Here is a 118,625-nt window from a genome sequence, read left to right on the forward strand (position 1 = left end):
CGCTTTTAAATAATTTTGCGATCAAGTTCTTTTCATTTTTTAATTTCGCCCTATAATTTATTTTTATTTACAATCTAGTCCACTTTGAAACGTAGTGTTTTTGATGGCGGGAATATTTCCCATTTTGGTCCCTCCATTTTTACGCGTGTCACATTTGGGCTTCGATTCATTTTTTCTTTTTAAATTTGGATCTTTAATTTTTTTTTATTTCAACTTAGTCCCTTTCGCGTTTTATTTTTAATTTGATTTCATTTTAATACATTTTTCATTTATTATTAATTCTTTTTATATTTATATCTATATATATATATACATACATTTTCATAATATTCATATATGTACACGTATATATTTTTTTATAACTTATTTAATATATACTTACATACTTATATTTTGTTTTTTATAATTTATATATCTATATCTATATATATATATATCTAATTACATTTTCACGAATATACATACATACTTATATGTTTTATATAAATTTTATATACATATTCGTGTATATATATATATATATATGCTTACATAAACTTTTATATTTAATAACTTTAAATCATATATATATTTTTCATACTTTTATAATTTTATGTATATACATACATATATATTTTCCTTATATATACATACATATTTTCATATTTTATGATTTTTTATCTATTTTCCTTTATTGTTATTGTTATTTTTATTTTTATTTATTTATTTATTTATTTATATGTCCATTTTTATTTATTTATTTATTTATTTGTTATTGTATATACATGATGGATTTGTTCTTTTTTTATTTATTATTCGTTTTTTACTCATATTATTTTGTGCACATTATCATATTTGTTATTCCATTATGCATATTAACACCATACTTCAAAAGAAATTTTTTTAAATGAGGCAATATTTAGCGTTTGGACATTCGAGAAAACATGCCCTAAGGTGCTGGGTGTCGATTTTTCTCGTTCAACCAAATGGCTTTATATCCTTTTCAGATATTTTAAAATAAGGCAATATTTTGCGTTTAGAAATTCGAGAAAACAAACCCTAAGGTGCTGGGTGTCGATTTTTCTCGTTCAACCAAATAGCTAAATATCCTTTCAAAAATTTCAAAATAAGGCAATGTTTTGCGTTTGAAAATTCGAGGAACGTGCCCTAAGGTGCTGGGTTTCGATTTCTCGTTTAACCAAATTGCCAAATATCCTCTTGATTTTAATCTATGCTATTTGAGTTTTTTTAAGGATCGTATTTTAAATTTCTTTAAAGTTTTTAGTTTTTCGACACTAAGACATTAAATAATCAACTAGGTACCAATTTTGGGCGTATCGAGGGTGCTAATCCTTCCTCGTGCGTAACCGACTCCCGAACCCATTTTTCTGAATTTCGTGGACCAAAACCGTTGTTTTAATAAAATCAAATCGTTTATTAAAAACAACAACTTTTCAAGGTGATCCAATCACACCTCATAAAAAAAAGGATTGGTGGCGACTCCCGTTTCTTTTTTTCAAAACCCAAGTCGACCCCGTTTTTCATCATCAAAAAAATGGTGTCAACAGGGTTGAAGGCACCAAACTGGTAGAACTACTCCTACATCCTTTGGCCAAACTAAAAAGCATGGTCATGTTTGTGGAAATTACTGGTTTAGAATACAAATGTGTGTATAAAAATGAGATACAATAAATAATGAAATGTATGGTTTAAAACTAATTAATCATAATAATATGATATTTAAACACATAAATACATTAGATAAACAATCCTAAATGCACTACGATTATTTATCATGGTTTTGTCAACAATTGTGAGTTAGCGTCGGGCTGAATTGTAACACCAACTCAATTAATATATAGAAGTAATGGAGATAATAACTTGTGCATATTAAAATGAAAATTTATAAATTAGAATAAAATGAAGCTTTGGTTGAATGGTAAAATTAAGATTTTGCTAACTCAATTAGTGTGGGTTCAAATCCTACTGTATGCATATTTTAATTTGTTTTTGTTAAAATAAAAAGATTAAAATAACTATTGTTAAATAGTATAACTTATTTTAATTACGAAAGTACATTTTTGTAATTTTCTAACCGAGTTGGTGGCCCAAATGGGGGTGACACCAACTTAATGAAACAATTAATAATTGTAAGGATAGATATACAACTATTGGAGATAATAACTTATGTATATTAAAATAAAAATGAATAAAATATATTAAAATAAAGACTTGGTTAAGTGGTAAATTTAATATTTTACTAATTTAATTGGGGTGGGTTCAAATCCCACTATATTCTTATTTTAATTTGTTTTTGTTAAAATGAAAAGACTAAAATGACCTCAAATAGTATAAATTATTTTAATTATGAAGGGCATTTTTGTAATTTCCTAACTGATTTGGTGACTCGATCGAGGGTGACACCAACATAGTAAAACACTTAATAAATAGTAAGTATATACAATTAGTAGAGATAATAATGTGTGCATATTAAAATAAAAATGTATAAAATATATTAAAATGAAATTTTGGTTGAGTGATAAATTTAAAGTTTTTTAGATCCAATTGGTGTGGGTTCAAATATCATCATATGCATATTTTAATTTATTTTTTGTTAAAATAAAAAGACTAAAATACCCTCAAACAGTATAACTTATTTTAATTACGAAATAACATTTTTATAATTTCCTAATCGAGTTGGTGACCTCGTTGAGGATGACACCAAGTTAGTAAAATACTTAATAAATAGTATATTTATACAACTAATTGAGATAATAACTTGTGCATATTAAAAAACATGATTATCAAATATATTAAAACGAAGCTTTGGTTGAATGGTAAATTTAAAGTTTTATTAATTTAATTGGCATGTATTCAAATCTTATCATATGTATTTTAGTTGGTTTTTGTTAAAATAAAAATTTAAAATACCCTCAAATGGTACAACTTATTTTAATTACAGAAAAATATTCTCATAATTTCCTAACTGAGTTGGTGACCCAGTTGAAGGTGACACAAACTCAGTAAAATTCAAAAAGAATTAATTTTTTAAGCAGTAAAACCAACATGAAAGACTAGGGGCAAAGTTAAAAAGTTTTCTTAGAAGGACCAAAAGTAAATTATAAATGTTTGAAGGCCTAAAATGTAAGTTTATTACTTTTTTTTTAAAGTATAATCTCTAAAAAGATTTTTAAGAGATTTATCAGTTTTTTAGGACCAAAGCTAATACTTATCTTTCTTTCAACTCTGTAAAAGATACTTGATTATAAAGAGAAAGTAAAGTTATTAAGAAAACTTGAAAAGCAAAAAGGACTAAAGTTTAATAAGCAAATTAAAAAGAAAACCTTAATACATGTGCCCCCAAAGCATAACCAAATGTTGGTTGGTGTCCCCTAAACATTATTTTCAACTTTCTCTCTAAAAAATGTAATAGAAAAAAATATGGAAATACTTAAACTAACAAAAACAAATTGATAAATTCGGCATACAATATTTAGTATGATGAAAGATAGTCACTTTTTTGAAAATTTAATCAGTTGGAAAATGATGTCAATATTTGGTATATCAAATTTTATTTACTTTCCTTAGAATCTAACTTTCTTTTAAGAATTATTTTCTCATGAACACGACAATGGTGATTCCCACGATAAACGGTGAGAAAGTTACTTTCCATTTCCCATGTAGATTAGAAAGTTAAAAAAATTTTAAGACTATTTTGTATTAGTTTAGGGTATTAGTCTACTAAAAAACATAAAATAAAATAAAAAGTTATTACCTCCTTCCTCCTACTTAATTTTCTCCATTACTTAACGAATTCTTTGCAAGTAAGCTTTTTTTCCAGCTACAAATTTGATTTAGCACTTGTATTTGTATGAAATGCTTATTATCTTTTTATAGAATATGGATAGAATTGTTCCATTTAAATTGTATAGGAATTGTGAGTTGGACCATCTATGATTTTACATTCCTATGATTTAATTATTTGTATTTTTGGTTAGAGCAATATCCGAAATCAATTATTTCTTTATATTCCTAAGGTAAGCCTTCAGCTAAAACAAAATGTGATTTCAAGTTTATTTTTTAATTTCCAAAACAAGTTTTATATATGCATTATTATATTTAGAAGATATAAGCAATTTTCTAAAATAATTTTGCTTTTAATTAAAATTAAAATTTTAAAAATTATCCATTAATTTTTATTATTAAATATGTAATCCAAATATTTGTTAAGAATAAAGTTTAGTATAAATATTACCTTTTATTTAATAAGGATAAATTCATAAATTATCATTATACTCTCAAGAAAGTACCTAGGTGAACAAAATGTGATAATATAACTTTTCTAAGATTTTAGTCAATATCTTCTCATGTATATCAAACATTGTAAAGTAACATTCTAAAAAAATTATATTTTATTAAAATTATAACAAATTATCATGATATATATGTAATTTATAGCCATTATATTTAGGGATTTTGTATTTTCTTAGATTTTTCAATTAAAGAACTGTACATATTTTTAATACAAATGTTAAAATTGGTGATTTGATGGATTCTCATCACCAAGATCTGAACAAGATTAACTCGTTTTCGTACAACAAAGATGTTGCATGGAAGTGAGAAAGGCAGGGGGGTTTGGTAGGTTGCTAAGTTAGCGAGAGATTTTAGTAAAGGGAGGGGGGATTGTAGGCTTTTGGACTTTTGCTACAAATGGAAATTTGCCTGCTATTTTCACTGTGTTATGGAATCTTCACTGTGCTGTCACAGTCAGCCTGCTTTTTTGTTTCTTATATTATATATTCTTTTTCTTACGGTGATTTATAATTATATAGTTTTTTTGAAATATTGTTACCAATTATTTGTTTTCTATTTTTAAAAATAATGATTTTTAAGGGGTGCTTCGTTCGTTTAATGTAACATTACAGCTTGTAAAGTTATATTTCGAAATAAGTTGATGATGTTTAAATTTTAACATTCTAATCATCTCATAATCTTGCATTACGGCCATCCTGTAATATAAGATGTAATCTCATTACAGCTCATTATCTTAGATTACAGGTGTATTCTTGAATTCTAGATCAAATTACCCTTTTTTTTAATAATCCCCATTTTACTATGGTTTTATACAATTTGAACCGCTAACTCTCATAATAATTAAGAGAATGAGGTTTTAGATTTGGGTTGTTTAGGTTTAAGTTTTATTTTATGTAAATCTTGTATAAGTTGAAAAAGATTTTTTTTAGTAGTAGGAGCAAATTATTATACACATTATTAGTAAGTAATTTTTTCGATTCGATCTTACAATGTGGGTACGAGGGCGAACATTTTTAACCAATGGCTCAAATATTAAGATTGATCTTGAATTTAGGATGTAATTGAATTAAATGTAATATTAAATATTTAAATTTTACTTTAATTTGTAGTAATCAAATTGGCAATATTTTATAATTATAATTGAGAAAATTGAATAAAACTACTCATAATTCCATGACACTTAAATCAAAAGAAAAAATATATTTAAATGTGCTCGAATTTACGCCATCCTAATTATTGTAAATTGTTATTATAATAATGATATCAATTCAATTAAGATTTAATAAACAATTAAATTCCTTTAAATTCAATGATTAATTTATTAAAATATTAATAATATAAAAAAGACATGGAAACTTTAAAAAATGTATATATAAAACCAATAATTATTGGTGCAAATTTTCCCCACGCTTCATTACATGAAATTTTTAAAAATGTTGTGGGGGCACTTTGGTGTGTTGAAGATGAATTACAAGATTTTAAACCAATAATTAGTGTCAATCTAGTTTTCAAGAGCCATTAATGAAAGTGATATAATGATACACAGGGGTTGGTCTATGGATTGAAGCTAAGGACATTTCATATTAGAGGGGGGAGATGTTCCATTCAACTTGCACAGTTGCAAAAGGCATTGATGAGTGTCAAAAAAGAGTGTACAAACAACATGGATTGTGGCTTTTCATTTGTCCCTCCAACCTGTCTTGTCTTGTCTTGCTAACATTATTTTTTTTAGGTTTCTAAACCCTCACCCTTGGCTTAGGGTGTTTTTTCCTCCCTCTTTTATGTATGGTCATAATGATTTCTGCCAAAGAAATGAAAATAAAAACAGTAATGTTAGACATAGATGTCTATATTGATATATATTATATATATATATATATATATAAAACTTTTTAATCAAGATTTGTTAGGATGAATAGTGATATTTTTTTATAGTATGTGAAAAAGAATACTTCTTTGAAGTTTATGATTTTTTTTCCTAATTGAACTAGTAGTGCAGTAAAACTAAGACTTTAGTTAGTAGAGTGGAAAAAAAATTAGAAAGATGAAAAACCGAAAGGGGTAGAAAATTAGAAGGATGAGAAATATAATTTTTCCTTCCACAAGTGTGATTGACAGTGGAGATGTAATATTTTTTTTCATTTATTGCTTGGTAGAGTTAAAAAATAGGAAAAAAATATTTAAAAAATGCATACTTTTGAACTAACATGCACATCGTTCCTATTTTCTCTCCTCTCATCTTTTCAATTTGTAAATCTTAAAGTTTCATCTTTAGATAACTTTTTCTCTTCCCTTGATAAAAAAAAGGATAAAATAAAATAAAAATTTTTATTATCATGGAAAGTAGTCTTTAATATTTTTTTTCTTAAAAGAGTTTATAAATACAACTAAATACAAAGCACAACTAATTTAAAAATCGAAATATATTCGGATAAAGTCAACATATGATAGAAGTTAAACTTAGAATATTAAAAAAAAAAAGAAACTTCACATAGTATTTATACATAGTGGAACTTGAATCGAGATATTCAAAATTCTATAACATTAACCTTTTAGTGTTGTTTAAACTGAATCAGATCGATCAATTGAATTGAGAATTGACCAATATACCAATTTGGGATATAATGGTTGAACCAATTACTGATCAAACCACTCCAATTCGGCAAAAAAGAAGAAAAAGGCAAACAAAAAAATTGATGGTTGAACAGGTTTTATAAATTTTTATAATATATATTAAATTTTTATGAATTTTTAATTAACTTAATCACGAGTCCAATTATTAAAACATTAACATTTGCCAACAATACCCTGTATTGCCAATAATCTTCATTGCTATTGTCTATGATAGCGAGAAAATACATGTCAAATTTTACAATCTAATTTTATCTAATTACATCCTTAATTAGACTAGCATCTAATGTTACATGTGTTGTAAGCAATTTTACGTATTTAATATTTAAATAATTTTTAAAATATTATATTTTTAGTTGCAGTAATTAGTGTAAAATAATATTTTATTTTAATCCTTAAATATAATTAAAATATATTAACTTAACAATTCAAATATTTTAATAGAAATTTTCAAATAATAATTAAAGTTTTAACATATTCAACATACAATATAATTTTTTTTGGACAAACATACAATATAGTTTTACTTTATGTAATTAAAACAACTAACATTATTCAAAATAATAACTAATTAACATAATTAAATTTAATATTAATTAATGGATAGTTAATATGCTTAGAATTCTAATAACTCTTTTTAACTAATAATTGTAATTTAAATTTTAATTATTTTTAAATGTGTAATTATCACAACTTCTATTAAATTCTAATTATTTTTAAACAAATAATTTTAAATTAAATATTATAATTATTTTTATATGTAAAATTAATAATATGATGAAAAATAAAGGGTATTCTCGTTAGTTCAAAAGCTTTTCCAAACTCATGCTTATATATATTATAGATTAAGAAATAATGAAGGTTAAAATTTTCTATTAGTCCTTGTACCTTGTGAGAGTTACGAATTTAGTCTATATACTTTAATTTGATCAAATTAAGTCTTTATATGTTTCGAATCAGCCAATTTTAGTCATTGTACATTTTGAATCTGAAAATTTTAGTTCTGACCCAAATGATAGTAATTAAATCAGTATGATTAAATTATGCCATTAGTCTTATACTATACATAAAGTTATAGATTTAGTCCATGTTCTCCAGTATATTCATTCTCAGTCTTTATACTTTTTAAAATTTGAAATTCTAGTCTTGACACAAACTATAGTCAGTAAATCCATTAATTGGCTTTTTTGTGTGTGAATAATATATAGAAATAGCAAGCTGACATGACACTGTACATATGATAATATATTTGTCGCATACGAATTTGGAAATAACATAACTTAATGAATTTAACAGCTACCTTTTGGTAAAAAAAAAACTTCAAAATTCAAAAAGTACAAAGACTACAAATGACCAAATTAAAATACTAAGACTGGATCTATAATTTACACATGATAGAGGGAGTAACAATAGAATTTAACCAATAATTAATGAGTGAATTTTGTCAATTAACCAATTCCAATCTTGTGATCAGAGTAACAATTTTGACAGACAAGTTTGGTCAACCTAAAGGATTTGCCTAGGTATCTACTGCTTCATCTGTTTGGGGCTCCACATATGTAACAACAATGTCTTTTCTGCATGTTAGATAGATGACCGCAATAATGTAAATCGCCATTAAAGGAAGCACAATGATTCCAATGAATACATTCTCTAATTTTGGTACCATTATGAACCAACCAGTCTACAAACGATGCTATTAAATAATACACGTTGATGCCAATGATTCCAATGCCTAAAATCCATGAAATCACAATTACCTGCGATGCGATAAAGATATAATTATCAGCTAAGAACATAAATAGGAAAAAAATAAAAGAAAGTAATTGAGAGAAATAACCGTAAAAGTACCATAGAGACTTCAATATTAAGAGTTAGATTGTATTTTGCCTCATCAAAGAGTTGGTCCCTTTTGTTAAAAATTTAATCCATTTTTACTATTAAAAATTGGCATGGTTAACGAAATAACCTGACAATGACACGTGGTTGGTCATGTGTAACTCATACTGACGTATAGGGACCAGTTTTTAACCATAGAAATGGATGAAAATTTTAACAAAATGAAATTTTGCTCTATGATCTAATATATAGAGACTAATTCACTAATTTTTTAGTAGATAAGGAAAAATACAATCTGGCTCTTATCTGGCTCTTAATATAGAGACCTCTATTGTACTTTTACCGAAAAATAACTCACAATTACAGAGCTCTTCTAGGTTCCCATCTTGGTTGAGCTGCTACTAAATTTAAGGAGTGGGATTAGAGCAAATGGTAGCTCAAATGAAAGAATCATCTGCAAAATCCATTATTAAATTTACAAGAAGTTTTAGCTTAAAATATATATATATTGATAAAATAATTCGTTGATGAACTCAAAAATTAAAAGTGCTCATGCGTTGGGCCTATGCAATGCATTTAGACTATTTTTTTGAGTTCGGTCCGAAATTTAAACTTGGGCCCGATCAGCCAGTCTATATTTGATTTTTTAGATTAATTTTTATTTAAAATTAAAATATTTGAAAAATATAATACACCAAATGCGCTAAAAAATGCTATAATAAAATTTTTTCTAACACATTAAAAAGTATTTATATTAAAAAATATCATCATAAATATAATGAATGTTTTATTATTTTAAAAAACACAAATAAATATAATAAATTTTATATTTTGGGTTGAATTATTTAGGTAAGTAAGTTTCTTTTAGGTCATGGGCAATAGGTTTAATTGTTATCAGATTAGTTATTTAATATAATTATATATAATTATTATTTATCTTATATAATTAATATAATATTATTTTATAACATAATATTCGAACCGGGCCAAGCTTGGGCCAAAAAACCTTGTCCAAGGCCTGACCTATATAGAAAATGGGCCTTAAATTTTAACCAAGTCCATTTTTTAGGCCTCGTATTTCGTCCAAACTGTCCTATTTTTTAGGCAGGCCTTCGGACCTAAGTAGGTGACCTAGCCCATGAGCAGGTTTACCATGAATTTAACAAGTTAGGATTCGAATCCGTTATTTATAATCCCTTTGTTATTCTGGGGTTAGCGGTATGCTTTGTAAAAAAATCAATCTTAGATATATTCTAACCGATGCAATGATGATTAGTCGACCGGCCCCTTGAGATCCACCAATGATGGACACAATGAGACTAGGTGTAATCGCAATGCACCTAGTCATTATATTCCTTACCCATTTCTTCATATGAAGATTCAAGAAACCCTGAAAAGAAACAAACATCATATGATAAAGTAAATTATTTGTCATTAGATTAATGATTAATTAACACAACATTTAAAAAAAGGGTTTAATTTGCAAAACCTGCACGATAAATTGTCCTGCATAAGTCCCTGTAATGGTAGAGCTTTGCCCTGATGCTAAAAGGGCAACAGCATAAAGGGCTTTGCTAGATTTCCCCAACACATTCTACAATATTGGCCAAAAAACAGTTTCTTACGTTCAATTTTGGTTTGCTAATGAAAAGTTTTAGTATGTTTAATTAGTAATTTCGAACCTGGAGAAGGAAAGAAGCTGAGTTGAGATTAAGATCGTTGCAACGTTTCTGGTTAGCACTGGAAATATTATCAGCTGTGCAGACCGCATAGACACTGAGACAACCACCACGTTGATTAAAAACGCCACAAACAAGGCAATGCCACTCTCTATTAGAAAATATCTATAGGCATCCTGACCAAATCAATGAAAGCAACCTTAACTTAGCATGCATTAACAAACCAGAACTATAGCATTACACTTTCAATGATGATATTGTTTACTTTGGCTTACATTAACACCTCGAGCAGAGCTTGGTACTTTTCTGCTGAGCACAAGAGCTGAGTGAAGGAAGATATTGTGCCTGTAATTCACACTATTTTTTTTGTAGTTAGAATTAATTAAGAGCTTTATTGAAATGTGATTCGATGAGATTTGATCCCGCTCTTATAAAGTCAGGTTTCCAAGATTTTATGAAAGTTTATTAGTGGCTCATGTGAAGTGCACATGAAAATCTTCTAAGGAACCTTTCTATGGGAAAGATTTTCAAAAGAAATTATATAACAATATATGTAGGGGTGAGCAAAACTCGATTCAATTCGGAAACAAAATTGAATTTCGAATTAATCGAATTGAGTTATTCGAGTCAACTCAAATAACTAATTCGAGTTTCAAGTTCAAGTCGGGTTGAATTTTACAATTCGAATAATTCAAATAACAAATTGGTATATATACTCTTTTGGTCCCTATCAATTTTGAAAATGAACAAATTGATATCTCTCTCAACAAAATTTATAAAAAAATTCAAAATATTTATAAAAATTTTAAAAGTAAAGTAGAAAGTGATTGATGTTATAATGTTCATCTTATGGCATAACAAGGGCACCCAAGAGGGCAATGGCGTCGCCGGTGGCTCCTTGGCCATTAAGTATAGGAAAAAACATGCCTTTAACCACACCTGATGCTGGTGGCTTTACGTAACTCATTTCCCTAAAGAAACATCCCACCATTACAAACACCAGCACCGCTATCAACATTTCCAGCTTCCTCACCTTTTCATTATATACGTCATATTCAACAAAACAAGATCATTAGCAAATATTAACCTTCTCTAATTTAACATTTACATATACAGACACAAATTAATTACCCCATATCTCTACAGGCCAAAGAGGAGAAGAGTGCTTAAACCCGTCAATGAAACTCTAACCCATACTGGGATGTTAAACAGTATATTCAATCCAAAGGTTGTACCAATCACTGCCACATATATATAAATGCATCATATATCTTGTTTTTAGTACTTGGTTTTTGAACTATTTACTCGTGATGTAAATGATGACTTAAATAACAAGAAACCTTCAGGTATATCAGCAGCTATGACAGCAATCTCTGCTAGTATCCATAAGCAATATTTCACCATTCTTGGGTACTCAGCCTTACACTTTTCTGATAAGTGTTTGCCTGAAAAGTTAAATAAAGCTAAATTATAACATCAGAAATGGAGATTTTGTTAATTATTAGTATAAAATATGTATATAATCAACTACCAGTGCTGACTCCAAGATTTGCAGCAAGAGATTGGATTATGAGAGTAAAGACTAATCCGATTAAAACCACCCACAGCAGCTGATGATTGCAAAGGTTTCATGCTGTTGCATTTAAGAATATTATAAATATAAAGGCTTTATCTTGAACTTAAGTATTACCTCATATCCATGGCTGGCTCCTGCTTGTAAATCAGTTTCCACTGTGACATGACGTCAATCAAATTATGATCAAATAAGAAAACATTAAAATCAAAGGAGAAAGAGTGGTAATGGCTTATAGTTTCTAGGATCAAGATATGCTAATGAAACAAGGAAACCAAGACCTATAAATGACAAAAAATTTCTCCATCCAGATTTCTAAAAAAAAATCCCATAGAAACATCAATCACAAACCAAATAAACAGCCTCTTATATATATAAAGAAATGGAACCTGATCATGATTGGGGTCACTGTTGTTATTAGAGGAGGATTCTAGGGGGGTGTCGGGCTCCACATTGAGAGAAGCTATGGGGTTGCTTCCTCCACCAATTGATCAAGGAATTACTGCAACATCGCCTCCTTGCTGTTCCTGCAAACTTTCCATATCTCTCTTTTCGTTTTAAGTTCACTGATTACTATATAGTTGCAGTGAGACACATGTTGAAGAAACTGAAACACTGCATTTATAGTGCAATATGTACCAACTTATCCAATATTTTGAGGGTTTGTTTTTTAAAATTATGATTAAATTGATATAATATGTAAAAGTTGAGGGTCAAACTTGTTATTATATCGATTTTTAACTGTCACATCAACTTGCTATTTGTGATTTTAACAAGAGTGATCAAAATAATCAAATTATATAATGTGAGTGTTTAAATTATATAAATTAATCAAAGTAAAAGTTTTTATGCATTGCACAGGTCAATTAGTTGTTTAACAAAGTTGTATAATTTTTAATTTTATTTTATTTTGGACCTCTTGCAAAGAAAGATACTATTGGATAACACCGTGAATATTTATTCATATTGGATAAGGTTATTTATTTACTTTTTTAATTTTATTTGAATATTTATCTAATTAAGATTTTGAAAATAATGTGTTTTTTTTGGGACACCAATACAGTTGAGCTCAGCTCCACATACATTTTGAAATTTCATTTTGGATTTTATTTTAGGTATATTGTTTATGTTTTTATTAATTTGGTCCGTATCCTTTGAGTTAAATTTGGTTATTAATATTAAAAAAAGTAGTTAAACTATTCTTTTGCTAAAATATTGACTAAAATATTAATTTTCTAATGATATGGTGTGGCAATCTGCGTGTGGGGGCGAAGCCAGAATAATATTTTAGGGGGGCCCGAATGAAATTTTAATTTTTATAGTCTATATCTTTATAATTTTTAAAAGATTAAATCAAATTTTTATAATTTTAGGGGGGACAAAGTGTAATTTTACCTTTACTTAATTAAAATTTTGAAAAAAATTAGAGGGCCTAAATGGTAATTTTTCATTTTAGGGGGCCGAGGCCCATGCCAACCCCCCTAAAATCGCCTCTGTCTGCATGATTGTCCACGTATATTTTATTTAGACATGGAACTATTTGTCAAAAAATTTAAAATTTATGAAAATATTAAAAAAAGACTCAAAATTTAAAAATAAATATAAAAAATTACATGAAGTACATGTGAGCTGCCATATTTAAAAATTTAACATCTTAGTCAATATTTCATTTAAAAAAGCAATTAAGCTCTTTTTAAAAGGTTGTTAGTCAAATTTAATTAAAAATCAAAATAATGACCAAATTAGCAAACGATGTAAACTTTATGTAACAACCATATACCCGGTCCAATCGTACATACCCGATATAAGACTATTACATTTGGTGTCAAAACTGTTATGGCTAGATACTGTTTAATTAAAACACATGTACATAGTATTTTAACTTACCAACCATATTTGCAAACATACTTATAGTTTGACTAATTCATTTCATATATACCAAAATACTTCAAGTAATTCAAAATAGATAGAATTTCAAGAGTTTACATTTTAGTCCCTAATACATGGGAACCATTTGAACTGCCTATGTGCATGTCATTTTAATTTAAAATATGTTACTTACTTTTGAAGCTCTTGAGGATGTGATGAGATGAGAGATCCTCCAACCCGAAAAATTATCTAAAAAAACTATCCCATCTTTACTTTTAAATATCACCTTTCACTTACAAAGAAAAATTATCAATCTTTTTAACTTTAAAAAAAAAATCTAACTTTATCCAAATGTTATTTTTATGAAACAAAAATACTTCAAAACATTTTTAATTAAAATTTCATAAAAAAGTTTAAGGATTTGAGGTTTTTATATAAATAACACAAAAATAATAAAAATTATGAAAATAGCATGACTTACAAATTAATTATCAAAATGACATGTTTTGTATAATATTTTGCATTGTTGTATATGGAGTATACGAAACCAATAAAAAATATCTTAATTATTATATAATTATTAAATATATAATAAATTTAAATACACGAGTCTGTCTTTCATGTATTTTTCGAAACAAAATCTATGAGCAACACGACGAACCGGGTCAAGTATATTTTATTTATTTTATTATAAATTTTAATAATTATGTAATGGTTGAGGTAATTTTTTATTGGTATTGGATACTAATAATTTATATCTCATGCTATTTTCGTAAATTTTTTATTGTTTTTGAGTTATTTATATTAAAAAAAAGTCGGATATGAAAAAACCCATAAATAAATTGAAGTTTGACTATAAATTTGGATACTGGAGCAATGATTGACAGAAACATGTGAGGGAACAGGATGCATTTTCATCTTTTCACCATTGATAAGTTGTATGTTATGAGAAAGGGAGACCAAGATAATGAAGACTATATGTTATGGGGCTTTATATATATACTTCGATATTTTTGGTTGCATTCGACCAGCCAAACCCATCACATGTTTGGTTTGTGATTGGGATTTTTTTTTTTTTACAGAAACCTGGATGGAGAAAATTTTTGTCATTTATAGGCCCTGGTTTCCTTGTTTCATTAGCTTATCTTGATCCTGGAAACTGTAAGTCATTGCCACTCTTTCTCCTTTGATTTTATAGGCGGTGGTTTCCTAGTTTCATTAGGTTATCTCAACTCATCTTCTTTCCTTCTCCAAGTCCAAAATTACTAATTAAACATGCTAAAACTTTTTATTAGCAAACCAAAATTGAGGGTAAGAACCTGTGTTTTGGCCAATATTGCAGAATGTGTTGGGGAAATCTAGCAAAGCCCTTTATGCTGTTGCACTTTTAGCATCAGGGCAAAGCTCTACCATTACAGGGACTTATGCAGGACAATTTATCATGCAGGTTTTGCAAATTAAACCCTTTTTGAAATGTTGTGTTAATTAATCATTAATCTAATGACAATTAATTAGCTTTATCATATGATGTTTGTTTCTTTTCAGGGTTTCTTGAATCTTAAAATGAAGAAATGGGTGAGGAATATAATGACTAGGTGTATTATCATACGCATAGTCTCATTGTGTCCATCATTGGTGGATCTCTTGCCAATAAAGATACTGATTGGATAAACATTTTTAATTTTTGTAAAATGATCATTAAAGATGATATGCCATAAGATGAATGCTGCTGGAATAATATGCTGAAATGAGTTTGTGGTCATAGAAGAAAAGGCAATTAGAAGATAGTCATTCATAAATTAAGAACAAGCTAGGAGGATGATATTTTAGTCTTCTAGATAGGACTTTTGAAAAACAAAAGGAGTTCCCTTATTGATGCGGCACAATCTTGGACATGATTGAAAAAGCTACATGTCAATACAAGTAGAAGGTGGGTCAACCATGGTTTCCTCTGCTCTTTTCTTTTATTCCACTCAAAGCTAGCTTCCTTTGTTGTTGGGCTTTCTCATATCTTAGAACTAGCTTAAATTGACGAGGAGAGGCAATTAAAAAGATAGTCACTCGTTAACCGAGAACAAGATAAGAGACTGATGTTTTAGTCTTTTAGATAGGACTTTCAAAAAATAAAGGAGTTCCCTTACTGATGTTGCAAAATCATGGTTTTCTTTGCTCTTTATTTTTTTCCCTGAAAACTAGCTTCCTTTGTTGTTGGGACTTCTCAAAAGTGAGAACTGACATAATAAAGATGAAGAGAAGTTGAGAAAGAGAGATGAAGTAGTTAACCTCTAACTTGTTTGCAGGAATATATTAATATTTGGATTTGGAATTTTTTGTAGTAACAATAACATTCAGCTTGGGAGAAGTTGTGTAGAACTCGGGAGAAGCTTGTATAGGGTTGGAAGTGTTTCTCTGCTAACTACTAAATATTCAGCTTGTAATTTTTCTGTGATATGCAGGTGACAGCCTTGCTATCTTGAAGGCTGATCTGAAAAGCCAAAGAAAGCAAGTAAGAAATTTAAAGAAAAAGTCACTTTGGTCCAGAAGTTTGGAAGAGGTAGATGCAGTTTACTTCTTCCATATATCCTCTTATAACAAATACTTCTTCCTATTAGAAAAGCAGAACACTGAAAACAGAGAATGGAAAGAATTTCTGTAAAAGAAAACAGAAAGAAATTCACTTATTGAAGAATTCTGAGCCACTATCCTATTTTAATGCTTAGAATATGACAAATTACTAGAAATCAGGTAGCAAGAAATCAGGAAATGATCCCTAAACAAACTCCTACAAATCTGGAATTGATGAGCTGTCAACAAAAACACTATTGCCTAATTAGTTAGTTTACTGAAATGTACAGTCGACCAAAATGTGATGTTGCTACTTGTTCAGACTATAATTTTTGGTTGCAGGTCATGGAGAAACTTGTTGATATTGTCCATTACTTAATCTTGGAGATCCATTGTGCCTTTGGTAGTAATGGTATGTACTCATTCAATTAATATTCCTATTTTTTAAGTTTTGAATATTCAAGTCATGCAAGAGCATGATTGATACCACTTAGTTCGGCGATCTCAAAGTGATAAGGTGCAGTGCAAATCAAGCAGAGCACCTTAGTTGCTTATCTTTTGTGCCTAGGCACATCTTTCATTCAAGGCAATAGGTGACCAAAAAGCATGCCCAACTTCTGTGTCCTTTGGTTTCTTTATCTTTTAATTTCTTTCATTAGCTTCTCTTTCAATAGTTACAAACAAAAGAAAAAAAATTCTGGCCATTTACAAGAATAAAAGGTTGAGTAATATACCTGATGCAGAAGAAGGAATTGAAAGAAACTTTTACTTTTAAGCTTATCAGACATGATACGTATGATTTCTTACTTCAATGATTTTTTCCCCTTCATTGGAATTTTATAGAGTATCAAAAATCACCTGAAGGATCTGAGAGCGGTCACCAAAGATTGGGGCCTGCTGGCCTTGCTTTGCACTATGCAAATATAATTATGCAAGTTGATACTCTTGTTTGCCTTCTCTGTTTTTTTTTTCTCTTGCATGTTTATGTGTTTGGCTTTGATTCTTCCATGTTCCTTTTATTTTTATATTCTAAATTTTGCCGAAGATAAGTAATTGAAACTATACCCTATGTGTATGCTACATCTGACATGTCATGCATTCTAATATTGCCTTTAATTATACAGACCACAGGTAAAAAGAAAACAAGCACTAAGCGTTAGAGAGATACAAACATGCATGTGCATGTTTACATACACATGCATGTGTGAGCATGCTTGCCTGCTATTGTACGAGGATAAATAAGTATGCATGGGAAATGTGTCTTATCCTAATTGACTTATAGAATGGTTGTCCTTTTTCTAATAGTTTTAGTAAATACAACAAAACATCAAATTCAATAAAAATAAATGAGCAGCTTGTTCTTCTGCTTGCTTTTATCTTTAGTCACTTGAATGTTTCATTCAAAGTCTGGCTAGTGCCCTGCTTGACTTGGGTATCAATGGGATTACATTAATAGTTTTATTAAATATATGTAAAAACAGCTTTTCCGGAAAATATTTTCAGGAAATCTGCCAATCAACAGAAAATATTTTATTCAGATTCGTCCAAACACTAAAAAAGTAAATCGTTTTCCATAAATCATTTTTCTGGCAAACAAACGGAGCCTTATACAACTTTGTTAAACAACTAATTGACCTGTGCAATGCATAAAAACTTTTACTTTGATTAATTTATATAATTTAAAGGGTAAATTACTATAGTCACTCAGTTGTAAAAAAAAATCATTTTAGGCACCTAAAATAAAAAAAAAGTTTATAATTTAAATACTCACGTTATATAGTTCGATTATTTTGATCACTCTTGTTAAAATCACAAATAGCAAGTTGATGTGAGAGTTAAAAAAAATCGATATAATAACAAGTTTGACCCTCAACTTTTACATATTATATCAATTTAATCATAATTTTAAAAAACTAACCCTCAAACTTTACAAATATTCTCAATTTGATGATACTAATTCTAAAAATTTCAACGAATTAAATATATAAAAATACATAAATATTTTTCAAAAAATATACTAATAAATTTAAAATATACATGAATAAAAATAATATTGTTGACAAAAAATATTAATATATAAAAATAAATAAATATTTTCACAAAATATAATAATAAATTTAAATTTTTATATTAATATTAAATAAAATGAAAATCCCCCGCCTCATTCCTCTCCCTCTCCCCCTTAGTTTTCTCCACAAATTAAGATTTCTACTTAGTTTCAACTATGATAGTATCATCATCTAATTGACCTGTGCAATGCATACAAACTTTTACTTTGATTAATTTATATAATTTAAACACTCACGTTATATAATTTGATTATTTTGATCACTCTTGTTAAAATCACAAATAGCAAGTTGATGTGACAGTTAAAAAAATTAGTATAATAACAAGTTTGACCCTCAACTTTTCCATATTATATCAATTTAATCATAATTTAAAAAAAAACTAACCCTCAATATTTTATACATAATCTTAATTTGATGATACTAATTCTAGAAAAATTCAAAGAAACACATAAAAATACATAAATATTTTTGAAAAAATATATTAATAAATTTAAAATATATATGAATAAAAATAATATTGTTGACAAGAAATATTAATATATAAATTTTAAAAATATATAAAAATAAATGAATATTTTCAAATTTTTATATTAATATTAACATTAAATAAAATAAAAATCTCCCGCCTCATTCCTCTCCCTCTCCCCCTCAGTTTTCTCAACAAATTAAGATTTCTACCCAGTTTCAACTGTGATAGTATCATCATCTAACACGAAAGACAGCAAGCAAATTTTTAAATTCCCATAAAAGACTTGATTCATCTTAACAATAAAAAGTTTTGGTCACATTCAACAAATACTTAGCTACATTTTTTTTCTTAATTCATAATACCTTACATAAAATTTTGGTTTCTATGAAGTTGTCCTAAAATGATCTTCCAAACAACTTCCTCCGAGGTTGTAGTCTTTTAGGTATAAGATTTTGTTTTTCAGAGGTCAATCTGTTACAGGGGATAACAATGGTTTATTGGTTTATTCAATAGGTTTACCTTTCAGATTTATTGAAACAATTAGCAACCAACTTTTACTCTTTGGTAGTCAAACAATATTGGATAAGTTGTTACATATTGCACTATAAATGCAGTGTTTCAGTTTCTTCAACGTGTCTCACTGCAACTATACAGTAATCAGTGAACTTAAAAAGAAAAGAGAGATATGGAAAGTTTGCCGGAACAGCAAGGAGGCGATGTTGCAGTAATTCCTCGATCAATTGGTGGAGGAATCAATTGGTAGAAACCATAACGATTTTTTAATAATTTTATTAAAAAATCGTTATGATTTTTTAAGCTATGGGGTTGCTTCCTCCACCAATTGGTTGAGGAATTACTGCAACATCGCCTCCTTGATGTTCCTGCAAACTTTCCATATATCTTTTTTCTTTTTAAGTTCACTAATTACTGTATAGTTATAGTGAGACACATGTTGAAGAAACTGAAACACTACATTTATAGTGCAATATGTACCAACTTATCCAATATTTGACTACCAAAGAGTAAAAGTTGGTTGCTGATTGTTTCAATAAATCTGCGACTTATGTGGGCTGTCATGTTTAAAAATTTAACATCTTTATCAATATTTTCATTAAAAAAAGCAATTAAGCTCTTTTAAAAAGGTTGTTGGTCAAATTTAATTAAAAAACAAAATAAGGACCAAATTAGCAAACGATGTAAACTTTAAAAGCTAAATTTATCATTTGTCACATTATATTTTTATTATATTCTATGATATTTCGGTTTCACAACAAATAGATGAAAAAGAGTAAATCAAGGAAACTTTTTGTAGCCAAACCGTGTAGGGAAAAAGCTTTGGTTGTTTTGCATGGATGCATGCATACATGCGTGCCCTTAAATCCCTCCAAAATTGTCTTATAATTTCAAGAAAATGCCCAATGCATGAATTTAATATAAGAAAAAAAATTATAACTTGTTATTATATCAATTTTTAAAATTATTATTAAATTGATATAAAAGTTGAGGGTCAAACTTGTTATTATATTTATTTTTTAACTGTCACATCAACTTACTATTTGTGGTTTTAACAAGAGTGATCAAAATAATCAAACTATAGAACGTGAATGTTTAAAATTATGATTAAATTGATATAATATGTAAAAGTTAAGGGTCAACGCGATAATTGAGAATGGAGGAAAGAGAACCAAAACCAATGTTGCAGAAGTAAAAACCCCCACTGAAATGGGTTTTGAAACAAATTATAAACATGGGGTTAATCATTTAGAATTCGAAGGAGATACCAAAAGGGATGAGGAGCTACTGTGAGTTCTACGTTGAAAAAGGTCATGAAATCCAGGAGTGCGCTGAATTCAAAGCTTTGGTGCAGAGCCTAATGGATATTAAAGAGTTGGAATTCCTTGAAGAAGTCAAAGGCCCGGAAGGAATGTTAGGGAATTTGAATGTTAATGCCGTATTCGAAGAGGGAGCTGGGGAAAAGAATTTATCAGGCAGTTGCCTTTACACACTTGGAGTGTTTTGAACAATGGGACTGTGGAAAAGATCCCTGGATTTTTTAGACCTGATTAGGAGTAATGTCCAAAACACGCTTATTGCTCCAAGCCTAGGAGTAATAAGAATCCTTTGGTGAGATAGGCTTATGTCCAACATCTTTATTTCAACAAAATGCATATTTGTTTCTCACTTCGAGCAAATATTCCTTTATTATTTACATTTCATTTATAATCATACTATACAGATAAATATTCTTAGTTTCTTTTGATCTTCCTTTGTCCCTATAACAAGTCTCCAGATATCAATGATATGAGCGACACTGCTATTGGCTCAGAACCTCCTTTTGAGCAAGATATGTGCCTAGAGGAACCTCAGGACTTTGAAGATGACCGAGACTGTAGCTTATCTCCTGATTTGTTAAGGATGGTAGAGAAAGATGAGAAACAGATCCTACCTTACAAAGAATCAATGGAATCCATGACTTTTCTTTATGTGGGGCATGGATGTCATTGGGCCGATCTCGCTAAAAGCTTCTGGCAGGCATCGATTCATCTTTATAGTCGTCAATTACTTCACTAAGTGGGTGCAAGATGCTTCATATGCCAATGTCACAAAGTCGATAGTTAGTGAATTCTTGAAAAAAGAAATCATATGTCGGTATAGAATGCCAAAAAGGATCATATTTGACAATGCACTAACAACAGCGCGATATAAGAAGTTTGCAGTCTTTTCAAGATTAACACCATATCACCCCAAAATGAACGGTACAGTGGAGGCAAAGAAAACCTCTACCGGGGCAACGCCTTTCTCTTTGGCTTATCGCAGTTTTGCCCATTGAAGTCGATATTCTTTCTCTTCAAGTTTTTTTGGATCCAATCTCAATTGAAGAAAAAAGTTTAAAGTTATCAGTCATGGTCAAATGTACCAAAAACAATTGATGCAAGCTCACCAAAAAGGTTCGCCCCAGAGAATTCCATTAGGGGGACCTGGTATCGAAGAAGATCCTTCCCATACAAAAAGACTTCAAAAGAAAGTGGATGCTAAATCGGGAAAGACCTTATGTGGAAGGCCTTTATCTAAAAAAGTATTAATATTGACTAGGAGTGATAACAAGGGATTGTCTAATCCTATGAGTTCAAATTCAATCAAAATATATTTCAAAAAAAAGAAGAAAAAGAAAAAGGAGAGGCCAAAGTAAAAACCCGCAAAGGGTGCTTTGAGACCAAAGGGGTTTTAAACTAAAAACCCAGGAATGGGCAATTCAAATTTTTTATTAAAGGTGGGGCATGTGGTAGTCCTGTCCTCTCCGAATTAACAAGAAGGAGGGATGTTACATCTTGGGGCATCAACAAAGTCTTCTAGGACTTCTAAACACGTATCGAGTTCAAAGGGTCATCGAGAAGTTTTATGCAGAGAAGCTCATGCTACGATATCTGGGCACCTATTTTCATCATATTCATTTCGTATCTTAGCAAAATTTGCTATCTTGATTAATTTATTCATTTCGAGCTTTGCTCTCAATAAAATTTCATCTTGTCCATTATGATAATCTTTTTTAAGCTTTTTTCATTGAAATAACGATTAATGGACTAATAATATTCAAGCAAAAGGAGTTCTGCATATTACTCTAAAAGCTTCTAAATAGTACGAGGACTTGAAACAGGACTATTATTTAGAACTAACCAAATTTAAGAATTGGAAACATTTGGGAAAGAATAGTCTAAATTGTGACTATTTCTTCAAGTATTCTGTCAAAGATACCAGTTTAGCAAAAAGGCAACGTAATACGTCAATGATAGAACCTTGATGAACAATGAATAATGACAACCTAAGTATTAAAAAGGGATCATTCTCAAAAAATGATAATTTGCATTCATGCAAATATCATTCATACACATCTAGTTAGGAGTATTTGATTCATTCTGACCAAGACATTCTAATCACTAAGTATAAATAGGTCCATGAAATGGATTCTACAAGTCATGTTACCTAGAGAATGGTGTAACAGGTCAATGAAGCCACTAATCCTATACTCCTGAAGTTGTAGTGGGATAGATTGAAGATCATAGCAAACTTTATCTCCTTGAAGTTGCAGTGGAGCAGGTTGAAGTTACAAGTCTTATTTCCCTAAAGCTGCAGTGGAGCAAACTGAAGATAACGAATCTTATTTCCCTGAAGTTGTAGTGGAACAGATTAAAGCTATAAATTGCAGATTTTATCTCTCTAAAGTTGCAATAGGGTAGTCATATCAAACTTTATCTCCCTGAAGTTGTAGCGAAGCAGGTTGAAGTTATAAGTCTTAACTCCCTGAAGTTGTAGTAGAGCAGACTGAAGATAGCGAATCTTATTTCCCTAAAGTTGCAGTGGAACAGATTAAAGCTATAAATTAAATATCTTATCTTTCTAAAGTTGCAGTAGAGCAGATCATAGCAAACCTTATCTCCCTTAAGTTGTAGTGGAATAGTGGAACATATTAAAAATAGCAAATCTTATCTCTCTGAAGTTGTAGTAGAGCAGATTAAAGCTACAAATCATAAATCCTATACCTCTGAAGTTGCAGTAGGTTGGATCAAAGTTATCATGGTGAATTTTATCTCCCTGACGTTGTAGTGGAGCAGACCAAAACCACAAATCTCATCTCCCTGATGTTGTAGTGGAGCAGGTTGAAGATACTAATCTTATCTCCCTGAAGTTGCAGTGGACCAGATTAAAGCAACAAGTCCTATACCTCTGACGTTGCAGTGGGTTAGATTAAATCTACCATAGCAAGTCTTATCTCTTTGAAGTTGCAGTGGAATAGACTAAAGTTACAAGCTACAAATCTTATCTCCCTGAAGTTACAGCGGAGCAGATTGAAAATGACGAATATTATTTCCCTAAATTTGCATTGGAATAGATTTAAATTTCAAATTCTAATACCCCTGAAGTTGCAGTGGGTTGGAATGAGGTTACTTGAAGAAGAGAAGCACAAAAAAAATTCAAGATTTGGCAAGACAGGGCAAAATTGACCCTTTTTGAAGTCTTTGCTCCATTCCCATTACACGACAACGAGCAAAGAGGGGCAACTGTAAGAGGCCAATTTTGGCCTCGGCCCAAACCAAAATAAAACAAAAAAACCAAATCAAAATAAATAAAGGCCTAAACAAATATAAAAACCATAAAACCAATACCCAAACCTAATAACCAAAAAACCCTAATAGCCTACTAGCCCACTATCTTAACATTTTAGCAAAAAATAAACCCTAGCCCCTAACTTTCCTTAGTTGCCGCTCCTACCTGCCACCTAGGCCTGCCCTTGGCCACCGCACGCCTCCTCTACGCGTGTCTGACACCTGCAAAACCAAGGCAACACACAACAGAAGCCAACAAGTAGTAAAAACAATAGAGAAAAAGACAAAAAATAGAAACAGACACATTGTAGTTTGGTTATTTTTTTCCCGGAAGATTGAATACAAAAAAAAATCAAAGATTTGAACTTATAATTTTTTAAGAAGGTGATATTCATTTGATATTTCTATTTATTTTTACTTTTAAGTTTTATTATATTTATTCTTTTATTTTTACCTACGAAAATATAAAAAAGAAGAAGGAAAACCTCATTGGAATCATCCTATGGTCTCGTCGTCGGAGATCTCTTCTCCGTCATCGAAATCGGACCTAAAAGGGAGGGGGAGGGGCCTTTTCTTTCTATCTTTTGGGGGTTGGGAAGGCTTGGCCTTCAAATAGTTGAAAACGGGGCTAAAAAGCCCATTTTGTTCGTCGTTGGCCACTGGCCACGGTAGCGGTGCGGTGGATGGGTGGCGGTGCCCATGGTTGATCAAGGAGAGGATTGAGAGAGAAGGGGAAAGCTTTGAATTTTTTTTATAGAATGGCTGAATGAGTTCAATAATATATATTTTTGATTTAAATAAAGGCATGAAACGGTGTCGTTTTGAACCAGGGTCACCAGCGCCAAAACGACGTCGTTTAGCCTTGACCCGCGTGGGACCCGACCCGCTCTAGGGGGACCTACGTGTTTTTGTTCAATGGGATATTTACGCCCCTGGCCCTTTTGCATTCTTGTTCTTTTTAATTTAGTCCTTTTTCTTATTTATTTATTTTATATATTTGACCCCAGAAATTACGGCGCATTTCAATCGAGTTCCTGATCCACTGATGCTTTGAAAATGGACATGTGTCCAGGATTTTTTTTGCCCATTTGCTCCTCTGCCTTTTCTTTTTTTTATTTTAGTCCTCATTTGTTTATTTTGTCATAAATTTCACTTTTAAATTTCATTTTTATTATGATTTAGTCCCTAATTTGTTTAATTTCAACCTTTTTGCAAAATTGTTATTTATTTATTTATTTATTTTAAATCTTTTCATATATTACTTATTTTAAATTGTTTTATTATTACTTATTTTAAGTTTTTTTTTCATGTATTATTATTTTAAACTTATACATTATTCATTTTAAATTGTTTTATATAGTATTCATTTCAAACTGTTTTATTGTATACTATTTTAAACTAGTATATATATTAGTTATTTTAAATTGCTTTATATATTATTTATTTTAAACTGTTTTATATTTTATTTATCTTAAATTTTTTCATATGGTTTATTTTGAACCAATTTGTATATTATTTATTTTAAATTTTTTCATATATTATTTTTTAAAATTTTTATATTATTTACTTTAAATTGTTTCATTTATCATTTATTTTAAACCTTTTTATATTATTTACTTTAAATTTTTTTTACATATTATTTTGTTTTGTTTTCTTTGATTGTTAATATTGATATTGAAGTGACATGTGCTGTGTGATTATTGTCATTATGTGTATTATAATTCGTTTATTCGTATTTTCATGTTATTGTGATTCATTAGTATAACATTTTATTCGTAAATTATTATCCCATGTTGTATATTATCATTCCATCACATTTCATTAAAATCACTTCAAGGGTCGCGTTTAATTTTTTTTCCTTTATTTGTAATAGGTCATTTTATTATATTTCAACTAAATAGCACTTATCGTTTAGGTTTTGTAATCGCTTTTATTCAAAAAAAAGTAACTTTTAAAAATAAGGCAATGTTTCATGTTTTTTGGAAATTCGAGAAGTCGTACCCTAACTTATGGGGTTTCGATTTTCTCGTTAAATCTAAACAATCGAACATCCTTCTAAATTTAAAATACCTAAGTTTTAAATAAAAATCAAAGGCAAGCTTATTCTCGAGGGCTCAAATGCCGCATCCTAACTTACGGGATGTGGCATATTGTTATCGCGGGACAAGTGGGCCTTTGTTGCTTAATTCAAGCGTTTTTAAAATTAACATTAATAAAAAAGGGATTGTATTTCAAAATCTTTTTAAAATTTTAACTTTCGACGTTAAGATATTAAGTAATCAATTAGGTACCAATTTTGGGTGTATCGAGGGTGTTAATCCTTCCTCGTGCGTAACCGACTCTCGACCCCGTTTTCTGGATTTTGTAGACCAAAAATTATCGTTTTAGTAAATTTAAACTTTTATTAAAATGATTAAATTATGAGGTGATCTGATCACACCTAAATAAAAAGGATTGGTGGCGAATCCATTTTCGTTTTAAATAAACAGTCGACCCCTTTTCAAAAAAATAGTTTCGACAAATAAATTTAGCTTTTAAAGTTTACATCGTTTGCTAATTTGGTCCTTATTTTGTTTTTAATTAAATTTGACCAACAACCTTTTAAAAAGAGCTTAATTGCTTTTTTTAATGAAAATATTGACAAAAATGTTAAATTTTTAAACATGACAGCCCACATGAGTAGCAGATTTATTAAAACAATCAGCAACCAACTTTTACTCTTTGGTAGTCAAATATTGGATAAGTTAAGTACATATTGCACTATAAATGCAGTGTTTCAGTTTCTTCAACATGTGTCTCACTGTAACTATACAGTAATCAGTGAACTTAAAAAGAAAAGAATGATATGGAAAGTTTGCAGGAACATCAAGGAGGCGATGTTGCAGTAATACCTCAATCAATTGGCGGAGGAAGCAACCACATAGCTGCTCTCAATGTGGAGCCTAACACCACCCCCCAGAATCCTCCTCTAATAACAACAGTGACCCCAATCATGTTCAGGTTCCATTTCTTTATATATATATATATAGAGAGAGAGAGAGAGGTTGTTTATTTGGTTTGTAATTGATATTTCTATGGGATTTTTTTTAGAAACCTGGATAGAGAAATTTTTTGTCATTTATAGGCCCTGCTTTCCTTGTTTCATTAGCTTATCTTAAACCTGGAAACTGTAAGCCATTGTCACTCTTTCTCCTTTGATTTTAATGTTTTCTTATTTGATCATAATTTGATTGACGTCATGTCATAGTGGAAACTGATTTACAAGCAGGATCTAGCGATTGATATGAGGTAATACTTAAGTTCAAGATAAAGCCTTTATATTTATAATATTCTTAAATGCAACAGCATGAAACCTTCGCAACTTTTAGCTGTTGTGGGTGGTTTTGATCGGATTAGTCTTTACTCTTATAATCCAATCCCTTGCTGCAAATCTTGGAGTCAGCACTGGTAATCGATTATATACATATTTTATACTAATAATTAACAAAATCTCTATTTCTGATGTTATAATTTAGCTTTATTTAACTTTTCAGACAAACACTTATCAGAAAAGTGTAAGGCTGAGTACCCAAGAATGGTGAAATATTGCTTATGGATACTAGCAGGGATTGTTGTCATAGTTGCTGATATACCTGAAGGTTTCTTGTTATTTAAGTCATCATTTACATCATGAGTAAATAGTTCAAAAACCAAGTACTGAAAACAAGATATATGGTGCATTTATATATATGTGGCAGTGGTTGGTACAGCCTTTGGATTGAATATACTGTTTAACATCCCAGTATAGGTTAGAGTTTCATTGACGGGTTTAAGCACTCTTCTCCTCCTTGGCCTGCAGAGATATGGGGTAATTAATTTGTGTTTGTATATGTAAATGTTAAATTAAAGAAGGTTAATATTTGCTAATGGTCTTGTTTTGTTGAATATGACGTATATAATGAAAAGGTGAGGAAGCTGGAAATACTGATAGCGATGTTGGTGTTTGTAATGGCAGAATGTTTCTTCAGGGAAATGAGTTACGTAAAGCCACAAGCATTAGGTGTGGTTAAAGGCATGTTTGTTCCTAAACTTAATGGCCAAGGAGCCATCTGCGATGCCATTATCCTCTTGGGTGCGCTTGTTATGCCGTAAGATGGACATTATAACATCAATCACTTTTTACTTTACTTTCAAAATTTTTATAAATATTTTGATTTTTTTTATAATTTTTGTTGAGAGAGATATCAATTTGTTCATTTTCAAAATTGGTACGGGCCAAAAGAGTATTTATACCAATTTGTTATTCGAATTATTCGAATTATCAAATTCAACCCGACTTGAACTTGAAACCCGAATTAGTTATTTGAGTTGACTAGAATAATTCGATTCGATTAATTTAAAATTCAATTTTGTTTCCAAATTGAATCGAGTTTTACTCACCCCTATATATATTGTTATATAATTTCTTTTAAAAATCTTGCCCATAGAAAGGTTCCTTAGAAGATTTTCATGTGCACTTCACATGAGCCACTAATAAACTCTCATAAAATCTTAGAAACCTGATTTTATAATAGCAAGATCAAATCTCATCGAATCACATTTTAATAAAACTCTTAATCAATTCTAACTACAAAAAATGTGAATTACAGGCACAATATCTTCCTTCACTCAACTCTTGTGCTCAACAGAAAAGTACCAAACTCTGTTCGAGGTGTTAATGTAAGCCACAGTAAACAATATCATCATTGAAAGTGTAATGCTATAGTTCTAGTTTGTTAATGCATGCTAAGTTATGGTTGCTTTCATTGATTTGGTTAGGATGCCTGTAGATATTTTCTAATAGAGAGTGGCATCACCTTGTTTGTTGCGTTTTTAATCAATGTAGTGGTTGTCTCGGTGTCCGCCGCAGTTTGCACAGCTAACAATATTTCCAGTGCTAACCAGAAACGTTGCAACGATCTTAATCTCAACTCAACTTCTTTCCTTCTCTGGGTCTGAAACTACTTATTAAACATACTAAAACTTTTCACTAGCAAAGCAAAATTGAAGGTAAGAAATTGTGTTTTGGCCAATATTGCAGAATATGTTGGGGAAATCTAGCAAAGCCCTTTATGTCGTTGCCCTTTTAGCATCAGGGCAAAGCTCTACCATTACAGGGACTTCTGCAAGACAATTCATCATGCAAGTTTTGCAAATTAAACCCTTTTTTAAACGTTGTGCTAATTAATCATTAAGCTAATGACAAATAATTTACTTTATCATATGATGTTTGTTTCTTTTCAGGGTTTCTTGAATCTTCATATGAAGAAATGGGTGAGGAATATAATGACTAGGTGCATTGCCATTACACCTAGTCTCATTGTGTCCATCATTGGTGGATCTCAAGGGGTCGGTCGACTAATCATCATTGCATCAGTTAGAATATATGTAAGATCGATTTTTTTTTTGCAAAGCATATCGCTAACCCCAGAATAGAAAAGGTATTATAAATAACGGATTCGAATCCAAACTTGTTAAATTCATGGTAAACCTGTTTTTGAGCTAGGTCACCTGCTTAGGTCCGAAGGCCTGCCTGAAAAATAGGAGGGTTTGGACAAAATACGAGGCCTGAAAAATGGACTTGGTTAAAATTTAAGGCCCACAAAATCCATTACTAAATTTACAAGTAGTTTTAGCTTAAAATATATATATTGATAAAATAATTCGTTGATGAACTCAAAAATTAAAAGTGCTCATGGGTCGGACCTATGCAAGGCATTTAGACTATTTTTTGAGTTCGGTCTGAAAAATGGATTTTTTTTTTGCCTAAATCCAACCTGATTTAAGAAAAGTAAACTCGGATCCGATCAGCCAGTCCATATTTGATTTCTTAGATTAATTGTTATTTAAAATTAAAATATTTGAAAAATATAATACACCAAATGCACTAAAAATGCTAAAATAAAAATTTTCTAACACATTAAAAAGTATTTATATTAAAAAACATTATCATAAATATAATGAATGTTTTATTATATTAAAAAACACAAATAAATATAATAAATTTTATATTTTGGGTTGAATTATTTAGGTAAGTTTCTTTTAGGTCATGGGCAATAGGTTTAATTGTTATAAGATTAATTATTTAATATAAATATATATAATTATTATTTATCATATATAATTAATATAATATTATTTTATAACATAATATTCGGACTGGGCCAAGCTCGGGCCAAAAAATCTTTTTTAAGGCCCGACCTATATAGAAAATGGGCCTTAAATTTTAACCAAGTCCATTTTTCCGGCCTCGTATTTTGTCCAAACCCTCATATTTTTAAGGCAGACCTTTGGACCTAAGTCGGTGACCCAGCCCATGAGCAGGTTTACCATGAATTTAACAAGTTTGGATTCGAATCCGTTATTTATAATCCCTTTGTTATTTTGGGTTTAGCGATATGCTTTGTAAAAAAATAGATCTTAGATATATTCTAACTGATGCAATGATGATTAGTCGATCGGCCCCTTAAGATCCACCAATGATGGACACAATGAGACTAGGTGTAATGGCAATGCACCTAGTCATTATATTCCTCACCCATTTCTTCATATGAAGATTCAAGAAACCTTAAAAAGAAACAAATATCATATGATACAGTACATTATTTGTCATTAGATTAATGATTAATTAGCACAACATTTAAAAAAGGGTTTAATTTGCAAAACTTGCATGATAAATTGTCCTGCATAAGTCCCTATAATGGCAGAGCTTTGCCCTGATGCTAAAAGGGCAACGACATAAAGGGCTTTGCAAGATTTCCCCAACACATTCTGCAATATTGGCCAAAACGCAGTTTCTTACCTTCAATTTTGGTTCGCTAATGAAAAGTTTTAGTATGTTTAACTAGTAATTTCAGACTAGGAGAATGAAAGAATCTGAGTTGAGATTAAGAACACTGCAACGTTTCTGATTAGCACTGAAAATATTATCAGCTGTGCAGACCGTAGTGAACACCGAGACAATCGCCACGTTGATTAAAAACACCACAAACAAGGTGATGCCACTCTCTATTAGAAAATATCTATAGGCATCCTGACCAAATCAATGAAAGCAACCATAACTAAGCATACATTAACAAACTTGAACTATAACATTACACTTTCAATGATGATATTGTTTACTTTGGCTTACATTAACACCTCAAACAGAGTTTGGTACTTTTCTGCTGAGCACCAGAGCTGAGTGAAGGAAGATATTGTGCCTGTAATTCACACCATTTTTTTGTAGTTAGAATTAATTAAGAGCTTTATTGAAATGTGATTCGATGAGATTTGATCCCGCTCTTATAAAGTCAGGTTTCGAAGATTTTATGAAAGTTTATTAGTGGCTCATGTGAAGTGCACATGAAAATCTTCTAAGGAACCTTTCTATGGGAAAGATTTTCAAAAGAAATTATATAACAATATATGTAGGGGTGAGCAAAACTCGATTCAATGTGGAAACAAAATTGAATTTCGAATTAATCGAATTGAGTTATTCGAGTCAACTCAAATAACTAATTCGAGTTTCAAGTTCAAGTCGGGTTGAATTTTACAATTCAAATAATTCAAATAACAAATTGGTATATATACTCTTTTGGTCCCTATCAATTTTGAAAATGAACAAATTGATATCTCTCTCAAAAAAATTATAAAAAAATTCAAAATATTTACAAAAATTTTAAAATATCACTCTAAAAAAATTATAAAAAAATTCAAAATATTTATAAAAATTTTAAAAGTAAAGTAGAAAGTGATTGGTGTTATAATGTTCATCTTACGGCATAACAAGGGCACCCAAGAGGGCAATGGCGTCGCCGGTGGCTCCTTGGCCATTAAGTTTAGGAACAATCATGCCATTAACCACACCTGATTCTGGTGGCTTTACATAACTCATTTCCCTAAAGAAACATCCCGCCATTACAAACACCAACACCGCTATCAGCATTTCCAGCTTCCTCACCTTTTCATTATATACGTCATATTCAACAAAACAAGACCATTAGCAAATATTAACCTTCTCTAATTTAACATTTACATATAAAGACACAAATTAATTATCCCATATCTCTGCAGGCCAAGGAGGAGAAGAGTGCTTAAACCCGTCAATAAAACTCCAACCCATACTGAGATGTTAAATAGTATATTCAATCCAAAGGCTGTACCAATCACTGCCACATATATATAAATGAATCATATATCTTGTTTTCAGTACTTGGTTTTTGAACTATTTACTCATGATGTAAATGATGACTTAAATAACAAGAAACCTTCAGGTATAATTGCAGCTATGACAGCAATCTCTGCTAGTATCCATAAGCAATATTTCACCATTCTTGGGTACTCAGCCTTACACAACTCTGATAAGTGTTTTCCTAAAAAGTTAAATAAAGCTAAATTATAACATCAGAAATGGAAATTTTGTTAATTTTTAGTTTAAAATATGTATATAATCAATTACCAGTACTGACTCCAAGATTTGCAGCAAGACCAATCTGATCAAAACCACCCACAGCAGCTGAAGATTGCAAAGGTTTCATGTTGTTGCATTTTAGAATATTATAAATATAAAGGCTTTATCTTGAACTTAAGTATTACCTCATATCCATGGCTGGCTCCTGCTTGTAAATCAGTTTCCACTGTGACATGACGTCAATCAGATTATGATCAAATCAGAAAACAATAAAATCAAAGGAGAAAGAGTGGCAATGGCTTACAGTTTCCCGGATGAAAATAAGCTAACGAAACAAGGAAACCAGGGCCTATAAATGACAAAAAATTTCTCCATCCAAGTTTCTGAAAAAAAAATCCCATAGAAACATTAATCACAAACCAAATAAACAGCCTCATTCTCTTTCTCTCTCTCTCTCTCTCTCTATATATATATAAAGAAATGGAACCTGATCATGATTGGGGTCACTGTTGTTATTAGAAGAGGATTCTAGAGGGTGCTGGCCACATTGAGGGCAGCTATGGGGTTGCTTCCTCCACCAATTGATTGAGGAATTACTGCAACATTGCCTCCTTGCTGTTCCTGCAAACTTTCCATATCTCTATTTTCTTTTTAAGTTCATAATTACTGTATAGTTACAGTGAGACACATGTTTTAAAATTTGTGTTTTAATTAAATTTGACTAACAACCTTTTTAATAAAAATATTGACAAAGATGTTAAATTTTTAAACTTGGCAGCCCACATGTACTTAATGTAATTTTTTATATTTGTTTTTAAATTTTGATTTTTTTAAATATTTTCATAAATTTTAAATTATTTGACAAATAGTTTCATGTCTGAATAAAATATACGTGGACAATCACGCAGATAAAGGCGATTCTAAAGGGTCTGGCATGGGCCTCGGCCCCCCTAAAATAAAAAATTATCATTTAGGCCCTATAAGTTTTTTAAAAATTTTAAATTAGTAAAGGTAAAATTACACTTTGAGCTCCCTAAAATTATAAAAATTTGATTTAATTCTTTAAAAATTATAAAGATATGGACTATAAAAATTAAAATTTCATTTGGGCCCCCCTAAAAAATTGTTCTGGCTTCGCCCCTGCACACAGATTGCCACACCATATCATTAAAAAATTAATATTTTAGTCAATATTTTCGTAAAAGAATAATATATTCCCCTTGTTATTCTGGGGTTGCGATATGCTTTGTAAAAAAATGATCTTGGATATATTCTAACCAATGCAATAATGATTAGTAGACCGGCCCTTGAGATCCACCAATGATGGACACAATGAGACTATGCGTAATGGCAATACATCTAGTCATTATATTCCTCACCCATTTCTTCATTTTAAGATTCAAGAAACCCTGAAAAGAAACAAACATCATATGATAAAGCTAATTAATTGTCATTAGATTAATGATTAATTAACCCAACATTTCAAAAAGGTTTAATTTGCAAAACCTGCATGATAAACTGTCCTATAAGTCCCTTGAATGGTAGAGCTTTGCCCTAATGCTAAAAGTGCAACAGCATAAAGGGCTTTGCTAGATTTCCCTAACACATTCTGCAATATTGGCCAAAACACATGTTCTTACCCTCAATTATGGTTTGCTAATAAAAAGTTTTAGCATGTTTGGGACTTGGAGAAGGAAAGAAGATGAGTTGAAATAACCTAATGAAACAAGGAAACCACGGCCTATAAAATCAAAGGAGAAAGAGTGGTAATGGCTTACAGTTTCCAGGATCAAGATAAGCTAATGAAACAAGGAAACCAGGGCCTATAAATGACAAAACTTTTCTCCAATCCCATAGAAACATCAATCACAAACCAAACATGTGATGGTTTGGCTGGTCCAATTCAACCAAAAATATCAAAGTATATATATTAAGCCACATAACATCTAGTCTTCATTATCTTAGTCTCCCTTTCTCATAACATACAACTTATCAATGGTGAAAAGATGAAAATGCATCCTGTTCCCTCACATGTTTCTGTCAATCATTGGTCCAATATCCAAATTTATAGTCAAACTTCAATTTATTTATGGGTTTTTTCAAATCCGACTTTTTTTTAAATATAAATAACTCAAAAACAATAAAAAAAATACGAAAATAGCATGAGATATAAATTATTAGTGTCCGATACCAATAAAAAATTACCTCAACCGTTACATAGTTATTAAAATTTATAATAGAATAAATAAAATATACTTGACTCGGTTCGTGTTTGCTCATAGATTTTGTTTCGAAAAATACATGAAAGACAGACTCGTGTATTTAATTTATTATATATATAATAATTAAGATATTTTTTATTGGTTTCGTATACTCCATATACAACAATGCAAAATATTATACAAAACATGTCATTCTGATAATTAATTTGTAAGTCATGCTATTTTCATAATTTTTATCATTTTTGTGTTATTTATATAAAAACCTCAAATCCTTAAACTTTTTATGAAATTTTAATTAAAAATGTTTTTAAGTATTTTTGTTTCATAAAAATAACATTTGGATAAAGTTAGATTTTCTTTTTTAAAGTTAAAAAGATTGATAATTTTTCTTTGTAAGTAAAAGGTGATATTTAAAAGTAAAAGATATGATAGGTTTTTTTAGATAATTTTTCGGGTTAGAAGATCTCTCATCTCATCACATTCTCAAGAACTTCAAAAGTAGGTACCATATTTTGAATTAAAATGACATGTACATAGGCAGTTCAAATGTGTTCCCATGTACCATTTGTCACCCATGTTATAAATATCTTTTTACTTAAGTTTTAAGTAAATAAATCATTTTAATACAAGTGTATATATATTCACATATTACACATGTACCACTTATCACCCTACATTTGTCATGTCTTAATTTATTTATTTCATAATATAATAATAATTAATATAATTTATAATTTAATATAAAACCTTAATAATAATTAATACTGAGATTTCATTATGGTTATAAAAAATCATTTTTTAAAATTCATTTGGTTTGATTAAATAAATGATTAAAAATTTATAAAAAAACTAATTGTTTTTAAAAAAAATAGAAATTTTCATATTTTGTTAGAATTATTTAAAGAAATTAAGATATCCATCATGAGCATTACAACAGTGATTAATTATTTTGTCACGAGTATTCTCTAAAATGATAGACGATTGATCACGGAATGTAATCAACTCCCTACCACATTCATGTTTTTTATTGAATGATAAATTTATCCCAAAACATTACAATTCTACATTGTATATAATAAAGTTTGGTATTTATATTCATTTAAATTATCAAGTGAAACAAGATTTTTCTCATCTCTTTTTAGGTATATTTTTGAACAATTTTCGGTTTTAAATTGAGAAAGAAAAGTGGGATGCAATTAATAATTTGGATAAAGCGAGATTTGGTAGTGTGAGATCGGATAGTTGGGATTGGATTGGTGTGAATTCCTAAGGTTTACAAACATTTGGGGGATTACTATAATTTTTTCGAAGTTTGGAGCATGACTGCAATTTTTCAAAGTTGGACAAATTAAAAGGAAAGCTAAAAGGGTGTGACCTGATTCAAATATAGGTTCCCTGGAAGACTAATACCTTAATCACTGGGTTATCGCCATTTTTTTGCTAAATTTTGTTGTTGAATTCTACATATTGTTTCCTTGGAGTGTTATTGCCGAAATTAAGAGTCAAGTGGCTGGGATATTTGCATTGTCCATCTCCCTTGGACTGCGAAAACAGGGGTTTAACATGGGTTTCGAGCTGCAATTTTATGTTTGTGTATATTGTGTGGCATGAAAATGCTAAATTTATCATTTATCACATTATATTTTTATTATATTCTATGATCACAACAAATAGATGAACTAGAGCAAATCAAGGAAAACTTTTGTAGCCAAACCGTGAGGGAAAAAGCTTTGGTTGTTTTGCATGGATGCATGCATACGTGCGTGCCCTTAAATCCCTCCAAAATTGTCTTATAATTTTAAGGAAATGCCCAATGCATGAATTTAATGTAAGCTATTTGGTAGTCACTATAAATGCTGTGTTTCAGTTTCAAGGAAATGCCCAATAATGTAAGCTATTTGGTAGCCAGCTGCTGTGGGTGGTTTTGATCGGATTAGTCCTTGCTCTCATAATCCAAACTCTTGCTGCAATATCTTCCTTCACTAAGCTCTGGACTGGAGCTCTACACAGTGGACAGTTAGAGTGAGTATAAAACCACATGTCGATGCAGTCAACGTGGAAGGCATGGCTGCAATTGGGCAAAACGCGGGCTTTCTCGTCGTTTTCGAACTCCGACAAGCAAACGGCGCAAGTAAGTGGAATGAAATCGCTGGCCTTGGCTATGTCAGAGTAAATAAGGGTGGGGATTGTTTTATTGACAGAAAGGTCCAAACCTTCGGAAGCAGCAGCAGCGGAGGGTGGAGGGGTCATGGCGGCGGAAATGGAGAGCAAGTGCTGAGCACGACGCCGGTGGAGGTAGCGGCGACGGCGGTTCCCGAAGAAGAAAGGAGCGTCGTTATGGAAGCAGAGGAGGATGAACAAGACTAAGAGAAGGACACCAGTCAGAGCATTACTCTGCCATTGAGAGCATAATTAATGTGTACCAGTGCTGAGGGAGGCTTTATTTAGCTATCTTTGTACCAGGCCGTCGACTTTCCCACATTTATGTCTTCTCAAAACCCCTCATCACATCCTGTGAATTGTGTCCTATCATATATTCTGGGGTAGAGTTGTCGACTGTGCGCCACTCAGCCTGGTTTGAATATCTGTCTAAAAAAATTAGATGGTTTAAATAAAAATATAAGTCTAGAAAATAAGTTTAACTAAAAATAAAACTCATTTAAAAAATTAACTGAGCTTTGAATAAGTTTTTTTGTTCAACCGGAATTTGTAATAAAAAAAATCTTATTATCTTTTTATTGTTTTTCCATATTTTATTATTGTTTTCGTACCTTTTACCACTATTTTGCTATCATTTCACTATTATTTTATTATTAATATTTGGATATTATATAACACATATTTTATTATTAATTTTGTTACTTACAAGCATTTACTTGTTAAGTTCCCTTATTTTAGTGTTATTTAAGTATAAATTTTTTTAAAATTTATTTTCAATTTATTGAGAACCATTTATTTTAATATTTTTAGCGTATCTGGTATATTATATTTTTAAAAAATTAATATGACTGGACCAAATTAAATTCGAATTTTAACATTTTTATTCTGGTCGAGTTTAGACAAAAAAATTAAACCCAATTTTTTGACTAAACTTAAAATTTTATTAGGTCAGGATCTGGTGTATGTACAACTCTATTCTGGGGTTCATTGGCCCCTCTGCTGTTAATATCACTTCTTTGTGAATTGTTTTCTTCTTATGAGTTATTTTTTATTTTGATGAGACCAAGTGAGTTCATCTACTTCCAAAAACCTTGAGAAGAGCAGCCTGGATAATATATAGTATAGAATTGGGTCCATTCACTCATTTTCTATGTTTATTATTATATATAATTTTGGTGTTTGTTCTATTTTTCTTAAAAAAATTGTTGACAGTTAATAGATAAAAAAATTGTTGACAGTTATTATATAAGAATATTTTTCAAAGTTGGATAAATTAAAAGGAAAGCTAAAAGGGTGTGAACTGACGTATATGGACCAATTTTTAATAGTAGAAATGGATGGAAATTTTAACAAAATAAAATTTTGCTCTATGATCGAATATATAGAGACTAATTCACTAATTTTTTAGTAGATAAGGAAAAATACAATCTGACTCTTAATATAGAGACCTCTATTGTACTTTTACCGAAAAATAACTCACAATTATGAAGTTCTTGTAGGGTCTTATCTTGGTTGAGCTGCTACTAAATTTAAGGAGTGGGATTAGAGCAAATGGTAGCTCAAATGAAAGAATCATCTGCAAAATCCATTATTAAATTTACAAGTAGTTTTAGCTTAAAATATATATATTGATAAAATAATTCGTTGATGAACTCAAAAATTAAAAGTGCTCATGCGTCGGGCCTATGCAAGGCATTTAGACTATTTTTTTGAGTTCGGTCCGAAAAATAGATTTTTTTTTTTTTGCGTAAGTCCAACCTGATTTAAGAAAAGTAAACTTAGGCCCGATCAGCCAGTCCATATTTGATTTTTTGAGTAACTTTTATTTAAAATTAAAATATTTAAAATATATAATACATCAAATGCACAAATAAATATAATAAATATAATGAATGTTTTATTATATCAAAAAACACAAATAAATATAATAAATTTTATATTTTGGGTTGAATTATTTAGGTGAGTAAGTTTCTTTTAGGTCATAGGCAATAGGTTTAATTGTCATCAGATTAATTATTTAATATAAATATATATAATTATTATTTATCATATATAATTAATATAATATTATTTTATAACATAATATTCGAACCAGGCCAAGCTCGGGCCAAAATATCTTGTCCAAGTCCTGACCTATATATGAAATGGGCCTTAAATTTTAACCAAATCCATTTTTCGGGCCTCGTATTTTATCCAAACCCTCCTATATTTCAGGCAGGCCTTCGGACCTAAGCAGGTGACCCAGCCCATGAGAAGGTTTACCATGAATTTAACAAGTTTGGATTCGAATCCGTTATTTATAATCCCTTTGTTATTCTGGGGTTAACGATATGCTTTGTAAAAAAAAATCGATCTTAGATATATTCTAACCGATGCAATGATGATTAGTGGACCAGCCCCTTGAGATTGACCAATGATGGACACAATGAGACTAGGTGTAATGGCAATGCACCTAGTCATTATGTTCCTCACCCATTTCTTCATATGAAGATCTAAGAAACCCTGAAAAGAAACAAACATTATATGATAAAGTAAGTTATTTGTCATTAGATTAATGATTAATTAACACAACATTTAAAAAAAGGGTTTAATTTGCAAAACCTGCATGATAAATTGTCCTACATAGTCCCTGTAATGGTATAGCTTTGCCCTGATGCTAAAAGGGCAACGACATAAAGCGCTTTGCTAGATTTGCCTAACACATTCTGCAATATTGGCCAAAACACAGTTTCTTACCTTCAATTTTGGTTTGCTAATGAAAAGTTTTAGTATGTTTAATTAGTAATTTCGGACCTAGAGAAGGAAAGAAGCTAAGTTGAGATTAAGATTGTTGCAGCGTTTCTGGTTAGCACTGGAAACATTATTAGCTGTGCAGACCACGGCGGACACCGAGAAAACTGCCACGTTGATTAAAAACACCACAAACAAGGCGATGCCACTCTCTATTAGAAAATATCTACAAGCATCCTGACCAAATCAATGAAAGCAACTATAACTTAGCACGCATTAACAAACTAGAACCATAGCATTACACTTTCAATGATGATATTGTTTACTTTGGCTTACATTAACACCTCAAACAGAATTTGGTACTTTTCTGCTGAGCACTAGAGCTGAGTGAAGGAAGATATTGTGCCTGTAATTCACACCATTCTTTTGTAGTTAGAATTAATTAAGAGCTTTATTGAAATGTGATTTGATGAGATTTGATCATGCTCTTATAAAGTCAAGTTTCGAAGATTTTATGAGAGTTTATTAGTGGCTCATATGAAGTGCACATGAAAATCTTCTAAGGAACCTTTCTATGGGCAAGATTTTCAAAAGAAATTATATAACAATATATGTAGGGGTGAGCAAAACTCGATTCAATTTTGAAACAAAATTGAATTTTGAATTAATCGAATCGAGTTATTCGTGTCAACTCAAATAACTAATTCGAGTTTCAAGTTCAAGTCGGGTTGAATTTTACAATTCGAATAATTCGAATAACAAATTGGCATAAATACTCTTTTGGTCCCTATCAATTTTGAAAATGACCAAATTGATATCTCTTTCAACAAAAATTATAAAAAAATTTAAAATATTTATAAAAATTTTAAAAGTAAAGTAGAAAGTGATTGATGTTATAAAGTTCATCTTATGGCATAACAAGGGCACCCAAGAGGGCAATGGCGTCGCCGGTGGCTCCTTGGCCATTAAGTTTAGGAACAAACATGCCTTTAACCACACCTGATGCTAGTGGCTTTACGTAACTCATTTCCTTGAAGAAACATCCCGCCATTACAAACACCAGCACCGCTATCAGCATTTCCAGCTTCCTCACCTTTTCATTATATACGTCATATTCAACAAAACAAGACCATTAGCAAATATTAACCTTCTCTAATTTAACATTTACATATACAGACACAAATTAATTATCCCATATCTTTGCAGGCCAAGGAGGAGAAGAGTGCTTAAACCCGTCAATAAAAGTACTCCAACCCATACTGGGATGTTAAACAGTATATTCAATCCAAAGGCTATACCAATCACTGCCACATATATATAAATGCATCATATATCTTGTTTTCAGTACTTGGTTTTTGAACTATATACTCATGATGTAAATGATGACTTAAATAACAAGAAACCTTTAGGTATATCAGCAGCTATGACAACAATCTCTGCGAGTATCCATAAGCAATATTTCACCATTCTTGGGTACCCAGCCTTACACAATTTTGATAAGTGTTTGCCTGAAAAGTTAAATAAAGCTAAATTATAACATAAGAAATGGAGATTTTGTTAATTATTAGTATAAAATATGTATATAATCAATTACCAGTGCTGACTCCAAGATTTGCAACAAGAGATTGGATTATGAGAGCAAAGACTAATCCGATCAAAACCACCCACAGCAGCTGAAGATTGCAAAGGTTTCATGCCGTTACATTTAAGAATATTATAAATATAAATGCTTTAACTTGAATTTAAGTATTACCTCATATCCATGGCTGGCTCCTACTTGTAAATCAGTTTCCACTGTGACATGACATCAATCAAATTATGATTAAATAAGAAAACATTAAAATCAAAGGAGAAAGAGTGGCAATGGCTAACAGTTTCCAGGATCAAGATAAGCTAATGAAACAAGGAAACCAGGGCCTATAAATGACAAAAAATTTCTCCATCCAGGTTTCTAAAAAAACTCCCATAGAAACATCAATCACAAACCAAATAAACAGCCTATTTCTCTCTCTCTCTCTCTCTCTCTCTCTCTCTCTCTCTCCATATATATATATAAAGAAATGGAATCTGATCATGATTGGGGTCACTGTTGTTGTTAGAGGAGGATTCTAGGGGGGTGGTGTCGGGCTCTTCATTGAGAGCAGCTATGAGGTTGCTTCCTCCACCAATTGATCGAGGAATTACTGCAACATCTCCTCCTTACTGTTCCTGAAACCTTTCCATATCTCTCTTTTCTTTTTAAGTTCACTGATTACTGTATAGTTGCAGTGAGACACCGTATTTGTTGAATGTGAACAAAAACTATATATATAGGTATATATATATCAGACATATATAATAAAAAAAAAGAAAAAAAAGGAATCATACCTGGGGGCGTCCGACCACTGTCCACGGCAACCGGCGGTTGGAACCTCCTCGGATAATGGGCAATACCTAGAGAAAAACAGAGAGGGGGAGAGAGTTTTAAGTTTTTTTCTGAAACAGGGGTAAAATGTTTTTTTTTCTCAAAAAATTGATATTTATAGGCCTCCAAAATGACGCCGTTTTGGGCAGGCCTCTCAGGCAGCAAAACGATTATGATTTGGCCTGACCCACACACCGACCCGACCCGCTCCCAGGATCGGCGTGTTTTTGAACTAAAGGGGTAATTTCTCTTTTAGCCCTTCTGATTTTTTTATTTTTTACAATTGAGTTTCTTACATTTTTTAAGTTTGCCCTATAATTTATTTCAATTTACAAATTGGTCCACTTTGAAACTGTGCGTTTTGCAGGGTGGGGATTATTTCCATTTGGTCCCTCCTTGTTATTCGTGCGTTCATTTTGGTCCTTTTCCTTTTATTATTTTTTGATTTTCCCTAAATTTCTGTTTTAAAATTCAATTTAGTCCATTTTTTTGTTATTTTTGCTATTTTATTATTAAAATTAATTAATTTAATATTATTATTACTATTACTATTTTCCTTTTTATTTATTTATTTGTTATTATTACCATATTATTAAATAAATTAGTTTTGCATTATTATTTTTATTATATTATTTATTTATTTACCTAAATATTTTAAATACATTTATTTTATTATATCATGGCATTTATTTATATCCTTTTATATAATTTAAAACTTTAGATTTTTATTGTTATATTATTTTTAATATCATCATCATCATTATTAATATTATTATTCTTAAATTTCTTTATACAATATTTATTTATTTATTTAATATTAGGTCTTTAGCTTCAAATTTTTAGTTTGTTATCCTTATTATTTGTATTTTTATTTTTGGCTCGTTTATTTTATTTTATTTTCGTTCTTTATATTATCGTTCACATTAACGCATTTATTGTTATTCTGCTATGCAGATCAACACCGTACTTTATTTCTACAAATTCGTGTTACATTAATCATTACCCAATACATAAAATTTTTAAATAAGCAATATGTCGTATTTTGAGATTCGAAAAGTCGTTCCCTAACTTACGGGGTTTTGATTTTCTCAATGAATCCGAATACATGAACCTTTTTAAACATAAGTTTTTAAATAATCTCGGGAATTAAAAAAGATCGTGTTCTAAATTACGGAATATGATTTCTTTTATAAAACCGAGATAATCAAATATCTCTTAAAATAAATAAAACTTTTGGTGTTTATTCTCGTTTCGGGAATTTAAGACATTGTATCCTAACTCACGGGATATAATTTTTTCTCGATTGACGTGAAATACGCCCTTTTCTAAAAAAATTCAATTAAGCGATATTTTAACAAAAGGATCGTATTTTAAATCTTTTTAAAGTTTTCAATTTTCGACACTAAGACACTAATTAATCAGCTAGGTACCAATTTTGGGCGTTACGAGGGTGCTAATCCTTCCTCGTATGTAACCGACTCCCGAACCCGATTTTTCTGAATTTCGTATACCAAAATCGTTGTTTTAGTAAATCAAAACATTTTATTAAAACGATCAATTACGAGGTGATCCGATCACACCTCAATAAAAAGGATTAGTGGCGACTCCCATTTTCGTTTTCAAAATAAAAGTCAACCTTTTCACAAAAAAAAGGTTTCGACAAGTACATTCTGAAATTTCATTTTGGATTTTATTTTAGGTATATTGTTTATGTTTTTATTAATTTGGTCCTTACTCTTTTTCTTTGAGTCAAATTTGGTTATTAATATTTTAAAAATAGTTAAATTATTATTTTACGAAAATATTGACTAAAATATCAATTTTTTAATGATATGGTGTGGCAATCTATGTGCAGGGGCGAAGTCAGAACAATTTTTTAGGGGGACGGAATGAAATTTTAATTTTTATAGTCCATATCTTTATAATTTTTAAAGAATTAAATCAAATTTTTTATAATTTTAGGGGGGTCAAAGTGTAATTTTACCTTTACTATTTTAAAATTTTTAAAAAAAATTAGAGGGCCTAAATGACAACTTTTTATTTTAGGGGGGCCGGGGCCAATGCCAGCCCCCTTAGAATTGCCTTTGTCTACATGATTGTTCACGTATATTTTATTCAGACATGGAACTATTTGTCAAATAATTTAAAATTTATGAAAATATTTAAAAAAACCTCAAAATTTAAAAACAAATATAAAAAAATTACATGAAGTACATGTGGGCTGCCATGTTTAAAAATTTAACATCTTTGTCAGTATTTTCATTAAAAAATGCAATTAAGCTCTTTTTAAAAGGTTGTTGGTCAAATTTAATTAAAAAACAAAATAAGGACCAAATTAGCAAACGATGTAAACTTTAAAAGCTAAATTTATCATTTATCACATTATATTTTTATTATATTCTATGATATTTCGGTTTCACAACAATTGTCTTATAATTTCAAGGAAATGCCCAATGCATGAATTTAATGTAAGCTATTTCTTGCCTCACACAATTTCTCAACATAATTTTTAAATTCGAAAAAGATTTCTTTCATATACTTTTGAAATTTTGTGTTTCTTGTACATTTACGTAAGTGGTAAAAAAAAAAGCAGAAGTCAAAAGAAGTCCTTGCTTAATGGTAAATTTGAAATCTAGGGGATTTCGAGTTCTACTGTAATAGCCCGATTTTGGGCCTAGCCGGAACAGTAGTTTTGGGACCACAAATTCGACGAGAAAAAATTTATTTTTTATTATATTTTTATAGTCTAAAATTTCATGGAATGATTTCGTGAAAATTTCGTTCAAAAATTTCGACGTTTGGGCACTCAATTTAGCCAACAGGACTAATTGTAAAAAGTGCAAAAGTTGAGTTCTACATGTTAGAAGTGTCCAATTGTTATGAAATTTTAAATTGGAGGTCCTTAAATGGTAATTAGACCATTGGTTAAATTGTGGACAAAAATGGACACGAGATAAGTAAAATAGGAAATTTTTAAGTTAGGGGCATTTTGGTAGTTAAAATGTATTAAAAAAGACAAAATAGGCTAAAAATCATCATCTTCTCCATGGGGGGCTATCGAATATGTCATGAAGCCATAGTTAGGGTTTGTTCAAGCTTCCAAGCTTCATAGTAAGTCCATCTTTGCCCCGTTTTTAATGACTTTTACATTTTTGAGATCACCGTAACATGATTTATCTATTTCTACCATTTATTTGAGCTAGAGTTGATGTTTAAAAATTTACCCATGGATAATATGCATGTATTTTGATGTTTTATGGAAGAATATGAATGTTTGGAGTGTGATAAATGACTTGAACTAAGTGATTTTCGATAAAAATACCTAAAAGGATTACTTTGGAAAAGTTATAAAATATATCACAAGTGTGTGAATAAGTGAGAATTGTGGACTGCTATAGTTATGAAAATGGTTCGGCTAGGCCTAAAATGTAAGGAAATTGAATAAAAATTATTTTACGAGCCTAGGGGCAAAGTCATAATTTTGTGAAACTTTAGGGGCAAAAATGTAATTTTTTCAAAGTGTGATTTTTGGACTAGATTGATTAATGTGAGTGCTAAATAAGTTAAATGTGTTGTTATAGGCTGTGAAAGATGAGAAATTGACTTCGATTAGTGAAAAAGAAAAGTGAGAAAAGTTCCCAATTGAACCCTCGAATTAGAACGAATATCCATTAATATAAATGTGGTTGCTAAGTGTTGATTCCACCGGGTATCCATGAATATAAAGGTGGTTGCTAAATGTTGATTCCACCGGATATCCATGAATATAAAGGTGGTTGCTAAGTGTTGATTCGACCGTATCTTTGATTATAAAAGGGGTTGCTATGTGCTGATTCCCCGTATCCTTGAATATAAAGGTGGTTGCTAAGTGTTGATTCCACCGTATCTTTGATTATGAAAGGGGTTGCTATGTGCTAATTCCACCAGATATCATTGTTTATAAGGGTGGTGCTATGTGATGATCCATCGTGTATCTGTTATTATTCCAAAGTGTTCATTGAGAAACTGACTAAGTAAAAATACATGTGATCACGTAACGATTGAGTGTAATCGAATAAGACTATGTGATGATCAATGGGCTCGATATTTAATCGACCCTTTGGTAAGATGAAATGGAGTAAATGAAATTATGAAAGAGTAAATTCAACAACAAAATAGTTTTGAACAGCAATAGTTATATGAATTTGAAAAATCACCAAAAATGGTGAAAATTAAATTAGAAGTTGAACAAGATATGATATTAAAGCTTATTGAGTCTATTTTTATATAAAAGAAATATAGCAAGCAAAAGAGTTATATATTTTGAGATATTTTAATTTTAGTGAGACATGGTTAGAATGATTTTGGAACCCCCTATTCTTATTTTGGGAAATTGTCAAAAATTGTAAAAAAAATAATTATGGGCTAAAATTTATATGTTTAGAATCCTTAATGAGTCTATTTTCAAGAGAAACAAACAAAAACAATATCTGAATTCTATACAATGAGATAATTAATTTTTAGTAAAGAGAGGTCAAAACTGTCAAGCAGTAAAATAGGGGAAAACTTAAAGAATAAACTTTACTATTTGGCTAAGCCAAAAATTCATAAAATTCTATGGTAAGAAGATATGTGAATCTAGTTTATGGAAAAATTAACGGTTCTTAATTTGGAGTTCTGTACCCCCAAATAAAAATAATTTAATGATTCTGACTCGGATAGATAGCTTTGAAAATACATATGAGTGAATAGTGAAATTAAAGAAAATGATATTTATAAGAGTGTTGTATAAATTAAGGATGTGTGGAGAGGAGGAGGAGGAAAATTAAATATATATAAATGATTTGTGCATAATTGGTTATATGCTCGATTATAATCGATAAACGTTGAACTAGAAATGATGCTTACATTTGTGTATTATTGATCATGGTTTAAGCTCATGTGGAAAAATCAAGTTTCATAATATATGTTTGGTATATTTGGAATTTGATTTGGCATAAAGTAATGTCATGAATGGTTTATGAATTAATTTATGTGGGTAAATTTGATACATAGTTATAGTATTCAAATATATATTCTTTTATATGTTTTGTTATGTGACTCGAAAAAAGGGTAGTAAGTAGCATAATGCAAATTCGGCCATGATGTTAGTTTATATTAAAAGTGTGTTTTATGGCATATTTTATGTGATGGAATGGTATGAATTTTAAGACTAATTTGCTAGTCGAATAAGTGAGAAATGAATTGGTTGCGGACTCATAATTTTGGCATATGGTCGGTAAATGAAAAGTAATGATATATGCTTGAATAAATTTTATGTATCCGAATGACATGGATTTGATTGTAATAAGGTTTGAACATTGAATTTATGAAGCGCAGGTAATGTATTATTGTTATATGAAATTAATATGAAAAAAATTTATGATTATTATTAGTATTAATTCTGATATAATGTGGATTCTTCGATGTTGAAATGATTTAACTGATATATTGAGCATATGTATTAGAATGAAACTCATACGAGTTAGTATAGATATGTACATGTGTCTTATAAGTATTGAAATGATAAGACTTGTGAATTGCGAATTAAACTATGTGAAAGAATATGGGATAGATTAGCGAATTTTTACGATTTACACTATGAAATGGTACTGCCCTAATTATGTTACATTAAATTATGAAATGGATAATGTATACGCGATGTAATAGAGGTGGTCTAACCACATGTGTGACACTTAGTTTATGAGATAGTGAGTATTTTAATATATTACAATAGTTTAATAAGAAAAATATGACGGTACAAGAATATGTAATGATATGGATCAATTTGACAAGTAAGTGATAATTGATAAATTCATATGACGAGAAAGTGAAAGATTATAAGTTCATATAAAGCCATGAAATGAACAAACAATGATAGCTATAAGGCTTCAGTCAAATGAGTATGTATTGGGATTCGTAAACCCTAATTAGTGACTCAAAGGTAATAACTTGAAAGTTTTAATTCAGATGAAATTTTTTAACTCGATTTAATACGTTTACATGTGTAAGAGTTCTAGTAATACCTCATACCCTATTCCGGCGTTGAATACGGGTAAGGGTGTTACATCTACCTAGTTTAAATCACACTACGTGTAGGCTTTTGTCCAGGTTTATTTTGATATAGCTAGTGACGGATCTTAGCATTAAGTTTTGAGCATGTCTAACTAAAATTTTTAAAAATTTTAATAGGTCTAATTATGGGTTTAAGTAATTTTAAAGACTTAATGAAAATATACAAAAAAAATTTTGAGGTGTCTAAGTGAAATTTTTAAAAATTTTGAAAGGTTTAATGAGAATTTTTTTAAAAAATTGAATTTAATTAAAATTTTAAAAAACTTTAGAGCGAGAAAGACTCCCTAGGCTTTAATGATTGTCCGCCTTAAGATATAACTTTGTAATAATTATTTCAGGTTATAGTTATTGGAGTTAATTTTGAAGCAAATCTCTGTTTATGTTTAGCATGGAAAGGGGACAAGAATTAGAATGGGAAGAGGCACAACAGCTTGCCATTAGCATTAATCTCGTCGCTTCAGCCAAATAGCACCTACAATTTCTTGCTGAAGTTGATAGGAATCGACCTTCTATGATGGCCCTGTCTTAGACCTGGCCATTTATAGGTCAATCTTTCAACTCTAATAAGTTTTTTTTCTTTAATTTTTGCCTTGAATGATATTAATTTATTGAGTTAGTTGCACCAAACATTCTCAAATTATGACCCTCACTTTTAATCGGTCCCTAAACTTCAAACTATTCTAATTACTTAATCGGTCCCTAAACTTCAAACTATTCTAATTACATCTTTAAATTTTTTATGTTATATCAATTAGGTCTTTTTATATCGTTAATTTAATTGTTACATGACAAGTCAGATCTTATGTAATGTAATTTAAAATGAAAAGTTTAAGAAAAACGAAAATTGTAAAAATAGATGTTTTAAAAATTTTAATTTTGGGGTTTTCGATATTTTTTATAGAAGATTTATTATTCAACTTTTTTAGTTTTACTTTATATTTAGTTTTTACTTTTAAAAGTTATGTGACAATGTTCCGTTTCTTTAAAATTTTCATTTTAAATTTAGCTACATTAGATTTGACGTTTCATTTATCAGTTAAATTAACAATTTTAATAGTAAAATGACTTAATTGGTATAATATCAATAGTTTGTCAATGTAATTAGAATGTTTTGAAGTTTGGGTACCAATTTAGAATGAAGGTTATAGTTTGGGTGTGTCTAGTGCAATTAACTCTAATATATTTATTCATATTCCCGGTGGTAAAAGTACCATGGAGGCCCTTATACAAGGAGTCAGATTGCATTTTCCCCTTTCTACTTATAAAATGGGCAAATTAGTCTTTGTATGTTAGATAAAAGAGAAAACTAGTTATTCTGTTAAAAATTCCATCCATTTCTATTGTTAAAAAATGGTTCTTGTATGTCAAAATGAGGTACACATGGCATGTCACATGTAATTGTATGGTTATTTTGTTAGTCGCGTTAATTTTTTAACAGTAGGAATAGATAATATTTTTAACAAAAAGGACCAGTTTGCTCGTTGATCTAACGTATAAGGACTAATTTGTCCATTTTTTGAATAAAAGAGGCAAAATGCAATCTGACTCTCGGTACAGAGACTTACATGATACTTTTACCTACTTCTAGTTTTAAACGTGAAAGATTTTAAAATTGGAATAATAGCACCTTTAACCCTCAACATTTATAAATTGTGTCAATTTAGTCTTAATTCTAAAAAACCTAACCCTCAACATTTACACATTATGTACTTTGATCTTTTTTCCAATTTTTTTGTGACATTGAGGGTTAATTTAAAAAAAGAAGAAGAGAAAAGATAAAATTATTATCTTGGATTTTTGGGTGTTTCCATTTTTGGTAAACTTTTGATCAAATTTAGCTGATAAATTCATTTTTAACTTTTTAGGTGAAAAGATCACAAAGAAAAGTAAAATTACAAAAAAAGGGGACCAAATTACACAATGTGTAAATGTTGAGGGCTAAAGTTGCAATTATATCAATCTTAAAAGCTGTCACGTCATCTTTTCATTAGCTATTTAAAGACTGGTAACCAAAAAAGACAAAATCTAATAGTCGAGTGACGATTTTGTAACTTTTCATAATTAGATAACTAAAACATAAACTTAGTAATAGTCAAATGACTACCACCCTTGTTTAAATTTCCCCCAATATCATACCTGGTAAAAAAGAGGACTTTGTCTCTTAACAGCTGAAAGCAGATCATACTCGGTACTCCTTGAAGAATTTACAAAATTTTTGAGGAATTGACTACTCATATTAAGTTCATATGGCTCATACGGATACATCCTCTTCCATATTTCTTCGGTTTGCCTTCTACAAGTTGTGCAAATTACGGACGGCATTCTTATTGTCAAGGATTCTCCCATAGAGTTCCTCACAATCAGCCTTGTATCGTACCTAACAAAGACAACAAATATACAAATTGGCAAAACTTCACTATGACAACATATATATATGTAATGTTGCATTTATGTTCCATGGTTTAAAAGTGTACTGGGTTAAGCCTATGGCAATGCTAAATCCATTCACAGTCAAGTGGCACAACCAAAGGGCCTTCCAAAATCGTAGGTTCTGTATGTTTGCCAAGTAATGGAAGCCAATAGTGTTTGTACCTAAAGTTGAACGTTATCAAAGGTAAATGAATTGTCAGAATAAATTTTTTGTCCAAGTCTTTTTTTCGAGCCTAATATTTTTATCGAAATCCTTAAAAATTTTGAGCGAGCCTTTGAGCCTAGACGAATGACTCGGTCCATGAATAGATGTAAAGTAAAACCTAATAGGAGGTTGGGAGATGCATGTAAAAGCGAGTAAGCAAAATAACAAAGAAGTGATAAACTAAAGGCGTCATGCGACTGGGTGGAAAAGAATTAGTACCTAGTGCTTTAAAAAAAGTAAATGAGATCGTGCTAAACACTTTAAGGTTCCTTTGGATGAACGTTTACCTTCATTGTAGTGCGTTTAGTTTTTTTCTTGTTTCACGCTATAGTACTATCTTATCTTACTGCCATCGGTTTTTATACTAACCATAAATAAATGTATCACCCACCCAAATGGGCCCTAAAAAGTTAGGCAAAGTACATTAATCTCACATTGATAAAAAGGGAATTTCTTTGATCTTATAAAGTGTGCTACACATTTTATATATGTCTTTTGAAAGAGATCGACGATGAAACTAAGCTTTGAATGTTTGAATTTAATGACTTTCAAATAAAATTTACGGAGATCGATGACGAGTTATTCATGAACCAAACTAACTTGAGTAGCTTTTTTTTATTATTTCAAATAAAATTAATTTTTATATTAATGTGTATATATTTTGATAATACATACTACTCTAATGTAAACATTGAAATAATGCTAAGATGACTATATAAAATTTTCAACAAAAAAAATAGAATTATTAAATATTAAATTAAAATAATATAAATCATTTTTTTAAAATAATATGGGCGGGTCTAAAATGGATTTGAGTTCATCTGTTGCAAATATGAGCAGGTTTAGGTAAAATTTTAAGCTCTTATTTTAAGTCAGGTCGGACTTGAGTAAGTATAAAAATATTAATATCATACTTAAACTAGACTTAAATTTGACTCGACACGACCCATGAACATATCTTTTTTTTAAATAAATCCATTAAGTTCTACCTTCCACAAAAGTGGGGAAAAAACTTTAATTGTAGCACATTAGTACTAAATAAGGAGATAACGGATCATCTTCCCATAAACCCGCCGTAGAAAGAATAAATTTCTGTCTGTCACCATTAATAAGTGTATGGTACGAAATTGTTTTCACACTTTTCATAACAAAAGAAACCCAATTATGATAAAAACCTAATTTTGGGTAGGTTTGGATGGGCTATTAGTTGCGGTGTGGTACATTTAGCTTACTTTTTTGTCTCACGCTACAGTATCACTACAGTATTTAATCTCACCGCCACTGCTATTTTTACACTAACCGCAGGTAAACGCACCGTCCATCCAAACCCACCCTTCGGCGCTGCAGTACATTTAGGTTGCTTTTTTCTTATGCTATAGTATCGTTATAGTATCTAATCTCACCGCCACTGCTAGTTTTACACTAACCGCAAGTAAACGCACTGCCCATCCAAACCCATCTTTAAACATTAATCGCTCAAGAAAATAACACTTCACCTTATAATATACTTTGCTCATATCAAATTATGTTCCTTACATTTATGCTTTAATAAACGAAAGAGATAAGTTGTTTGCTTCTTATTTTTTGTTTTATTCAACGGCGATGCCAGCTTCCGGGGTGGGTATCGCTCGCATTTTTCCTCTCTCATCGACCCTTTCTTTCTTTTTTCTTCTCATTCACTACACATGTTTTCTCTCTTTTTAGTTTGCAAATCTTTGTTGTCTTTATAACTTGTGATGGACAAATGATGTGTCAGTCATTCGGTAAAATTCCACTAGCCACCAGTAGTTTTTCTTGGAAAGTGGCTGGCTCTTCGTCAACTTCTTAATATGTTTTTGTTTTAGAAGTTTTTGTCTGCTCTTGTAGCACATTTCTTATTCTTGCTTATGCATGTAATCTTAGTTTTACAAGTGATTTTAGGGATGATTTTGTTGTTGTCCTCTCTAGTGGGGTGAATACTCGATTCTTTTGTCGGTTTTTGCTCACCCCTTTGGACCATCTGGGGTTGTTTTTCTTTTCATATTCAGTACTTGCAATCACTCCAGATATGTTGTGCTTGATTTATGACAAAACCAATTGTCAACGTGTCATAATATTCTATTAATGCTAAGGCTAAAGCCTTTGTTGTGTTGATGGAGCTTGTCCTTCACTATCTGTGACGAGTATTTGCTATTTTTTTCTCTGAATTGTATGGTTCTATTCATTGAATGAATTAATACATTTACTCTTTTTTTTTTAAATAAACAGAGGAGATCATATGTCAATAACATATTATCAGAAATTATTCTTCATTAATAAAATAATCAACATCCTTGAAATTACTTAAAAAATAGGTTACAAAGATTAATTGGTCTCAAATGAGTTATTTTCCTCCTCCTTTTTTACTGAACATAAGTTTAGAAAATTAAGCGAGCATCAATCCTAATAAAAATTAACATCAGTACTAATGAAAATTAGCATCAGTCAATTTAATATTTTCCTTCTATTGTTAATTTTAGGGATCAAAACAATATTAATGGAGTTAGCACCACCATTATTTAGAATATTTAAACAATAATTAATCACATCAAACCCTACAACATATCAATATTTCTATTACAATAAAATCCCACATTCAGATTTGGATGTCTAAACAACTTCAAATCAAATTTTATTAACTTGTCTTTTCGTAACAAAAATCATAAAATGAATATGGATAACTCTTCGTTGAATTAGACTGTGATTAGAATAAGATCGTAAATGATTTGATTGGTGCATTCTAAAATAAACTTTTATCATGATATTTAAAGCAAAATAAGTACTTGAATATCGAGGTTGTGAGGAGATGTCTATGTCATGGATGAACTTGAATTAAAGTCTAAGGTCTTCAAACTTTTCATCAATTAATCTTCTTTATAATTCATGAGCTCACGTTTGCACTTTGGACTCGATTATTTAATTCATTCATCCAATTAAATAATAATTCAAAGAAATTAAATTAATTCCATGTCATCCATTGCTTTATTGAAGAAAATGCAATTATTGGGTATAGGAATCCATGCCATCTGTATTTTTCCTTTCGATTTATCCATTAATTATAGGTTTTTACATGCAATCCATTCAAAGTTAGTAGACGAACCAATTGGACATATATAATTAGATTTAAAATATCTTGTAATTAATTTTCGAATCTTCGTCTATTAATTGTAAGATTATTTAATCATGGAATCAAACCATTAAAATTATCATGATTGAACTTCTAATTATATACCATTACGAAAGCTACTTATTTATTAAGCTTTAATCCGATAACCTTGCCTTATGTGTGTTTCACTCATATGACCATGGTCCCTTAAGGTTAAATTTGTTTATCTAGTTTAATTATTTTATTTCAAGCTTACATTGTATCTTCTATGATGAAAATAATTATTATATATACCAGTAATGACTACATAATCTGTCCTAAACAAATTATCCATGGTCATGCTCCATTTTCATAAATCATATTTAGGGTGGGTTTGGATGGGCGATTAGATGCGGTGCGTTTAATTTACTTTTTGTCTAACGCTATAATATCTAATCTCACTGCCATCGCTATTTTTATACTAACCGCAGGTAAATACACTGCCCATCGAAATCCACCCTTAGACTTTGAAAGGATACCATTGACTTTATATTGAGCTATGATTCTCACTATTGTGAGTGAAGTCATATCATGCACACATGATCATTCACTTACTCAAGATTTAAGTGATTTTGTTACAGAATTAATAGTCTTAATTTTTAGGTCGTAATGGCAATTGGAATGATATTAACTATTATTTATTCATCATCTATGTCACTTCAAATGTTGTACAGATAGAGGCTATTTAATGCTCAATTTTTTTTTTTGGACCATGAAAATTATTTGTTTTTTATCTCTATCTTTTTACCAGTAATAAGTATTGGTATTTATCTAGATTTCATCCTCTCATGACAATTACATTTACGTCTCTTTTTTAAAGAGTCAATCCAACTTTGATAGCTAAGATAAGTTATCTCTCCAATTAAACTTATAAACGACATGATAGTCTTAACACGAGCCATTTGCTCATTCTAACCCGTTCCAAAGAATTTTCCTTTTCATCCTATTCAGACTGGCATAAGCAAAAGCTATGAATATATTTTGGGATTGAACACTGTTGCGAACCACACCAAAATAAACTGCGAATGATTGCGAACTACCTCCACCCTAACCGATTCTTTCCATCCAACCCAAATGCGACCAAAAAAACCAACCGTTTCTACCCAATGAGAATACTGAAAACCCATTTTGGCAATAAGCATCCGCTTTAGAACCATTAACCCTCGACTCCAACAAATTAGCAATATCAGGTCTATACACCAAATCACATTTCCGGAAAATAAAAGGAAATTTTGCGCTCGCACACCCTTGATAGTTCAAAGAAAAAAACAGACAAATTCAAATCCATATAGAATTAAAAGGTTAAGAAGAACCGACCTTTACTGTCGGGCAACATTTTTAGCTTCTAGTTGCCTATCAGCCACCTTCAGACCTCCTGTACCACCCTTCTTTCAATGATGAGAAGAGATATGGTCCACTATACTATTGATCGATCCCGATATGGGCACCCAAGTATTGCCTGACAGCTTCAGACGAGTCCCCTGATCCCGCATTGTCTTTCTAAGCTTCCTTCCTTTTTTGGCAGCATCGGCTTTACCTCTAACAAATTGCCCTTTAAAAACTGTTTCATCACTGCCCATCACTTCCACCTGGTCAACTTCCGCTACCTCAACCAGATTTGGGTAAACCTTTTCTATAAAAACAACTGTTGATTGCTTTGATGGATCAACTCCTATTTATTCATTATCTAATGTCACGTCAAATGTTGTATGGATACAACCTATTTAATGCTCCAAGCTTTTTTTTTTTTAAATTTTGGACCACCGGAGTTATTTATTTCAATCTCTTTGTACCAATAATAGGTATTGATATTTATCTAGATTTTGTCTTCTCATCATCAATGGATTTAAATTAATTTAATTTGGGTTTTGTCTAATGTATTATCAATCTAGACAATTACATCTACGTCTCTTTTCTAGAGAGTTAATCCAACTCTAATAGTTAAGATAAGTTATCTCTCCAATTGAAATTATAGACGACATGATAGTCTTAACACGAGCCATTTGCTCATGGGCCGAGCCATCCACCTAGCCCAAAGGTCCGCCCGAAAATGGAGGGTTTGAACAAAATACGAGGTCTGAAAAATAGGCTTGGGTAAAATTTAAGGCCTGTTTTCTATATGGACCGAGCCTTGGGCAAGTTTTTTGTCCCAAGCTCGGCCAAATTCTAATATATTATGTTATTAAAAAAATTATATTAATTATGTACGTTAAATAATAATTATATATATTTATATTTATATTTATATTTATATTTATATTTATATTTATATTAAACCACTAATCCAATAACAATTAAACCCTTTACCTAAAACCTAAAAAAAACTTACCCAACTAAATAACCCAACTCAAAATATAAAAATTTAAAAAGTATATTTAATGCAATAAAATATTTATTATATTTATTTGTATTTTTTAATATAAAAAAATTATTATATTTATGATAGTATTTTTTAATATAAATACTTTTTAATGTATTTTGAATGTGTTAGAAAACTTTTATTTTAGCTTTTTTTAGTGCCTTCAGTGTATTATATTTTTTAAAAATATATTTTAAAATAAAAACTAATCTAAAAGAAATCAAATATGGCGAGCTAGGTCGGGCCAAGATTTACCTTTCTTAAATTGGGTCGGGCTTAGACAAAAAAGTAAGCTCATTTTTTGACTTGAAAAATTGGTCTAGATACTTTGCATGGGCTCGGTCTGACCTGACCCATGAGCACCTTTAACCTTCTACTATTAAAAAAAATCAAATAAGGCCAAACTGGAACATGGTTAACCTTTACTGCTTAAAAAAGACATGAAAATGACGTTTCTCATTTACGTTCAACTCTAAAAAGATATTGTATTTGTGAAATCATAAAAAGCTTTCAAAATAAAATTTTATTAAACAACGAATGACTTTGTTTAACCATAAATGTCAACTCTGTTAAAATTTGGGCATTTTGTTATTCTTTTTAGTAATATAAAATTAAATTGATCCATTTAATTGTAATAAAGAGACGTGTCACATGTATTTAAATCATCTTAGTCAATAATTCATGTAATAAATTATATTTTCCAACTATAAATTATTTTTCCTCATCTTTATAAAATTTCACCAAACTAATAATCAAATTTTAAATAGAAATAGAAATTAAAGGTATCTTTCAAGGTTGTCGGAAAGTGAAGGTAATTATGGTGATGCCCTTTTATTTTTCTCACTTTAGGCAACCATGCATACATGCATTTGTGACACTTTAAAGTGAGAGAGGGTTTCCTTTCTTCTTCCTCCTTTTATTCAGTAGTTGCTTCCTCACTTGCTTTTCTTATCCCTTTACCTTTCTTCTCTTCTATTTTGACTTGCTAGTCAACAACTTTGTAACAACATCAGTTATAGGTTCCGGCCATATCTACTCATAACCCCTCCCCAATCCATAAATAGGAGGATAATACGCTTCAGCGCACTCAAACTCACATCCTCTTGCATTGACAATAATGCCATACCAATCGAGTTAAGACTCAATCGACTAACTTTATGTTTTAAGAATAAATAAATATAAATAATAAATGAGTAATTTGGTGGGTTTAGGTTGCCCTAGCTTTTCCACGGTTTATTTTTAAGTCTAGGGATATAAGATTGAACTCGACTTTACCCATAAACACAATTTTGGATATCATTTAAAAAAAGACATTTTTTATAATATTATTTGGAGTTAATGTGTATTTTCTCTAAATTTGATAATATATACTGAGTTGGTATTTTTCTTTAAAATTTAAATGATATTTAAATTTGAAAATACTTTTAATTAATACCCATCAATTCTAAATTATTTTAAAAATATAAAAATAGTATGAAAATTAGAAATATTTTTTCGAAAAAATTATAAAAAAATCTAAAAACTCAAATATTTATAAAGTAAAAACTTATATTTGCTTTTCCTTAGAGAATAAAAACTTTTAACTAATTACTTTTTCATTTTAACTTTTCCCTTTGCTTTTTCTTATTTTTATTTGATCACTTTCATAAATGTTTGACTCTTATATCTCCGTTTTGAAAGGCATGGTCCTTATGTGAGCAACTCCTACAAAGTTGGACCTCAATTTGAGCATTTAACCTTTTTTGATCTTCTTCATTTTCTTTCAATTTCATTCATCTTACCGAAAAAAGGGCCGCTCCTTTCTTCTCCAAGCTGAAACTACCGCTGCTCTCCCCGTCAACCAACACTTTTTTGTCCAAACAATGGCACTAGTGAATTTCGTCCTCTCGTCTCTTCTCAGATTTCCAGACACATCATTCTAGGACACCAAGGGACCCATTAAATCCAAAATATTTTCTATCTCTATCACTATCCGTCAGATTGACCAAAAAATCCAACCACGACCTCTCTTCAACTCATCTTGCCTTTCCACCATTAGGATTTCATTGGTGACAACCAAATACCTTAGAAGTTTCAAAGTTGCATGCAAATTGAGAAGAGGACAAGAGAAAATATAACAATCTTTAATTACAACTTCAAAATAAGATGAAAATGATTACAAAACTTTCCACAAAATCCACCATCTTATGTAACATGTTATATTAATGTATAATTTTTTTTCATTAATTTAGAATTTCAATTGTTTATATAAATATTATTTCATTATTATTTATACATTCCAAGTCCCACCATATGTTTTTGTCATGTGTGAGTTTTAGTTCGATTAGTCAACTTTTGTATGATTTGTTCCGGGTTTTACTCTCTTTATGCTATAATAGTTTCATTCTACAGTTTGTGGCATGTACTTGTAAACTTTCAACAAAAAAAAAGAAAAGAAAGAGAGCAAATATCTATGAACTATATTTTGCAAGGCATCAAAAAGACAAAAACAGTTTTTGATTCTGTACTATGTATAAATTATATCTGTAAATATTAATTTTTAGATGATGATGATGTGACACAATCTTAGATTGTTATATCATCACATTTTTACGCAGGGGAAGGGGTTGCTTTCATTGGAAGGAGCCATCCTAATCGATTTTGGTTTGATCCACGCGTTCATCGCACCAATTGTTGATACAAAAAATCAATAAGAAAGAGTTAATGAGGAGGTGTTGGAGGGTTTGAAACAATTCACTCTTGTAGGGCAGATAGCCATCAATGGTGAAATTGAGAGGATAAGTAATGGAGAGCTTCCATGGTGGGAGAAAAAGTTAGGAAATGTATTTGGTGGCTGAAGAGTGGAAGAGAGGAAGAACCCCAAAAAGACCCCCTTTGCTCTCATATTAAGAAGTGTATATATAGAGTTCTTGGTATGACTCACATTGTGGCTAAGATAAAAGAGTTTGCACTATGCTTGAAAAAAATGCCAAAATTTTTTAGATTTATTGAAGCTTTTAACTTAAATCAATACTAAAATTTCTAACAAAAGCGTTAAAATTTTGGTGTATACTCCAAACGTACCATTAAATGTTTTAACTAAAATATTTATGCATAGCAAATAAGGGCGTAGCTAGGGGTTGACAGGAGGCTCAACCCCCTAAAATGGAAAATTGTTCATTTAGGACTTTTAAAAATTTTAAAATTTTAAATTAATAAAAGTAAAATTGCACTTTGATCCTCCTAAAAATAATAAAAATTTGATTTAATCATTTTAAAAATTATAAAAACATAAGCTATTAAAAAATTACAATTTAATTTCAGCACCTAAAAAAAATTCCTAGCTTTGCCCCTAATAACAAATAGTATAAAATATAATCGAATTCGAATATGAAAATTTTAAAATAGAAAAAGAAAAATAATGGTACCTTCCTCCAAAGTTTTATGACATCTTTTCAAATGTCGACAATTATCTTCAATTTTAAGCAAACGTCGTCGTTTAGTTACATGCATGATTTTGATTAGACATTTCCTTTCCACTACGGAACTTGCAATTCCCAACAACCTATCTTTAAAAACCGCAATCAACGGCCAAAGACTGCCAAGTCAACCCAAGCAATGCAAATCCAATCTCATCGTAGTTTGCTGATGTGTCAATATATTATTGGTTTAAACCCAAAACCTTTGACCCATCAACTTTGACTCATATATCAGTAACCAATATACATCAAACACGTCACTTACACGTCCACGTACAACTTCAGTCAATCCGACAAAAAGGAAAAACATTGAAATGGAAATGTTAACCTACCGTATCGACACGGTTTAAAGTTTTCTATATATAAAAAAACTTTTAATGTGATAATTTTCTTAAATTCGATGATGTAAACTCATAAATACAAAAATAATGCGTTTTAACACGCTTGAATTTACGTCCTCCTGCATTGAATAAAGGTTTAGTTTAAAAATACTTCTCAATGTGCTTTTGGAAAATAAACACTTTTGGAGAGAAATTAAAATTCTCAACTTTTGAAAAAATAATACTTTTAGGTCAATTTTTTGTTTGGAAAAAGTATTTTTTCTTTCAAAAAATACTTTTGTTCCAAAATTACTTCTTAGAAATAATATTAAACGGACCTTAAAACTCAATCGACATAGGTCTAACTACCCGAGACTAGTCAAACAACCACATTATTAATTTTAGATTTTTTTTTCTTTACAAATGAATACTACTTTTATTGTATTAAGGAAAAATAAAACTATAAGATTATTTTAATCAATATCAGAATACACTTATTAATATTTATGACTAAATAATTTCAAATTGGTCCACCTTAAAAAGAAAAAGGGAAATCACTTTGCCACCTTTTCTCTTTGTTTCACCGAGTGGGGAATATGGACATAATCATAACAAAGCTAACTCTAGAATTCTTAATTCTTCATAATTTACTTATTTTTCCCTCTTTTTCATCTTTAAAGCTAAAAAAATATTTGCACACCCTTTAAGAAGAGACCCTTTCTCTTTTGCGTATTACACTCACATTCACATATTTTCACATTATTATTACTGAATCTTTATTATAGCTAAGCTTATTTGTATGCATATATGCAATGGCAACATTACCTCAAGACTCCTCCATGGAAGGTGTTCCGGGTACACCTGGAATCCGGGAGGTGAGGCCCGAGTCTAGCTCCGAGGATTTCAAGTTTTGCACTGTCTCGAGTAGGGACTCAAACCCTGGAATTCGGAGGGTGGGTTTGCGAGCTGAGATCGATACATCACCGCCTTTCGAGTCTGTTAAGGAGGCTGTGACCCGGTTCGGTGGCAGCGGACCTTGGGTGCCATTGTACAAGTTTGGAGAGGCTTATGTAAGTTTCCTCTGCTTTTGTCTTGATGGAACATATGGCATATGCATGCCTTCCAAACATTAATTTTAATATGTTTGTTTATGCATATATACATATATATATACATGTGTGTGTTTATGAGCAGCATGGAATTGAAGAATTTGACATAAAGAAAGTTGAAGAACAAGCAGCAGAGTTGGAGAAAGATTTGATAGTGAAAGAATTGGAGACCCTTGATGTGCTTGAAGAATTAGGGACTACAAAAAGGATTGTGGAAGATTTAAAGAAACAACTCAAAGATGAAGCTTTGAAATGCATGACCAAAACTCCACACTTGAATCCAGATGCACACATGAGCACTGTGAACAATGAACATCATGAACATGTCAGAATCGGGAGTTCGAGACCTTACCACCGTCGCCGCCCTGTTTCGTCTCCAGATTCGGTCTTGATGGAATTGAAGCAGGCAAAGTTGAACCTTGGTGAAACTATCAATGATCTTGGGAATATTGTTGATCCTTCAACAACAACTGAAGGTCCAAGAGCAGTGTCAGTGCTTGAAACAACTGGTGAAATGAGGTGGTTTGCAGCTAAGAAAATGGAGGAAGCAGCCATGGCAGCTGAGGCTCTTGCACTTGTTGAACTCAATGCACTTGCTGGAACAAAGGGTTCGTCCGGATTTTCCTTCCCGGAGCCGGAGTCGAAGCCGGAACAATCTCCTCGAACTCCGAAAGTACTACAAAAGGCAGCAGAAGAGGTTTCTAACAGGGAAATGATTCATTCAATGCATGAATTTGATGAAGCAAACAATATTTCTCAACTTACAATCTTGAGAAAGCTTGAAGAAGCTTCAAATGCAATGAAAAAAAGTAAACAAGCATTGGAAGAGGCTCTAAAAAGTGTTGAAATCGCAAACAAGAAGCAGCTGGATGCTGAAGAATCTCTCAGGAAATGGAACAAACAGGTGGTCTACAATGGTTCAAATATCAACAATCTTCAAAGACCTCCATTAAAGGATGTGATGATGAACAAGCAAAACCCAAAGCCTGTTCCAAGGCCAACAGTGTCAATGAGGGATATGTTGAAAAAGGCTAATGAAGGCCAAACTGAAAGACAAAAAGTAGCTTTGAGCCAAATGCTAGATGAACTAAAGCAAGATTTGAGATTTCACCCAAAAACAGCAGCTGGTGATCATGATAAAAAACATCATGGTGATGATCATCGAAAACAGGTGTTCACACAAAGGAGAAGATTTGGGTTCATCCACATATCACTCCCATTATCAAAGCAAAGCAAAAAGAAACCACAAGCTTTGAACACAATGTGATTATACAATAAAATAGGTTTGTTTCATTGGTTTGTGTTTGTTTTTTGAGTGGATTAATTTATGATGGTGTTTGGCATCTATGAAATCTGAACGTTTGTTGCAGAAGGTGTTTTATAATTTGGATTTCTGTAATAAAATGGCATTGAAATGGTTATATGGTCCAAATTTCTTTTCTATTACATACTTCGGTTAAGAGCTTATATCATTGTTTGAATTACCATAAATTACTATTTATATTCTAATTACGTCTTTAAACTACCGATGTTATATCATTCAAGTCTTTCAATTATCAAAATCCTTAAATTAATTTAAAATAAAAATTTTAAAGAAAAGTAAAATATTATGGTTGGAATCTAGTGCTCTTAGTGTTGTTATATCATCAAACAAACTTGTAATTTTTCGAAATAATGGTTTAATGAAATTCCATCATACTTGTTATACCCCTACCCGACTCAGACTCTTGGCATCTCGAGAACCTACCTAAGAAACACCTAGTAATGGCCTTTGCTTCACACTGCTCATAAGAAGATAGCTCGTCCTTAGCTATCTGCTGATAGCGGACCCCCTATTAGACCACCTACTGCTACTAAAAGGTACACATTCATCAAGAATAGACCATTATGGGACCACTGAGGCCTAATAACCTCGTTCTATCTCAGTAAATGAAATGTCAGAGTTGTAATATACTTGAAGACACCTAGAGTATAACAACATTGTCACCTGGCCGACCACACATTTGCCATACCCTAAGATTTTCGGTGACATGTCGTAATTGGAAAGGAGACTTCCCACTAATAAATACCATAAGGCACAATGAATGAGGGATCTTCTCCCTCCTTTTTAACAACCTTAGCAACAGGCCTTGGCACACTACCTCCTCTTCTTCTCATTTATTCTTACTCCAACTCTCCACCTGTCACAAGTGAATCGACCTTCTTGTCACTATCGTTGTCCCTTCATTTCCTTTCCCTTGTCGGTACCTATTATCAACAATACTCATTGATATATTTTGTATAATGACTTCAATGGTTTTTGCACACAAATCAAAATGAAAACAAATATTAGGTTATTGATTATCTAGCGGTTAACTAATATTAAGTTGCATTATAAGTTTGGATAATAATGTGAGAAGACAACTTATATTAATAGATAATCTAAATCATCTAAAGTCTAATCGAAATTGAGCAAGTGGATTAAAAGATTATTATTTCATCTATCGAGTCCAAATAGAGAGATGTATTATCTTGGGTATTGGAGTGGATGACTCCTAGAAGATAGACATAGATATGACTATTTGGACTAACAATACATTGGATTTATCCACTTGTGATATTCATAGTGTGGCTTACCTAAATCCTAAGTAAGTGACAGACTACTTGTGCATGAATTGTATATTTCGATGTATTAAAAACCTAAGTCAATTGATAATAGAGTTAAAAGCTAGTATATTGGGTATACGACTTTTGCATGATATAACTTCACTTAAAATAGTGTAATTCATGGCCCAATAAAAGGTTAATGATGTCCTCTTATCGACATTACATGATAGATGGAAAAGTAGCGTGACCCCAAGTCATTTGTCTAAAGGAGAATGATTTAATAATTATGTATTAGTAATTGACTTTTTCATAAAAGAAGATGTGATGATTACCATGAGATAAAATATGATTATATTGGGAGTACGAATTTTATCCCAAAGAACTTAAGGATGTCCTATGTTAATAGCACACATATGATAAAGCTATTGGACAAGCACTTGATAAGTAGTTTCCGTAATGGCATATAATGAGGAGAGCTCAGTTATAGTACTTTAGTGGAATAACTCTATAACTAAATAATTTCGTAATTAATAGACGAAAAGTCAGAGCTTATTTACAAATTATTTGAGCCTTAATTATATAATCCAATTGATCCCTCTGCTAACTCGGTATATCTTTGATGGTTTGAATCGATGATGTGAATATATAAAAATGACGAATTAAAGAAATAGATCACATGAACCACTATCTGCAGTGAATGAGTTTTCTCATCATTAATAAAAGATGTCTTAGAGATTAAATTAATTTCTCCAAATTATTATTTATTAAATAATTAAAGTTTAAAGTAAAAATTAAATTAATTGGTCATCACAGTTTCATAGAACAAGGTAATTAAATTTATTTACTTATAGGTTGTAGTACGATAAAGTTGTCAAGACTTTAACGAGATTAAAATCGGGTTGAAAAAATAATTAATTAAGTTGTTTAATTTAATTAATTAATTGGATAAATAATATTTCTGATATAGAAAAATTGCTTATTGGATTAGGTAGATTATATGGGTTAGTTTAAAGATTAGATAACATATATACTTATATCCAATATATGACAAGGCCTAGTGGCAGAGCCAGAAAATATTTTTTTTGAGAGGGGGGCGGAGTTAAATTGTATATTTTATGATAGTAAAAATGTAATTTCACCATTTTAATAATCTATATCTTTATAATTTTTAAAGGATGAAATCAAAATTTTACTGTTTTTAGGGGCTAAAGTGTAATTTTATTATTATTAATTTAAAATTTTATAAATTATAAAGGGTCTAATTAGAAAAAAAATTTATTTTAGGGGGGGTCGGGACCCCTGCCAGCCCCCTAGCTTCGCCATTGACAAGACCCAACTGTATTACTCCTAGTGAGAGTATGCTTTATCCTATTAAATATTATTATTTAATTATACATTGTTCAACTGAGACTCTTATTATTTTCTCTATAAATAGGAATTATGGACTAGGTCAAAGTACACCATTCACCTACGAGGTTACTTTGCTAGAATACAATGAATTTATCCATACGAAATATTTCCATCTTTCTTGAGTAACCAATTTCTAGCCCTAGAAAGTTTTTCATAAGTTTTCATCAATATGTGAATAGAGCCCATACTCTAGCAAACCGAGGTTGAGATTAGCGGAGAAGATTTAGAGGATGAAATCCGAGAATGACCTATTCCACCTATTCCAAAACACAAGTATAACTTGGGTAATAAAGTTTATTGTTACAAAGATCACAAAGGCTCAATTTTAGAAAAATTTTAAAACTACTACTAGGCAACAAACATGTTTTCTAAATTGTATTTTTCCAACAATTACCGCATAACTTTTAAAAGTAAAAACTAAAAATAAAATAAAACTGAAAAAAGAGGGGCAATAAAAGTTTTGTAAAAGCTTTGAAAACTCAAAACTAAGTTTTTTACAATATTCATTTTTCTTTAAACTTTTTATTTTAAACTATGCCATATAAGATTTGATATTTTATTTAACGGTTAAATTAATGATTTTAGTAATGGGAGGACTCGATATAACATTGATAGCTTAGGAATGTAATTAGAATGTTTTAAAGTTTGGGGGCAATTTAGAAAGCAAGTTATATTTTAGGGATGTACTGTGCAATTAACTCTAAAAATCATAATTAATATTTGGATTAATTCCACCGAACGTCCCCAAATTATAGTTCATATTCTACGTTGATCCTAAACTTCAAAAAATTCAGATTTAATCCTTAAAGTATTAATATAATATCAATCTTATCCTTCCATCAGTCTCGTCAATAGTTCAAGCGTTGAATGTTAGATCAAATTTGGTGTGGGACATATTTAAAAGATGTCAATCAAATTACAAATATGTATGTACCTACTACATAAAAGTTAGAGCTTGAACTCAAGATTAGGCGCAACTTATTGTATAATTAACCCTCAATATTTATATGTACATAATTTAAAATGGTAAACTACACAGTTGGTCACTTAGGGCCAGTTCTTCATTACTTAAAAAAAGCACTTCTGATCCCAAAAGCACTTTTAAAAAATAGTTGTGAAGAACAAACTGCATTTAGCTGAAATTTTTAGCTTTTCAGGGGCGCTTTTCAAAAACACTTCTGAAAAGGAGCTAAAAAGGAGAAGCTAAAAATTTTAGCTTTTTCTCTCCCAAAAGCACTTTTGGTGCTTAATTACTTTTTCACCCCTCCAATAACATAGTATTTTTCTTTTTTTTTCTTGGTGCTTAATTATAATTGTGTTAAAATCATTAATTAAAAATAAAATATATTTTTTAAAATACTAATTCTAAATATTTAATGGTTATATTTAAATATTTAAAATATAGTTTATATATTCTAATTAAATTTTATAAATAATTAATATTTATTGCTTAAAAATATTTACAATTTATATTTTATATATTAAAATATTAACAACAAGTTATAATAATTTTTTATATTATTACTAAAATATAATAATATTAACTAATTTAAATATTATTTAAATGCATATTTGTTACTTGATAATAACATGTCTAAAATGGATATTTTATTTCTCAAAAGCACTTTTTGACAGCAATGCTAAACACTCAAATTTTAAACCAAACTTTTTAAAAGCATTTCTCAAAAGCACTTTTCCACTGCACTTTTCAAAAGCAATGAAGAACTGACTCTTAATCTTCATAAGTTTTCATTTTGGGCATCGATTGATATATATATATTGCAAAAAGGGCATTGTCGTTACAAACCGTTTTCATCTAGTCACCCATGATTAATTTGGAGTTAGACAATATTACAGTACACTAATTTTAGTCACCAAACTTTAATAAATTTTCATTTTAATTTCGACATGATTTAAAAAGATAAAATGAGTGACTAAAATGAACACTTACTAAAGTTAAGCAACTAAAATGAGTATACAATAACATTGCCTAATTCAAAATTAATGGTGGAAGACCAAAATGAAAATGATTTGTAACAACAGTGCCCAAATTAATGTTGAAGTTTACCCGATTTAAAAATACTTTGTTCAAATGGTAATTAAGCGGGACGAGGTGAATGTTGCTAAATCCATCATTGCTCTACAAGTGTCACTCTTTGCTCCACCATTTGCCTTACTCTATTATGTATGTATAATATTAAAAACCATTACTTACTCCATTATGTATGTATAATATTAAAAACCATTACAACCTCTATGGATGTTGGATGCATCCATTCTTGCTCCACTTCAATTTAATTTTTGTTACTTATTTTTAATATTTTCAACAATTTTCAAAATCAAGTTAAAATTTAAACATAATTCTTTGTAAAAATATTTAAACATAAAACATATGAAATTTTTTTTATAATACATTATTACATTTCACCTTTTAATAGTTTAATATACACAAGGATAATTATTCAAGAGGGGTGTTTGGTAAACAGAGTTTTTAGTCTTTTTTTAGCTGATTTGGGCACAAATGGAGGATTGAGTAGTCAAACCCTTTGATTATAGTGTTTGGTGAATGGAGATTTGCAATAGCTTGTTGAGCTAAAACCTCCAAAACAGAAAACGTTGGGATTGGCAAATGTTTTCATAGCTGATTGAAAATGAAATATGTAAAATGACATATTTGACCATGCTTGCTAAAAAATTACTCAATTTGCCATTATGTACAATTATATAGATATACTATTAATATTTATCAATTTCCAGGAGGTTAATATTTGCAAATAAGGAACTTAAGAAATTTATTTATTTAAAATTTCAAAAATATATACTAACTAATTTCCATAATGAATGTTTTAATTCATTGATAATAGTATTTTATTTCAATAATTTCATCTAGTAAAAAGTAAAGTATTATAAACAAATAAATATTTAACAATAAAATATGGCACGCACATATCAACTTTCACCTATCAGTTAAGTTTTACCAAACACTCTTAAACAAACAGATAATAGAAACAATTAATCAAATCAATTAATAGAATGAATTGATGAAATCAACCATGCAATCAGCTATCAGCCAATTGTCAAAGAGAGCCTATACGTACATACATATATAGCCGGCATAAAATGATAATTTAATATAATAGAGCGAGGTAGAGTGGAGGAAGTAATTATCTACAAAAATCTACCCTGCGTCTGGTTTAAAGAAAATTCTACTCCATTTGAAGCAGATGATTCAAAATCCATGTGCCGATTCGGATTTGCTCAAATTGTTTCCTTTTTATAGTAACCAAATGTATTGTTGAAGCAAAAGCAGAAAATTGAACAAAAATAGTGAATTACCAAAATTAGGGACAAAACTGACTGATTTTGAAACGCCAGCCTTCTGTCTTTCTGTCATAACTAACAGTCTTTACATATATAAAACCTTCTATATTTAGTCCCCAAAACCTGTCATTCCTATTATTATCTTACAAATTTCATTATATTACGTTGCATTCATGTGCTTCCTACATTTGTGGCTTTCATTTCATCATCTTTCTAACCCCCCATCACCTTCTCCGCAAGAAGGGTGTCATCTTCCATTGAATTACCTCAAGTCTATTTCTCTTTTCTCATTTGCCCATCAAAAGTAAGTTTGGGTCTTTCTTTCCCATTGAATTTTCATTGCCTTTTATTTTTGTTTTTGGTTATGAATCTGTTTCTTCATTGTTGAATCATGTTCATGCTGTGGAATTGGTTCTGGGTATTGTTTTCTATGTTTAATCTCACATGAAATCTTTAAATTTGATCAATGAACAATGAACAATGTTAGATTTTGAAAGAATTAATACACTGTTTGCTTAGATCATGTTCTTCGATTCTACTAAATGTCGGTGACGTTTGAATCAGAAAAAAAGTTAAGTTGAACTTGTTGTGATTGTTGGTTGATATGGTACCAATGTTTTTTTCCTGCAGCAGGTGGTGTCGAAATTTGGTGCATTTATGATTGCTCGGTTCTAATATTTATGCATGCCAGGCGGTTTGAATTATTGCCTAATTGACTCGATTTGTCTTTCAGAAAGTATTAAGAAAGGAATAGGGAATGCGGAAAGATGTCTATGCACGCTGAGAATTCTCTATATCAACTCCACAAGGATGTATCCGGATCTGGATTACCCTTATTCTTTCTCGATGAGGTCGGATACTCAGGAAACAGCAGATTCATGCTCGGTGTTCAAGTTCTTAACAGGGCTGAAAACAAAATCTCCACCATGTTGATGAATGACCTTGCTGAAGACGGTTGAGTTTTTCGTGTTATAGGAAGTTCTCTTAAGAGTACATTTACATATATATATATTATTAATACTGCAGGAGATAATACTCTTTTTTGGAGCCTGTTAGGATTAAAATATTTTAGAATGGAGAATAAGGGGAAGGTGTTGATGCAAAAGTATGAATTCGGAAAAATGTTGGGCCAAGGGAATTTTGCTAAAGTTTACTATGCAAAGAACATCAAAACAAGCCAGAGCGTGGCGATTAAGGTCATTGAGAAAGAGAAGGTCTTGAAAGTAGGCATGATCGATCAAACCAAGACGGAGATATCCACTATGAGCCTCGTTAAGCACCCGAATATCTTGGAACTTTACGAAGTCATGGCTAGCAAAAACAAGATTTACTATGTTATGGAGTATGCCAACGGTGGCGAGCTCTTCAACAAGGTAGCAAAGGGAAGTTGAGAGAAGACTTGGCAAGGAAGTATTTCCAACAGCTGATCAGTGCAGTTGATTTTTGCCACAGCAGAGGTGTTTATCATCGGGATTTGAAGCCCGAAAACTTGCTCCTTGATGAAAATGGAACCCTTAAGGTATCAGATTTCGGCTTGAGTGCCCTTGGTGAGTCTAAGCATCAAGATGGATTGCTCCACACAACTTGTGGAACCCCTGCATATGTAGCTCCTGAAGTTATAAACCGAAAGGGCTATGATGGGGCAAAAGCCGATATCTGGTCTTGCGGGGTTATCCTCTTTGTCCTACTGGCTGGTTATCTTCCATTTCATGATTCAAATCTGATAGGAATGTATAAGAAAATAAGCAAAGCAGATTACAAGTTTCCTAGTTGGTTCTCACCTGATGTCACCAAGCTGCTATCGAGAATCCTCAATCCTAATCCAAAATCTCGAATTTCAACCGCGAAAATAATGACAAACTCCTGGTTCAAAAAGGGGTTTAAATTGAAATCAAGTCACAAAACTGCCGAAAAGGACTTGCCTTCTACCGATACCAATGTGGTTTTTGGTTCTGAGGCTAACACAGCAGCATTCGAAACAAAGAATCACAAGGATCAGCTCACCAAGTTGAATGCTTTCGACATCATTTCCTTATCAAGTGGGCTCGATTTGTCTGGATTGTTTACGGAAACCGGCGAGAAGAAGGAAGTTAGATTCACTTCCATGCATAGTGCCTCTGCCATCACTTCTAAACTAGAGGACTTTGCTGAGCACTTGAAGTTCAAAGTTAAGAAGGAAGTTGGAGGGCTTTTGAAAATAGAAAAATCGAGCAGAGGCCAAAAAGGCGCATTGACTATCTATGCACAGATATTCGAGGTCGCCCCATCTTTCTATTTAGTAGAGTTGAGGAAGTCCAGTGGTGATACATTGGAGTATAGGAAGATGTTGGAGCAGGATGTTAGACCAGCTCTCGAGGACATTGTTTGTACTTGGCTAAAGTGAGTCATCGTGTTGAAGTTTCTCAAGTTTATTTGTCCGATTCGATCTCAAAGGCAGTTTGAATGTTTGGTTACTTGTATGAATCTTTAAAAGCTGCCGTTCTTGCATGAAATCTAGCTTGAATTTGTGTTCAAACCTTTGATAGAACAGACATTATAGTATAGTAATGTGCTTCAAAAGGCTTTGCAGTTTCATGTCTGAAAATCATCCAAGGGGGTGGGTTGTGGGGTTGGGGGTGTTTAAATGCGAACCCAGTGTCCAATGTAAATAAATATTATTTGAAGGTGTTGTAAATAAATAATATTTCAAGGTGTCCAATGTAAATAAAAAAAACTATTATTTTACAAAATAAGTTATATTATTATGGGGTATTTTTGTCTACATATCTATATAAATTAATAAAATTTAAACAAAAAAACATCATGCATATCAAATTTTTAATTTTAGTATTGCAACCAAAGCATCATTCGATTTTCATACGAAAACATCTAATAATAATTATAAAATTATTTAAAATTATTAATTAACATTTAAATATTGTGATAATTACAAATTATATTGATATCTAATTATTAGTATAAAATTAACGTAAAGTAATGTGTGATAGGTAGATTTGATAATTACAAATTTTATTAACATCTAAATATAATTATAATTTAAATTAAAACTATTAATTGAGATTTAAACATAAATTGTAGTGATAATTATAAATTATATTGACATCTAAATATTATTATAATTTTATTTATATTTATCGATTGGCATTTAAATCTAATTATAATTTAGTTTAGGTTTATTAGGTGTAAAATAGTGTGGTCTAAGCATAAAATAGAGAAAATAAATTTATCTATTTATATTTTTCATGGCAAATTATTAATATAAAATATTTATAATTCTAATTATTTTATTAATGATGTTTAAATTAGATTTTATTATTATAATTAAACTTGATTATAATATTATTTTAGTATAATCATCACTTAATTAGTGTTACAATTATATACCAATTAAAATTAATATTTAGCACTATAAATCTGTACACATTTTATTCAAATAACATTCGAAGAATTACTAAAAAATTATATTTTAATATTATTTACTAAATTTTGGTTCCATCAATAAAAAAAATGATTTTCGTTATCATTTAGTATGTTTGGTTTTTATTATTAATTTCATATTTCAATAGTTTTACTATTATTAGATTTTAATAGTACTTACACTTTTATCGACAAGTTATTTTTTTAATTGCTTAATATTTTACTATAGTTTATTTCGTAATTTTATTTTATTTCCAATACTTTTAACATAATTTATTCTCTATTATTTATCAAAATTAATAGGCTTTTATTATAAAATAAGCCAAATCTTATTTAATTAGTAAATATACTTTTTAAATTGTAAAATTATATTATTTAGTGAAAAAGTTTTTGGTTTGCACTTGGAAAACAGCTTCGTTCCAACTGTTGTTGGAACAGAAAGGTTAAATGCAAAATAAGGAAAAAAAATTAACACACATATTTGTTCACACAATTTAGACACAACGATCCTATGTTTACAGAGTCTCGTCTAGTGAATGATTTTATTCAACAATCGTTCGAATCACCTATTGAGTCAAAACTCTCCAAAGAATACCTAAAAGAGTCAAGAAATCACATCAAGAAAATAAAAACAAAATTGTCACTAATGACACTCTAAAATTGCTCTCTAGGTGAAAGCCACAAGCAACCTATTTATAGGCTAATACAATAGTCCATCCAACAGAGTTTTGATAAACTTTAAACTCCAATTTAACAGCTAAAATTATCCTGAGTATTTATCAAATAAAAATATCTATAAATATGTCTTTCAACTACTCCAAAACTCTCTTAAGAGATAAGGGTGAGGATAAACATATCTTCACTTTAAACTTCTCAATATGACCAATTAAACAGCTAAAGAGTCCTAGTCGAACTCCAATTGTTATTTTGTCAAACATGTCACTCCATAGTATGCAAAAAATTTTAAACACCATGGGACCGAAACAACCCACGATTTAAGTAAAAAATTCGTTCTCAATCTAACAGAACATGGAACGAGCAGGTCAAAACCCCTAACATGTAATAAATTAAAACAAAAGACACATAAGCTTACGTGCAACATACACAAATTTTTAATAATTATATTTATAACTTTTTACATAAATCTAGTATATATAAAAGTGTTGCAAATTTATATAATTTGTATTATAATTTTAGCACTTTATAAAATTGGTGTTACCCTTAATTGGGTCATCAACTCAATTATGTATGTTATTATTTAAAAAGTTTCTGAATTTACGTCTAACTTAACCAGGACATCAAATAAGGGTAAAGGCAAAAAAGAGCGAGCCTTCAAATAAAATAGTAAATGCCTCTTTATCTTATTCCGATTTCAAAAATCGCAAGAAGATAATTATTAGAAATGCTGAAAGAGCTTGGAGTCTGGGAAAAGTCCTTGGTTAATGTCGACGGGCATGATGATGAAGCTGTAGCTGTAGCTGAATTGGCAAGATTTGAAGAGCAGTCGGGGTTTGGAGGTCTTCAAATACTTCTAAATGTTTCTATGACACTGTTCAATGAGGTTGGCTGGGAATGCTTCTTGAGCAATGTTGGCGATTGAATCAGCACTGGCTGAATGAAAAATTTTGACTGGGTTAGGCAGGAAGCGGTGGGGGTTGCCGGTGGTTTACTGAGCGAAATAATAGCATATTTGTTATGGTTGTGTGTAAAATAAATTTGTTCTTATCAGGGGGTTATCTGTTTTGGTTTTGTTCATTTGGAGTAAACCAACTACGAGGAGGAGCTGAAGCAAGTGTCTGGGGCTACAGAAAAGAACAGCTGCCCAAAATGGATTATAATTACAACGAAACGTCTGCAACTCTTCAAGGACTCATCAATGGTCTCATAACAAAAATTAACTCCAAGGACAGTAATTTGTGGGATTGAGAGCTTTCGTATATCATAATCGCGAGTGAGACAGCTGAAGGGTGACAATGCTGCATTACGTTACATGTTTGCTGAACGGAAGAAGTTGCAGCTTAAGGATAGGGATGGGGACGCAAGTGTCAAATTTGATGCGGGTGCTGGTGACGACTGTGATTGATTTCTTCATGGTATTCATTCTCTATACCACAAGGTTGCGATGCTTGGAATTTAAAGGGATGGTTTCGTGAAAAGTGGTGATAAGAGGGATTAGCATGTTCTTGCTACACGAGCTGGGCTAGGACGGGTTTGGACCGATGTAGAAATTTAAGTCCGTTTTCTAGGCCCAAACCAATTCGAAAAAAAGTGTTTAAAATTTTGTCCAAATCCAATCAAAATTTATATAGAAAAAATATAAAAAAAATGTTCGAAAAATGGGCTTAAAATTTCATGTCCAAGCCCAATCAAAAAATTTTGGCTTATATAAAAGTTGAAAAGTGTGATATATATTTGCAAGTGATGAAAATTAAGAGCGAAGCCACAGAATTCAGAATTCAGTGTTAAGGGTTCGAAATAAAATTTTAAGATTTGGTGGGTGTAGAGAGTTCTTTGGTGGAGAGAGGAAGTGTTGCAAACAAGTGAACAAGATGTACTAGAAGAAGGCGAAGAGGAAGACTAGAACAAATCAGATAACATTGAACGCAACGACAAATGGTGATTGTTAAGGTGGAGAAAAAAAGAAGGAAATCTTGGCTGACAATAAGGTTAAGCAAAAAAACAAGTTGAGAAATTCCAGAAAGAGTGCTTTGAGAGTAAAAAATGTCAAAACTCCCTTTACTAATTGTGAAATACTTCTATTTATAATGTCTCAAGAACGAGAGTTACAAAAATGACAATTAATAGGAGTAATGAAATTAATTTTCAGTTACAATGAGATTAATTATTAAGAGGGGATGGTGACGATGAATAGTGAATAAGAGTTCACTATATTTTTTAAGGAAGGGAGAAACACCCAATGTTATAGAAAAAGGTTAAGAGTAAAACTCCTAACTACTTTCATATTTGATTCGCCATGCTAAGCTCTCCGAAACATCCCAAGATAACCCAAAAACCCTACCATATATAGGGGTTACTTCCACTTCTATTTTAGTGAAGTAGTATTATGAGAAGCATTTTCCACAAGATGAGAGTTGTTCTTGTTCCAGATGTGAGTTGCTCTCAATATTGTTGTTTTTAATGTAGAGGCTTTTCTTCACTTTTGGAAAAACACAATTGTTCTAAATAGAAGTTGTTCCAAAAAATAATTGTTCTAAACATAGTTGTTCTTGAAACACTATTATTCTAAACAAGAGTTGTTCTGAACTTGAGTTGCTCTCAACAAGAGCCATTCTCAAATGATAGCTACATTGGATGACAACTATTCTAACCTAAAACCTTATTCTAAACATAACTGTTCCGAATGTAGCCATTTTCAAACAACTGTTGATATGAACAAAAACTATTTAGGATAATTATTGTTCTTTTGAAACAGATAACAAGTGAAAGAACGTTTGCTACTTGTTTCAAGCTTTGTAACACAATTTCCCAAAACAATAGCTAAAACCAAGTATCTACATTGGGTAAAAGGTAAAAATTTTGTTTTAAAAGGACTTAAATTGAATAATTGATAATAGGAACGGACCAAAAGAAATTCCATTAATCAAGGGGGTCAAGGCCTTTGCTTATCCCCTAGTAATACCATAAGATATATGATGATACTGAAACAACAAAAGATAAATAATTTTATTCGACATTAATAGTTAATTTGTGGATATAATATTAGAAATAAAGTTTTAGATTCTCTATTGGACAGAGGGGCGAATCCAATAATTTCTTTAAGGGAGTTAGAATTGAATTATAAATTGTTCCGAATGTAATTGTATCATGTATTATTTCTAGTTTTATCATTTTTAAGGGACTAAATATACTTTTTTTCATTTTGGGAGAAAAGTGTAATTTTATTATATATTAACTTATAATTTGATCATTTATAAGAGGACTAACTTGCATTTTTTTTTCATTTTAGAGGGCCAAGGCCCCTTCCCGCGAGCATAATGTACTTTAGTGCACTCGAACCCACGTCCTCTTGCATTGAGGATAATACCCATACTAACTGAGTTAAGACTCAATCGACTATTATGATAACAATTTTAGATAGTAACGGAAGACATATATAGTAAATTTTCAAATCTAGTTCATTAATTCCAAAATCTTCAAAGTAGATACGGAAAATCTAAAGTAATAATTTTTTTTAAAACATTTATGTTTCATTTTTAAACATCTGTAAACATTTTATGGGTATATATAGTTAGGTCTAGGTAGCCATTGTTGAATAACCAAGTAGCTTAAAAATCAAAACTCACTAGTTCTGATTTCTTCAATGGAAAGTAAACATGTTCATCAACAAATCGCTGCAATGAGACAATCCTTCTTTGATGAGGTTTGATTTACTCTTTACATCAAAACATGCATTCATGCATCTATATTTGACAAAATTAAGGATGTTCTTATGTTAAATGTCAGACTATTAATTCAGGAGGTCTTAGATGAATTTTTTTCTCAATTGGAGCAGCTAGAGGATCAAAATAACCCCAACTTTGTAGAAGAGGTGTTTACCATGTACTTCAGAGACTCCACCACACTACTAGAAACTGTTGAACAAGCAGTGTAAGTATACATTGATTAAGATGATGACATGAATAATACTAAGAGTGCTAATCTTGAAAAAATAATTTATGAAGGAAAACTATCTCTATTACCTTAGCTAAAATGGACAAAATCCTTCATCAACTCAAGGGCAGCAGTGCCAGGTAAATTCTAAGAATCTCTATACAAGATAAAAGCCTATCAATGTTGGTCTAATGGAGAACTGTCATTTCTAATTGAAGTGTCGGTGCTAAAAAAGTTCTAAATGAGATCAACAAGACAAGACAAGTTCTGGAGAAAGGAAACCTAGAAGGGTAATCTTCTCTACTTACATCTATAATATATGTATATATGATTTGAAATGAATGTGATGACATGCATGCATGCATGCATATGTAGGACAAAAGCTGGCATTTGGGAGATGCGAAAGGAGTATGAAAGTCTCAAAGCCAAGCTAGAACCCTACTTTCAGGTTTATCTAGTTCGACCATTGTTAGACCATAAATAATTCACTTTTTTTTTGTTTCTTTTCCCATGCACAACTCTCCCATTGTTTTTATTTATTGATGACAAGCAGCTGAAGCAAGCAAACTCAGTGCCCCAAGAGAAGTGATCATATGGTAGAGCTGAAATAGAAGATGGCATTCCCTGCAAATCCACCATAATATCTTATATTGTGTTTAGTCTATGAGTTATCACAGTCAATGTTCTTTCAACCATGTTTCGATTAAATTACAGCAAGAGTGTTAATTGCTTCATATAAAAAAAGGATTCTCAGGTTTTGAATTATAGGCCATTTAATGGCTATTGATTCTTTATTTTTGGCCTCTTTCTAATTAAACTCTTCTTTTTCTACATTATTTTCTTGATCTGTAAGAATATAGAATGATATTTGTAAGTAAAAGTAAACAGTGTTACAAGCAGTGTCAACTATTTCTGGTAACAATGAAGAATAAAGATGAACACATACGATAATAGTATTATACATTATATATATATATGTCCATAATTGAAGATTTTTGTTATAATAAGCGTCGATAATGGCGGTAGAACGGTTGTAAAGAAAAGAAAAAAACACAGATACAGATTTTACGTGGAAACTCTTTGGGGGAAAAAACTACGGGCAGAGGAGGAAAAAATTCACTAATGTTGAAAAACGAATTATACAAGAGAGTTTCGACTACAGTTGAAAAACTCTGTTCTAATTAAATAAAAGAAGAATAGTTCTTTACGGATTCAACTTGTGATGTATGGTTCGTACTGTTGGGGCTAAACTCTAGTTTTAATTTATTTCTTCAAGTGACAGGACACACAATCTCTAACAATTTTAATTCAACACTGATGACTTGCAATTTTTTTTTTTAATTTATAACCAGGTGAGGCAAGCAAAGTATGTGCCCCAAGAGAAGTAATCATGCTAGAGCTAAAAACAGAGGGTGGCATTTTGTGGCAATCCCTACAAATCCATCATTTTAATGTTATATAATATTTATGCATTTACAATAACCAAAGGATTAATAAAAATGAGCGAGAAGGTTTTGTTGATCTGTTGAAGTTTTTATATTTGTCTATGTTGAAGTTTTTTTAAGATGGATGATGGTCATTTTTGCTTCACATGTCCCTATCTTTTCTATTATACTTTTAAGGCTAAAGGATATTATAACATTATACTTTTAAGGCTAAAGGATATATAAGGAACTGTTATAGTTGTGACTCAACTTCTTATTAAAATAAAATATAAGTTGCAAGATAGGGGGATTCATGATTTTGTACAGCACAGGCTACACAAGAAGAACTCGTATAGGTGTTTCAACCTTACTGTATATTATTTCTATTAGATGTTGATTAGAATAATGTTTTCTAAACCTATAAATAGATACAGTCTATACTTCTTATATTCATTCGAATTCGACATAGTAAATTTTCTTCTCCTTTACTCGTGGTTTTCTTTGAAAGGGTTTCCACGTAAAATTTGTGTGTTCTGTTTTTCTTTCCTTTCTTTGCGATACATTGTCATTATCGACATTCTATTTTAACAGGAATCCCCAACTTTTCCAAAGAAATCAGTTAAGCACTTGAAAGAAAAAAAAGTCCAATTGAACCCTCAAATGTTAAAATTTCCATCAATTAAACCCTTTAACTATTAACTTTAACAATTGACCGTTAAAGAACAATTGTCATTTTACTCTTTTCTTTTCTTTTTTGGGTGGGGGTCTTTGTCGCCATGTGGTACACCAAAATCGTATCATGTGGCGAAAACTAGTATTTTCTATTTAAAAGCATAAAAAGTTATAGAAAATATATATTATACATTATAAAAATATTTAAAAATTTAGAAAAAGATTATTTGTTCAATTAGGAACTATTATTTTAGTGCAAAAATTGTAAGTAAACTAAATTGTTTTCTTCAATTTACATCTAAGCATTCAGGGGAAAGTTTTAGAGGGAGAGTGATCCTTTTCGAAGTATAAGAGGGAGGTTTGCGACATGGAAAGTGAGTTGAACTCAAATCACAACTTATATTTGTTGATTATATAGTGGATTACTTATAGGTGAAGAATTTTTTGAACCAATTACAAAGTGCATCATCTTAAGCAGAAGTTACCATAGTTCAAGCTTAAATTACTATGAACTCCAAGTTATTGCATGAGGAGTTGTCTGAGTTACTGCTAGAAAAAGAAGTTGAATTCACTATAGAGTTATTACCTGGAACTGCTCCAATCTCAATTGCCCCATATAGAATGGCTCCAACCAAGCTAAAAGAATTAAAAGTACACTTGCAAGAGTTAATTGATAGAGGTTTTATACGGCCGAGTGTGTCACCTTAGAGTGCACCAGTACTATTCGTGAAAAAGAAAAAAAGGGGTTGATGAGGTTGTGTATTGACTACCAACAACTAAATAAGTCACTATAAAGAATAAATATTCACTGCCTTGTATAGACAATTTATTCGATCAGTTGAAAGGAACCACAATATTTTCGAAGATAGACCTCCGATCTAGCCACTATCAGTTGTGAGTTAAAGATGTTGTCGTGTCAAAATTGCATTCAGAATCCATTATGGACATTACGAGTTTCTGGTTATGCCTTTTAGATTAACCAATGTCCTTGCAGCGTTTATGGACTTAATGAATCGAGTTTTTAAGCCACATCTTGACATATTTGTAGTTGTATTCATTGATGATATTTTGCTCTATTCCTAGAACAAGTCCGAGCATGATCAACACTTGAAAATTGTATTACAGACTTTACATGAGAAGCAATTATACACAAAGTTCAGTAAATGCGAGTTTTGGCTTAGAGAAGTTGGATTTCTTGATCATGTGATTTCAATAGAAGGCATACGGGTTGATGGATTTCTTAATCATGTGATTTCAACAGAAGGCATACGGGTTGATCCGAGCAAGATATTTGCAATTCTGAATTGGAAGCCTTCGATAAATGTTTCTAAGGTATGCAATTTTTTGGGTTTAGCTAGGTATTATCGACTTTTCATTAAGAACTTTTTGATACTAGTATTATCGATGACGAAACTATTACAGAAAGATGTCAGTTTTGTTTGGTCAGAAAAATGTCAGTGAAGTTTTGAACAGTTGAAAACCATGTTGACAAAGGCACCAGTGTTGACTCAACTAGAATCTGGGAAAGATCAATTTGTTGTTTATAGTTATGCTTCATTGAATGGTTTGGGTTGCATTCAAATGCAAAACGAAAAAATTATAGCTTATGCTTCCTGATATCTTAAACCACACGAGAGAAATTACCCGACATATGATTTAGAACTGGTCACAGTTGTATTCACTTTGAAGATTTGGCGACATTATCTGTATGACGAGAAATGTCATGTTTTTACTGACCACAAAAGTTTGAAGTATTTAATGACTTAGAAATAACTAAACTTGTGGCAACGAAGATGACTTCTTCTCCCAGTCGAACTCTGATTACTTTAAGAATATTTTAGTCGTTTTAGCCCTTTAAACTTAGGCTATTTAAAAGGGCCTTGTATCCCTATTTCGATAAGACTTTTCTTTTGGGGACGACGAGATATAGTTGCAGATGAGTTTTAATGAGAATTTTCGTGTCAACTATGAAGAAAATTTTGTACCCTTTTTGAGATAACTCTATAAGAGTTAGAGTTTTGTTTTTAAGGTTTGGACTTATACATTTAGTACATTTAGATTTATTTTTTCCATATTGTACTATCGTTTGTTTACTTATTTAGTGAAAAATCGAAGCCTCCTTTGCATGTGGTTTTTATCCTCTTTGGAGGAATTTTTCACGTAAAATTTGTGTTCAATCTTTTTTACATTTTCTATTTTACTGTTTATATGAGTCGATCTCCAATAAATTAGTATCAGAGCAAGGGTTTTCGCAATTGACCCGTTCAAGGATGACGACGTGACGTCGTGACGAGCATGCATTAGATGTCATGACGACGCAACGTATTCCTCGAGTAATACAGTCGTGTTTTGACAGCCAAGCAAGACTTCTTTTCACAGTCGAACTCTGATTACTTTAGGGATATTTTAGTCGTCTTAGCTCTTTAAACTTAGCCTATTTAAATGGCCTTTAAACTTTAAATTTTTTATAGGATTTAAATAATACATTTTTTTGTTATAACTTTATAAAATACACATAAATTATTTTTTATAACATAACTTTTTAAAGATTTATAATATTTAACATTAGAAATTTTTTTAACATAATCATCCCAAACACTCATTACATGTCCATGATTATAATATAATTTTCACAACATAAACTTGTATACTTTTTAAAAAAAAGTTAAATCATGTATGAGTGTTCGGAAAACCATAAGGTAATTGGATTTGGGTGTAATTACCTATGTAATTACTCCAATTTTTATCCTCCCCCTAAGAATTGGAAAGTGTAATGGGGTGCTTCAATTACACTCAATTCAGTGGGATCTACCAATTACAATGTTATCCAAACATGTCACCATACGTAATTATAAGCAATTACACTCAAATTCAATTACTAGGTGGCTTTTCGAACACCTAAGTTTATATAATTTTTTATAATTAAGCTCTAGACTATTTGGACTTTGAACCCAAATATTATAAGGTAATCCTAATTACACAAATAGAAAAAGTTTTCTTGCACCATATCGTGGGGTGTGATATCATTTTAGAGAATGGTGCCAGATATAAATACCATAGATAGCTGACGAACTCTTTAATTTAATAGATCCAAGGCTTTGAAATATGATTTTGAAATGTGATTGAGAAAATATTTGTTGTTCTAAAAAATATTTCTTATATGAACAACATCACATTAGTATAACATAAAAAAAAAGGTTAGAGCGTAATAGCATGTTGCATATTTTATAACTTTAACCAATGGTGGAATTGAGATAACTCATACTTCGTAGAGTACATGGAAGAAGAAGATCTTGATAACTCATAATTCAGTCAAAGATCAACAGATTATGATAAAAAGCATATATTAAATATTGAAGAGGGAATAACTCAACATATATGCATTAGAACAATTAGATAAATTTACATATAATATTTATTTTTCTTGCTATTTTTGTTAGTAATCGTGTTATCAACTACTTTTTTATGCTAACATAATACATATGATGATTTGGTTTTAATTTGTGTTACTTGTTTATAAATTATTTTTATCATAATAATAATTTCTATAGTAATTAATATATTTTTAAATAAAAATATAAATTATGTAACTGCGTAATTAAAAAATTGCACTATCAAACATGGCATAAGGAATTACAATATGTAATTTAACCATATATTAGCATATAATTTAATAATTTATTACAAGACTAAATTGCAACTTTTCATTTTGGGGCCAAGGTTCTGTCTTAGATTCACATTTGTATATGGATTATTATTATTTGATGCAATGATGGTAGCATAGGCGAAGTTAGAAAATTGTTTAGAGGGCCGAAATTAAATTGTAATTTTTATGATAGTAAAAATACAATTTCATCATTTTAATAGCCTATATATTTATAAATTTTAAAGAATTAAATCAATATTTTTATCAATTTTAAGGAGAAAAGAAAAAAGCTCAAGGGTCATCCGTCGTCGCAACTTTAGGAAGTTTCTCGTCATGATGTTATCGTCTAATCGACCGACCCACAAATAAGTTACAAAGAAGCTTTCTACAATTTTTAAGTAATTTTTAATTAAATTATGCACGTGTGCGAAAATTCGTTACGCAAGTGCACGTGTCTAATCAAGTAATAAATTGATAAGAAAATATCGTTCCTACAAGGATCAAATTCTAAGTTGTTATGTACCAACTATTCAGTTTTATCTAATCGAATCAAGAAAATAAATTTTAATTGCTAATAAAACTAAATTAAGCAAATTAAAGAGATTTTATTAAACTAAAACAATAAAAATTACTAAGTTTCTCAATCAATTTTATGATCTTGGAACTATAACTTCGCCTATTTTAGTTAATCAATTATCTCTTGCTCAATTGTTCAACTTATGTAATTACTAAACTAAGATTCAATGGTATTAACTAGATCCTTACAGTATTTAGTTAAGTTAATCCATTTTCCCCACTAACTATATTCTTTTGTTAAGCAAGTTGAGTGAAGTCAGTACAATCAAACCCGTAATTGGGTTGATTAGGGCATCAGGTATATTCCTACCCTAACTGCAAATCAACTTGTTTGTTGGCACTACTAAAGTTAATCTTAATCTATTCAGTCAAGATATCAACCTTAATTTTCTCTTCCAAGACACATCAAGATTATCAGATTAGTGCAACTTGGTGATAATAAAAGCAGACTAAATAAGCACTTGAGTGAATAAATACTTAATATAAATCAAAATAATTGAAGAGAAAATAATTAATTAACTAAAAAATAGGATTCATCATCATTTCAAGAAAAGAGAGTTTAGTTCATGTTAATTTGAGAAAACAACACAAGAAGAAATTCAAAACAAACTTGCATTGATAAAAAGTAAAAAAGAAATAATCTAGAGAGAAAATATTTACTGAATTGATACCGAGTGCTCCAGATCTCTTTTTCTTCTCGTCTTTGCAACCTTGAAGTTTCCCTTAGCATGAGAGAATTGTTTCTTAGCCTCCAAGTTGATCCTTTTACTCTTTTCCCCTCTTGTCCTCTTAAATCATGTCACCCATTATTTGTAGTTTTTTAATCGTTCTGCTCCACCGAATGTAGAATTGTAGTGGAGTGGATTGCTTTCTGTTTGGAAATTTTGAATTGAAGATTATGCTCCACCACATAGAAATTCAATGGAACGAAAGGTTTCTCTTCATTACTTTTTTACTCTATGCTCTAAATCTTTTATTCCTTATTCGAAACCTACAATGTAGAGAGGAAAATAGAAATTAAATCTAAACTAACTCTAAGAATGATAAAAATCAAATAAAAAAATTAATCTGAAAAACTATAAAATGCACTAAAAATTAATCTAAATGCTAAAAATTATACTAAAACAACTCTAAATATGAGAGTTATCAATACAAATCCATGAACTCTTCTTGCACTCTTCTTAAATTTAAAATTTAGTCTCTCTACTTTTATTTTTAGGAATTTAACCCTTCTATTTTGAAATATAAAAAGCAGATGGAATAAATTTCTAGAAATAAAAATAGAGGAACTAAATTCTAAATGTAGGAAAAGAATAGGGACTATAAGCAGATTTTAACCTATATATTTGCAAGCGGTGAAAATTAAAGAACTTATTTTAAAAATTAGGAAGAAAGAAAGAAAAAATTGCAAGCTCCATTTTTGTCCTTTAGAATTGTAAAAAAATAAAAAAGGAAAACAAAAGGAAGACGACCGGAAAGTGAAGGTGCAGTGTGGGAAAAAGGATTAAAAGCCATGAGCCTAACTGATCCACCCCAAGTTGTGGATTGTTCTATAATCCCAGTATTTCAGGTGAGTTTTTTTTTTATTTTCAGGTGAATCATTGAAGGATTATTAGTTCACTCTGTTTCTTTGGAAAAAAAAAGAGCCTTTAAATTTTGATATGGGTTTTTTATTTTACATTTTCATTTTCATTGATTGAAAGAACAAATTCATATACTTTCTGGGTTATTTGCTGCGATTTCCTTTGCATACCAACGTTTGTTTTAGGTCCCAAATGAAGGGGATGTATCAAGCTTAGATGTAAATGATGAAGAGAATGTTGTGTCAGAAGAGAAGAGGAGAAAGAAGAAAAAGAAGCAAGTTTCTGCTCCTCGTCCTGCATGTTCTTGGGTATATTTTAGGTAGAATTTGGTTCATTTAATGCAGAATTTCGTGATAGTTTTCGGGTTATTTTGAGTGTACTAATTTGTCAATTTGTATGTGTTAGCCGGGAATTTATCAAGGAGTATAGTGCTTCTCATCCTGAATCTTCAGGCCTTAAAGCTGTGAGTATTTTGGTCCTCATGAAATCAGTATACAGTGGCTCTGATTCTATAGAATGATTTGCAACACGATAAGTAGATTAATATTTTTTTTTCTTTTTCGCGATTTATTTTCTTAATGCTAGGCTACAAAGGCTGCATCGGATGCTTGGAAATTAATGAGCATTGAGGAGAAAGAAAAGTACACTCGACGTGCTCGTGAAGTGTGGGATAATTACTTGAGCACAACTCCGGCTCGTATCCCTAAACCGAGGAAGCAGGTAGCATTTTACTTGTGGTGATTTTGTTGTTTTCTTATTGTTCATCCAACAAGTTTTGTTGTTATGTAATGCAGACTAAACTTGTCACGAGATGCTCTCCTGGCCGCTTATTCAATGTGTTACAGCGCCTGTCATCTGAGCAAAAGGATGCAGTGAAGAGCATGGGATTTGGTAGCCTACTTGGTTTGAGATGCCGCACCCTACGTCGTAGTTTATGTCTTTGGTTGTTGGAGAGGTTTAACACTACACGGTGCAGTTTGGAGATATGTGGGGAGTGCATTCCTTTATCCCCGAGAGATGTAGAGCATGTAATGGGGCTAGCAGCTTGTGGGAAGGATGTGGTGAATTCAGGTCCTGATGACTTGATTGCTGACTTGCGTTACATTTATAATGCTACTAATCGTGGGATTTCAGTGCGACTTCTTGAAGAACGGTTGGCTGCTCCAGAAGCAGGAGACGATTTTAAGAGATCTTTTATCCTTTACGCATTGGGTACACTTTTATCCCCAACAGCAAGATTAGATGTTAGTCCATCGTTCCTCCACTTCTTAATTAATATGGATGCTGTGCACCAGTATAATTGGGGAAAGTTCTTGCTTGATCGGCTTGTCCGAGAGGTATCTCGCTTTCGTCAAGGGAAGCAGCGAGCTGTTGGTGGATGTCTTCTTTTTCTCCAGGTTGGCATAGAACTCTCTCACTTTAGTTCTATAAAGATTAATCATCGCTAAACCTGTTTTGCTTCTCAGCTGTTCTATTATGAGAGCATATCAATTGAGGGAGCTGGGTCTTCTGCACCTGTTGTCATTCCGTGTTTATCTTCATGGGGAGAGGAAGAGATCACTGAAAGAGAAAAGCGAGAAAGAGAACTTGGTGGTTATGGGTGTGGAGAGGTAAAATCACGTTCCCTATACATCATACATGCAATTTCTATGAAATAATTGAGTCTCCTGCTCGGCAGGTGATTAGCAGGGAGGGCTGTCATGATATGGAATCACTAGAATATAGAATCCAAGTGGAAGGCCTATCGGGTGGAAAAATGAGCATGGGAGTTGAGCACAATCCCGTCTTTGAGCAGGAGAGGACTCAGGTATTTTGTGATAAGTATTTAATGTACGGATAAGTTTCATAAATGTTTTTAAGAACTTTCTCCGGGTTTTGTTTAGAAAAGTAAAGTTCATGGATAATTAAGATGTGATATGAATTCATTCTTCTTGGATAATGCTGTAAATCTTGCATAATGAAGAATAGATAGAAAGATACGGTTGATATGGTGGTAGATATCAAATGATTAGAGTTGAAGCCCGAATTTGTTGATTTTTACATGTAAGTTCATTGAATTATTTTGGCATTTCTTGGTGGTATTTTATTTTGAGAAATGATTTTTTTTTATTTAGGCTAAAATATTCTACCAAAGGTTCGGGATAGTAAACTGCACCGTAAGGCCTTTGCTTTACAGTATATGCTGTTTTGAATTGATGGGATCCTTTATTACTATCTTTATGAGGTTATGTTATATGTTATACCTTGTAGGGTCATATAACCGATACGTAAGTCTCAAGAATCTATCTTGAAAAGTAATTTTCCAAGCACTTTGTCAAAATGCTTCTTAATTACAAATTCTCTTTTTGTTACACCCTCAAAGCTCGAGTCTTTCATAAGCTCAAGTATGGTGAGATGACCTTTGTAATAGAACCTAGGAGGTTAGCCTGCAAACTGTTTATTAGCTAAGAGCCTAAGGCAACCAACTTAAAAGCAATTCTTAGCGTAAGTAAATGCTTAAGGATTAAAATTGATGACTTATATGTGATGTTTAGCATGCATTGAGATGAAAGGTCTTAATCTTTTTACAATTAAAAATTTTCTTGGGCTAAGTTTTATTCTGTTTCTCAATTTTGTAGGCTGACGAAGAACAAATGAACGAGGATTTTAGCATGGAGGAGGTAATAGTTCTTCCTATAAAGCAGCCACACAATGGTGCTTCCTTTGTTTATTTTTTTGGCTCATTTTTCACTTCAACCGTTTCTGCATCTTGTCATTTATTGTTCATCGTTGATTCTATAGTTCCATGAAAAGACTCGAAATTTTCTGCTCCCAAAATGTATATTGCACCGCATTCGTTACAGTTTCATATAGCATTCAAATGTGACAAAATTTGCTTCTTTGTTCTCCTTTATCTCTTCCCCTCTCAAAATTGGTGAAATTGATTTTGTTGTTAAAAATGGAGGATATAAGAGTTAAGCGGAAGCATGAGGCCAGTGACCGGCCCCGTGTCACCATGAGTATCAGAATTTGTTTGTCACCCCCATGTTACATTAAGTATCAAATTTTGGTCATTACCTTGCGCCCGTTTATATCAAATTTAGTGTCCTCTTTTGGCAACCACAAACCCCTCAAAGCAGTCACCCTAGGTGCACTTTCCTCGCCTAGAACCAGAGCTTTCTCCCATAAGAGAGTTCTTTAACCCTCACAGTACCAATTTTTATGTAAGTGTATGCTGTGGTGACAACCAAATCCACATACATAGGGTCATTGCATTAAACATGTTTCAAATGTTCCATTTGGATTAAACTTACTGGTAATCATTCGGTCCTTCTATGAAGTAGAAGTTATGAGCTTTCTGGTTTTCAAGAAACTCCTGACATGTTTGGAACTTTGTTACTCATCATTTCTGCAGATATGTGTGGTGAATTTTCCGAAGAGTAAGGGCATCATGTGTGGAGACATGGAGGAAATTGTTGAACCAGATGGAAGACCATGCTGCAACAAAGAATATGGTTGCAGTAAAACTGTAGATTATACAAGGAAAAATGATCACGAAGAAAAATGCACACATGCACCATGCGCATGCCCACTTCCAGCTTGCAATTTTGTCGGCTCGTCTGAACAATTGTCACTACACTTCAGTAGCAAACATTGGGATTCCGGAAGGCGTTTTCGGTACAACACCCCATTGTCCGTCTCGTTGGGGATGAACGAACAATTCCTTGTTCTCCAAGCCGAAGAGGACGGTATTCTCTTCCTCCTCAACAAGAGCGTCGAAAACATTGGGAATATAGCCATGATAACTTGTATTGCCCCAAGCTCATCAAAGGTATATTATTTGTATGATCTTGTATCTGGTAAAGGAATGAGCTCTCTTAGGTTAAAATCGTTGACCCTGAATTTTCCAGGACGAGTCGAGGGTTTTCCACCTATGGACTTTCTTCTAATCCCTTTCCGATTCCTCGGTCCTTCGGGGGAGATCAATTTAGAAGTTTGCATATGGAACTCCACAGAACTTGGTTCAGATTGCCCTTGATAAATATAAAATTGCATATTATTATATGATTCATCAGCGAGAAAGTTGGATTTGTGAGAGTGTATGTTCAAAGTGGAATGCATTAATACAAGTCGTGCTAACAATACTAAGAGATTAATTACAGTCTAGTTCCCTTTTTTAATCAACTAAAAAAGCATAAATACAATCTAATAAATAAATAAATAAAAACCAAAGTAATCTGGACAAAGAAACTTGGACTGTTGGAGATAAACCATCCAAGTTTGTCTTGATCAAGGGATTTGGTAACATCGATCCAATCCAACTTTTAAGATATATTTCTTCGAATGGAGTGATCTTATCACTCCATTGATGTGATTGAATATATTTAGCCTAAAGGTTTTATTTCAAAAATTATGAATTTTTAAATATGACACAGTGATACTAGAAGTGATTACTCCCATTGGCACATAAACTATCACTTCAAAAACTTACACCAATTATTCTCTCTCAGCACAATTCTCTTAATCCATCATACTTAATTTAGGATATAATTAAGCGGATTAACCATCTAACTAAGACTATAAGAAAATGTGCAATAATGCAAATTTATTCAGTGATTTTAAAAATTCAAAAGTCCCTGATTACAAACTTTCAATAGGAAAAAAGAAAGAGTATAACAAAAAAAAACTTCCAAGCATGTACTTCCTCTTTTTGATAAAAAAAATTGTCAAATCATTAGTCCATTGGGAGAGCAAACAAGTCATTTTGCATGACATTCTCTCGATCCTTGATCTTTTGTATCACCTCGATCTTAGCTCGAAGTTGTACAATGATGTAATTGTGTGAATCAATAAAGGGAGAGAGGTCATCAACCATTCTTGTTCTGAAACTAGCAAGGAGAGACGCAGTGCCAATAGCATGGGGCACTTCTGAAGTCCATTGAATTGGTTTATTGTAATTCCCTAAATTTTTTTTTGAAAGTGTTAAAAAAATTTTAAGTAATTTGATTTGGTGGTTAAGTATTTTAGTTATGTGTTTAAGATGCTGTGTTTAAATCTTTTTCGTTAAATTTTTATTATTTTTGTTCTAACCTTTGACTTTGAATATATAGTTTATCTATTGTTTTTGTTCAACTATTAATAAAAATGAGTTTACTGATTCAGTGATGAGACTTTAGCTTAGTTAGAGGTATGTGCAAAGTAAAATTATTTTTGATTTGTCTTTGTCTATGTCACCCATATGGTAAGAATTTATTTGAATATTTTTTTTAAAAGAATTTGAAAATTATTTCCCCCAAAAATCTCCCACTCAACTGTCCCACTCTCCCACTCTTTCTCTTGTCATCCCCTTCTTCCCATTTTTCTCTCGATCTTTTGATTTCCTCCAATTTCTTTCATTACTTTTCTTTTTCCTCCTTTTGTTTTACTATACTCTCATTCCTTTTTTTCCGGTTACCATATTGTACGTTTGTGACTCTTCTTGTTGCCTTTTCATTGTTTGAGTGTCGATCTCAGGATTTTGTGTCAGTTGTGAGTGCTCAGAAGTGTTCAGTATTATGGTCACATTTGTGCGTATGTATGCGAATGGGAGGTTGTGATCAATGTTGGCCATTTAGTATGTTTTCGTATCGGGTTTAATTATTTTGTGTTTCTGACTAGGTCAAAATTCTTGTTTTTGAATTGTCAAATCATGTCAAGTAATTAATTTGACTTAGTGGCTAAGTGTTAGTTATTGTGCTTAAGGGCCTGCATTTAAATCCCTTTATTTGAATTTTTATTAATTTTTGTTCCAACCTCTCACTTTGAATATCTAGCTTATCTATTATTTTTGCTCAATTATTAACCAAAATGAGTTTGTTGGTTTAGTGATAAAGTTTTATTTTACCTAGAGGCCCTGTGTTTGGATCTTGTGCATGCAAAGCTAAATTATTTTTTATTTGCCTCTATCTGTGTTGCTTGGGAAATTTGATAGGATTTAGATAAACAGAGATTTTATTTTTTTATTTTTAAAAAAAAGGAAAAAATATCCCTAAGATTTCTCCTTTCAATCGTCCTACTTCCCTCAATTTATTTGCCTCTATTTGTTGTGACGTTTTTGTCACTATTCTTCTAGCAATATTGTTATTGTGTCAAGTTTTTGAACAAAGAATTGTGTTTTTCATTTCAGTGTAGGTCAGTATGTGTATTTTTCGATGGTAAGATTAATTTTGTTTCGTGTGAATGTTAGGAGATTTTAATTGTTCTTAAACATTCGATGTTGATCGTTCTTTTATGGGTTCTTTTAGCGGTGGATCTTGTAACAATTACTCCGTCGACAAGTTGATTGTTGTTGGTATCATTCCTTTTTGCGGGTAAGTGGCCGAACACCTTCGATAGAGGTTGTTAAATGTAGAATTGTTAGTGGTTGAGTGCCTAAGCATACTTTGATCACATATCCTAGTCGAATAAGGGTTTAATGCGTGTTTGGTTCTAGTGCGACTGTTGGTTTAATCAACTGAGTTGTTGTTGTTTTAGGTTTTAGAGTCGCTACGGTTGTGTGGGCATCGTGAAACAATAATGTGTGTAACGATATTCTCAAAAATTAGTGAACGAAGCAAAGCTGAAAAACTCACTGTCAACTCCACGCGGGCATGTGGGCTCATATTCAGTGAAATTTAGTTGGGGCCGTGTTTGAAGTGCATTCAGAGGTTAGCTACTTCATAAGGTTTGTTATATAATACATATGATTCCGATATATGAAATAAGTGGTACTGATATTGTATGTGTAACATCTAAAAGTGTGTCTGTAGTATAAATTCTGCATTTGATCTGCAAATCTAAGTATTTTGTTAGCATGTTTCTGATATATTAAAGCATGGTTCATCTGTGAGCATTTGAGTATGTATTATGTTTCAACACGTGCATTGGGGTGAGATAATTATGTGACAGGAAGTGTTGCTAGTTTAATGATCTGTCCTATCTGGTGGTTTAACCACAAATCTATTCTAGTGGCTTGACCACTCTTATTTGATTCTAGCGAATTACCACATTATTTCTGACAGCCTTGACTGCACATTTCTATACAGTGACATATGATCACTTATTTGGCGTGTAGGGTTGGATAGGTACTAATTACCCTAAATGATGTGTAGGGATGGACGAAAATGGTGTGTAGCGGATTGGGGTAGAATTTATATCTGATATGTGAAATATGATGCATCGCATGATATGCCATGCCATCTATAATACCCTAAAATTTCTAATTTTGTTATTGTGAAAATATGACATAAATATTTGTCTACTTTAGTGGTTTAATGTTTTGAGTGTGTATATGAGGTCCCAAGTTCAAGCCTTGAATTGGGCAAATTTTGGTATTTTTATGAATAAAGCCTTATCTCTGGTCAGTAGGCTTATAGTTAAAGGTTGGTAAAAACATATTAAAATGGGTTTGTTGGTTTGGTGGCTAAAGTGTGTGTTGGCGGGTGGGAGGTTTGGTGTTCAAGTCCCTATGTAAGCAAGGGAATTATTTTTGTTGCTTGGTCATGTGGCGTGGTGGAGTCCTAGTCAAATTAAAATTTCAAGTAGTGGAGTTGTTGTGGGAGGTTAGGGAGAGATGAGTTACCAGATTTTTAGGCATTATCTTTTTGTTTAGTTTTTTTTTCCAAATTTCGGACTCTTTTCCCCCTTTTTGACGTTTTCTCTCTTCTCCCCCACTCTCAATTTTCGGTTTTCCTCTTTTTTCTAAATAATAAATCCTTGCTGCTGAATTTCCTTTGAATTCCCCTTCCGTTTTCATTGTCTTTCTTCATCTTTTCCCATTTGTGCAAGTTTGTAATTGTGTTGTAAGGTAAGTTTTCGTTTTATTAAACTCGAATGTTACTCTGGATAAGGGATTAAGGGGTGTTTTGTTGACTGTTTAGGAGTCGATCGTGAGGCTGGAATTAACATTCGTCGATTTGACTCGAAGTGGTGATCGTTTGGTAAACGTATAGGGTATGCATTTTCTTGTGTTGTTTAGGCGAGTGGTTTTAGCTTTGGATTCGTTCTTAACTTTGTTGAACTCTTCGTTAATGAGGAATGGTTATTTTTTTACAGCAGGGAATCGTTTCGATTGCTATCTCCCTCGTGTTGAGTAGTGGTGGAATTGTGCGAAGTTAGAAGGTTTTTGGTGATCTCGGGATTGCGTAAGCAGCGAAAACGATACAGGTGTGTACCCGAAATGCAGAAAATGAGATTCGACGAAAAGCCGAAATTGCTTGCTGTTGAGAAATAAGAGAAAATGATGCGAAAAAATTGTAGAGAAAGGAAATAAGGGTGTTATAAACTTGGAAATCAACATTTTGCACTAAAATGGTTTTGGACAGCAGCAGTGATCTAACTTTGAAAAATCATAAAAAAAATAGTGGAAATTGAGTTACAGGTTGAATAAAATATGAAATTAAATTTTATTGAGTCTAGTTTTTCATGGAAGAAACGGTGTAAGCAATAGAATTGTAAATTATGAGATATAATAAAATTTGTAAGATAAGGTCAGAATGATTTTGGGTTCCCTTATTCTAACTTTGGAAAATCATCAAAAATTGTAAAAAGAATAATTAGGGCTTAAATTTATACTTTTAAATCCTTAATGAGTCTATTTTCAAGAGAAACAAACGGAAATGTCATCCAAATTTCGTACCAAGAGATAAATAATTTTTAGTAAGGAAAGGTTGTAGCTGTCAAACAGCAGAATAGGGATAAATTTGAAGATTTTACTATACTTATTTGATACGCTATAAATTCTAAAAATTTTATGGTAGAAAGGTATTTGAGTCTAGTTTCAAAAACATCAAGCAGATCTTAATTTGGAATTCTGCAACTCAAGATATAAATAATTTAGTGACAATGACTCAAGTAGACAGCTCTAAATGATCATATAAGTAAATAGTGAAAACATATATGAATATTTAGCTAGCATGAGTTACATTAAAAATGGATCACATGGCCAAGGCCAATTTGAGCCGAGTGGGCCACACGGGCAGACACTGGCATGTGGGCCCATTTTTACTGAAATGATTCTAAGGTTGCATGGGTCACCCAAGTTGACTGTGAACCTACTGTAAGGTCGGTAAGCGCTACTTAGACCCCTAAATGTGTGAAATTGACTGAATGATATTTGTACTAAGCATGTTAATATCTTAACTGAATATATGTACTGAAATCGCATAATAGCATATCATTCATGGTATGTTGCATTGCATTGGGTTGGGGGTTGTTATTCGGAGGAATTGTACTGAAAGGCTTTAAGCCTAATTTACTGGCAGCTCAGCTGCCAACTACTATTTTGTGCCGCATTCAGTACTACTTGGAGTGTAAGGATGGGTGGGTTGATTATATCCCCACATGGAGTGTAGGGTTGAACGGAGATGGTGTGTAGAGGCTGGTTGGGTAGGATTTTGCTATTGCATAGCTGCTGTTACTGATACTGTGATGGGCTAAGGCCCTATTGCATTTTTGACACTATACTGAGATGGGCTAAGGCCCAAACTGTCACTGATACTGAAAAGGGCTTAGGCCCAAGACTGTTCAACTGTGCACTGTGAATACTGATTGTTTGTTTATTTCTGCGAGATTACACATTGAGTTTATGTAAACTCACCCTTTTTGTTTAATGTGCACTGGTAAACCCCAGACTTAGACGGTTTGGTGCGACGGAGAAACCACAGTAATTTTTGGACTTCATGGTTTTCAATTTACGATTTATGATTTGATTATTATTGATTATTTGGGTTGTAATTTAAGGACCCTCTGGGACTTTGGTTTTAAATTTTGATTATTTATTTATTTTACTTTATGGATTTATACCTGCTGGTCGTAAGAAATTCGGTTATCAAAAAGTTAAAGTATTTTCTAAACGCATGATCACTTAGACTGTTTTATTAAAGCTTCCTCAACGAGGGATGTTTCAAAACAAATGTTTTAAATGAATAAAGACGACTTCCTAAGTTCTAACAAAGGTTTACTAAAGATAATAACATGGAATGTTTTCATCGTAACAACGGGGTTTCAAAAACACTATCGTATGACATTGCCAGATACGGCCATAACGTCTAGGTTGAGTTTGGGGTGTTTTACCATCAGTATCTGGTTTGCCTATTATGTTGCATTTCATAAAATTGCCATGCCATATGTGTCTGTTCAGTTATGGAATTTGTTTGACTATCTGAACTCTATTATTTGCATGAGGCCTGAGTTGCACACTAAGCTTTGTTGGCTCACTCTATATTTTTATCTTCTCAGGTAATCAACAAACTTTGGACTGGGCAGCATGCGGGTGCTCGGATTGGATTCTTAGTTAATAAAATGAGTTGGTTTATGTTTTTAAATTTAACTCTAGACTAAATATTTTGGACTTTATTTTCGGTTTTTATTGGGTTTTCTACTGGATTATGCTTTTAATAAATTGCAAAATTATTCAGTTTCACCTTTTGAAATTGCGTTTTACAAATTATCAACCCTAAAACTTCCACTGTGAAATTAAGTAACAAATTAACTATTTTCTGCTAAGTAAGTAAGACCTATGCGTATATTCTTGAAATTTGCAAGAGATTTGTTAAAATTAACATTTTTTCGAAAAACACATTTTTCTAGTTTAAAATATAGAATTTAAAACAAGTTTATGTACTTCCTCAAGATTTAGCCATAACGTCTAGGCCAGGTTTGGGCTGTTACAGGGTTAGAGTGTAATGGTACTTGAAGGTAACAATGCTTACATTCTAAGGTTTAATTCAAGTTTTAGAATTGAGTTGATGAAAATTTATAATTAGCTAATAACATTAGCAATTAACTGTCGTCAAATCAACTCTAAAACTCGAATTAAATCACATATATTGTATTGTATTTAACAAATTTAACTCAAATTAAACAAATTCACAATTAACGAAATCCTAAACAAAATCAAATATAATAATATTAACAATGAACTTTCATCAAATCAACTCCAAAACTCGAATTAAACATTAAAAAGTTAACACGTTACTTTAGGTACCAAAATATATATAAAACTTTTGTCAAATATAAATACCTAATTGGACTAAAAAAATTAACACAAATACCACTGTTAAACTCAAATATCAAATTATTTATTCCATGATAGATGATGGAAGATATAAAATGTAAAAGGATATAAGTATATGTGCAAATATCAAATAATAAATTGCTTTGTTTTCTTTTGAAATTATAAATATGTTAAGTGCACCTAATACATGTTTTTAAATATAATAGCAGTTGAGACATATGTTTCAACTTTAACTAGCTTATAATATTAGATATGACCAAGAGAGGGATATGTAGGTGAAATTTCCATGTTACAAAATATTTTTTTTTATTTCGGTTGAGTATTAGTTTGACTAGCAACAGTATTATTATTAGTGTAAGAGGATGTGGATTTGAGTGCGCACTTCAGCGCATTATCCCCTATTTAAGAATTGGAAGAGGCTTAAACATGGTATCAAAAAAGAGCAGATATGATAAAAATTTATAATGAGATTAATATTAAAAAAATAAATAAATCTTTTGTTTTTGCATGTCAAGTATTTTTTGAATTTCATATCTAAAATTGGAACAAGAATTTTCTTAAATAAACATAAAATGGGTTGTTTAATTATAATCAACTTGAATATCTAATTCCTTTGATTCAACTCGATAAAAGTCTCCAACATGAAACGAATCAACAAAAATATTTTTAATGTAATTTTCTTTACAAATCAAATATCTTTAAATACGAAGACTAGATCAAATTATTATTTTTTAAACATCTTTACTTGACTTGAAATTTTCATGATTTGACTTCATTAAAGTGCTATTAAAAAACTTTAAGATGTCAATTTTAGTTAAAAAAAATATCAATAAATTAAATTAAATTACATTAATAGCTGAAATTGCATTTGGCTTATGTAATTGTCACTAATAATAATAATCAAAAGATGTTAACCAAATAATACATCATATTAATTTTTTTTCACAATTTGACATACCTAATTTTTCATTTTGGTATTGAAAATTTTTTATCCTTTTATTTGGGCCCTTTGAATTTGATTTGTTACCTATTTTGATCTCGGCGTTAAAAAATAAAAAAAAGATGACCAATGAGAACGTGCAACGTCAACTATACTAATGATGTTGTATGTTAATCAATGATGTGGAATGGTGATTGAAGATGTGGTGAGTTAACCAAGTTGATTGACATCAATTATTCGTTGACCACTAAAAAAATATTAAAAATTATTTTAAAAATGTAAAAACTTATAAATATTATAAATTTTGTAATGCTATAAATATTTTATTATTAAGCGAATGTTCATCGACATCAAGATAAGTTTGATTTACTTTAAGACTTTAATATTCATTAAAAGTATCGTTTTATTTCATTTATACCCTTATGTCTATAAATATAGAATTTGAAGAAACACAGTAAACATCCCTATTAATAAGATAAATAAATTATCTTTTGCACTCTTATTTCTTATTCTTTTTTTTCTCTCTTTTATTTCATAACATGTAAAAAATATTTTTTTCTCAATATTAAAAATTATAAGATTTATTTAAAAATATTAAAAATTTGTAAAATTTATGAATCTATAAAAAAAATCTATAAACTATAATATATATATATAAAAGCATGAGTTTAGAGGAACTTTTGAACTGACGAAAATACTTTTTATTATTAATTATACTACTAAATTGACATTAGAATAAGATTTATTAGTATTATTATGTTAAAATAATAAAATTAATATTAATTAATATGATAGTTTATTAATGTGAAATTAATTAATTTATTCATATCTTTTAAAAGTTTTACTTAAAAAACAACATAATATATGTTGAAATTATTTTTTGAATAAAATTCGCTTTTATTATTAAAAAAACAAGAGCCTCCACCAATATTTTGTTTAGGTGTGATCGAACAGTTATAAAATCACCTTTTAAAAAGAAAATTTTGCAAATTATTTTAAAAAGATAATTATTTGGCCTACACCTTGAAAATAAGTAAAAAAAAAAAAGAGAAAAAGAAAAAGCTTGAATTCAGGATTCAGTTACATGTGAAGAAGATATTAGCATCCTCACAACGTCCAAAAATTGATACTGTAATACCCGATTTTGGCCCGGGTCTAAAAGGCCCAAACTAGGGCTGTGCATAATTCGGTGAACCCGATTTTTTTCGATTAACCGACCGAGTTTGGTTAATCGGTCGGTTAACCGAAAAAATTCGGTCGGGAGTCGGTTAATTTTTTTGATTTTTTCGGTTAACGGTTAAATCGGTTTGAAATCGGTCGGTTAACCGAAAAAAATCGGGTAAACCGAATTTTTCAGGGTAGGGCCTAAACTCGGTCAAATTAAACCCGGCCCAATTTTTTCTCAAGCTCAACACCGAATTTTTTGGGTAATTTTCAGGTAATTCAGGTAATTTTTGGGTAATTCGGTTAATTCGGTTAATCGGGTAATTCGGGTAATTTTTAACCAAAAACAAAAAAACACATAATTTTCGGTTAATTCAGTTAACCGACCTTATTAACCGAAAATATTTCGGTTCGGTTAATTTTTTTTAAAATTTGGTTCGGTTAACGGTTAAAATTTTTGAAAAGTCGGTTAATTCGGTTATAGCAATTTCGGGTCGGTTAACCGAATGAACCCCCTAGCCCAAACTACAACAGGCCTATATGGCCCAAACCCGAAATACAGAGGCCCAAAATACCAACCCAGTGGCCCAAAACAATGTCAAAAACCCTTAGGGTTTCTGGGGTAAACTTTTGCGCCGCATCCAAGCCCCCGCGTGAGCCGCACGCCTTCACCTGCAAGAAATAAACAAAAAGAAGGAAACAAAATCAAAGATCAAGAAGATATCAAACATGATTTGTTTCTTTATTTTTTTATTATTACTATGGCTATAAAAAGGCCATTAATATATTGTAAAAGAGATTTTTTTTTTGGAAATCAATAAAAAAACGAGTATTTTCACAATATCAAGTAGAGAAAAACAAAATAGAGATTAAAGGTAGTGATTTGTTTTCTTTTCCTTCAATTCGATTTATTTATTTGTTATACGGAAAGTAAAAAAGAAAGACAAGGAAAATACCTGGATACGCCTTTAAATCTGCGCGAAAAGAGCCAAAAAGCCTCTTTGGGGTGCTGCTCCGACCACCTTTCCCGGTGGGATCGTGGCAGAGGCACAGCAGCATAGAAGCTAGGGCCGAAACCCTAGCAGAGGAATATCAAGTTTTTCTTTTTTTGCTACAAATGATTTTTTTGGGAAAAATTGATTTAAATAGCGGTACTAAACAGTACCGTTTTGGGAGAGGTCCGAAATGTTAAAAACGACGTCGTTTAAGCATAGACTGGCCCGAAACCAACTCGACCCGGCCTAGGATTCGCGTGTTTTTATGCGGAGGGGTAAATTGCGTTTTTAGCCCCTCCGCCTTTTAATGTTCATTCAATTGGGTTTTTCTTTATTTTTAAATTTATCCATTTAATTTATTTTCGTTTTCAATTTAGTCCTATTTGAATGACGCCGTTTTAGAGGGGAAGGGATAATTTTCTTTCCAGCCCCTCTGCATTATTGGCGTGTTCAATAGGGTCCTTTCGACTTCATTTATTTGCGGATTTAGGCCCAGAATTTATGTCAAAGCTCGATTTAGTCTTTTATTATTTATTATTTATTTTTATTAAATTTGATTTTATTGTTATTAAGTATTATTGTTATTATATATTCATTTATGTATATTTTAATATTCTTACATATATTTTTTTATAACGCTAAAATATATACATACCTACCTATATTTTTAATATATATATATTTTTATAATTATGCATATATACCTATGTGCATACATTTTAATAATATTTATACTTATACATTTGTATTATTTTTCCTTAAAAAAACATACACGTATGTATATGCATATTTTTTTTAAAAAATTAATTAATTTTGATAATTTAGATGTTATTTAATCATTTTTAATATATTTTATATGTACATGTATACATATTTATTTATTTTGTTTCTAATGAATATTCTATTATATTTATATACATATATATCTATGTTTTTTTTTATTTTCGAAAATGTTTAATTACCTACTTATATTTTTAACACATATTTTCTAATTTATGTATATATGTATATATTTATATTTTTTTCTTTGTTTTCATAAATGCACTATGTATTTTATATATATAAGTTTTTATAACCCAAAATTTTATGTGTATGTCTTTTATTCTTCATGATTTCAATATATATATTTTGTATCTTTTTCTTTATATTTTTTTCTTTATTTCTTTCATTTGTTTATTAATTTGTGTTTTCATTTATTTATTTTTTGCTCATTTATTTGATACTTTGCATGTCATTGATTTTTTTTCTTATGTATATTAGTTTCGTTTATTTATTTGTTTATATTATTTCTATGTCATTGTTGTATTTATTATTGTTGTATTTGTTATTGCGACATTTATACATACAATATAACATTACAACATCTTTTACTCGAATTTAGAAATAGAAATTTTTCAAAATAGAGATAATACTCGTATTTAGGATTTTCAAGAAAATTGAGCCCTAATGTATTGGGTTCCAATTTTCTTAGTAAAATTTAACAATCGAGAATTGCTCTTTAATCAAACAAAATAAAGCTTATCATCAGGAATTCAATATATTGTGTCCTAACGTATTGGATGTGAAGCGCTGATTTCTCGAGATAAAGATTTTTCTAAAAAATAATAAAGGAAATATTCAATGCTTAAAATTTTGAGAAATTGTACCCTAATGTATTGGGCCGCGATTTCTTTATAAATCTTAAACAAATGAATATTCTTTTAAATTTTATTACACAAGTATTTTGGACAAACTCACTTTTGGAGAAGTAGAATGTCGTGCCCTAACGCATTGGGTGTGACATTTTCTTTTTCCGAAATGAGAAAAGTCTAAATAAGTAACGTATTTTTAAAGTTTCTATTAAGGATCATATTTTTTTAACTCTCGACATTAAGACACTAATTAATCAACTAGGTACAAATTTTTTGGCGTAACGAGGGTGCTAATCCTTCCTTGTACGTAACTGACTTCCGGATCCGTTTTTCTAAAACTCGTAGACCAAAGTCGTTTTTAGGTGATCCAATCACACCTCAATAAAAGATTGGTGGTGACTCCCAATTTTTTATTTTTTTAAATCGACAACTAAATTTTTATTTTATTTTTTCAAAAATAAAAATGGTTTCGACAGATATGTTGTTTTTAAATTTCGAAAATTATATGTTTGAATTTAGTATTTAATTATGATTCCATAAATGCGGAAGTTTAACACAAATGAAATCATTTATGAAAACGTGTTATCATCGAAAAATCGATGGAATTGCGCTTCCTTTGTGTAGTGGTAAGTGCCCACTCTCCTTTCGCACCAAACAAACCCACATAATTTGCATTATTTATTGTTGGCAATCTTTTAGAACAAAATTCTTGAATTATAGTTCTTGTTGATAGCTTGAACATGTTATACCCCATCTTTGAAAATTGATCCAATTTATCTACAATAAATTTAAAAAATAAGAAGCTAACAAATTTTAGTGGGAGAGAGTATTGTATATATTGTTTTGGCAGCATTTTAATAGGGAAGACTGATTCTAATTGATGATTATATATTGAAGAGACTTGTATAGGTTGTGTACTAAGAGCTTTTAACACTTATCTGTTCATTAAGGAATTTGTACTTGTGAAGTGCATTGAGAGTGTAAAGTAGTGTTCTACTTAAGGCCTATTTGGATTGATAGTGCGTTTACCTGCGGTTAGTATAAAAACAACGATGGCGATGAAATTAGATAATGTAGCGATACTGTAGCATGAAACAAAAAGAAAGCTAAGCACACCATACTGGAGGTAAACGCCAATCCAAAGATGCCATTAATTTACAACATAAGTTTTTAGAGGGAACTTAGAGGAGAGTGATCTAGATCTTTAGATGCAAAAGTGAGATTGTTAAACCGGTGTGTGTTAACACTTATACCACTTGTTGTACAAGGTTGAAAGGTATTGGATTATCTCTTTAGACAAGACTTCGTAATTATAAAAAAACTGAATTGCGTAAACAACTTGTTTGTATTCTTTTTTATTTATCACAGTTACACTCCTAATGCTCATTGCTCGTATCAATGCTTGTTCAATTAAATCCCTCGAAACAATATTGATTCCAATATTTAAACTTAATCTAAATTTTTGAGAAAAAAACTCGATTTAACTTAAAATTTAATCAATATAATCAATAAATTAAACCGGTAGGTTTTTTAAAAATATTTATTTAGTTTATACCATATTGGTACTTAAATAACTTAAAAAACAAGAAAGTACACACTGAAATTATACCCAAAAATTCCTTCTAACTAAACTCACCAAGAATATGGCAACGGCAACAAAAAAACAGAACATGCATCATAACATAACATAGCATTGTTTTTTTTAATTCTTCTGGTCCCTTATACTTTTTAACATTTGAAATCTGATCTATCTACTTTTAATCCAATGAATTTAGCCTCTATACTCTTTTGGATTTAATAATCAAAGCCCAATAGATAATACGGTCGAAGAAGTTCATCTAAAATGGATTATGCGACTTTTTTAAAATTTAAAAAAAAATTTACACATATGACAAATATTACATCGTGGAAGACCGAAACAAGCAAATAAAAAATATTAAATATGAGGTTGTAAAGCTTCCAATTCTAAATTCGGGGTTGTAAGGTTCTTCGATCATGTTTCGCTAGAAGCAAAGCGAAAAGTCGATATTTTGTTTTTGATTACATGAATTTAAGTTGACCATAAAATAATAATAGAGTAATTATGTTTTTAAAGTCCCTATACTTTGTCAAAAATTAAGATTTAGTCTTCGCACTTTAAAATTTAAAAATTAAATCTTCCTTTTTTATTTAAAATCTCTATTCAGTCATTAAAATCATAAATATTTTCTATCAAAATTTATCAGTTTGAAACTTTATTAAGCTATCTTTATATTGACAGAAAATAAATATGATAAGTTAACAAATTTTGATAGAAACTATTAACAACGACAATTGTGGAACTAAATTTTTTAAATTAAAGAAGTAAGAGGATTGAATTTTAACTTTTTAAAATATAAAGACTAAATCACATGTTGTGTACAAATATAGGGACTAAAAAGATATTTTTTTGGCTTTGGTTTTGGAATACATGCATGTCGTTTTCCATGAATTAAAAAACAACGAAAATGTTGGGTCAATTCCAAGAATCACGTTTTCCCGACATTTAATTTCAAAACCCAATAAAAATTAAATTAAAATTATAAAAATTAAAATCCCTCACTGACTATGACTACGTGTCTGCCACGTAGTTATTATCAACCTATTATATTTCGCCACGTGTCATAATCTCTCCCTTCATTAAATTCCCCCACCAATCTATCTGACCCTTTCCCGTTATTTAATTAAAAGAAAAAACAACACAAGCTGACAATAACAGACCATTTCCAGTCTTCACTTCCCTCTCTCTACTTCACTTCCCGGCGGCGACTCTCACAGGAACCCTACAGGCGGTGGTTCTCTTACCAATGGGGTTTTCTTAAAAATGCTGATATTTCAAAGAAACTAAACATTTCCTCTCTTGTTTTCTAGGTTCCAAATTCTTAGCTTTTTAGCTTATTATTTTTTTTAAAGTTCATTTCTTTGTTTTTTTTCTTTTTTGAAGTTTCAACCCCATAGTTATGGCTTCTCCAGCTTTTGTTTGAAGCTTAGTAGGAAAAAGAAAAAGATAATGGATTTTTTGTAATGCTGAAGAGCAATGGACATGGACATGAAGATGAAGATGAAATCTCTTTTAACTTTTGTTTTGTTTTGGCTTGTTCTTTTAGCTGTTATTGCTTCATTCCCAGTGAGATCTTTAACTTTAAGCCCTTCTTTAAATGATGATGTTTTGGGGTTAATAGTTTTCAAAGCAGACATTCAAGATCCAACTCAAAAGCTTTCATCTTGGAATGAAGACGATGACACTCCTTGTAACTGGAAAGGAATTAAGTGTAACCCTAGGTCAAACCGGGTCACTGAGCTCAACCTTGACGGGTTCTCTCTTTCGGGTCGGATCGGACGTGGCCTTTTGCAGCTCGAGTTCTTAAGGAAGCTTTCTTTAGCCAACAACAACCTCAGTGGAACCATAAGTCCCAACATGGTAAAGCTTGAAAGTCTCATAGCCATTGACTTGAGTGAGAATTCTCTTGCAGGTTCCATCCCTGATGATTTTTTTAAACAATGTGGGTCTTTGAGGTACATTTCTTTAGCAAATAATCAGTTTTCAGGTAAGATTCCAGGGAGTTTAGGTTCTTGTGCTACACTTGCTGCTATTAACTTGTCCATGAACCGGTTTTCAGGGTTATTACCTGTTGGGATTTGGGGTTTAAGTGGTTTAAGGACATTGGATTTGTCTTGTAACATGTTGGAAGGTGAAATTCCTGAAGGGGTTCATGCTTTGAACAATTTGAGGTCCATTAATTTGAGTAACAACAGGTTCACTGGTCAAGTTCCTGCTGAAATTGGAAGCTGTTTGTTGTTAAGATCAATTGATTTCAGCATGAATTTGTTCTCTGGGTCAGTTCCTAAGACAATGCTAGAGCTTAGCTTGTGTACTTATCTGAATTTAAGTGTGAATTCATTTGTTGGTGAGGTTCCTGAATGGATCGGTGAAATGGGAAGTCTCCAAACTTTGGATTTGTCAGTGAATAAATTTTCTGGTCAGGTTCCTGATTCTATAGGAAAACTTAAGTTCTTGAAGGTGTTGAATTTCTCTTCTAATAGCTTAAATGGTAGCTTACCTGCATCAATGGAAAACAATATGAACCTTCTGGCATTGGATATTAGCCAGAACTTGTTGACCGGTGATCTTCCTGGATGGATTTTTAAATCCGGTCCGAACCAAGTCTTGTTTTCGGAGCAAAAAGTTGGTGCAAATGTGGATAACCCCATTTCAGCTTCATTAGGAGCCTACCTTCAAAGAATTCAAGTCCTGGATTTATCTCAGAATTCATTTTCCGGGGAATTAACATTCGATATCGGGGCTTTAAGCAGCTTGAAGTTGTTGAATCTGTCTAAAAACTCTTTCATTGGACCTGTTCCAGGAACTGTTGCAGAGTTGAAGGCCTTGGAAGTTCTTGATTTGAGTCAAAATCAACTTAATGGAAGCATTCCTATGGAAATTGGAGGAGCTTACTCCCTTAAGGATCTTAGGCTCAAAGCAAATTTCATAGAGGGAAAAATTCCTTCATCAATTGAGAACTGCACTTTGCTAAGGACTTTGTAAGTTTCTCTTTGAGTATGATTAGCTCATTTTGTGGTTCATTATATTCATATAAGCTTTTGATAGGTGAATTTTAATCTATTTGTTCAAAGGTTGTATGAGTTTTTGGACTATTTGTCATTGAAAAAGTTACTTTAAAACTGAAACCTTTTATTTTCTATGGATTATCTGTTGCATTTGTGTTGATGCTTGATGTTGGAAACATGGTTAAAGCTTTTTCAGCAAGGTATCTTGAAATTACGATGTATTAAGTGTTGGATTTTCTTTTGTTGTTGAATTTTTGTAGGATCATATCACAAAACAACCTGAGTGGTCCGATCCCTGCCAAAATTGGAAAACTGAGCAACCTAGAATACGTGGACTTGTCTTTCAACGACCTTGCGGGAAGGTTGCCGAAGCAGTTAGCCAATCTTCCCCGTCTCTTATCATTCAACATTTCCCACAACAATTTACAAGGAGAACTGCCTGCTGGTGGATTTTTCAACACCATATCGCCTACGGCTGTTTTCGGCAATCCCTTACTTTGCGGCTCCTCGGTTAACAAATCTTGCCCTGCAGTTCTCCCGAAACCGATTGTACTAAATCCTAACACCACTTCTGATTCCATTCCTGACGACTTACCTCCGAATGTCGGTCGTAAAAGGATAGTTCTTAGTATATCTGCCCTTATTGCTATTGGTGCAGCTGCTTTCATTGTTGTTGGAGTCATTGCCGTCACTGTTCTTAATCTCCGTGTCAAGTCATCAACATCCCACTCTGCAGCGCCCATTGCTTTTTCTGCTGGGGACGAGTTTAGCCGTAGCCCTACTACCGATGCCAACTCTGGGAAACTTGTCATGTTTTCTGGTGAACCTGACTTTAGCACAGGAGCACATGCTATGCTCAACAAGGACTGTGAGCTCGGGCGTGGTGGGTTCGGAGCAGTGTACCGAACAGTTTTGCAAGATGGACACGCGGTGGCAATCAAGAAGCTCACTGTCTCAAGTCTTGTGAAGTCACAAGAAGAATTCGAAAGGGAAGTCAAGAAACTAGGGAAAATACGGCACTATAATCTTGTGGCGCTCGAGGGCTATTACTGGACTCCATCGCTGCAACTTCTCATTTCTGAATTTGTATCCGGTGGAAGTCTACACAAACATCTTCATGAAGGACCGAGTGGAAATTACCTTTCTTGGCACGACAGGTTCCGTATCATTCTAGGGACAGCGAAAGGCGTGGCTCACTTGCACGAATCAAACATTATTCACTACAATATAAAGTCGAGCAACATCCTCATCGATGGTTCAGGTGAACCTAAAGTGGCAGATTTTGGCCTAGCAAGGTTGTTGCCTATGCTAGACCGCTACATTTTAAGCAGCAAAATTCAAAGTGCACTTGGCTACATGGCACCCGAGTTTGCCTGCCGAACCGTGAAAATAACCGAGAAATGCGATGTGTATGGATTTGGTGTTTTGGTTATGGAAGTGGTTACTGGGAAGAGACCTGTTGAGTACATGGAAGACGATGTCGTCATCCTTTGCGACATGGTACGAGGAGCATTGGAAGAAGGCAGGGTGGAAGAATGTGTTGACGAAAGGCTGCAAGGCAATTTCCCAGTAGAGGAAGCGATTCCTGTAATGAAACTAGGCTTAATCTGCACGTCACAAGTACCATCAAATCGGCCAGATATGTCCGAGGTAGTTAATATATTGGAATTGATCAGATGCCCCTCAGAAAGCCAAGATTCGGGATGAGTTTTAACTTGTTCCTTAAGAAACTGAGATTTATTAAGGGGTTATCTGGCGAAGAAGAATCCGGTTTTTGTTCCCTTTCGTTTTTGTTTTACGGTTTACATTCGTGATTCCTTCTGTATGTTATAGTTCAGTTTGCCGGATTCCTCTTCACCGGTTTCCATTTCCAGGGACCCCTTAGGTTATTGTTACTAATCTGCAGTATTTTGCAATTTTTTGTTCATTGGAATTGTCCCCTCGCTTACAATCCACTGATAGCATTAGTTTATGGACCTATGGTAGAATGTCCATAACCATTACCATGTGCAGGCATTGATTTTATAAAAGCAAAAAGAGTAAATGTGACTAGGCACAGGTCAGTCAACCACAAAGTTCTATCTATTCTTACGAAAAAAAATGTTGTTTGCCCCAAGATATTGGAATTTTCATAATAACTTATGCACATGGAACTCTCTAAGTCCCTCTACTTTTCTCTCTCGTTTTGTACTCTCGAGAAGGAGCTTTCTCATCGATACTGGCTATCTCTTTGGCCAAGGGCAGCACCATCAAGAGCTCTTCCACTCTTGTACAATCTTTGTTAATCGTTTGGTTGGTAATCTTTACCGGCTCTCTTATATTTCAACCTTTCCGTTAGAGAAAGCCCTTTTGATTTCTCCTTCGGCAACCTCTAATTCGGCCTCTCTCACGTAGGTGCCTTATTGTTCCAGCCAACCGCCGCCTGTTCCTCTGTGCTCCACCCTCCTCACTGCTTCTCCGCTTAAGTCACCGGTCTGCTTGGATTTTCAGTAGTAGATTCTATATGCGGCATTTTTAGTCTTTACCAGCCACCAACCTTCTTACCATCTTCTGCTCATGGTCCGTACCGCGAAGTTTAATTTTATGCTTAATGGGGATCTCTCGCCCCCACATATTTTCTTATTTAGCCAGTGTATTTATTTAGTAACGAGATTCGAGTCACACAATCTTTAACATGAGATTTTTGTCTTGTTCAGATTGTACTCTTTTTATGGAAATGAAATGAAAGTTTTTTCATATATTTGAAGGATAAAACATTTATTCATGTTTAAATATGTATTAGATATCGATATTAAATAGATTACAGATTGCTACCATTAAAAACTCTTATTGAAAAAACAATAAATAATCAAACTATAGTGATTTTTATCTGTTAATCATAAAAAATCTTAGGCTATCATTTTCATACATCAGTTTTTGGGGTAAAGCTTGATAGGAAGTCCCATGGCAGGATATGGCATTGGTTCCCGAATTATAGGTTCATCAGAGATCATTTCAGTCCAACTATACTTTGTTACAAGATGATGTATTATCAGCAACGTTTCGACTCTAGCGAATTCGATCCCGGCACAAACCCGAGGCCCTGCTCCAAACGGTACGTAAGTATACGGAGGGAACGCTTTCGACGAGGTCTCGAATCTCGATGGATCAAACTTCTCCGGATCTTTGAATATGTTGTTGTCCATGTGAGTCCCCGGAGCCACCCAAAATATCTTTACCAAAACAATAAGTTAGGACTAAAGTGATTGTAACCCAAGAATAAGGGAAGGGGTTGCAAATGCGGAGATTCGAAATCTGGTTTTAGTTTAAATCAACGTAAGGTAAAGTATCATGAAAACTTTTGTTCTAGGAGATAGATTGTATTTTACCGCCTCTGCTAAAAAACGGATAAATTAATCCTAGTACTTAGATCAAAGAGCAAATTAGTTCCTTTTTTTTAAAAAAATTCATCCCTTTGTACGGTTAAAACTAACGTGGCTGATAGACTAACTTGACAATGACACATGACATATCATGTATATCTCCTACTTACGCATAGCGGCATAGGGATCAATTTTTAACAGTAAAAATAGATAAAATTTTTAATAAAAAACCAATTTACTCTTTAATCTAACATGCATAACTAATTTGCTATTTTTTAATATAAAAATCGAAATACAATTTGATTTCTATATGATTCTTTTTATGTCAATGAATGTATATATATATACCTGCCATCCTTTGGGAATGTGATAGCCATCAAAAGCGATGTCTTTGGTGACTAGCCTGAAACTGCCTAGCATTGGGGGATTGACCCTCATGAGTTCTTGAGCTACTCTCCATGTATATTTGATCATTTGTATTTCACTCCATGTTAGCTTTCCACCATTTTCTTTCATGGCTTTCAGTACTTCATTTTGCTCTATACAATAACAATATCGTGTCGAAGACAATGTTCAATGATTAGGGATAACAATCGAGCAAGATAGAAATTTTTTTTCTTTTTGCTTGTCCAAGCTTTCCACCCGATCGTGAAAATAAGAAAAAAATTAATTTGAAGGTGATTTAAAAATTTTATATTAAATAACCGAGATAAAATTATAAATTTTAGGTTTAAGAAAGCTTAATTTAGATTGTTAAAATTTTTTAAAAAATTAGATTGTCCTGAACGGCTTAAAACTATTAAAAAATTAAACACTGAGACAAAAAAAAGGGGCGGTTGAACTAGTTTTATAATTTTTTTTTATTTACTTATTGTTGGACAGACAATCAAATCACTTGAACATGAAACTGATGATCTGATCAGTTCGATTGTCGATTCGATTGTTAAAACATTAAGTTAAGCTATGTGAGTTTAATCTAAACCAGAAAAATAAAAGTAAAATCTTCAAATACATACCTTCAATCACCTTGCTAGAAACCTCTGGATCCCTAGAAAGATGTCTCACAAAAAGGGTAAGCAAAATGGCAGTTGTATCATGGCTAGCCATAATCAACGATAGGAAAACATCAATAATTTCATCTTCCAACAAAGGTTGTCCATTTTCATCCCTCAAAGCAAGGAGACAAGATACGATGTTGTCATCTTCAGTGTCCACATTGCCTTCATCTTCTTGTTTTTTTCTTGTACTGACTATTGTTGAAAGCTTTTGGCAAAGCCTTTGACGTGCTTGTATGGCTGTATGAAACACAGTGCCCGGGAAATGTAATGGGATCGCCCATACTCCTTTGACGGTGAGTGTAAAGTCTTTTAATAGTTCGTCTTTTAAGTTACCGTCGGGTAATCCGAACAGTATGCTGCATGTGATGTTGAATGTTATTTTCTTCATTAGTGGCACGATTTTTATTGAATCCTTGCCTTGAAGTTCCTGTTTATTACAAAGATTGAATTGGGTTAATTTTTTTTATACAATATTAGGCGTAGAGGATGGAGTAACACGATTTGAACTCGTGTTAAACGGGTCATTGAGAAGAGTTTCAATTACCTCTTCATACAAGTTCTTTTTTTGTCACCAAATTATAGAAAGTTACAAAATGATGATTCAATCAATTGACTTTTTTGGTCACCAGCCGACTAATCTAAAAAATAGAAACACTTAAAAATCAAAGATAGTTAGGTGACCATAAAAAATAAATCGAATAGTTGAGTGACAATTTTGTAACTTTTCATAGTTGGATGACTTAAAAAATTACTAATAGTTGGGTGACTTTTTTGTAACTTTTAACAATTTGATGACAAAAAAAAAACCATAGTTGAGTGACTACTAATGTAATTTACCTTTAACTTAATCATAAAAGATCGAAAACCTGAACTGTTCAATCTAGAACAAAAAAATATTCAAACCAAAAATAACTCCAACTCAGAATAACTTGAACAATTGACTTAAAATGACATCATTGACAAACTAGAATGACTCGATCCCAAAATGGTTCGAACTTGAATTAATACAAACCCGAAATAAATCCAAACCCAAAATGAAACCAAAATTTTAAAACTCAAATCAACTCTTGCCAGATTAATCTGATCTAAAACCAAGCTAGTTTGAATCATACCTTAAATAAGAGAGAACACTCTATCGATTAAGTTGGTTACTCTAAACCCTAAACTAAGGGTGTAGTCAAAAATTTTATAAGGAAATCGAAATTTTGGAATCAAAATAAAAATTTACTATTTTATTAACTAGAATTTATCAAAAATTAAAAGCTTAATTTTTCTAAGACTCTAACCTACCTTAAGGATATTGGGGAGCTAAAATAAAGTTTTAAAAATTTAGGAGCAAGATGTAAAAAAATGTTTAAAAGGAACTTTAATTGAATATTTTAAAGCTACAATAAGCTAGAATTACTATTTTACCCCTTAACTAAAGGGGCCAAAGCCACTCCCTGTTCCCCTAGCTACGCCTCTATACCTTTGTTGGTATCGCTTCTACCTTAAACCCAATGAAAATAAAGTATATATACATTAAATGTCAATTAAATCGATCAGTTCAATTATAAAAATTAATAGCACAGATCAACTTCATTTTAACTATTTGCAACACAAACTTAACTTCAATTCAATAAAAAATATACACTAAATGTCAATAAAATCGACCGGTTCAATTATGAAAATTAATAGCGTAAACCAAACCAACCTCACTTTAACCACTTGCAACACAAACTCAACTTCCATAACCCATATGATCGAACCGGTTCAACAAAAGATCATTGGTTCGAACCGACTTGGTTCACCCTACCTTGAATAACTGTTGCCGGACCAGCGAATCCATTTTGGAAGCAAACCGTTGAATACTTTCCGGTTTCAAAAAGTTAACAATCGCACCCCTGATAAGCTTATGTCTAAACCCCGACATCTCAAAAAGGCTGTTCTTCCCAAGCACCTTAACCACCGATGTCGGTTGATTAAACGAGACACCATCAGCACCACCACTGAACACGAACCGGTTCCCCACTTGACCCGTCATGATCACCATTTTCGAACCCAAGATCGAGGTTTTAAACACCGGTCCATACTTCTTAACCCGGTTCAGAATCCATTCTTGGGTCGTATCTTGCTTTTGTGACTTCACAAAGCTGATGGAGTCCCCAATGAATGGGTAACCTAATGAACCGGGTGGAAGCTTCTTGCCTGAAAGTGGTGAGAGTAATATGAATTTGAAGCAAATGAAAACAGCAAATGAAGCTCCTAAGATTATGGATAGCAACTGTGGGTTTAAGGTAGAAAATGGGTTTGTAATGGAAGTGAGGATGCTGTCCATTTTCGGGGTTTGAGTAGGGGTTTTAAAGATCAGACATAACCATTTTATAGAGACAAAACACAGTTTTGTAATAATGTCTTCATCAGATATCAGTTTGAAACCGTGTTTTTAGCTAGAAATTCTTTTTGTCTACACTATACTTCGGGCACCCACTTTTTCTTGGAATAGTAGTTACCAATGAAGTTGATTTAAATAAATCACTAAAATTTTATTTAAAAAACATAAAATATTTAAAAATTAATAAAAATCAATATCGATAAATTAGACATTCTCAAATCAAATATAGGAGAAATTATTTTATAGACTCTTCTCACTTTTCACCACATCTTTCGTACTCCCTTTTCAATTATTTAATGACATTTTAACAAAATTTTCATGTCATTGACGCATAATTTTATTAATTTTTTTACTCTGAACCCTAACTCGAATCCTAAACTTAAACCTTGAATCTAAACCTCAAACCCCCAAAACTTTAGGTTTAAGGTTTAGGTTTTAAGCCCGAGGTTCGAGTTCAAAATTCAAGATCGAAGTTCAGGATCATGGTTCGAGATTCAATGTTTTGAGTTTAGGGTTTAGAATAAAAAAAATTACTAAAATTATGTTTCAATAATATAAAAAAATTATTAAAATCTCATTAAATAATTTATGTACTAAAAAAATCTATAAAATAATTTTTCCATGATGAGGATATGCTACCAAGTCATCTGCTGGCTTTACTTGCTTGATTGGTTCAAACCACCACGCATTTTAAAATTAATGTTGTGGGTTGCATTGGACGGCATTGACAATTTAAGTAATTAGTTGTCTTAATTTGCTCCAATGTCTTCCAAAAAACAAACAATTTTATTCATACAATAATAGACTCATTGGAAACTTTATATTTGTATTGTCCTGAAATCGAATATATTTTGCCTCTTACATTTTCAACTCATTTATTTATTTCATAAATGTAAGATTTTATAAACAAAAAGAAAAAAAAAAGATAATTTTTACTAAGGGTGGGTTTGGATAGGCGATTGAGTGCGGTGTGGTGTGTTTAATTTACTTTTTGCCTCATGCTACAGTATCGCTACAGTATCTAATCTCACCGCCACCGCTGCTTTTACACTAACCGCGGGTAAACGCACCGCACATCCAAACTCACCCTAAGTAATTCAAAGTATATATGGAATAATGTAGATAATATTATTTAATTATTCCTGAATTAAGAATAAATATAAAATTATAGGGACTAAATTAGTAAATAAAAAATGTGAAATTTCTTATAAAATAATTTAAGAAAAGGCTAAGGGATTTATGTTGCAAATAACCCATCTGCTTATCTTATAAATATATACCAAGCATGGATACAATTTTAAAAAAAAAGTTTTATATTTTATTATGGTATTTATAACAATTAAGAAATGTAACAAATTCATAAAAGGTGAAATATGAATAATAATAAAAATATTTACTGCTAATGATTGCAATATTATTTATATGAATGATGAAATACATTTAAATTAGGAAATTAATTTTTTTTTAAGAATTTGATGATATTATATGTTATGTTAATGGTCTAAATTAATGTAATATATTAATTATTTTTTTATTGTGAAAATATATGAGAATCGAATTTTAAATACGTGCAAGATTTCTTTAAAGTTCACTTCGATCATAAATCAGTAATTAATTGAAAAAGTAAAAGTAATATTTTTAACCAACATAATTCACTTTAATTTTTACAAAACTTAAATAAGTATCATAAATTTACTTATTAATAACTAAAAGGAAATAAAACATTAAGGGTCTTATATGTGTTGTATTATTAGATTCCAATTCATAAAATAAGTTGGTCTCTTTTTCCTATCTTGTTTTCTCTTTGTTTTTTTCTACTTTCTTGGTTGACATGGATCTCAAATATAGTATCAGAGCTATTTCTTAACAATATCTCATCAAGATCTATTTTAATTTTTCATTCTTTTTCTTTGTGATTCATTCATGTCATGGTTTTTTGCTCATGGTACTGAAGTTTCTGATTCTCTGTCACTTGAGTGCTCCGAGGAACTCTTTCTCTTTTCAATATGTTTTGCTAGCTTTTCTCAACTTCTCAAAGGTGCTTAAGTTTACTCTCTAGAAATCTCATTCCGATTGGTTACTTTCATTGTCTTGAGATCTTCATTTAATTTGTATTGGATTTGATTCCCCTATCATAAGATGTTGTTGCTTCTCCTTCCGTTAATTACTTATTTGTAGCGTAGGTTGAAGCCTCTATAAAAAAAAACCTAATTTTGTCTGAATCCCTTTATTTGAATTTCAGAGCAAATGGTCTTTAAGTTCTCAAAAATAAATTTTGGACTTATTTGAATTTTTGGTTCACTCACGACACTAAATTGAATTTCGCTTTGGTTGTAAAGATTAAATTGAATATTTGATATTCAATAGAGGACTAAATTTATAATTAACTTTTTTAGGAATTTAGGAAATTAGTTTATAGGTTTTTTCGTAGAAATAAAATAAAATAAGGAGAGAGAGAATGACATTTGATTTAGGTTTTTTAGGAAAATTTAGTTTTTGATATATTAGAATAATTAGAGTTTTTAAGAATAAGAAGTTTAGGAGGATAATAAGAGTTTTGATTAGGATTAATTTAGATAATATGTGTGATAATATTAGATAAATATAATTTTTGTTTAAATTAATTAGATTTTTTTGAACTTTAGGATTAATTAAACTTTCAAATTGATTTTTAACCCAAAAAATTAGAAAAATATAGCTTTTTTTTAGTTTAAAAATATTTTTTATTTAAAAAAATTGTCTATTTAATAATGTTTATGATGGTTAAAAAGCCTAATATTTGGGCTTAAAGCAATTTCCATTAATATCAAAATATATATATAAGTGGTATTAACGGGTAGACCTATTCATGAGTCGGGCTGAATCGAGACATGTATTTAAAAAAAATTCTAGGCTCAAGCTCGAGCTTGACTCAACCCACCCAAAAACTCATATCACTATTTAAAAAATAATACATTAACATTTATATAGATATATATATATTTATCGTATAATTAAACTGGCCATGGTGCAAGAACTGGGTTTACAAATGGTGCAACACCTATTTTAATTAGAGCTATTGTATGATTTAATTAGATTTTGAAACTTGACATTTGATTTATTTTGAGAATTTGTAATTTTGAATTATGATTAATTGAATCATAGAAAAATTGTAAATCAAAGCCAATAAAGTTTTTAAAGCTAATAATAGAATAATTTAATTGAAAATTTAGGACCCAATAAGAAAAACAAGACCAATGTCATATTGTCCTTTATGAAAGACGTTATGTAAGTGGTAACCCTTCCCTCCACATAATCGTACTCCTAAATCAGAATCTAGTAACATAGACCTGAGTTTATTCTTTTTTAGGATTTTCCTTAGGCCTTACTTAGGTTAATTTTAAAATGAATAAACTCAATAGGCGACAAATCACACCTAACCTAAAAATAATTAGTGGTGACTCTACGTATGGTATTTTCGTGTCTAGCTTGTCAGCCTCGCAAGGAAGGCATACTTTCTTTGGTAATTTGCTTTTAGTTTAGAGTCTCATTTTCTCTTTGCAAGCTCTTTTCCATGGTGAAAAGGTGAGAGAATCTATAATGAGGCGAACTGAAAAGGTCTATCTAATCTAGTGAGGCTACTTTTTGCTTCTACTTCTTAGTGCCTCGCCTTTTGTCAACTTCCCCCTTTCTTGTTTAGGTGATCAACACACATTTATCTTAAGAAAGAGAGTATGGAGGTTTCGATCTAATGACATGAAGGAACAAATTAGCTCACCTTTTCACAAGTCAACCTAGAAGGGATCCCTTTCTCTTCTCTCATCAGGATATCTAGCTTTGCTCAATGACAATCAAATGTCTTGAGAGGAGCAATTGTCGTGAGCTTGCAATCTAAGACTTCCCTAGTTCTTGTGTCAATAATATAGGTCTTCAAACCTTTTAGGTTTCTACCAAGGTTTTCATGCCATTGTTTTTTCTGATGACAAGCGGGTTGTTTCATGAACCTTTTCAAATGTCTTTTTCTAACAGTTGTTTCAATGGCATTTTTCAGGTGAAGGTGGTCTTTTGTGGTGTACCTTCTATCTTTATGGAATTGACACTATTAGTTTTTATGTCTGAAGCTTTTGATGTAATAACATTGAAGACAAATTTTATTTGCATTATATGTCCTAAATCATTTGGTGAAAATATGTTTGAAAATTTTATCAAATATTTTCAAAGCATTTTTCAAATACACTCAAAATACTCAAAAATATGTTTTAAATGTGTTTTAATTTATCTAAATGTTTTTGGAACAATACCAAAGTGTTCTAAGGTGTTTAAAATGTTTTTAAGAGACTTTGGTATGCAAGTCTCAAGACATAAAGCTATATGTCTCAAGACATGACAACTTCAAAGCAAAAATCTGCTTGAGGAACTGCCTGTCTTGAGACATGTGCAATATGTCTATAGATAATTGGCAGATTGTCTCGAGACACACTATTCATGTCTTGAGATATGGCCTGCCAACGGCTATATAACAATTATTTTTCTGCCAAGTCTTGAGACATGCATTGCATGGATAGTTTTTAAGCCCGAAATTAATGCTTCCAACATCTAAAAATCCATTTCCAACAGCCATAAACGTCCACAAACTTGTACCTTGATAAAAATATACTTCAAGACTTAAGAGAGAGAAATCCAAGCATCAAGATCAAGAGAAAAGTATTCAAATCTTTTTTTATTCGTTTCTCTTGTAAATATTCTCTGGGACCTTAGTGTCAAATATTTTATCATTCACATGTCTTTATATTGAGAGCTTAGTTTTTGTAAAAACACACCTTGTTGAAGTCTATTTGTTTACTCTCTTCCATATCACCAACTGTAAATTGAGGGGATTAGTTGAGCCACAAAAACTAAGAAAGGTTCTGGTTTAGCCATAAAATCTAGGGGGGAAGATTCTATCTAAGCCTTGTGAAAAATATAGGGATTGCAAAGGTTATATATTTTCCTTGAAATGTATCAATTCTAGTAATGAATTGAGAAATCCTTAGTGGTGGAAAGCTAAGGTAGTGGAGATAGGCAATTGGGCCAAACCACTATAAATTAAAGTGTCCAAGCTATTCTCACTTTCTTTTTTATTTTGGAATAGTTTGTGGAGATTTTTAAAATACCAATTCACTCCCTCTTAATATTTTCGAGCATAATAGGTACTTTTTTGAATACTCATTTTTTGATAGTTCAACTGTATTAGTGAAGGTGATGTAAGGATTCATTCTATTATAACTTATTATAGGATTTGTTCTTGCAAGGAATTAAGTTGGGTGTAGCTAATAAATGGGACAAAAGATCTCCTTTCTGAGTTTCTAGATCAGTGACCTCCATAATTAGTTGTAGTGTCTTCCTTTCATCCTTAGTGAAGGGATTGTGATATTGTTGTTCCCCCAAATCCAAACTATTTTGGGGCATAAAGACTTGATTTGAGCGTAGGAAGGGTTCTTATTCCTATTGAGCTTCTAACTCTCCATCCAAGCAAGTTTTATTGTCCTAATGAAATGATCAAGAGACAACACTTTTCTAGGATGCATGCATACAACTAGGCCCAGAGACATTCATTATCGGCTTGCAACTCTCAATATTGTTGAATAGTAGGCATATGAGGACTCTTCACCAAGGAATTTTGGTGATGAACCTTTTACGACACATTTCCAACAATAGCCAGGACTTGGGAAGAATCACACCCACAAATTTGGTGAGCTAAATGAGGGAATCATTGGTCGTATGGTTCATCATAGACAAGAGAATCTTGGCAACTCCAGCCTTTTAGGGCTTTATGAGTGGAGGGATGAAGTTGTTTGGCATTGCAACTAAGTCTATTATAGGCTTTGGAAAAGATGTTATTTTTGGGGGGTGAGGTGTAAAGACATGGTTTTTTGCTCTTCTTAATAAATTATGTCAATCATTCATGCAAGGTTTTGTGGTGGAGGTTACAAATGGTTCACACCATGGTAGTACCTAGAGCCACTAATGGTGTATTCAAATGTCTAACAAAGCATGAGCAGAGTTTTGGTAGTAGTGGATGGTTTGCCTTCCTTGATGGAGAAAAAGGCTTTTATAAAGAGTTTGGTGCATGTTATGGGTTCGTCAAGTAGAAATTCTACCACCTTCGATGGGTTGTCAAGTTATGAAACATCAAAGCTAACTTGATGTGACCGATCAGAATATAACTTTGTTCTAAGGAATTGTTATTGAAAAGTGATGAATGGACCATTGTTGATCTTCTTAAAGATTTCCTTTAAACTCTGATTAGTCTCCCACATTAAATCCTAAAGGAAAGTGATTATAGTCATTCAAATGATTTTCATAGTAATAATGACACCATATATCTCAAAACATAGGAACATATCTAAATTTATGCTGATTCACATACTTGATAGGACATGTTCAAAAACAGATCAATCATCAAGCTCACTCATGAAAAGACATGTTGAAACTTGAATGGGACAAACATAAACAAACGGTTCTAATACAAGTGGACATGTCCACCAACATGAATCTCCACCACAAAATTTGCATATAAAAACCAGTCACCAACAAAACACAGTTTGAAATGGAAGGATTTTGACCTTATTACAACATTACAAAACCAGTAACCAAGTTGTAATAAACCATGCAATTTTATTTGAAAAGATTGGATTTGTGTACTAAACTGTAGTACTTTTGTTCGTTTGTGTGGGAGTTGTCATAATTGAGAAATGCTGGTGACCATGTCTTTAAGTGAGGCATAAATAAATAATATGTGAAAAATAAATAAAGCCTTATAGTGACCCAAGAGACAAATTCTTTGTTGCAACCCTTGGAATCTAGGAAAAAATCTCAAAGAGATAAGACATTAGGGATGGGAGGGTGGTCCAATTTTTACGAATGATTCTTATTTCTTCACCAACATCTTAAGATTAGATAAGAAATTTTGGATGTGACACTATGTAAATTAAGATATTCGATCATTTATAATCTCTTTTTATACCTTTCAGTTAACATTACATCTATTTAATGATTGAATTATTCATTTAGACTATATTTTAGATAATTTATTTTACATTTAGGGATGAATCGACTTAATCAAGATTATCATTTATTAAAT

The 118,625-nt window shown here is 31.3% G+C and overlaps 9 protein-coding genes and 3 pseudogenes across 23 annotated transcripts; 7 read left to right on the top strand and 5 right to left on the bottom strand.

Moving 5' to 3' along the window:
• Positions 1-8,443: 8,443 nt before the first annotated feature.
• Positions 8,444-12,557, bottom strand: LOC107963210 (metal transporter Nramp5-like; annotated as a pseudogene).
• A 2,205-nt stretch (positions 12,558-14,762) lies between these two features.
• LOC107962364 (protein PSK SIMULATOR 3) lies at positions 14,763-27,314 on the top strand. Of its 11 annotated transcripts, XM_041096130.1 has the most exons (7): positions 14,787-14,864; positions 14,967-15,045; positions 15,227-15,331; positions 15,430-15,814; positions 16,341-16,438; positions 16,792-16,861; positions 17,293-17,567. In XM_041096130.1, the coding sequence occupies exons 4-7, from the start codon at positions 15,796-15,798 to the stop codon at positions 17,496-17,498; spliced, it is 393 nt and encodes a 130-aa protein (XP_040952064.1). In that variant the 5' UTR covers positions 14,787-14,864; positions 14,967-15,045; positions 15,227-15,331; positions 15,430-15,795; the 3' UTR covers positions 17,499-17,567. The 11 variants fall into 11 exon arrangements, 5 of the variants coding, with proteins under 5 accessions (XP_040952065.1, XP_040952067.1, XP_016754201.1 ...); XM_041096131.1 differs by lacking the exon at positions 17,293-17,567 and adding an exon at positions 26,960-27,314 and having other exon boundaries at positions 14,763-15,045; XM_041096133.1 differs by lacking the exon at positions 17,293-17,567 and adding an exon at positions 26,950-27,314 and having other exon boundaries at positions 14,764-15,045.
• On the top strand, positions 27,164-28,498 carry LOC107962362 (metal transporter Nramp5-like; annotated as a pseudogene).
• Positions 28,499-30,960: 2,462 nt separating this feature from the next.
• On the bottom strand, positions 30,961-33,135 carry LOC107962994 (metal transporter Nramp1-like). Its single transcript, XM_041095631.1, has 9 exons — positions 33,046-33,135; positions 32,804-32,882; positions 32,685-32,725; positions 32,548-32,581; positions 32,357-32,461; positions 32,214-32,257; positions 31,868-32,049; positions 31,255-31,309; positions 30,961-31,140 (listed from the first exon to the last, which is right to left on the bottom strand). The coding sequence occupies exons 1-9, from the start codon at positions 33,133-33,135 to the stop codon at positions 30,961-30,963; spliced, it is 810 nt and encodes a 269-aa protein (XP_040951565.1).
• Positions 33,136-35,843: 2,708 nt separating this feature from the next.
• Positions 35,844-37,203, bottom strand: LOC121218443 (RING-H2 finger protein ATL2-like). Its single transcript, XM_041095632.1, has 2 exons — positions 37,182-37,203; positions 35,844-37,084 (listed from the first exon to the last, which is right to left on the bottom strand). Exons 1-2 carry the CDS (start codon positions 37,201-37,203, stop codon positions 36,591-36,593), a joined length of 516 nt encoding a protein of 171 aa, XP_040951566.1. The 3' UTR covers positions 35,844-36,590.
• A 499-nt stretch (positions 37,204-37,702) lies between these two features.
• LOC107963212 (metal transporter Nramp1-like) lies at positions 37,703-55,486 on the bottom strand (annotated as a pseudogene).
• A 5,174-nt stretch (positions 55,487-60,660) lies between these two features.
• LOC107962367 (WEB family protein At2g40480) lies at positions 60,661-62,584 on the top strand. Its single transcript, XM_016898715.2, has 2 exons — positions 60,661-61,113; positions 61,238-62,584. Exons 1-2 carry the CDS (start codon positions 60,856-60,858, stop codon positions 62,417-62,419), a joined length of 1,440 nt encoding a protein of 479 aa, XP_016754204.1. The 5' UTR covers positions 60,661-60,855; the 3' UTR covers positions 62,420-62,584.
• Positions 62,585-68,598: 6,014 nt separating this feature from the next.
• On the top strand, positions 68,599-71,205 carry LOC107962369 (CBL-interacting protein kinase 18). The gene is given in 3 exon segments (XM_016898722.2): positions 68,599-68,773; positions 69,203-69,840; positions 69,843-71,205. Coding segments are annotated over 2 exon segments (1,308 nt in total). The 5' UTR covers positions 68,599-68,773; positions 69,203-69,542; the 3' UTR covers positions 70,853-71,205.
• Positions 71,206-76,161: 4,956 nt separating this feature from the next.
• Positions 76,162-77,259, top strand: LOC107962373 (histidine-containing phosphotransfer protein 4). Of its 3 annotated transcripts, none has more exons than XM_041096142.1 (6): positions 76,162-76,267; positions 76,400-76,494; positions 76,569-76,637; positions 76,716-76,787; positions 76,873-76,945; positions 77,051-77,259. In XM_041096142.1, the coding sequence occupies exons 1-6, from the start codon at positions 76,208-76,210 to the stop codon at positions 77,084-77,086; spliced, it is 405 nt and encodes a 134-aa protein (XP_040952076.1). In that variant the 5' UTR covers positions 76,162-76,207; the 3' UTR covers positions 77,087-77,259. The 3 variants fall into 3 exon arrangements, with proteins under 3 accessions (XP_040952076.1, XP_016754218.1, XP_016754219.1); XM_016898729.2 differs by having other exon boundaries at positions 76,174-76,267; positions 76,364-76,494; XM_016898730.2 differs by having other exon boundaries at positions 76,180-76,267; positions 76,351-76,494.
• Positions 77,260-84,188: 6,929 nt separating this feature from the next.
• Positions 84,189-88,473, top strand: LOC107962374 (uncharacterized). 3 transcript variants are annotated; one of them, XM_041096138.1, is made up of 10 exons: positions 84,210-84,385; positions 84,584-84,717; positions 84,804-84,861; positions 84,984-85,118; positions 85,193-85,795; positions 85,865-86,008; positions 86,077-86,205; positions 87,017-87,058; positions 87,793-88,209; positions 88,289-88,473. In XM_041096138.1, the coding sequence occupies exons 1-10, from the start codon at positions 84,329-84,331 to the stop codon at positions 88,325-88,327; spliced, it is 1,758 nt and encodes a 585-aa protein (XP_040952072.1). In that variant the 5' UTR covers positions 84,210-84,328; the 3' UTR covers positions 88,328-88,473. The 3 variants fall into 3 exon arrangements, with proteins under 3 accessions (XP_016754220.2, XP_040952072.1, XP_040952071.1); XM_016898731.2 differs by having other exon boundaries at positions 84,189-84,385; positions 87,793-88,473; XM_041096137.1 differs by having other exon boundaries at positions 84,214-84,385; positions 84,584-84,706; positions 87,793-88,473.
• Positions 88,474-102,835: 14,362 nt separating this feature from the next.
• Positions 102,836-106,656, top strand: LOC107962365 (probable LRR receptor-like serine/threonine-protein kinase IRK). The gene is made up of 2 exons (XM_041096136.1): positions 102,836-104,702; positions 104,990-106,656. The coding sequence occupies exons 1-2, from the start codon at positions 103,198-103,200 to the stop codon at positions 106,434-106,436; spliced, it is 2,952 nt and encodes a 983-aa protein (XP_040952070.1). The 5' UTR covers positions 102,836-103,197; the 3' UTR covers positions 106,437-106,656.
• A 795-nt stretch (positions 106,657-107,451) lies between these two features.
• Positions 107,452-111,580, bottom strand: LOC107962366 (taxadiene 5-alpha hydroxylase). The gene is made up of 4 exons (XM_016898713.2): positions 110,945-111,580; positions 109,108-109,576; positions 108,440-108,630; positions 107,452-107,941 (listed from the first exon to the last, which is right to left on the bottom strand). Exons 1-4 carry the CDS (start codon positions 111,464-111,466, stop codon positions 107,639-107,641), a joined length of 1,485 nt encoding a protein of 494 aa, XP_016754202.2. The 5' UTR covers positions 111,467-111,580; the 3' UTR covers positions 107,452-107,638.
• Positions 111,581-118,625: the final 7,045 nt, after the last annotated feature.

This window comes from Gossypium hirsutum, chromosome D06, assembly GCF_007990345.1.
Source record: "Gossypium hirsutum isolate 1008001.06 chromosome D06, Gossypium_hirsutum_v2.1, whole genome shotgun sequence".
NCBI lineage: Eukaryota > Viridiplantae > Streptophyta > Magnoliopsida > Malvales > Malvaceae > Gossypium > Gossypium hirsutum.

What these genes read in the sequence shown, in the direction of transcription:
- LOC107962367 (XM_016898715.2), top strand. Translation starts at nt 60,856, where the DNA reads ATGGCAACATTACCTCAAGACTCCTCCATGGAAGGTGTTCCGGGTACA. An exon ending in ACAAGTTTGGAGAGGCTTAT is followed by an intron (nt 61,114 to 61,237) that starts GTAAGTTTCCTC and finishes GTTTATGAGCAG; the next exon opens with CATGGAATTGAAGAATTTGA.
- LOC107962994 (XM_041095631.1), bottom strand. Translation starts at nt 33,135, where the DNA reads ATGGAAAGTTTGCAGGAACAGCAAGGAGGCAATGTTGCAGTAATTCCT. An exon ending in ACCCCATAGCTGCCCTCAAT is followed by an intron (nt 32,883 to 33,045) that starts GTGGCCAGCACC and finishes TTTTTTTTTCAG; the next exon opens with AAACTTGGATGGAGAAATTT. An exon ending in TTATTTTCATCCGGGAAACT is followed by an intron (nt 32,726 to 32,803) that starts GTAAGCCATTGC and finishes GTCATGTCACAG; the next exon opens with TGGAAACTGATTTACAAGCA.
- LOC107962366 (XM_016898713.2), bottom strand. Translation starts at nt 111,466, where the DNA reads ATGGACAGCATCCTCACTTCCATTACAAACCCATTTTCTACCTTAAAC. An exon ending in TTCTAGCAAGGTGATTGAAG is followed by an intron (nt 108,631 to 109,107) that starts GTATGTATTTGA and finishes GTTATTGTATAG; the next exon opens with AGCAAAATGAAGTACTGAAA. An exon ending in ACATTCCCAAAGGATGGCAG is followed by an intron (nt 107,942 to 108,439) that starts GTATATATATAT and finishes GTTTTGGTAAAG; the next exon opens with ATATTTTGGGTGGCTCCGGG.
- LOC107962364 (XM_016898712.2), top strand. An exon ending in GGTCCAGAAGTTTGGAAGAG is followed by an intron (nt 16,439 to 16,791) that starts GTAGATGCAGTT and finishes TTTTGGTTGCAG; the next exon opens with GTCATGGAGAAACTTGTTGA. An exon ending in TTGTGCCTTTGGTAGTAATG is followed by an intron (nt 16,862 to 17,292) that starts GTATGTACTCAT and finishes GGAATTTTATAG; the next exon opens with AGTATCAAAAATCACCTGAA.
- LOC121218443 (XM_041095632.1), bottom strand. Translation starts at nt 37,203, where the DNA reads ATGTGGGAAAGTCGACGGCCTG. An exon ending in GTGGGAAAGTCGACGGCCTG is followed by an intron (nt 37,085 to 37,181) that starts GTACAAAGATAG and finishes TCCTTCTCTTAG; the next exon opens with TCTTGTTCATCCTCCTCTGC.
- LOC107962374 (XM_016898731.2), top strand. Translation starts at nt 84,329, where the DNA reads ATGAGCCTAACTGATCCACCCCAAGTTGTGGATTGTTCTATAATCCCA. An exon ending in TCCCTAAACCGAGGAAGCAG is followed by an intron (nt 85,119 to 85,192) that starts GTAGCATTTTAC and finishes TATGTAATGCAG; the next exon opens with ACTAAACTTGTCACGAGATG. An exon ending in TTGAGCAGGAGAGGACTCAG is followed by an intron (nt 86,206 to 87,016) that starts GTATTTTGTGAT and finishes TCAATTTTGTAG; the next exon opens with GCTGACGAAGAACAAATGAA.
- LOC107962365 (XM_041096136.1), top strand. Translation starts at nt 103,198, where the DNA reads ATGGACATGGACATGAAGATGAAGATGAAATCTCTTTTAACTTTTGTT. An exon ending in TGCACTTTGCTAAGGACTTT is followed by an intron (nt 104,703 to 104,989) that starts GTAAGTTTCTCT and finishes GAATTTTTGTAG; the next exon opens with GATCATATCACAAAACAACC.
- LOC107962373 (XM_016898729.2), top strand. Translation starts at nt 76,208, where the DNA reads ATGGAAAGTAAACATGTTCATCAACAAATCGCTGCAATGAGACAATCC. An exon ending in GAAACTGTTGAACAAGCAGT is followed by an intron (nt 76,495 to 76,568) that starts GTAAGTATACAT and finishes TAATTTATGAAG; the next exon opens with GAAAACTATCTCTATTACCT. An exon ending in GAGAAAGGAAACCTAGAAGG is followed by an intron (nt 76,788 to 76,872) that starts GTAATCTTCTCT and finishes ATGCATATGTAG; the next exon opens with GACAAAAGCTGGCATTTGGG.